At 33.9% G+C, this 136,717-nt stretch overlaps 4 protein-coding genes across 8 annotated transcripts; 2 read left to right on the top strand and 2 right to left on the bottom strand.

The window, feature by feature from the left end:
* Nucleotides 1-967: 967 nt before the first annotated feature.
* On the top strand, nt 968-17,913 carry LOC126972038 (ATP synthase subunit alpha, mitochondrial). Its single transcript, XM_050818603.1, has 10 exons — nt 968-1,135; nt 1,488-1,610; nt 1,871-1,984; nt 5,335-5,599; nt 7,721-7,945; nt 10,579-10,748; nt 11,088-11,182; nt 14,459-14,678; nt 15,782-15,949; nt 17,485-17,913. The coding sequence occupies exons 1-10, from the start codon at nt 1,070-1,072 to the stop codon at nt 17,692-17,694; spliced, it is 1,656 nt and encodes a 551-aa protein (XP_050674560.1). The 5' UTR covers nt 968-1,069; the 3' UTR covers nt 17,695-17,913.
* Nucleotides 17,914-20,480: 2,567 nt separating this feature from the next.
* LOC126972037 (polynucleotide 5'-hydroxyl-kinase NOL9) lies at nt 20,481-27,846 on the top strand. Its single transcript, XM_050818602.1, has 5 exons — nt 20,481-22,210; nt 22,403-22,619; nt 23,513-24,004; nt 26,994-27,157; nt 27,485-27,846. Exons 1-5 carry the CDS (start codon nt 20,614-20,616, stop codon nt 27,742-27,744), a joined length of 2,730 nt encoding a protein of 909 aa, XP_050674559.1. The 5' UTR covers nt 20,481-20,613; the 3' UTR covers nt 27,745-27,846.
* A 294-nt stretch (nt 27,847-28,140) lies between these two features.
* LOC126972041 (ras-like GTP-binding protein Rho1) lies at nt 28,141-29,474 on the bottom strand. Of its 2 annotated transcripts, none has more exons than XM_050818607.1 (2): nt 29,368-29,474; nt 28,141-29,168 (listed from the first exon to the last, which is right to left on the bottom strand). In XM_050818607.1, exon 2 carries the CDS (start codon nt 29,161-29,163, stop codon nt 28,585-28,587), a length of 579 nt encoding a protein of 192 aa, XP_050674564.1. In that variant the 5' UTR covers nt 29,164-29,168; nt 29,368-29,474; the 3' UTR covers nt 28,141-28,584. The 2 variants fall into 2 exon arrangements, with proteins under 2 accessions (XP_050674564.1, XP_050674563.1); XM_050818606.1 differs by having other exon boundaries at nt 29,287-29,460.
* An 11,463-nt stretch (nt 29,475-40,937) lies between these two features.
* On the bottom strand, nt 40,938-131,620 carry LOC126972009 (aldehyde dehydrogenase, dimeric NADP-preferring). 4 transcript variants are annotated; one of them, XM_050818546.1, is made up of 11 exons: nt 131,452-131,620; nt 72,000-72,043; nt 71,403-71,642; nt 70,277-70,498; nt 69,681-69,844; nt 68,787-69,017; nt 59,773-59,976; nt 56,462-56,577; nt 51,275-51,410; nt 49,158-49,308; nt 40,938-41,084 (listed from the first exon to the last, which is right to left on the bottom strand). In XM_050818546.1, exons 1-11 carry the CDS (start codon nt 131,600-131,602, stop codon nt 41,064-41,066), a joined length of 1,680 nt encoding a protein of 559 aa, XP_050674503.1. In that variant the 5' UTR covers nt 131,603-131,620; the 3' UTR covers nt 40,938-41,063. The 4 variants fall into 4 exon arrangements, with proteins under 4 accessions (XP_050674503.1, XP_050674501.1, XP_050674504.1 ...); XM_050818544.1 differs by lacking the exon at nt 56,462-56,577 and adding an exon at nt 53,874-53,989; XM_050818547.1 differs by lacking the exons at nt 56,462-56,577; nt 131,452-131,620 and adding exons at nt 53,874-53,989; nt 93,479-93,590.
* Between the last annotated feature and the right edge of the window lie 5,097 nt (nt 131,621-136,717).

Below are 136,717 nucleotides of genomic sequence, written 5' to 3'. Positions count from 1 at the left end.
TAAAATTATTTTTTTATAAAATCAATGACACATTATCTACCTAATTTCTATGCAGTTTTACTACTTTATAGCTTTTACTAGATGAACTCATGAATGAATCGTAATCTAGGTATAAATCACGGTGTACGGTAAAAAAATCATATCTGATGAATTAATTTTGTTTTTTCTATACAAATACGAAGCAATTAGCAAATTAGAGTTATCTCTTTTTCGCTTGCGATAATTGCATTTACTATCCTTCTTTGACGTGTAATCGTAATGTAGTGTGCTATTGCAATGTTAAATTATTCATGTGTGCGCTAGTGTATCATTTTCAAACACCGAATGTTGTCTACGTAACTTATCTATACTTTTAAATATCATTGCTTTATAGTTTTCATTTGTGACATCGCCACTTTTCATCAGCTGTCCCATTCTGACAAGCGGGAGATAAATGGATGCGAATACTTATCAATTATTGCGCACATTTAATGAAAAAATATTTGTTTTATTTATATAATTAAGCTTTTTGCCAGCCCATCTTATATAATTAAAATAAACTTACCGGTGATAAGTCACAATCTTTGTTTTGCGTTGTTAACGTATTATTTGAACACTTTTATATAGCACACTTAGATTTGGTGATAGACACACGACTACGGAGAAAAGTGTACTTAAATTGTCTTTAAGCACACTTTTGCCGTTCCGCTAATCTGAAAGATTGCGAATGATATATGTGCATAGAACGTCATTCCTTTTACAGCCTGTTATGATAGTAAAAAAATCGTTCCATATCAAATCAATTTTGGTTATCATTATAATCAAAAAGGTTTTTTTAATGTTAGTTGAGAGTTGAAATAAAGCAGTTTATATCAATTATTACAAAATAATATCACACAAGGTAATCAGTGAGTTATTTTTTTTTTTTGCTAAAAAGGAAAGATTAAATTTCTGAACGAAAAATTGTACTGCAGCAAAACCAGAGACAAAGATCAATTCTGTCATTTCCGGTAATATCGCAACGAGTCGCGAGCGGTGAAGACCTCGGCCCTATTTAATTTTGTTGAGTAAAATAAGTATTTTGTGAAAAATGTCGCTGATGTCCGCTCGTGTAGCCTCTACGGTGGCTAGGCGCTTACCCAATGCCGCTACACAGGTAATTAGATAGAATATACGAAATTTTACCTGAAACCAAAAGATGATGGATAACCAAAATTGGCGTAATAGTGTACAGTTTTCATATTAAATTCGTAATTTTGGTGTTACAATAGTGAACCAATCCCAATAAGAAGTGTTTGGAACCTTACATAATTGGTTTTAGAGCTATATTGTCACAAAATTTAATCCGTTTATCTGATTCGATTCGATGTTATGTAATACAGGACCATCGGCTACATGTCAAATTTTGTGACTTGTCTGTAGAAAAGTGATATTTGTAAAGACCTCTAACTACAGATTACGCGATAAACCGAGCAACTCTAGTAATTTACGTACTTAATGATGTCCAGGCATCGAAGGTCGCCGTGCCTGCGGTGGCCGTGGCTTCCCGCAAACTCCACCTCTCGTCGACTCAACGGGCGGTCGAAATCTCCACAATCCTAGAGGAAAGGATCCTCGGTGCTGCACCCAAGGTATCAAACCTATATATTAAATAAACAATTCATCAGCTGATTTTTACGAGTATGGAATGTATGACGGATTTTGTATGTTTATATAATATATGAGATTCGAAAAATTTGGGTTGCTAAACCATTTCAAATTTTATATGAAATTAGGTTAAAACTATATGAAATTGTTCATTTATATCAGAAAAGCTGTAAATTCATAAAATTTAAGTGCTTTTTGGTATAAATATTATTCACCAAGTATGTAAGTATTAACATGTTTACAGGCTGATTTAGAAGAGACTGGTCGTGTGCTGAGCATTGGTGATGGTATTGCTCGTGTCTATGGACTCAAGAATATTCAAGCGGAGGAGATGGTGGAATTCTCATCTGGTCTTAAGGTAAATTTAATTTTGTGTTATTTACACATTTTCATGGAGATGGAAATAAAATAATAGCACAATTAAACCAGTTGAAGAGTTCCCTCAAGTAGCTGCAACACAATTAAAGGATAATTGCTAACAAGCAAAATTACTCTTAAGGAACTATGCACACTTATTCAGCTCCATTCGCGTTTCGCTGAATGATTTTGGTCACACTTATACAGCTCTGCTTCTATCAGCCGCGTACGGCGTCGTAAGAATGAGAATAATAACTTTAAATCGACTACAAAAGCAGAATGGATACGGAAAGCTGAATCGACGCATACATGTCTCCATACAAAATTGTTGTTTTCTATGGACAAAAGCTGAAAAGAGCTGAATAAGTGTGCATAGTCCCTAAGTCATAACACTAATTAGATATTATTATTAGATAAAGTAGAAAATCTGCCAATCAATCTTCTAAGGAGGTGTTAAAATTTCATTGATTTAAAATTGCAATGAAATCAATAGAGATTGAGTAAAGAAGGCTTAGAACCTTAGATGAGGTAATTTTCCTCCAATAATTTTCTTAATTTTATTGAGTTTGGTAGTTTAATCTATTTGAATTAATTGATTAAATATTTCTACATATTTTTACTTTGTCATGCTTTAAAATTTTGATTGGAAATGTACACCTTTAAAACATCATTACAACTAAAAGGTGTGTAGGTACATAGTTTAACATTAATAATCACTAAACACTATCTGAGAATTATAAATCTTATGTCAAAATTATAGATACAGTGTATTTATACTGCGTGAATCAGAAAGGACATCGCTTCAATGCTACATTTAATAAGTCATATGCAATAGTATTGTGATGTTTAAATTTGAAAAAAATAAAAAAGTAAAATAAAAAAAAAAAAAAAAATATCCATCAAATTTGGGATTATGATTAGGGTGTATGCACACTAGACAAAACCACACAAGAACACATTCCTTGTGTTTATGTATTTCACATACAATTAAAATACCTTAGGTTTAAAGATATTTATTTTTCATTAAAAACATAATATTGTCACTTACATTATATATAGTATATAGTATATAAAATAATGTAATATTTTATCCGCCGTTCTTTACCACTTCAGTTCATACATCTAGGTACTTAGTAATTATTCTTCTTCACAAAATTTATAGTTACACAATTTTACAGGTCACTGTCACATAACAAACTTACTACCTGTTATTGGGTAGCAGATAAACTAAATAAGAAATTACATAATGTTACACAGTTTTCCTCTTCTATTACTGAAGGGTTAGGCAGAGGTGTATTTTTTCCATCCACATTTCACTATGTTTAATTCCCACATATTATGGGGCGAGCCTCCACATTTCTAAACTGCTACTGAGAAATTTCTTACGAAAAACCTAATGCTTCTTGCCCGGCCCGGGAATGAAATTCCTACCTATCTATTATTAATATGAGGATTGTCAATGACATCCATTTTTGACTAAACTTATCCGTGAAGCACAATTTCTTAATAGGAGCCTATTAGAATTCTCTTTATTGGATAATATTTTTTTTTTTGTTAAGAAGGGATGCGACGAGCTGGACGTTCAGCGGATTGTATTTGATACGCCCTGCCCATTACAATGCAGTGCCAATCAAGAATTTAGAAAAACCCAAAAATGCTATGCGGAACTACAATGCCACTCGTCACCTTAAGACATAAGATGTTAAGTCTCATTTTTCCGGTAATTACACCAGCTACAGCAACCGTCAGCCCGAAACACTTATGTGTTATACATTTCTGCTTCACGGCAGAAAATGGTGCCGTTGTGGTACCTACCCATATTCTACAAATACATATTTGGAAATATTTTCAATGTCAGCTGAAGAAAATTTCAAATAATCCTGCATTGAAGTGCTTAAGTAATAACTTATCAAAAATGTGAACTCATCTCAATTTCCAACGTAACAAAAATATCTTGAATTTAAAATGGTGCAGTGTGAATGTTTTTTTATTAGTGGTTTCGTTTCCCACAATATTCCGCCGTCGGCATCTTTTAAGGAATATGGCTTGATTGTGATCTGATAATGTCAGATTCTCATTATAATTCTTGTAACATTCTCCTATCACGGAGCAGCAGTAAACATCATGATTTAAATCAATTCGCTGATCTTTTTAACCTAAATGTATGCATTACATAGTTTCATAATTGGATTACAATTACCTTTCTTTATTGGATAATACATAACTTAAGTAAATACAAATTTATAACGATTTTCAATGTCAGCTAAAGAGAATGCACATACAAAATAACTTCGTCTTAATGGCAAAATGAAAACATAATTTACCTCACAGCTGCAATGAATACTAGGCATTTTACTATTATCTGATATTATGTCACATCTGCGCTATTCATCTGTTTTAGGTCAAAGAGAGTTCAGAAAAACAGCTGATAAGGGTTACGGGATGCATAGGTTTTGCGAAAACTTAGCACTTTAAATATTCTATTTAAATATAATGCTAATTGATTTCTGACTTTACATAGTCATTAGAGATGACCTAAGGAATATCTGGTTCAAAGCATAGTATACCCATAAAGTTTCACCGTGTATATGTAGTGTGTTTTACCAGTGGGAGTCTCCTTTGCACGGGATGCTAACTACATTATGCGTACCACTATAGCACCTATTTCTGCCGTGAAGTTGTAATGTGTAAACATTACTCTGTTTCGGTCTGAAGGGCGCTGTAGCTAATAAAATGTCTGGGCAAATGAGACTTAACATCTCATGTCTCAAGGTGACGAACGCAATTGTTGTGCCACTCAGAGTTTTTGGGTTTTTATTATTATAATGTCCCAAATTTTGAGAGCTTGTTTCTAAAAAGGAGCAACCCTAGACTAAGGGGACATGATACGAAGCTACAATATTGACATCGTCAAATCCAGTAAAACAGTTTCTTACCAATTGAGTTGTTCATCTATGGAATAAACTGCCCACAAATGTGGTTATGTCAAGATCTGTTAACCAGTTCGAGAATAGACAAGACAATCATTTGGAAAATTAAAAGCACTTCCGCAAATGATATAGATACATCAGCGGAAGCTGCTTAGTCTATTATTTGAACCAGCTCGTTGGAGATTAATTACGCCTTCAACACTAAGCTTACCCGTCCGGTACCTACATGATAAATTCATAAATCTGGGTATGTTTATTCAACTGACTCAAGGATATTTGCTAGGAATAAAGAACATATAATTTATTTGGAGTAGACTAAACTAATGTTGTATATATATCTAAGTTCTAAGGAATAGGTAGGTAATAGGTATATATGTATATATTATGAATAATATAAGTTGCATGTATATTTTCGCAACAGGGTATGGCCCTCAACTTGGAGGCTGACAACGTCGGTGTGGTAGTATTCGGTAACGACAAGCTGATCAAGCAGGGAGACATTGTCAAGCGTACCGGTGCCATTGTGGACGTGCCCGTCGGCGAGCAGCTGCTCGGACGTGTCGTGGACGCGCTCGGAAATGCTATCGACGGCAAGGGAGCCATCGACACCAAGTCCCGCATGAGGGTCGGTGTCAAGGCTCCTGGTATCATTCCACGTGTGTCTGTGCGAGAGCCCATGCAGACTGGTGAGTTTTAATTTACAAATCATAAAAATAATATTCTTTAACATAATAAATAAGATTTTAAAATAGTTATTTCTAAAGTAAACTAAGTACAGTTAATACTTATTGGTTTAAGACAGACCCCTTTCTGGTCCTCATCATATGTTATCAACCCATCGTCTCTTGGGTCTTCCGTCTTGTCTTTTTCCTATTGGTCCCTTTCATTTTGTTACCTTAGGTGTCCATCTTTTATTCTTTTACGGCCGTTCCCAATATTCAGTCTATCTCTTACTTACGATTTACATCGTAACTATCGTTGACTTTTCTGTCCCAATAAACTTATCGACTGTAACTCACCTTATCCGTACACGCTGTCTGTCAATGGGACGACGTATAGCTTACCAGCGATAAAAGTTTGTATGGAAATTGCAATTCACGCGTCCCAATATAAGGCGATAAGAATGACTTATCGGGTATATTGGGACAGCTTCAGATTATTGACAGCTAATTACTGACAGTACAAGGTAGTAATTTATCTGTATCTGTAGAAAGTATATTGGGAACGGCCGTTATTCTGCAGATATGTCCAGCTTTAAAACATATTCGAGAGCATCTGAAAGTTTTTTTCCTTACAATTTCGCATAATTTTTTTTAATTTTCTTTAGCTTTATGCTTCTTTCCATTGCTCTCTGTGTTGAAGTTATCTTGTGTTTTATTTTATTTGTGTAAACCCATGTTTGACTTCCGTATGTTAGGATTACATAAGTAATATACTAATTCTTCGAAAGTCCAGTTGGAACTAGGCCAAATTTATTAAAGACAATGTTTCGAAAACCCATTAGTCAACATTTTAGGTTGCACATAGCATACACTGCTTTTATGAATGCGTATATCACAAAAATACAAGTAATATCTTTTACAGTTCATCTGCCTTAGACAAGAGCTAATATTAATGTCTAGTGTGCTAAACAAATAACAGGAAACTAAACGATGGTCTCATGCCGTTGGCATATGGTAAGGAGGCTCTTGTCTAAGGCGGATGAGCCGCTCACTGGAAGTTACTCCTTTGTGTAAGGCCTTTTTATACGCTTTTTATTAGCTTCACCTGTATGTTTGTAACCGACTTCTTTGGGCGCCATTTTGACCCACTTTAAACGGCTAGATTTCGTTCAAACTTTGTAGTTTTATCGAGGACCGATGACATTACACTAATTTGATAAAAAAACTAAAAAATAGAAAATAAATTTAAATTAAGAATAGTGTTTAAAATTTCAATAAATATAAATTAATAATAGTGTGAATAAAAAAAATTATATTATTTTAAAAAAAGCGTGGGATGCTTTTTTAAGATAGTATCAAAATGATAATTATTCTACTCATATCTGTCAATAAAATATAAAACTATTGACACCATGCACCCCAAGGTTTTTTTTTAAATTTTTTTTTTCACACTATTATTAATTTATATTTATTGAAATTTTAAACACTATTCTTAATTTAAATTTATTAAAATTTATTTTCTAAATTTAGTTCGGTTTTCTATAAAAAGCGTGTTTTTAGTTTTTTAAACTATTATTTATTTCTTAGCCTCCCCAGCTCACGCCCATTTAATAGTTGCAATATAGCAATGTTTTTCCATCTAATTTATTTCGTGACCCTATTACAGCCGGAAAAATTCTGGTGACCCCTTGTCAGTCTGACAAATAATTTAATTTTAAAGACTTGATGATTGATGACTTAATGATTTATGCACAGTCGATGGTTTTTTTTGGATAAAAATAAAACAAGAATATCTAGAGCTGGCAAGCTAGCGATCTGAGAAGCTCTACGATTATTAGTACCATTCGCCAGTTCTTACCTATGTGAACTGGCATTCTCTTCAGTTAAAACTAATAAAGAGAAAAAGACTTTAGAAAGTGATAACATTTTTAACATTTGAAAAGTAGCACCACTATTTTTTTTAAATTAAACAAGGCCACCCTTCTCACAAAAATTGTTTTTTTTTATTGTAGCCTATCTTGCCTTTATCCTTTAGGCTTCGTGTCCCTCGTAGGGGTCGCGACCCAAACATTGAAAAACACTGCAATAGGGTAATTAAGTATTTTCAGACGATCTATAAAAATTGGATTTAAATTTTGTTAACAGGTATCAAAGCCGTAGATTCACTTGTGCCAATTGGTCGTGGTCAGCGTGAGTTGATCATTGGTGACCGTCAAACCGGAAAGACCGCCCTGGCCATTGACACCATTATCAACCAGCAGCGATTCAATAAGGGAGACGACGAGAAGAAGAAGCTGTACTGCATCTATGTCGCCATTGGACAGAAGAGATCCACTGTCGCCCAGATTGTGAAGAGGCTTACTGATGCTGGTAAGGAGAAAGAAATAAACAACTTTATTTTACTTCTTTATAAAGTGAATACTAACTAAATATTGGTGTTTATTTTTATTTTATTGTAATTGGAAAACTTACAGCTAAATACAATAAGTTAGGAAAATATTTACATAAAAGGCTATTTACAAGTTTTCGCAGATATTTACTAGCTAATTACATAATAAATAGTTACTAGAATAATATTAACAAATCGAGGATAACCAAATCTGATCTAGCGATATGGTAAAAAAGATTCGTTAGTTTAAATTAGTATGTTATATATACTAGTCAAAACAAAATAAGGGCCACTTGATTTTTTTGGCCTCGCTAGCGATAATTTATTATATATGCATTCTCAAGTAGCTGATAATTTATTGTGGTGTTATTACCTTATTTTTTTACACACATTTTTTGAGCATTCCACCCGCATAATTGTTTAAAGTGGGTAGTTTTAGATAATTCATTGTAACCACTTGATTCTAGCCGATTTTAAGACGGATTTCAACTCAGTCAAAATGACGATTCTCTCAGGAACACTGTAAGTTTTGCTTGACTAGTGGCTGAATTAACATTTTAAAAAAAGTTATGCCGAGAATTCGAAGTCATATGGACTTGCCAACCGTAACTAGGGCCGTAACATTGCTTCAAGAAGGCCATTCGCAGCGTTCTGTGGCGTTGCAGCTGGGTTTTTCCTGGCGAGCGAACCAGAATGCTTGGAATCGTTTTCAAGAGACTGGGAGACTTACCAGGAGACGGGGATATGGCAGAGTTCGAGCAACTACAGCACAGGAGAACCGCTACGTGCGCTTGACTGCGCATAGAGAACGCTATATAACAGCCCGTTCCTTACAAAACCGTTTGCGGCAAGCGACCGGTACACGTGTTAGTGATCAAACTATTAGAAATCGTTTACACAAGGACCAGCAGTTCTCCAGGAGACGCGTAGTGCGGATACCATTAACAAGTGCTCATCGTGCAAATCGATTATCATTCGCAAGGCAGCATCTGGCGTGGGATATGAATGATTGGAGGACAGTATTGTTTACGAATGAGTACAAAGTTAAATTTTTTAGTGAGCACCGTCGCATTAGGGTCTGGAGGCGTGAAGGAGAGCGATTTTCGGATGCTTGCATCCATGAAAGTGACAGATTTGGGGGCCCCAATGTTATGGTATGGGGAGGAATCTCTATGTCCGGCAGGACCGAGCTGGTAATTCTAAACGAAGGCACAATAATAGCTCAACGTTACATCGAGGAGGTCATAAGGCCCCATGTGGTCTCATATGCACACAGAATCGGCGCGAGATTCCACCTGATGCACGATAATGCTCGCGCTCATACAGCTAGGGCCACCAGAGAAGCCCTAGAGGAGGCTGGTATGCAGGTGTTGGACTGGCCTGCAAACAGTCCGGATGTAAATCCCATTGAACACATGTGGGACTTACTGAAACGCAGTGTTCGAAGCACAAACCAACCCGTGCACAATGAAAGACAGCTAATAAACGTTCTGAAATCAAGCTGGGAACAAATTCCTCAAGAAACAGTGGTACACCTGGTGGAGAGTGTACCTTCTAGGCTTCAAGAGTGCATTAGTAATCGAGGACGGCATACTAGATATTGAGGAAAGTCATAAATCAACCGACATTTTAGGTTTTTATTTTTTCAGATGTTTTTTTCCTGACTAATTATTTTTGCAAAAATGTTAATTTTTAGAAAAAGTGGAGAAAATTTCTTTTTTTAATGGAATGCATCATTATTTTATTCTGTCTACAATGAAAATCAATCAATTTATCCAATTGAATCAATGATCAACCTTTAAACCTCAAGGATTCATGAGAATACTGTAAAAACGTGGTGGCCCTTATTTTGTTTTGACTAGTATATATAAAAATTTAATACATAAACGGACGCACATCTACATGCACGTGTTCAATAAAGGCTGACATTTATTGAATACTATTTTGCTTAGTCATATACTCTTCAGTCTACACTATATTATGCTTAATAATAAATTTATATAATTTCTAATTATATTATATAAATTAACTTATTATGTTATATAAATTTAAGCGTTATTGTCGATATTATTCGAAAATTTTTTTGGTGAGCTAGTGTTTTAATTTCGTTACCGTTGTATTAAATAAATCTATATCTATGCTACAGTCTCTAATAATGTCATTATAAAACTTTTATCATTTAAAACAATATTGACAAAGATGTAAAGTATATTTAACATAATTTTATCTTGAAGTTCAGGTCAATTCGCCTTAGTGAATGTGAGAATACGAAAAAATGTTTTTAAAATAAGTCTTGAATCTCAAAAGCAGCGCCAACTACCGAATTAAACTTTTGGCAGACTCGATTAATTTCATCAAAAATATATCAATCTGTTTGTCTATTATTAGTAAACAAAAGAGTGGCAGCTCGCGCCTTCAACAGTTTTGATTACGAATTCGCGGTAATCTGACCATGAAGTAGAACTGACAAAAAGACAGGATTAATAAGTTGGTTTAGTTGGTTGGATAGAAAAAAAATACTCGTGAATATCATTATTATTCTTTTATAACCATAACTTAAAACAGGGACCATGTCAGGTACAAAGTAATGTTCAACTGATTTGTCTGACGATAGGTGCCATCAACTATACCATCATCGTATCGGCCACGGCGTCCGACGCCGCCCCTCTGCAATACTTGGCTCCATACTCCGGTTGCGCTATGGGTGAATTCTTCCGTGACAACGGCAAGCACGCTCTCATCATCTACGACGATCTGTCCAAGCAGGCTGTAGCCTACCGTCAGGTAAATTTAATAGTACATTCCGAATCAAATTATAGTACAGACGCACATGTCCCACCGCTTGCGATTTACCGACTAATAACAGAAAAGTACTCTAGTGACTCGTTTCTAACTCTTATAATATATTCTCGGCAAGTGGCATCGAAGGACAATAATTGTCTCACTGTGTGTGCAGTTTTTCTGCCAAAGGATCACGGTGCATTAGTTAACAATTAAAAACTACTTGATTTTATGTAAAAAACATATTTAATTTCATGAATTGATAGAGTTGCTAGGTGTATTACAATATAAGTATAATTTAAGACAATTCTGTTTCACGCTTATAATACTGTAATTAAATAGATGTCGCTGTTGCTTCGTCGTCCCCCGGGTCGTGAGGCGTACCCCGGTGATGTGTTCTACCTCCACTCCCGTCTGCTCGAGCGTGCTGCCAAGATGTAAGTACATTCGATATAGTTGCGCACCACGATTTATGCAATTTGATCAACATATCAGCACCAAATTCATAAAATATATATCGTAAGACGTCCCGTCATAATAGTTACAACATTTGATTTTTTTATTTATTTTATTTTGATTAAAACGGTTACAACACCAATTACAATAATCAAGTACAATAAACTATAAATGTTAGACGCTATTATGCGAGGACTCACAAAGTTGGAGCAGCAACTGCACCAACACTTCAAGTCTATTAGTAAATAGATCACAATCAGGGCGGGCTTCTACGAGGTGATACAATTTCAAGACTCGCGGCACGGGCGCCGCAGTGCGTGCTACCGTGCGACACGCGGGTACCGCCAGCAGACAGTGATTTCTACATCGAATATAATTGTCAGGTGTATACAATCGAATCAGCTCATTATGAATATCAGGGGCATCTATTAAGCCCCGGCTAACTTTCAGCAAGGTAGTTGCCTGGTCGAGAGCCCGTCTGGTTTCCAGAGTGTTGTATCCAAGGCAACCGACGAGATACGCCGCCGGGTACAAGTACGGGTAGTAACCTAGTTTCCGCTTATACAGGAAACGCAAAAATGCTTTTTGTACTTTCTCCAGCATAAGGGAGTAGGTTACTTCGTAGGGATTCCATACGCACGAGCTTCAAGCTTACTACACACAAGGGTACTGTAAAGCAGTTGTATAATATTGACGCTGTGGAAATCGCGCGCATTCCTTAATACGAAACCCAGTCTAATAAAGGACTCTTTGAGTGACTCTTATTATATGGTCGTGAAAGGTAAGCTTTTGGTCAAATGTCACGCCCAGGTCTTTCATTCAATTCCGTCTACTTATGAGCTTACCATTAATGCGGTACTCAAAAGGGATTGGTTGTCGCATTCGACAAAAAGTGACAGTATAGCATTTGGTGAGATTAAATTCCATTTTATTATGCACACCCCAATTATAAACAGCATCTACGTCAGCCTGAATAGCCTCACATTGCGCCTCATTTTGGATGCTCGCATATAATTTTAGGTCATCCGCGTAAAGGAGACACTGCGCATACTTGGGAATCTCGGGTAACTCATTTACCATTAATAAAAATAATAAAGGTCCTAGGATTGAGCCTTGATTCACTCCAGAGCGGGTATAATAAGGGTTCGATTCATAAATCCCATGTCTAATAAACTGCTGCCGATCACGGAGATAGTCAGACAAGGGATTAAGAAGCTTTGGACAGAAGTCTATAGCACAAAGTTTTGCAAGTAGGATGTCATTATTAACCCTGTCGAAGGCCTTACGAAAATAGAAGTAAAGGACATCTACTTGTAATCGCATATCTAATTGTGTTGATATAAATTCTGTTAATGTTAACAAGTTTGAATTTACTGACCTTCTGCATCTAAAACCATGCTGAGCATTACTAAGAAGTTTAGCTACCTGTAAATAAATTAGTCTGTGGAAAACATTTTCAAATATTTTAGCTGGTGAAGATAGAATTGCTATGGGTCGATAACTTTCAACATCGGATTTATCAGAACTCTTCGGTATAGGCGTTACACGCGTTGTTTTCCATTGGAGGGGATAGCAACTTGTTTGCAATGATAAATTAAATATATGACATAAAGGGGAGGCAATACATGTCTTTAAATCCTTGAAGAGAAAAGATGGTAATCTGTCAGGTCCTACTGAACTGAAAGATTTTAATTTATTAATACCATATATAATATCCTGAGATGTGAATTTAAGTATATTTACATAGTTGCTATTATGAGAAGTGTCATTATTATTGGCTTGTGCTGTATTTAGTTGGGGAATATCGGTAGAATACACACTTGCAAAGAACCTGGCAAATGCCTCAGCAGCTGCAGCTCCCGTAAAACTGTCACCCTGGAACTTTACCGTTGGCTCAAAACCACCTTTGGAACGAAGACTTGCTATGTGTTTCCAGAATTCAAGCGGATTAGATTTAATATTATTTTCTACGCGTTTTAGATATGCTTTGTAAGCCTCAGCAGCTCGACGTTTTAATGAATTTCTCATATCCGAAAAGGCTCGGAAGTCATCTGGCCGCTGGGTTTTCCTCCAATTTCTATGTAGTTTAAGTTTAGTGTCTTTTATAATATCAACCGTGAACCAAACAGGGTATCGTTTACAAGTAGATTTCTGGCGAGATGTTCTAGGCATACAAGTATCAAAGACTTTGTAAATCATATCATAAACACATCTACTGCGTGATTGACGTTATGAGATTGTAAAACTGGTTTCCAGTCTATATTTGATAACATTGAATAAAGCAATTGAAAATCACATTTACTCAAGTTCCAGTCTTGTGAAGGGTTTATATTACTAGCCTCAGTGACCTCTGAACAATGATCTGATTCGACACTTACTTGTAGGTCTAGCGGAGGGTGGTACGCGTCGGGTGGAACTATTCCATCCGTGCTGTTCACAATCACCTCACAGGAGCCCTCCCGCATCAAAACAACATCTAATATTCCACCATGACAATTTACTATTTTGTTTACGTCTTTGAGTGAGCAATAAGATAGAAAATAACAATAGTAATTTTTAACTGTGGTTGAGGCGCTATTTCAGTTAAGGTCACCCACAATGATTACATTACCCTTAAAACTATTTAAAAAACTTTCAGTTTTGCAAAACCAAGTGAAATAGTTTTCGTCACTGGAGCTAGGCTTAATATACACGACACACACTTGATAGGGCCGACCGCACCATGCGAACACCGCCCACAGATCTTCTCCAGTGGCGGTTTAGTAGTGTTGCGCCCTGCGCAGGCGGGCAGGCGCGCGCGCCTTGATATAATCATAATAAATAATACTTAAGAACAATATAACTAAAAAAGAAACTACGTACGTACTTCGCATATTTTTAGAGACAGTAAGGGTTGACGCAAGAACTTGAGGTAGGATGTTGACACACAGCCGTTTTACAGGATAGGTGGTAAGATGTACATTTGAAGTAAAAATGTACTGATAGTGAGGTTTTTTTAATTAAAATTAAAGATATCTTATGGCCATGTCCCTCTTTAGCTCACATTATGATTTATTAATAAATTTTACTTAGTAGCATGTATTCGCGTATGCGACACGCCTATGTACGATCACCGATTTGTAATTGAACGAATCGGTTCGACGGCAGAGAAGAGGGTGATGCAGCATCTTTTATAACTATTTACAAACATAATAAGTTTTATAATAAATGGAAAAACTCTTTTTTTTTTTGCTGTACTTTAATCTCTTATTCTTTAGGTCTGACAAAATGGGAGGTGGTTCCCTGACTGCTCTTCCTGTAATTGAAACCCAGGCTGGTGATGTGTCTGCCTACATTCCAACCAACGTAATCTCCATCACTGACGGTCAGATCTTCTTGGAGACTGAGTTGTTCTACAAGGGTATCCGACCAGCCATCAATGTCGGTCTGTCTGTGTCCCGTGTCGGTTCAGCTGCTCAGACTAAAGCCATGAAACAGGCAAGATGTTATTGTTATTTTATTCTTACTTAGTATCCATTTTGATAGCTTAAGACCTGAGCATATATAGTTTCTTATTACCACCCTTGCAACTGGGAAGTTGAACAGAGGAGTAGAAGATATTATGTAGTTACATTCCATGCCGGTCTTAAGTGACTTTGCTAAGTTTGTTTATTATTATGGGAATTGTAATAAAAAGCTATTGCCACATTGATGGATATTGCTATATATTATCTTATTTTTTATAAAATTATCCTTTTACATAATTAATATGTCTAGATGTATTATATATATTTCTATTTCTGCAGTGAAGCTACTGCTTCACTGCAGAAATAGACTATGTGTAAGCATTACTGTGTTTCGGTCTGAAAGGCGCCGTAGCTAGTGAAATTACTGGGCAAATGAGTCTTATATGTCTCAAGTTTTTGGGGATCTTTTGGGGGACTCAGAATTTTTTGGGGATTTTCAAGAATCCTGAGCCTTACCATCAGCTGAACGTCCTGCTCGTCTCGTCTATTATATTGCAACAGGAAACAGAGTTTATAAGGAGTCTATCTAGATAGATCTTGCTGCTAGACAACCAATGAAAACAGGCCAGGTTTACTATTTTAGTGTGCGGGACAAGCTACATTTGACACTGGCGATTTGTATGTCCACTTTGTGCTAGTTTGCGTGCATTGCTTAAAATATAACTCTCAATACAGCTCAATTTTTTTCGACGTTTCCACAGCTTTCACAGTAATTATTTAAGCTTATCCTATACAATTTCTAATAAAACATGTATAACACAAAATTCAAATTCAAATATTTTTATTCAAAATAGGATTTAAAATCACTTATTGAACGTCAAAAACTACCACCCATTCAAAAGAGACTGCCTCAGACCTGAGAAGAATGGGCGCAAGAAACTCAGTGGGCTTTTTTTTTTATTATATAACATAAGATATAAATTACAATGTGATATCGTACAATAAACATTTATAATTATTAAAGAGCCTGAGGGTGTTCGCTTTATTCCCAGTCCGTGGTGTCATTAAGAAAATCGTTTGTGCTATAATAACCTTTCCCACACAAACGTTTTTTAACAATTCTTTTACACACAGGTGGCCGGTTCCATGAAACTGGAGTTGGCTCAGTACCGTGAGGTAGCTGCGTTCGCTCAGTTTGGTTCTGACTTGGACGCCGCCACACAGCAGCTTCTCAACAGAGGCATGCGTCTCACTGAGCTCTTGAAACAAGGACAATATGTCCCCATGGCTATTGAGGAACAGGTAATCCTATTAATATTATAAATGTGAAAGTTTGTATGTCTGCATGTATGTTTGTACTTCTTTAACGCAAAAACTACTGAATGGATTTTGATGAAACTTTACAATAATATAGCTTACAAGCCAGAATAACACATAGGCTGTTATTTATAAAACTATCGCGTGAATTATACTTTATATGGCAAAACAACGTTTGCCGGGTCAGCTAGTTTTACATATTTGTAATCCTAAATAAATAGTAATTTTAAATGAGTTTGTTAAATTATTGAAGTGGAAAATTCTTTTAGCGTGGTACGCATATTTTTAAATGAGAAAAAATCTCTGGACTCGCGACACCGTTATGAGACGCAGCTATAGTATGTGCATATATGCATGTGATAACGTCAACATCATAGTTTCTCAACCTTATTTTGCTCACCGCCCACTTTGAGAATATGTTTTTTTCTAGAGGTTTTTTTTGTGTATTTTTTTGCCTTTTTAGACTATATTTATTAAGCTACCCACGCCCCATCTGCGCCATCTCCTATTTTAGTTACCATGAACCTATAGTTTCTATTTTAGATTGTAATAATTTTAATGATGATGATACAAGGTCGAAATTCTTAACGATGATTCATAAAAGAATATTAAATGTATTTTAAAGTTTCTAATAATTAATAAAATACAATTCATAAATAAACTGCAATTCATAACCCTAGTGCCTATCTAAAAAATGTCTAACGCGCCAAAATAAGTTTTCACTTCTGTCGGCACTCCCGGAGTGCAACCCGTAATTTTTTTTTAATAACCTAACTGCAAACTGTACTAATGCAACTTGACTAGCGCGAGGCGGTAACAGGGGAACGGGAGGCTTAGTGAAGCGATCTTCACGTTCCACCGAGGAATGAAGATAATGTAACCATAGAGTAAACTGCATGACCGAAACGAAAATAAGTCAGTTTGGTTGTGTTGGACTTGTGATGTGGAACCCGGTTTCCAAAAGCTTTGTGTGAAGAACAGAGGCAAAGAAAAAAAACATTATTAAATACAATGCAACTCATTAAGTACTATGGTTTTTAGAATGGTGACCAAATGAACTAAAAATGCAAACAGAGTAACAGGCCTTTATCCTACTCATTAGCATATTTTATTGATTTTTATATAATTTTGCATAGCTGTCTGTCTGAACTACAGGAGGTCATCAAATTAAAGATCATAAATAACACCTGCTAATGAATAATGTAGTTAATTCACTTTCCTTTTTTTTACTATATCTTCATTTCCAAGTTTATTTGAAAATCAAATGGTTCAGCTCTTTAATAAGTCATAAATAAAATTATAAGTTTCTATAATTTTAAGTTAAAATAATTAAATTATGTCTGTCTGTTATCTTTTCGTGCTAAACAGATGTGATAAAAGATAGAACATGTATTATTATTCTGGGGATCAAACATGTTGGGGTTGTAGGTGGGCATAGAAGTTTCTAGGTTGTGCAATTGCCGTAGTTACGCCTATGGGTTTGTCTTAACATTTTTTAAAAACTATACCATTTATTTAAGGTCGCCATCATCTACTGCGGTGTGCGTGGCCACCTTGACAAACTGGACCCCAGCAAGATCACTGCTTTCGAGAAAGAATTCACCCAACACATCAAGACAAGCCACCAGGCACTGCTGAACACCATTGCTAAGGACGGACAGATCACACCCGAGTCAGACGCGTCGCTCAAGAAGATCGTGACTGACTTCATCTCTACCTTCCAAGCTTAATAAACTTAGTATAGCTTGTTTCACTTTTAAAATTGTACTCTATTGCAATAGCTTTAGAGTACAGTTTTAGGAATTGTTAAGTGATCACTGGAAGATATCTCTCCAGTGATTTGTAGTGTTCATTTGTATGGACGGTATTGAAAGTGATTACAATCATGAATGTATATTTATCTCCCAAGAATCAACAGTGGTTATATGTATAAAATTTAAAGATTATAACTGTGTTTTGCCCTTTCTAGAGCCTATCATTTTCAGGGTTAGATGTCATCAAATCAGTTTTTGATGTGAAACATCTATAGCCGCACGTAAAACCGATTTCTGGCGTGGCGACGCATGCCGTGGCGACGCGTCGCCTTGTCACAGTAATAACGTCCTCAGAGGCAACATCGAATATAACTATTACCGAAGTCACTGATTAAACGAATTAAGTAGTAACGATTTGAAATAAATTCGTAAATTTTTGTATTTAATGAAAATAAATGTTTATTCAATAAATAGTCATCGTTATCTGGAAAAAAATCGTAATATTTTATTTTATCATTATGACATATTTAGTTCCTATCACAATATGTTCTTTTCTGCATATTACTTTTACAAAATTATGTCGATGTTTCACATCTGCCAGGCGTCCCGTGACGGCTCACATTTTTTTTATGGAAGAGGAAACAAATGACAGGACAGTTGATGTTATCACTGATGCCATAGTCTATTTGTCTTTTGTAACACCAGAGGATTCACTTGAACGTTGCCGGACTTTTACAGGGGTCAGTGAATGCTGTTTTATATGTGTTAACTGGGGAGGGTATATTTGCAGTTTGCAAGCACATCTTCTGTTTCTGCCAAGTCCGATTACACACGCGTATAATCGCATGTGGCCCTAAATAACTTCGTGCAGAAATACTATTATTATTTTATTGTCAATGCAGCCACATGATTAACTATTTACAGTATGGTTTCCGTTATGGTCGCTAAGCTGGTGATGTAATACACTGACGGACTCCTAAACTGCATCAAGGTTCAGGATTACTTTCGAATTAGGTACTTACCTAATATATTTTGATAAGTATGCTACCTTTTTAGATAATTTTTAATGAAAATGTCGAGATTGTCCATTAATAATTATTAAAAATAAAACAAAATTTAAAGATAATCCTTATTGTTTTTTATTCTCATTTGCGATCTATATTATTGATACTAATAGTATTGATTATTTGCCTTTTAAACTCTACAAAAGCTTCCTTAAATACGGATATTTCATCCGAACAAGCCGCTCAAATTGTGGCATTGGTGCAGGTGAGATTGGTTCAACTTCTTACAAAAGGAGACCCGGTACCAGCAGAACTCAAGCAAGAACCTTCGTGACGACCAATTAATTGTTCAAACCTCCCAACGAAATAGTTTCCTCGCGTCAGTAAACTTCAAAACAGCTGAATGCAGTTCGTGGGAGTGAACGAACACCCTTTTAGACCATCAAATGGTCCGAAGCTGTCGGCAGCTCACAGACTAAGCTCGTTAAAGACTGCATATTATTCACCAACGAGTGTTGGATATGTGTAAATGAACCGGTCGCTCAAGAGCTTATCGTCGACGTGGGGAGGGATATGCTCAACGTTCATTGAGAAGCGTATTCCTTTTGGAGGTGGTCCGTGTATGGTATTGTGATGCGTGATTACGATGATCGGGCGAACGGAAATTTTATTCATCGACATGGTTCGTCAAAACTGTAGAAGATGTGATTTGACGGCACAACGCAATATAACAAATGTTTTAGAAGCTTACGTGGTATCTTATATGGGATTAATTGGCGAAAATTTTACTCTATACACCAAACTCCGCCTGCAATATATAGGGCGTAAATTTGGCCTCACATGGAGTACTGTTCTCACCTTGGGCTCTCCCCAGCACCAGCTTTTCCACTTGACTGCATACAACGAAGAATGGCTCGGATCATCGACGATGAAGTCATATTCTTTGGCGTTACGTAGAGATGGGTGCTCTGTGAATCTTCTACAGCATTCATCACGGAGAATTTTTAAAGGAGTTGTTAAGATTGTTAACAGCAGCCGAATATCACCACCGGATATGAAGTCAAAATGCCAAATTCCACCCGTATCATGATTTGAGGGAAATTTCTTGCATCGCACGGCCAACTTGTGGGATCAATTACAGGCTGCTATCTCGCGAACCGGTACGACTTAGGAACCTTTAAGATTAGAGCATACTCCCCACTTAAACCACTGGTGTTGCGTTTGCCTCATCAGGTCTTTTCATTATGAAATCTTCTTGCTCGTTTGCCCCACATATAGAAAAAAAGGGTTGTAATGCACGACAATCCGGATAAATATATTTTTTATGTAATTTTTTTATATTTCCATATTATTTAATGTTGACAGTATATTTCAACGAGATTGATATATAATTCTTTATAAAGCTCAAGATTTTGTTAAGCAATTTGACGGTGCTCTCTAAACCCGTTCAACTTCGCCGTCAAACTACTTACTACCTGACACTTGTTTTTATTAGTATACTAAATAAGAAAATTCTAACCATTTAAGCTATTTAATGAAAAACATTGACAATATAAGACATCAAACAATCTAATTTACCGTAGCAGCACATCACTAAATAAGGCAGCTTATTTCATTACCAAAAAAAACACATTATCTGTATTACGGTTACATCAGATCCATAGTCCCATTGCGGATTATAGGCTTAATTTATTTTACTTCAAAGACATAAAAAAAAGTTATAAAAATGTCAATTGTCTTATCATAATATGTCACAAGTCATAACAACATCTATCAATATTAAGGTTATGTTTTTATGTAATTTTAAATTAAAAAATATTTCTTTCTAATTTCTATTATTGCGAACAATTTCCAACAGTATTTATGAGGTATTAACCTATAACAATTCAACATGGATTTTTTTGAACGGGCACACATTATCAAAGGCAAAGGGACCAAAGGAGAAGAAACTGTAAAGAAACAACTGAAACTCATGTTAAAAGGTTATAAGAATAGCGATAATAAACTTATTAAAGAAGCGGAACACATGAAAGATGATTCAGATGACTCTACATCTGTCAGTGGTTTTTCAGATTTAAATCTTACAGCATCTAGTGATGATGAAAAATTTACTCATAATTCATCAACAGATGATAGCAAGTACCTAGTTGTAGAAACGAACTCGGAGACATTAGACAATGTTTCGAAGTCTACAACTGATAGTTTTAGTGACAATGTTGTTCATGACTCTATGGCTTCAAATAAAGACATTTCATCTGATAGTTTGTATACAGACACTTTAAGTTCACTTGACAAAGATACAATGGATTTCCAAGATCATAATGAGTCTCCACCGGATGATTCTAGTACAGAATTTGATACTGATGGCAAATTAGCCTCTAAAATTCATGAAAACCTTAAAGCGCGCAAAGTAAATAAAAAAAGAAAATCAGTTGAAATGTGTTCAACGAATGATTTTGTAGTGATTGAAGAAGAGCTAGACAGTAATAATAGTATCAAACATAAAAATAAAAAGCAATGTGCTGAAAAGATATCGGCAAGTGCTTGTAATGTAACTGATTCCGAGGAACAGAATAGCCTCTCTCCAGAATATGTATCTATTGCAGTAAATGATACACCACATATAAGCTTTGAGGATATTGTTGGAGAATACAAACATCCAACAGTTAGAAACCTTTCAATTGATTCTCATGGTCCTTTGCTATCGACTAATAATTCAGGGATCTTCTCAGTTGAATGTGAAATAGCACAAATTAATACAGAGGATGATGTAGATAGCTTAGCACCAGAGGTGGCGGATGATGTAACAATATCAGATCTGATTGAAGAAGACAGTGCTGGAACGATCTTAGAGGATAGTGTGAGCTCTGTCATTGAAGAAAATCATGTTATAGAATCACAATCTTCTTGCATAGATACATCTGCATTGAAATCAATTGAAAGTGTACCAGAACCTAACTTGCCCCTAGAAACCAATGCTGATTCTCTAAGTGTTTACATCGGAAATAAATCTTGTGTTATTGTAATGAAACATCCAAGTAGTTTATATCTAAATGGTAAAGTGTTGGCAAAATCTTTGGGCGGGAATATTGATGTTTGTGGTTATACTTTGAAAAGTGAGGATTGCAAGATCATAGCTCCATATTATAGTTACTCACAGTGTTTCAAAACTGTAGAGAATTCAAATGACTACAGTGGCTTGTTTAGTAAATTAACGAGTGCTGGTCTAGCTACAGCAAAAGCAGAGGATATAGTTACTACCTTAGGAGAATCTGATGGGATCCTACTGCTAAAACCGATGGCATCACTTAAAATGGAATTTGTAGATAATAATTTTAGTGTATCTAATTTGTTTAAGAGTAATAGAAGCATTGAAAATGTATTTGAAGAGGCATCAAAGTTATTAGATTGTACACTTTATTCAATAAAGCCTGTAAGATGTTTTGAAGAGAATCCACAATGGAAGCATGTGATGAAAACTGCATTAAGTATGGTTTGATTATTCTAATATGGTGTCTAATATCTGTAAATAGAAATTACTTCAAATTATGTTCCTTACCTATATAATATATTCTGAATATAACTAAAAATGACCTTATTATTATTTATTAGTTGGAATATTAGGGGGTTATTTTTTACGTATCAATTTTAAACAAGGTAAAATAATTATTTTGTTCTAGATACACCGAAAAGAGGAATTGTCTGTGGAGGAAAGGGAAGTGGTAAATCAACATTCCTCAGATATTGTGTTAACAGGCTTTTACACAATGGCCCTGTGTTAGTTATTGACTTAGATCCAGGACAGAGTGAATTCACTGTAGCTGGTAATGTTTCCGCAACAATTGTCAGAGAGCCAATATTTGGACCAAGTTTCACACATTTGAAGACACCAGATATGTGAGATGTATTTGTTTTGTAGGTTTCCAAATAGTTTATATTTCAGCAATGCTCATTAATGTAACAATTTCATTTTAGAAGTGATAATTGTAGACATTAGTACATAACTTCCAACTCAACATATTAAATCCACTTACATGATGCTAGTGGGATTTCAAAGAACCTTCCCACTAATAGTTGATTGCTAGTAATAATTTTTCTTGTTAATAATACAACTACCTACTTTCCCACTAATAGTGGATTGTAAGTTATAATTTGCCATTATTAATAGTACAACTACCTACCTACCCACTAATAGTGGATTGTAAGTTATAATTTGCCATTATTAATAGTACAACTACCTAGCTACCCACTAATAGTGGATTGTAAGTTATAATTTGCCATTATTAATAGTAAAACTACCTAGCTACTCACTAATAGTGGATTGTAAGTTATAATTTGCCATTATTAATAGTAAAACTACCTAGCTACTCACTAATAGTGGATTGTAAGTTATAATTTGCCATTATTAATAGTAAAACTACCTAGCTACCCACTAATAGTGGATTGTAAGTTATAATTTGCCATTATTAATAGTAAAACTACCTAGCTACCCACTAATAGTGGATTGTAAGTTATAATTTGCCATTATTAATAGTAAAACTACCTAGCTACCCACTAATAGTGGATTGTAAGTTATAATTTGCCATTATTAATAGTAAAACTACCTAGCTACCCACTAATAGTGGATTGTAAGTTATAATTTGCCATTATTAATAGTAAAACTACCTAGCTACCCACTAATAGTGGATTGTAAGTTATAATTTGCCATTATTAATAGTACAACTACCTTCTGACTAATAGTAGAATGTGAGTTATAATTTGCTTTTATTAATAATACAACTTTATTTTAGGATGCTAAACATTGGTGTGATCAGCACAATGGACAATACAAAATGTTATGTGAATGCAGTTCAACAGTTGATAAGTTATTGCAAGGATAATGAACATTATAAGACAATGCCATGGATTGTAAATACTATGGGAATGACAAATGCACTTGGCTTGAAGTTCATGACAATGATAATACACCTTATAAGACCACATTATCTACTTCAGTACAACTGTAACAACATGAAGAAAAATTATTCAACCAAATTATATGCAAGAAATGTAATGCAATTATTTGATCAATTCAAAAGGGATCGACTGTTTCAGAATATTTCGTATTCATATTTAGAGTATGATTTCATATTTGCGCCAGATGTGAATACCCTATTGGTGAATAAATTTTCATTAGCACCCAGGGATGAAAGATATTTAAGCTTTTTGGCTTATTTTGGTGAATTGTGTGAAACTTTTACAAAGGATATACATAGTTGGGTGTTTGGGATTACACCATATGAGTTAGTATAATTTTATTTTACAGAATATTATAATTAGGTAAAAAAGCATACATTCATGTAAGTCCTATAGTTAGTCAACCTTTATTGGTATTGTGGATTGGCAGAAGGACACATTTGAACCCTCAAATGGAAATGCAGACCTCAAATCAGCTACATCTTGATAATATATATGACAGACAGACAGGCGGATGGACAGTGGAGTCTAAGTAATAGGGTTTCTTTTTTTATCCCTTTGGGTATGGGAATGAACTATTGTATTGTGCCATTTGGCAAGATTATTTAATTTAAAATTACTTTAAATATTTACATACAATATAAAGTATAAAGGTGAAAGAAACAAAATGTCAGTTCTACAAGGCAAGACTTTTACTCATCTAAAAGTTGTGTGATATTAATGCACTTTTATGACTTGCTTTTCTATGATGATATTGGATGCAGCGATTACCTGGGAAAACTTTTCATTCATACAAATAAAATTTATGAACGATGCAGGACTCGAACACGTGACCTCTCGAGTTTCGGAGGTACTGTCTCCGACGGAACCCGGGTTCGAGTCCCGCATCGTTAATAAATTTTGATTACAATTTTATTTGTATATTAATCCCAGAACTAACTAACTTTAAAATAACCAATTCTATTCTGTGAAAATTACAATATCAAGATTCCGGTTAAGAACGATTTAATCAATTCGCGTTGCGCAGAGATGTCGCTTTGTTTGTCTTCACCTTTGAATTTATCACGGGTAGTGTTTCGAGAGATGTTTTATCTGATGTGCCGCCGCATTCCGGCATCGCACCACTCACTCAAATCTGGATGATATGTCGTTCATCTACATTGCGGTTGTCAATGTACTTTCTTTTATGTACAAGCAAACTATGAAAAGATTTCTTCTGTGGTGCTTGCAGGACATAACTATTTTAAATACACATCAATCAAATCATCAATTACATCTACCTAAAATACAAGCAACGCTTGTTATATTCCTCCGGTGATCACTTTCCATCGGTGATGGTTGTTTGAATTCCAAAATGGTTTTAATTAATGTAAGTTTTATTTGTCAATTATGATAACTGGGACGAAACTGCGTTTTTCATTTCGTAAAAATATGCGAAAAATGTGTATAACGTGCGTAGGGGGTAAAGAATATATTTCCAACGTGCTCTAATTTTTTTCATAGCTATAATATAAAACATGGAGCCCTCTCTGCACATCATGTCGGCTTTGTGTATCCACCAAACGTGACCATTTTATTACGTAACTAACACTTTTGCCCACTTCAATATTAGTAGTAGTACCTACTAGTAAGCAGTATGTACTAATTTTGTACCGTCTTGAGATAAATGTCGATTCTCTTGGACAATGGCAGAAAGATATATTCTATTAAATAAAATATAAAATGCGGTACATATCCCACAGTGGCGCATTTTTAGGTTCATGTCAAGCTGTTATGTGCATTCATTGGTGTTTTGGTGGAGGGCGCCGTAGCTAGTGGATTTTCTGGACTAATGAGACTGAACATCTTAATATGTCTGAAAGTGACGAGCGTAAATGCGATGTCACTCAGATTTCACATTTACAAGAATCCAGAGTGGCACTGTATCGTTATGGGCAGGGCGTTTCAGTAACCATCAGGTGAATTGCTCGGCTCGTCATTATTTTATGAGAAAAGTCCACTAAACGACTGTCCACGCTTTCGTGGGAATCGCTAGAATTCTGGCGTAGGGAAACAATATCCTATTTCAAAGATTATTTTTAATCACTTACGTCACAGGATGAATAATAATATTTGATCTGCGGTTAATGTTGACCCATACCTCGTGACGGACGCTTCTTGCAAACCTGTTTCGTCGTCGCTCGCACTTCGTCATCCTCGTTCACGAAACCATGACGCATCCTCTAGTGATGTCATGTTACTGGCATACTAATGTAAGGGAATGTTTTACAAATAAAACTATTGGACCAGTATATTCACTTCAAGGTGGAACAAATATTTAATTGAACAATTCCAGAGAACTAATGAAGTCATGATTAAAGATAATAACTAATCAGGGACCCATTTTGATGACTTGTGATCAGTTACCATCAAAGTATAATATGTAGCATCTGTATGTAAGCATCAAGTATATATATGTATAAATATCCCATGCTAGCCTGCTCATGGCCACTTATGCCTAAATAAGTCGCACGCGTACTTATTATTTATCCGTGAGGTTGCAATTCCATCCTGTTACCAATTCCTACGGTATTTTTCGCTTTTAAAACCAATGTGAATGTATAATGACAGTTGTATTACATATTGTACCCATGGTAATTGTAAATGATTGCTATAACCCAGTTAAAGCAATCATTTACAATATTTTATGACTAAGAATTAATAAGCTTCTGTGAATGAACACATGCCTACATTTTAATCAGCAATAGACCTTATATCTTGGACCTGTGAGTCATGCAAGTAAATATATCATGTAGGTTAACAAAATACAGTCATTCAATAATGATTGAATTATTATGTTTTATTATTTACAGATTTACCTTCCGATTTTGATAATTATGAAATAAAACAAATTTACTATAAATCAGGAAATAGTTTCCAAGATAACCCTGAAGAAACAGAGTAATATGCTGGATCTATTGCACTAATTAAAATATCCTTAATAGTTTTCTCAAAATATCTCTAATGTACAGAAAATCCATCTGTTCTGATAGTAGTTGACATTTCTGTTAATTGTAATTTTTATTAATTATTCCAGTAGTAGGCACCTTCCTCTTGTTTCTCCATCATAAGTATTCACTCAGGAATCCAAAGCTAGCATGTGACAGGTCACTTCAACCTATTCTTTTAATTATTGGTTCTAAATTGCAATAAAAAAATTGTATATTGTTATCTCCCACTATCTATCCCACCTGTGGTGCAAGCCCAAGAAAACTTTCCTTAAAGACTTAATAGGGCTGCAGCGCTGCATTCTAATTATCAGAATCCATCTTTCAGGGTGATGCTAAAAGACTTGTATATTGGTGTAAATGTTAATCTGAAGGGAAACTGTATCAAAAATGTGATCAATGGAAAAGTGGTGGCCTTATGTAAACAAAGATCACATTGCAGGAGCAAAGTGTTTAAATTATCTGATAAACCATTGCAGTGCTATGGCCATGGTAAGACAACATTGTCACTATCATTTTATGAGTGTAATATAAATTAAATAAGATAAAATATTGAGATATTAATCATGTTTATTTTATATGAAACATTAGAATAGTAAGAACAGAGATAACTGTGTTGCTTTATTATATGCTTATGTATAAGTATTAAAATATAGAATATAAATACTAGAAACTTCATAAAATTTGTAAGTTTAGTGTCACAAGTCATCAAATGACTCAGTGATGATGTAATATGAACAAAGTACATCATTAATATCATATTTGTGTTATCAAGTGCTTTAGTCAATTGCTGATACTAATATTGTCGTATGTTTATAGGATTGGTGAGAGGCATTGATTGGGAAAAAGAGGTCCTGTATGTTGTTACACCTGTCAGTGGCAGTAAACTCAGTCTGGTGAACACCTTGGTATACTCTGACTGGATTCCTGATATAAGAGGCCAAGAAACTTATTTACCGGAAGGTACCCAGCTGCCATATAGAACCACAGAAAACCACCAACAACTAATGTCTACCCCTAGGAGAAGGTTCAACCCACTGCAACTGATTAAAATGACGAGTGAAAGTTCTGTTAAATAATTAAATTAGTCATAAAAGGAAGCCATCATTATGTTAATTCAATGTATATTTGAAAGATAATTTTGTTTTTGTACTTACAATACTAATAAAACATAATATAGACGATTGAATTTTAACTTAAATATTTCCCCATAAAAAACATTTGATATATAAATGCTGCATTAATTTATAAAAGTCAAAAAGTTTAGAAAAAGAATTATTATTAAAACAAGGGGATGTCCATTACAACTAATAAATAAATTTATGCATGCAATATCATACTGATGTTAAAATTTCACACAAAATACAGATTACATTAAAACTGCCCTCAATGATCAGTTTCAGATAGTGCCAGACATGATCCAATAGGCACATATTTAAGAATGGGCTCATGCTACACATCAAATAAACATCCTACACAATTTATACACTATTTTATTGAAAAATTAAAATACAAAATACCAAACTAAACAAGAAGTCTCGCTGAGACAACACAGGTCAAGGGGTAAAATCTATAAGTTGAAGAAATGCTACTTGATTATATAATTATAACATGATATATAGCACAAATCTCCCGTGCAACCCCCCCGAAGAGGACTCACACGCCCCTCCTTTTCTGTTAAGGCAATTACACTTATTTATAGATAATCTATAAAATATTATACAAGTACCGATTGTGAAAGTATAGCCACACAAATACTGAGTGGGTGTGCGTGCTACTCGGCCGTGTCAGCTGTCAGTATAAGAAGGAAGCACTGTGTGGCCAGCATCGCAACTGCTACAGAGTTCCAGATATCAAACTTAAGATTTTAGGCAGTATGCGAACAATTCATAATCAGAGTTTTTGCGACAACAGCACAATTACAGCAGAGAACACCTTGTCTTCTTCTTCTTCTTAACTTGTAATGCAGCCCGAGTGGCAGTCTCAAATACCTCCCGAACACCTTCCTTGCTTTTAGCAGAGCACTCTAAGTAAGCAAAGGCATTTATTTTCTCTGCCATTGCGCGACCTTCTTGCGGCTTGACTGGTTCCTGTTTCATTTTGCGCAACTCATTAATTGTCGCAGGGTCATTACGAAGATCTTTTTTGTTCCCAACAAGAATAATGGGTACATTGGGACAAAAATGCTTCACCTCTGGGGTCCACTTCTCGGGGATGTTTTCGAGGGAGTCGGGCGAATCGACTGAGAAGCACATAAGAATCACATCGGTATCTGGATATGAAAGGGGCCGCAGCCGATCATAGTCTTCTTGGCCAGCTGTATCCCATAATGCAAGCTCCACTTGTTTGCCATCAACCTCGATGTCGGCAACGTAATTCTCAAATACAGTCGGCACATACACTTCCGGGAACTGATCTTTACTAAACACGATCAACAGGCAGGTTTTACCACATGCACCATCACCAACAATCACTAATTTTTTACGTATCGCAGCCATCGGTCCTGAAAATGGATTAAAACCAATGATTACTATGAGCGTCAACGCCTTTCATGAATGATAAATATGGCCGCCGTATGGGAAGGGAGTAGTCAGACAAGCCCTCAATTTGTGAATAAGCACCTGAACTAGCGGAAGAAGAACAGCACCACCACATAGTACCCTCACATGCGAGGGTGGTTATTTATTATATTTTGTAGATACCTGAAGATTCTGGGTAAATTCCTTGTAATATTGACCTATCGACACTTTTTTTAATCGTCTTCGCTCATCACAAGCACTTTCGTTTCATTGACATCAATGTTACTAGTATACAAAATAAGTATGAATTACTAGTATTTTGCGCCTTCGTAAATGAATCAAAGTAATAAAAAAAGTGTTTTAAAATTTCCTGTATTTTTGAAAGTGTGAAAATCTCAAATATATTGTTTATTCATGTATAAAATTAATTAAAAACAACAACCAATAAAAGAAAGAATATTATTTTATTTTCACTGTGCATGGTAAGTGGTAACATTTGTGTAGTCATCAAATATCAAGCCTATGGACTTCCATCCCTTGCTAATATACAAATTAAAACTTCAAAATCATAGATAATTATTCGTCTAGATCAAAATATTAAACATATTCAAAACTAGCTGTGCCCGCGACTTCTTCCGCTTGGTTTTACGTGTGAATATCGATGTTGATGGAAATGGATAAAAATTTCAATGCTTCTCTGTACATTGTACACGATATTACATGTATATATATCAGAAGTGGGAGAGTCACGCAGCCGTCTTTTGACGTCAGCACAATCGGGCCCGACTCGTCCGGGTTAATTACCACACTCGCACAGAATACCGGCGTGAAGTAGCGGCCTAGTGCCGCTATGTTTCGCATAGGTTAGTGTCGAGGACCGGAGGCCATTCCCCCCCCATCCCCAACAAAGATTATGAAAGCGGTCCCTAAAGAGATAGTACCCCAGGAGGGTACCGGCTCTACCAGAGTCGGAGAATCCCTCCCCGAGCACTCTAGCTAGGGCTGCCCTTCGTATTCTGGGGAGGGCACAGTACCGCGCATGACCAAGGACAAACGAGGCAGTAACACCACGGCACCCCGCTCCACACTCAACGTGGACTTTTGCAATGTCAGGGGAATTCACTCCAACTTAAACGCCGTCCACCACCACCTTGAGACGGCGAAGCCGGCCTTGTGTTTCCTTACGGAGACGCAGATATCTCGACCTAGCGATACGTCATATTTAACGTACCCCGGGTACAAAATTGAGCACAATTTTTTGCCTCATGCCGGGGTATGTGTGTACGTTAGGGAGGATATCTGCTGTCGCCGTCTCGGCAATTTTGAGGGTAGGGACCTGTCCAGTCTCTGGCTCCGCGTAGATTTAGAGGACCGCGTCCGCATCTATGCGTGTGTCTACAGGTCCCATAGTGGTAACGCAGAAACCGATCATCTCATGGGCTGCGTTCAAGCGGCAATTGACGACGTGCTTGCACAGATCCCCTCCGCTGAAATCGTAGTCTTGGGTGATTTCAACGGGCACAATGCCGAATGGCTTGGATCACGTACCACAAACTACGCAGGGCGATCTGTGCATAATTTTGCATTGGCGTACGATCTGTCCCAATTGGTTGAGTGGATGTGGATAGCCATATGCCGTCCTTATTAGATCTTCTGCTGACGACACATCCCGATGGCTACCAGGTCATTGTCGACGCCCCTCTCGGAACGTCCGACCATTGCCTGGTCAGGAGTGTAGTGCCTATCCGACGCCCACGTCGCAGACCACCAGCGACCCGCCTCGTTTGGCACTACAAGTCAGCAGATTGGGATAGGATGCGTTCCTTTTTTGCATCCTACCCTTGGAGCAGGGTTTGTTTCCCTTCGGATGATCCTAGTGCCTGCACCGTTGCAGTAGCCGATGTGATACTACAGGGCATGGATATTTTTATACCAAGCTCTGTAGTACCGATCGGTGGCAGATCATAGCCCTGGTTCGATGCGTCAGTTAAAGCAGCATCTGACTGCAAAAAACAGGCGTATCGAACTTGGGTTGCGGCGCTGGGCACAAAGGATCCGAACTGCATAGTTCTAAAGAGGAAATACAACCGTGCTTCCAGATTTTTTAAGCGGCAAATCACCCGTGCAAAGTCAAAACACGTCGTCAAAATCGGCGAGCAGCTTTCCAGTTACCCGACCGGAACACGCAAGTTCTGGTCGTTGTCGAAAGCTGCTCTTGGTAACTTCAGCCAGCCGTCCATGCCGCCGTTGCACATGAGGAATGACACCCTGGCCCATACGGCAAAAGAGAAAGCCGATCTCCTGTGCGCTCTTTTCGCCTCCAACTCGACTCTTGACGACAACGGAAAAACACAGTGTCAGAGCTCTATGCCTGAAGTACAGTTCAGACAGAAAACTGTTAGGCGAGCTCTGTTTTCGTTGGACGTCAGGAAGTCGAGCGGGCCGGATGGCATTTCTCCAATCGTGCTTAGAACGTGTGCCCCTGAGTTGACGCCGGTTATTCCGGCATTCTTATTCCAAAGGCGTAGTCCCTGACTCATGGAAGTCAGCCCTTGTCCATCCGATCCAAAAAAAAGGAGACAGTTCGGATCCGGCAAACTACAGGCCTATTGCTATTACCTCCCTGCTCTCCAAAATCATGGAGAGCATAATTAGCCGTCAGCTCTTGGTATACCTATAGGGTCACCAGTTGATCAACGACCGACAATACGGGTTTCGCCATGGTCGGTCGGCAGGTGATCTTCTGGTATACCTAACACAAAAATGGGCTGCGGCTATTGAAAGCAAGGGGGAAGGCCTGGCAGTTAGCCTGGATATAGCGAAGGCCTTTGATCGTGTATAGCATAAGGCGCTCCTCTCTAAACTTCCATCATTTGGGCTTCCCGAGAGCTTGTGCAAGTGGACCTCCAGCTTCCTCACTGGGCGCAGCATACAGGTCGTTGTCGACGGACATTGCTCGAACCTGAAGCCCGTGAATGCTGGAGTGCCACAAGGCTGTGTGCTATCTCCTACGCTGTTTCTTCTGCATATCAATGATATGTTGGAAACCTCCAACATTCATTGCTATGCAGATGACAGCACTGGTGATGCCGTATACACGGGCCATGCACGTCTCTCTCGGGAAATCGTCGACCAGTGCCGGGAGAAACTTGTGTCTTCTATCGAGTCCTCTCTTGAGAAGGTCGCGGAATGGGGTAAATTGAACCTTGTCCAATTTAACCCCCAGAAGACTCAAGTTTGCGCGTTTACCACTAAAAAAACCCCATTTGTCGCATCACCGCTCTTCGACAACACTTCCCTAAAAGCCTCGCCTAGTATCGGAATACTGGGTCTCGAAATCTCGAGCGATTGCCAATTCCGTGGCCATCTGGAGGGCAAAGCCAAATTGGCTTCAAAGAAACTGGGCGTCATTAATAGAGCACGGCAATACTTCAAGCCGGCCCACATTCTAGCGCTGTACAAAGCGCAGGTCCGGCCACACATGGAGTATTGCTGTCATCTCTGGTCTGGCGCACCCCAGTATCAGCTCGATCCATTTGACCGCGTGCAACGCAGAGCAGCGCGAATTGTCGGGGACCCAGTACTCTGTGAACGGCTGCATCACTTGGCGTTGCGTAGAGACGTCGCTTCAGTGTGTGTCTTCTACCGCATTTATCACGGGGAGTGTTCCGAAGAGCTGTTTTACCTAATTCCTGCCGCCGAATTCCACCTTCGCACGACACGCCACAAGTTAGGATATCATCCTCACCATCTGGATGTGTGGCGGTCCTCCACAGTGCGGTTTACAAGGAGCTTTCTTCCACGTACTATAAAGCTGTGGAATGAACTTCCTTGTGCGGTGTTTCCGGGACGATACGACATGGGTACCTTCAAAAAAAGCGCGTACACCTTCCTTAAAGGCCGGCAACGCTCCTGTGATTCCTCTGTTGTTGCAATAGAGTATGGGCGGCGGTGATCACTTAACAACAGGTGACCCGTACGCTCGTTTGTCCTCCTAATCCATAAAAAAAAAATATATTGCCGTTGGGGACCAAAGTACAGGGTGGGCCAAAAGAAGTCATCCGATGTTGTTTGGCTCTCTTTGTTTTTTCTAAATGAAAAACTTCTATTCTGTTTTTTGATAATGTTTATTTGAACCTTTAGAATTGTATTGGTCAAGTCGACAAGATGATATCGGCCAAATGGGCGCCGTCACAATTAATTGTCCTACGGGCTCGTTTTACGATATTTTTCATCACTTTAGCGATAACTTTGGGCGACAGATTCTCGCACTCGTGTCGAATGTTGTTCTTGAGGGCTTCCAGAGTCTCGGGTTTGTTCACGTAAACACGGGACTTCAAAAAACCCCACAAAAAAGTCTGAAACGCATAGGCTTACTGGGAATTGGACCCATTTGAAAGGAAATGGGAAATTGTTGGAAATCTAAGGAATTTAAGGTATGAAAAAACTCTCACCTGTTCCACACCCTGTAAAACCTCTGCCTCTATGACATTTTGCTGCAAATTATTTACTTTTAACCTGGTTCCATTGCAAAGTGTAGGGGAACATAGATTTCTAAGCAGCAGAATAGGTACCCGACTTTTAAATTTACCTTATGAGCCGGCAGTCCAGCGACTTTCTCTATCCGTCTATCTATCTGTTCCAGTCAATTATTTCAGTAAGTAAAACGACATGAAAGGAATAGTATTGTATATAAAAATTAACCAACTTCATTGGAATAAAAAAATGAAAATAATATTTTATAAAAAAAGAGGTAATTTCAAGGGTTTCAAATGTCAAAGTCAGTTAACGTAGGGTCCAATTTATTTTTATGGTTAATAGTTTTTGTTTTAATTATGGTCAATAGAAGTTTACCTATACTTAAAATTTAAAGGAAAAATAAAACCAATGCTCGCTTTTAATAGCATAGTTTATTTGATAATAATAAAAAACCCCATATTTAGCCGGGCTTTTTTCACTCATACGGGAACATTTCATTTATAACCTATTGTGGAACAAGTGCGACAAGTTGTCGATCGCCCACGAAAGCGTTCAACAGGAAAATGGAATACATTTATTTCATGAATCCAGTATCTTCTTCGTCTAATATGTTTTTTTATTCAAGTTTTTCTTATTATATCTAAACCCAAAATCTGCAATAAATCTTCCTCGAAATCTTCATTTAGCTCGTCATGTAATAGTAAATCCATGGCTACGTCGTCGCTACACTTTCGTCTTTCACATGATACTGGCAATGCTAATGTAGATTGCAGCTTCGGGTGGGGTGTTGTGTATGTGCACGGCACACGTTAGGTGTCACCACACCGTGTCGGATCGCGTGTTGATAGTATGTATTCACCTATAACTGAATCCCTAATGTTGCCAATCGCGTTAAAGCGCCACCTGTATTTTGAGTTTGAAAACATTTTGGTTTATATTAAATTTTAAAAGTAAAAATATAGCTTTATCAGACGTCCGACGTCTGCTATCAAAGTACCGTTGAGTGCCAAACCAGACGTCGTACGTCTGCTTGGCACACAACGGTAGTAGATATTTTTTCGTTAAATATACACAGAGTAAGACAAGCTACACGATATACCACTAGGAAGGTAATTTAACAGATTATAAAAGTAAGAATATTTAATTTTCAAACTTTATCTGTGTAAATAAGACACGCCGTCAAAAAGCAAATGCAAAAAATAAAATAAAAAATGCATGACAGCCCTACTTTAAACGAAATTTGTTTAAATTACGCAGTATCTATTGTTTATGTAATCTAACAAAGCACTAGTTTGTTAAATAACAAAAGCATTGACGTTCGTTTTTATAAACAAGCCGAAACACTTCAAAACCAATAAATTTTATTGTAACACTTGCCCGTTGAAATTGGCGTCGGTAACGCGCGGCGGCTTAAGACGGGCATGTGCGTCATGGCGCTTTGTGGCAGCTTAGCAGGTGACGGGTTATGCTAATCTGCTAATGCATTTTCTAGCATATAGTACTTTTAGTGATAAAATGTACTTGTTTTCTAGTTTCACCTTGCTTGGATGAATAATGATGATGAAAATCTCATGTGAAAACAAAAATATGAGTAAATCATAAATTGGCAACAGTCAACTCATTTCTCTTCCTATGATAAAAACATAAATTACAATGATATCATTTATTACTTGTTACTTAAGTGGAATAATTGAGATTATTAAAACTACTAGATCTAATTGTTATTATTATTTATAATAGACTAAGCAGCTTTCGCTGATGCGTCTATATCATTTGCCATATCTATCCAAATGTTTGTCCAGTCTATTCTTAAACTGATTAACAGATTTTGATTTATCCACATCCTTGGGCAATTTATTCCATATATGAACAACTCTGTTGGTCAGAAAGTGTTTTAATGGATTTGATGATGCTAATTGATATTCTCAAATTGCTATTCTCAAACATGCTCTCAAAATTTGGGACATTATAATAATTATTTTAGTATTTTGTATGTTTCAATTAGATCGCCTCTTTCTCGCCTGTTTTTGAGGGTGCTAAGTCCAAGCTGTGTAAGTCTTTGTTCATATGTAAGATTTTTCAGTTCCCTAGGCAACTTAGTGGCTCGCCTCTGTACCCATTCCAACAATTCTATATCCTTAACAAAATATGGATTCCAGACCTGAAATGGGTACTCCAGTAATAGTCTGATATAAGTTTTATAGATTCTTAAAAAATGTTTTCTTGGTGATGTTGAAGAATGCTTTTCTGATTAGGTACAGGATTGAGTTGGCTTTCTTCACAGTAGCCACAATGTGTGCTTCCCATTTGAGATCATTGCTTAAGATCACTCCTAGGTCATTTTGTGTATCAACCGCTTTTAGTTGCTTATTGTCTTACCAATATGATACTCGGGGATTATTTTTTCCAATATATAGAACATTGGTTTTGTTGACATTCAGTGAAAGTAACCATTCCTTTGTCCAGTGTTCAATAGCCTTTAAATTTTGTTGTATTTCACCCTGTTGATGTATAGGGTTCCCAAAGAACTTGGTGTCATCCGCGAATAATGAGAATGGGAGACTTATAACATTTTGCAAGTCAGTTAAGAATAATGTAAATAATATTGGTCCCAGTACGGAGCCTTGTGGTACACCGCTGCGAACAGGACGATTACTTGACATTTCATTCCCAACCCTCACGCGAAATTTTCGATCATGTAGGAAGTCACTAATCCAGACTAGCAGTTTACCACGTATGCCAAGGTGTTCTAATTTATGAAGTAGCCGACTAATTGGAACTCTGTCAAACGCTTTCTCCTAATCCAGATAGATAATATCACTTGGTTGATGTTTTCCCAATTTAATATCCACTGTCTAAGACAGCTGAGAAGGTTAGTGACAGTTGATCGCTTCTGTGTAAAACCATGTTGTTCTCGAATAATTATGTTTTCTCTTGTTATGAATTCTCTTAAGCTGTCAACTATGATTTTCTCCATAGCTTTACATAATATGCTCGTCAAGCTGATTGGTCTTTAGTTTTCATCATTTAACTTATTGCCTTTTTTGAAAATAGGCGTAACCACTGCTTCTTTCCAATCTGTTGGGAGTCTTCACGTTGCAAAAGACAGATTCATTATTAAGGTTACTTGGTTAATGATGGCGCTGCATTGTTGGAGCATAATAGCAGGAATAATATCCGGACCACTACTTAGCTGTCGATTCATCTAAAGTTTTCATAGCCTTTAGAACGTAAAATTGCTAAATCTTTTAAAGTGGATTGTGTTGTATTTTATAATAAACTCCTAAATGAAATTAAAATGTTACCTATTAAAAAATTTAAATGTATCGTAAAAAATAAATTAACATCTAAGGCCTATTATAGCGTGAAAGATTATTTGAATGATAAAGATAGTTGGAATTAATGTTCTAAATTTTGTTAATGAATATTGTTATACTCATTTGAATGCTATTGTAACTTTTGTACTTCATCGTGACTTGCACTAAATAACTTATAAAGTTTTACAGTGAATAAAGATTTTTTTGACTTTGTCTTTGAACTTTCTCTGGTGTAAATACAATGTTTTCTAATGATGCCTGTACTCTCTCTATGTTCACATCTGGTAATTTCCCAGGTGGCTCAATACACATATGCGTTTTCAAATTGATTAGCAAATATTTCAGCTACTCTACTGACTTTGTTGTGAGTTTAAATGTTTTTGGATTCATAAGAGCTGGCGGTATGTCAACTCTTGTTGATATTTGTTTTCTGACATATGCAAAGGCGTTTTCTCCACTATCAGCAATGTTTGATTCAAAATTGATACTATTTTGTCGTGTTAACTGTACTATTTTATTACTTATGGCACGATATTTTTATAAGATTCATTATCTCGGTCAAGTCAATATATATTCCATTGCTTCTTTTTCCTGTCCGTTAATTTACATATCTCCTTAGTAATCCATGGTTTGGTTTTACTGTAACCCTTGCGACTTTTTATTTTTGGTATAAACTTATCAATAGTCATAGAGATATTTTCTTTGAACATTCTCCATGTATTATCTATAGAGTCATTTTCTGGAATATCAGATGTGAGCAAGTATTTATTAATTGCATCATAATCACCATATTTGAAAGCTCGTTTATAGGACGTGGATTCTTTTATAACTTGACCCACCAGTTGTATCTCAGCCAACAGAATCACATGATCACTTTTTCCTATTGGGGGATGATAATTGATTTCACTAATGAGGGACTCATCATTGCAAATAATAAGATCCAGAAGAGCTTCTTGCTTGTTCCGTTTTCTGGTATTTTAATTTACCATTTGCGAAAGATTATTATCAATTATAAGATCAATAAAATTTTCGTGTAATTTATTATAGCCTGAGGTTTTTTCAATTGGCCACTTTATGTCTGGCAAGTTAAAATCACCAATTATCAACAGGTTTGAGTTTGAATTTTCAGCTTTTTTTAATATTGTTGAAAAGACATTCATCAAAATTTTCCATGTTGTAGTGAGTGGATCTGTATACACAAGCTAGTAAGAGGTTAGAATTTTGGTACTGAATATCAAGCCATAATGCTTCCACTGAATCCTCATGCAATATTATATTGGGCTTAGCAATCAAGGGATGATTATTTAGTGTAAGGAGAGTATAAGTTGCTACTCCACCACCTTTTTTATTTTTCCTATCTAGACGAAAGAGCGTGTAGTAAGGCAGATTTATTAAGCTGTCACTTATCCCAGTGTGCAGGTGTGTTTCGGTTACTAGTTTAATTGTTGGATTCAAAGTTTTGATTTCCAATGAAAAAATATCAAATTAAGCCGTTAATGATGCCAGGTTTGTATATAAAATTTTGACGTGTGTTATTGGAGAGTTTAGTAGTTTTTTGTACTTTTTATAATTTTGGGTTGTTTGTTAATGTATTTAATTGTGAGATCTTTTCCCCACTATTAGTTCTTTCTGCAAGCTCTAATCTCAGTTTTTTTAACTGATCCCTTTGATAAGGTGTCATGTCTGATTTAACAGAGGTTGATGGAGGCAAATTATTTTTATTCTTCAAGATATTAACAGCATTGTGTTTGTTGCGGAGTATAACTTTGATTGGCCTGAGTTTGATAGCAGTGGCGCTTCCCAAGACGAATGGTTGTTATGAGCTCCAAGGATTGGAGTGGGACTTGAGCGAGCGCTTCCAAAACTCCAGATTTGTCATGATTTTTAGCTTCCTCTTTACCACCTGAGCTCGCTTCCTTGATACCAAACATTATCACATTGCAGCTTCGGTTCTCACGCTCAACCATTTCCTGAATGATTGCATCAATATTTAAAGAAGACGACTGATTTTCTTTTAATTCCATCACTTGCTCCTTTAACTCCGATACAAGTTTACGCAGAGTAGGCACTTGTTTTAAGCCCTCTTGGCAATCCGCACACAAGTACGAAAGTTTGGGGTTTTGTAAACAAAACACCCGCAGCTCTGTCGCAGACAACTCACTGCATTTGCCGCAACCTTTACACTGGATTGTAGGGTTTTTCTCATCATATTATTTAATTTGAACATTGCATTTATAATAAGATGCCATTTTTTTATGATTTTTCGAGAAAAATATGAGGGTATATGAAAATTTTTTTGTTTCACTATGTGTTTGTTTGCTAGTTTAATCAAAGTTTTTTATTTTAAATAAACATTCACAATATAACATTTCCAAAGATTCACAACACTATATACTACAAATAGATCACAAAGTCTGCAATTTAGTTCAAGTTAGACACTAAAAAATAATTAAAAAACTCTAAGCACAAGTTCCACTGTTGACAGTTGACAAGACCCAGACAAGACAAGTTTTGTACAACTTAATTAGAATTTTGTCGACAGTCAAAGTTTTAAACTTAGATAGAGAAACAGTTAACTAACAGTAGTAATTTAAGAGGTGGATAAATACAGTGGAACAATTTCTTTATCGTTAATAATAATATTTTCAATTACTTCTTCACCTTGCCGCAAATAATGAGGGCTTGATTCTTCTAAAAAAATTTTATTACATTTCTATTATTTGCTCCTTGACCACGGCCACTAATTATTATTCCGGCATTTCTTATTTCTTTTTTTTTGTTTTTACAATTAAGGCCCTTTGGTGCCGATGCTGAAAAGCTGTAGATAGTAGGAGCTATAGGTAAGGTACTTAAATTTTTTTATCAATCCACAAATCATGAAAACTTGAGCATGGTCTGTAATGTCATATAGATATAAATAAGAAGTATGTAAAGCGACATCTATGTTTTGTGTTTCGAACAACATGGAACAAATACTCTCAAATTGAAACGTATGAAATTAAAGGTTGTTGTAGAGTAGTTCTTCTACTTCACATTTTGTACTCGTACATAAAGTGCTAAGATTGTAGACCCTGACTCATATAGCACCGATGATATGTGATATAGAAGATCGTATTTTACCTTATCATTATATGAACACAGGGCTCAATAATGTTAAAAGTTTATACGTTAGGCGTAATATTAATGTTAAAATATATAAAAATACTTACACTGAATAACAAGGTAAACTAAATTTATTTGACTTGAAGTGCAATAAAACACAAAATAAAATGTTCCCATTTTTATTAAGAAAAATAAAAATTCATAATGATTTTTGGACAATCAAACACTTAATTTGTTATTACGATATGACATAAAAATATTCTGGTTTTCTTAAAAATGCAGCAACTTACAAAATAGAAAAATACAGCGAATTAAATAATTAAGTTTTATTAAAATAAAAAATTATAGTAAATGATTAAACACTAGGTAAAGAAATCTCCAGTAAAAACAGAATAAAAACATGTTAGGTATATATTTACTGTATATTATTGCTACATTCCTATTGGCTAAGAAGTAGGGTTTATAGGATAATAAGAAAATTTCTATATATTTTATCTTAGGTATCAATTATTAATATCCTGCAAATTTTAAATTTACGTAAATAAAATTATGTCAGATTCCAGACAAAAGAAAAGTACAATCCTAGAACTAAATAGTAATAAATATATTTTATTTTTAATATAGACTATATAGTACCTACGTTATTTGGGTTACTTTTTCTTTCTTTGAATATGTAGGTATATATATATTAAAATGCTTATTATATATTATAATATATATCATTTTATTTTAAGAATTGAAATATTATTAATATAGTTTATTTAATGAAATATATTTGAATTTGTGAGTAAAAATTATAGTAAAATATTAAAATAATTCATATACATATAAAAAAAGCTCAGTCAAAACGATGAATAAACAAAGAACGGTCGATTTAATATAATCAAACCCATTTACAAAATTTTACATAACATAACAATAGAAATATATTAAAACGTTGGTAGAATTTAAACATCTCTGCAAAACAAATTATTGAGGTCTTCAGTTGCCCTCAGACGCCATCTGAAAGAAAAAATAGAATATTAAATCTATACCTTATTACTATCATCCCTAATTATGATACACCGACCGCTTGCAAAATCTGGATTGGTAAAGACAGGAGTACAGGAACAAAAGTGGACGATGGTTTGATAGACTTCATTGGATAAGTACCAGTGATAATATCCCATGAAAATTATACTGGATATACATCTTGAGTAGAGAGCAAAATTAACATAACCTCATCAACAAAGCTAAGAGGGTTCATAATTATTTAAGCAGGTAAAACTCTTAATTATAAACACGCGTTTATTTCTTTACAGCTCCTTTAACATCGTATACAGAAATCTTAGATAAAGGATTAGTCTCGTTGGTGCGTAGTCGCAACTAACACTACGCCCAAGTGGGTGTTCTCGAGCCAATATCGAACAATGTGTGACGTTGACGTGCCACATGCTCTGTTAAACTTTGCTAAAATGCCGGGTTGCGTAGAAAGACTTTGTAAAAAGAATACTACAAGAAATAAAATATTAACTGGGATCACATATCTATCATCAGTAAGTATTTTGTATTTTATTAATTTCAATGTAAAAAAAACATGAAGCGTATGTTACAAAATTTGAAAGATGTCATTGAGTGTCAAGAAGCCACGCACACAAGCGTCTAATAGTTGGATACTTAATCTAAGACAGAAATTTATAAAATCTAAAATGCCATAAATAATTGATCATCAGTCTGTTGCATTCTCTTATGCAGGTAGAGGCGATCGAGGGAATTTGAGACAAAGGTGATTTGAACAGTACCGATTTCTGGGACTTAAAACCGTTAGTGAGTTGGAAATGTTGAATTGAAACGTCAGCATAATATGTCAATTGGGAGGTTTTTTGTTACTTAGTAGATTTGCAACTGGCTGTTTCAACTGTCCTTCTTTTCAATAAAGTAACGGACACAAAAAAATTGTTCATTTAATTTGTTTTAGAATACCTACTGATTCAAAAAGAAAGACTGACAGAGGTATCAGGCGAGTCGCGAAATATATATTTCGCTCATATGATCTCGCAGCAGAAGAAGTAACTGTGCGATAGAAAAGTCTTAGTGGCGCCGCTTCGATTTGCAACCTGAACAACGTTTGTTTTGTACGTGAAAAGTTTAATTTTAATAAATACCCCTTAAATATATGATCACATTTATTTTACAGCCCTTAAAACTTCTCAAAAATCATATATTTCAACTCTTATCGACCCCTGTTTCATCTTACTCGGTATTATAACAAGATAGTTAGGGAGTTAGGACAGGGGACAAGGGAGTTATAACAAGATAACTTGTTACGGTTAAGTTGATTTTTTCACCACAATATTTAACGCTTACGTCTTCTTTATGTGAGTCATTCGCAAGTGTAAGGACCTATCGATTGGTAGTAATATCATTCAATTTCTGTCCGTAGTATTTGGTGTATGAAACCAGATGTAAAAATTGTTTCAACTTCCCTCGGTCTCTTCTTCACCATTATTTAAATTATCTACAGTGTTTGCTACGCAACAATGTTAAGTTACGATCTGGTAAACCGTAAGTAATTTGTATCCAAAACCCTAGTGGCGCTGCTGTCATCTTAAGCTAAATCTGACACAAACATCTCACTCACATCGAAATCAATATAATTTTATCTTATTACGATATCCTCGACTTTTTAAAGTGGGTCAAAATTAATCATCTATGGTACAGTGTCACCCAAGACCTCAACGAAGCTTATTACATCTGGAAGAGGAGTTTTAAGTAATTTCCGTTTGGGGTTCATGTTCTCCTAGATGCTGGCTCCTTGTCATGAGGTGTTTAATACTTTCCACGACGGAATCTACATCTGACGGACTCAATGAGCCACGTGTTATCTAAATGTTTATTTAGACTGCAGTTACTAGTGCTCTGCTTACCACTCTTAGCTCGTCTTTGTGTAAAAGTTTTTAAATTAAAGCCTTTAAGACGTGTTTTTAAAATTCATAAGCACAGGTCCTCTCCTAGTGCTGTTTGCTTGCCTAATTCGTTCGTCCCTGGCCCAATATATAAAAGTTAGCTCCAAAATTGATCCATATCAACACTCCGCAAAGCAGGCCAGGTCCAATCTTCTCATCTTTCTATACCTTCTCTTGCTAAAGAGACAGCTGCTTTGTTGCCTTTGCCTTCATCTGTCTTGCCACTTACATAACTAAACTATAAAGCCAGTATAAATCCATTGACGGTTTAGGAGCTAATAATGTTGGAATTTAGGGCCTTTAGCTGTTACAGAATATTTTATCATTTAACCTATTATCAAGTGAATTACACTGACGCGAACATAAAAAAAATAATGACTAATAATAATTATAACATAAATAAAATAGAACACTGGAAAAGTGGGGCCAGCGAAAGTTGGCATTGGAAAAAGGCGACAAACTTTTAAGTGTAGCAATAATAAAACTAGTACCTATGAGAAAATTGTAATAACCTTTTTTATCCTTGATAATTAATTATATATTATAAGTGTATATATCTCGCAGATTTATTTGGATTTAAAAGCGGGCGTCGCGGTGTTGGTATCCTCCATGTTGTTTTAAGTCGATCAGTGCGCACAACCGGCGCGGGCGCTAGCATGAAGACGACTGCGACTTCTCAATGAGCGCTCTACTGATGGACAATAATAACTAACTTCAATCACGTCACCGACAGTGACGTACACAGTGACAACTTCAAACACACTTTGAAAGATGACGTTCGCCATCAGTTCAGCCCAATACACAGAGTAGAATATAATCATACAGGCCATATTACTTTTATATTATAATTCTCCGACATATATTTGTGTGGAATTCTGTAGTTATTAATCTGTAACCAGTACCAATATAATAAATGTATAAGATAGTTTAGCATAGCCAGAAGAATTAAAAAATCTCCATAAATACATATTAATTCACATAACTCATAAAGTGAATAGTATATAAGCTACTTTTCTTTCTGTTGATCTTCCCATTCATACAAAACAAAACAATTAGTGCTTCATTTTTAACGGATTTGTTCATATTTAAAAAAAATAGCAACCAGTCAATCACCTTGCATAATTTTACGTCTAGATAGAGCCTTTTGCTGTTAGAAAATCGATGAAAACAGGCCATGTTTATTACTTTAGTGTGCGTGACAATCTCCGTCTTACACTCGCGATATGTCTGTTTTGTGTTAGCGTGCATGGCTCAAAATAGAGATTATCTGCCAACCTCATTTTTTTCGCCGTTTTTACAGCTGTCACTGTCTATTTTAACGAATAAGTGATCTAAGACAATCACTATATTGTTTGACAAATTGTTCTTGACATTGCATTATTTAAATTTGCCATGTAGGTACAGTTTGGAAGTAAATGTCAACTTTCGTTAGCCAGCCTCTTTTTATTTAATCAAAACGATTCTTTTAAATCGATTATTCGCGAATTAAGCATATCCAAAGAGGATGTAAATACTACGTAATAAGAGGCGGGGCTGCCTAAGTAAATATTGAAATTTAGTTTAGCATGAAACGTGGCGTGATTTGACATAAGTTTGAAACTGTAGTAAATACAGCATGGCGATTGGCGACGAAATAGAACCCGGCTAAGTTTAAAAGCGAACAGTTGCTTAAAACGTAGTGGATTTCGGCTATCTCCGTTTTTACAAGATCTATCAATAATCTGTCAATATATCAATGACTGCATGTTTTATACAATCGAGTCAATCGCTATTTTCTTAGAGAGTTTCAGCAAACTAAGCACTTGGTACTTTTATTTAACGAATTCCGTCCCACCCTTTTTATCCTCTTGAAAACTGATATTTCATAGATGTTACAAATATTTTATTTTTTAATTTATAATAAAATATTTTTTGTACTTTAGATAAGTAATAAATTTTGAAAGGTAATAAAGTATCACATCATGCGCATGTGATATTCTTTAAGTAATTTCTGTTGATTATTTAATTTAGAAGTGGTTAATATAAATTCACACGTTAATAATAATAAAAATTCTTCATCAAAAGGTAGAATTTTGAAATATAAGCATAACATGTCACACAATTTTGCCGTTTAAAATAAGAATCACCATTTCAGAGCATTTATTAACTAAATAATAATTAACTATAAGATTATTTCCTTTTCAAACTTTCATTCCAATTTCTATTTCAATATGAACCTTCAGTCCTAGTTTATACAAAGGTACTCTCTGTGCTGTAGACTAATAAACCAATGAATTTTTAAATAAGCGCGCCTTTCGCGCGTATGTAATCTACAATACCCTACCAAGAGGTTATACTGTTAAAGTAATTTGACAGCTGTCAGAAAATCTATTGTCTATGATTCACTATAATGTAGAAATATACCTACGCTACAGAGAAGGTAATCTATGACTGTGTATAAAAGCTTGTTTGCTCTGTGACTAATATTGATATAAGAGAATTTTCTAGAATATAATATCTCGGCATTGAGTAAACTTGAAGGTAATAGATATCTTGCAGTATAGATTTAAGCGCGGGTAAAATGTTGGGACAAAGCTACTCTAAGCAATAAAACAAATATTATTAAGTGAAATTTTTTAATAGAAATACTGTCATTAAATCTTATCATATTACAAATAATAGTATTATAATGAAATTTCTGTATTTACCTACTTTAACAAAATAAAGTTTTGGTAGAATATTAATGTTATAGGTATTTTATATTATTCTTCTCGTTAAGACAACACAATATGCTTCAATATAAAATATTTAGTTAATCAGAATATCGATTATTTGTGCGATTGCTGTTCCATATCATTGTATATATCATTTAGTTGCACTTAACTGAGAATGAAAATTAGCTGAGAATGGCATGAATTATATGGACAATTTTGGAAAGATTTTTACATAGTTGATATTACAACTTACGCCTTATAACCCCCGTCGTATATATCAATAAATATTAGCGATGGGCGTTGAATGAACGGACCAGTTCAATCAACCAGTCGACGATGCGTATTTCAAATGGACTAGTTCAATCCATAGACTATGACAAGACGTAAAAAAGGAGTTTATTTGTCGGCTGTCTAACAGCCGTTCCCAATATTCAGTCTATCTCTTACTTGAGATAAAAATCTTAAATATCGTTGACTTTTCTGTCCCAATAAAGTTATCGACGGTAAGTCACCTTATCCGTGCACGCTGTCTGTCAATGGGACGACGAATAGTTTACCAAGGATATAAAGTTTGCATAGAAATTGCAATTCACGCGTCCCAATATAAGGCGATAAGAATGACTTATCGGGTATATTAGACAGCTTCAGATTATTGACAGCTAATTACTGACAGTAGAAGGTAGTAATTTATCTCTATCTGTAGATAGTATATTGGGAATATAATATACTATAATAAATATAATATACTATATATTGGGAACGGCCGTAAAACAGAATGTAAATTATCCGCTAGGTACTAATCATGTACAAAAATCAGTTGATCTTTTAAATACGCCAAAATAAGATTTTGTATTTTAGTAATGATGCTTTTATTAATTAATAAATAAATTTCATTATTACGAATTACACTATTCTAAACCATGGCGGTCGCGACGAGTCCATACAGTTCATTCGGTCGTTCCGTCTTACGTAAACTTGTAAAAGACTGTCTTGTCTAGCGTCTACAATACCGTGGAAGGTGAACTACAGTTCACGATTTGAACTAGTCCATCGACTAGTCGACGAAAGAAAATGAACGACCTAGTTTCGTTCACACTAAATACGTCGACGACCCATCACTAATAAATATATCGGCATTACAAGCAGCTACAATAATCAGTCCTAATCGTGTTATAACTGAGCGCGAGATGGCGTGTTATTACTGTTTTCACTCACCAGACTAAGGTAAGATCTACAGAGCGTACTTAGACTTTCCTCAGACTTAGCTCACGTAAACTATACCTGAGTGTAACCTTAGCATAATCTTTTATTTCGTTTTGATAGTCATTTGACAGCTGAAATCACTGACCTCTACTATATATATACCACTGGACTGGCGGCTGTCAAAGTACTTTTGTGTCTGTTTGATATTCACAATTTTGGCACTGTTCGCCATGTAGCGAGACTCCGCGAAACTAAAACTAGTGATGATGACCTCATCTAAACAGACATTAATAGGAAATCTATTTACAAAAAAATAATTGAGTACTTTATTACGTTGATTCCTGAAGTATAAATATTTAAAGTGGAAAACGAACGAAATTAATTCAAAATGCAAAAATATTTCAGAGTATTGTACGATTCTCTCGCAGCCATTTGTATTATACGTCATAATTAGTTCTCTGGACGCTCGCGAGTGGCGCTTCAAAAATTTGCTGTCAAACATATGGAACAGCCTGTCCAGTGGTATTTATACAGGTCAGTGGCTGAAATTATACTAAGGTTATGCTAAGACAGCCGAACACAACACTTAAGTTCGCATTTTATCGCACTCAGTAAAGTTTTACGTCAGTAAAGTCTGACCAAAGTCTAAATTCGATCAATAGATCTCAGGCTGAGACTTCAGACTTAACTTACATAAAACTTAGCTGAGTGCGATCTTAGATTTGGTATTTATTGTCATTTAACAGCTGACATTATGGTGATCTTAAGCTAAGACTGCCCAATATAAAGGTCAAGCGCACATTTCATTCATTATACACTCATTCATTCATTTACAATAGAAAAATTTCATTTTAAGTGTCCAAAACTTATTTGATTATAAATTTTATTGAAATAAGTGGAAATCGATGAATTACTTATGCGAAATGCGGACTTGTTAAGGCTGGGGACCGAGCCAAAGGCCTTGTTTTTGTTTTTTAAAACTATTATATATTTTTCATTTTTTAATTAAATTTTCTATAAAAGCGTATTTAACTACTATTTTTTAGATGCGTGACAGCATACAGTGAATACGGGAATTTTAGAATACGTCCATCAACAGTAATTTTTGATGACGCAAGACATTGTTTGATCTCCTTTTTGTTCGGCTTATAGTCTGAGATTTTCATAAGTCGTCGTTATGGTGGACTTAAGCTTAAGTTTAGATCGCACTCAAAGCGATGTTTATAAATAAGGGATTCGACTTAACTCTTTAGATAAGTCTGAGCAAAGATTAAGTACGATAGTCGCAACGAGCCCTTAAAGACGATTCGGTCGTTCCATCTTACGTAAACTTGTAAAAGACTGTTTTGTCTAGCGTCTACAATACCGTCCTTTTTGTTCGGCTTATAGTCTGAGATTTTCCTAAGTCGTCATTAGTGTGGACTTACCCCCTTATTCACAATAGTCTGCTAACTTAAAGCATTGCTAATTTTCACTCTGTCTTCTTCTATTGACCTAAGTCAGAATGAGAAAAAACACTCCTTAGCGGCTGCTTAAAGTTAGCGGACCATTATGAATAAGGGTGAATAAGTTTAAGTTTAGCTCGCACTCAAAGTGATGTTTATAAATACGGACTTTGCTTTAACTCTCTAGATAAGTCTAAGCAAAGGTTAAGTACGATAGTCGATCAATGAAATTTAATTTAGTAACGAATACCGATTGTAGCTGTAAGCATTAAAATAATTTAGAAAGTTTATTCGAATATATCGAAAAACATGGTCTAACACGACGAATTCACGAGCCTAAGAAAATATCGTAATAACTACACAGTATTTCGCTATATGAATATTTATTACTTTAGGTCAAAGTGATAATACCGTCAAATTATTAACAATTAACTGACGTTGCAATGGAAATACCAGACATCTACGTAATTAATTAATACTTAAACACTTGTGCATTATGTTCCATGTTGTAAGATAGTTAAAATAACAGTTCATCAAAACAATACGTTTTTTATAAGAGATAAATTTTGCAATTGTAAAAAAATCAGCTTCATGTGAATTTGAAACGCGTCAGAAAATGTGAGTATTCTGTTCGTTTTAGATTTTTATTGCAACGAAGTCGAAGGAGCGCCCCAATTGGTCAATAAACTGCGGAATATTCAAGGACGCAAGGGGATTGGTCGAAACTGAAAGTAGTTGTCTGTTATTGGTTGTTTTATAATTTACTGCAGGAACAAGTTACTTCTTTACCTTCTGCCATACGGCGATTCCATACGCTATGCCGGCGCCCAGAGCGAAGGTTATCACGTACGGCAGATACTTCAACGACGGTCCGTTCCTCTTCTTCATCAGGGTGGAGATGAAGTTCAGCTTAGCATCCGAATAGGGTGGGTAACGGCCACTGTAGAATTTTATTGTGTTATGTAAAAAAAGTTAGTAACAAAATAACTAATTGAAAATCCTATCAATATGGTACTATAGTACCTACTACCAGTCGGTAGTGTCTTTTTTTTATAATAAGGGATACGCCCTGCCCACTATAATGCAGTGCCGTTCTGGATTCTTGAAAAACCCAAAAATTTTGAGCGGCACTACAATTGCACCCGTCGCCTTGAGACGTAACATGTTAAGTCTCATTTGCCCAGTAATTTCACTAGCTACGCAGATTCAGACTGAAACACAGTTATGTTTATACATTACTGCTTCACGGCAGAAATAGGTCCCATAATCTAGCCGGTATCCTGTGCAAAGGAGCCTCTCACTGGTATACCTAAGTAGGGTTTCAAAAATATCCAAAATTCAGAAGTCAAAAGTTCAAATAAAAATATAGTACCTAACCGAATTCCACCTTCACGCCACAAATTAGCACATCATCCCCACCATCTGGGTGCGTACCTTTCCTCCACAGTGCGGTTTTCAAGGAACTTTCTTCCACGTACAACAAAGCTGTGGAATGAGCTTACTTGTGCGGTGTTTCCGGGCCGATACGACATGGGTACCTTTAAAAATCGGCTGATCACTTAACACCAAGTGACCCGTACGCTCGTTTGTCCACCTTTTCCATAAAAAAGTAAATAATAGTAGTGGAAATGAAAGGCCCATAGGATAGCATTAACTTAGAATAGTCTAAAAGCATTTTTATTCTACAAAATCCATACTCATACTGCGAAGCTGTAAATTTGTAGCCATATTATAGAAATTATATCTATTTGGCGTAGCAAGACATAAACAACTTATTGTCAAACTGAATTACCACAAAAACAATATAAATGATTTAATGATGCTTGTACAGACGTTCAAACTAATTTGAATACAATGCTATGTAGTATTCTGATATCTTGATTAACATAGTAACTATGTTTTAACATTGTCTACATAGATTGCACTTTACACTATACTAGAGACGGATTTATCGACGGACGGAAAATATTAATAATAATTAAAATTCACAAATAAAATTTGAAAAACAAAATTTTATGAACGATGCGGGACTCGAACCCACGATCTCTGGCGTTCCGTGCCAGTGCTCTAACCAACTGAGCTAACCGTTGGAGTGACGTATCGTCATAAAATCTTGTATGCTTTGTTCAAGTCTCAGGTTGTGGCTTCATCTACAGGATCTACATTACAGTTGATAACCTGCTCAACCCCAAGATTTGTATTTTAGGAAATTGACGTGAGATGTCGCTCTTGTATAATAATTATAATTAAATGCAATGACACGATGAAAAAATCACTCTAATTTTTGCCCTGTGTTTCCCCGGGGCAAACATACAATAATTTATTTTATTTTAAAGTGATAACCCTCACTTCTGGGATTAATTACACAAATTAAATTTCAAAACAATATTTATGAACTGATATTTGAATGAATGAAATGAGAGTTGAATAAGATTTATCAACGATACGTCACTCGAACGCTTGGCTCAGTGGTAAGAGCGTGAGGTCGCGGGTTCGAGTACCACATTGTTCATAAATTTTGTTTCCAAATTTAATCTGTGTAATACTTACAATAGGAAAGCCCCAGGCCCAAGGGTGTCGTAAGAGGCGGCTTAGGGCATTTACCAGTGGGAGGCTCCTTTACACATGATACCGGCTAAATGATAGGTGTGGTACCTGTAATATAACGGCACCTTTTTCTGCCGTGAAGCAGTATTGTGTAAGCATTATTGTGTTTCTGTCTGCTAGTGAAATTAATGGGCAAATGAGACTGGTTATGGTGCCGCTCAGAATTTTTGGGTTGTTCAAGAATCCTGAGCGGCACTGCATTGGAATCACCACTTGCTGAACATCCTGCTCGTCTCATTCCTTATTGTCACAATTTTTTTTTCCTAACTCGCCTTAAGAAGTATATATAAGAAACTTACGATGCAAGTTTCTCTCCAATAGCAGCGAAGTTCTTCACCAGGCAACTCTTCTTGTGCACGAACGTGTCAAACGTGGTCTTACCATGGTAGGCGCCCATGCCACTGTGGCCCACGCCGCCGAATGGCAACGTATCAACTGGAATATGAGTTTTAACACGTTTCAACAAGGTCCATATTTGAATACAGTCCACATTGTATTGAATAGATATTATTAAAAAGCAAAAAGATGTTATTATTATTAATTTGAGCGCTAGACTATAGAAGTACTTAGAGATAATTATTATAGAACTAGAATATTGTTATAAACATCGGCTCAAGAAGCGAGGTCTTACAATGGCAAAAATACTTGCATTTACTGCCCCATACCCACCATAAAAAAACAAAGTCCAAATCCAAAACAAAAAAATCCTTAGAAAATAATGCATAACAATTTGATACTTTTTAATTACTAATTTAAATTGCATTGAGGTAATTATAGAAATATATTATAACGGGCCAATTCCACCACCTTTGAGTTAAAGAACCACTGTTGAGTAGCGCCGCTTTTTTGCTTGGATATTATATTTTTTTATACTTTTATTTATAACTTATCTCCTAAATAGACAATACAAAAATAGGCCGAGGAATGAATCACTACGTAAAAATTAAAAAAAAAATTTTTTTGCTAAATTAGGCTACCACTACAGCAAGGAGTTTTTAGTACTACCTACAGTGTGAAAAATTACATGTATCGTGCGTCTAAAATGGTAACAGCAATAAATATATATTACTCACGTATTCTTTTGAATATAAAGCTAATAATAAATATCTACTGTCAAAGCAATATGGTTTGCTTAAAACCATAATTATTTCAGTAATTAACACTACATTTACATTTTTAAATCATCTTCAAAATCGTACGAAATCGTTTGCTTACAAAAATAATCACGAATTTTGCATATTAGACAATGATGTCTTGAGGAGAGAAAAAATATATTACATTGTAATATTATTCTCAATTGCAGTTATTATCGGACAGCCTGGGACTAGATTGTGATTATTTTATAGCGACTGTACAATATTGTATATTTTTATTGAAAAGAGCGCATAAAAAAGAATGCTGGGAGAGTTTCTTGCGCCGCTTCTCCTCTCTCAGAGCGCCATTTGTTTCCGAAGCGGTAGTAGTATCTAGTAGCATAAGAAATGACATCAAAAAGAATTCTAAAGGAATCAATTTTGAGAAAATAAATGCCTTTATGCCTTTATCTTGCAAATTACTGTATAATGACATATATATCAAAATATATTCCTCCGTCAGATGATAAGGATAAAAGGTTACAGTATTTCAGGAGGTAAAGACGTCGCCGATGACCTAATCAGAATAACCAATTGCCCCCTTGTCTCTGGATCAGCAATACAGCAACAAAAAGGGTATAAAAACAGGAGAAAAACGACCAATCTCTCATACACCAAGGCGGTGAAACTCACATGAGAAAGGCTACGAAAAATAACTCAGTGATAAAGGGTTATGGCCTCCTTAATAAACAAATAATATGATTATTTTATGGCAATAGCAATGACAGTACAATATAGTATAATTTATTTAAAATAGCGCCAAAAAAAATGCTGGGAGAGTTTCTTGCGCTGCCTCTGAGGAGAAGAGAGAGGTCTCAGAGCGCCATTTGTATCTGAAGCGGTAGTAGTATCTAGTATATTAGATATGACATCAAAATGAATTGTAAAGTAATCAATTTTGAAAAAAATAAATGCATTTTTTGCCTTTTAACATGTTCTTAATACAGGTGTTATAACAGAATAATCACATGAATAATTATTGTTATCTATTGTAACACAGATTCACATTAATATTTCATTAACATTAATGATGGATATAATGCTCTTTTTACTCTTAATAGTGATTTTCATTATTATAACACTAGAAATAAGGGATTGCTTGTAACTAATTCTAGTAGGCTTCATAAGATACATAATAGCTTTAAGGGTATATGTATACATTTCTATAATAAAGTCCCAGCCACTGTTCAGGCATTATCTAGAAATATATTTAAATGTTTTATAAAAAAATGGCTCTATCGTAAATCCTATTACTCCACAGCTGAATATCTAAGTGATTGGACAGCCGGGGACTAGATTACGATTATTTTATAGCGATAGAAATGACTGTACAATATTGTATATTTTTATTGAAAAGAGCGCAAAAAAAGAATGCCGGAAGAGTTTCTTGCGCCGGAGAATCTCTCAGAGCGCCATTTGTATCCGAAGCGGTAGTAGTCTCTAGTATATTAGAAATGACATCAATAAGAACTCTAAAGGAATCAATTTTGAGAAAATAAATGCCTTTTAATGCCGATGAATCAACCTAATTATAACTAATGTTATAAATCTTAATGTGAGTTTGTTTATTTCACACACTTCGCCACCTGTACTACTAAATTGATAATTATGAAATTATAAGTTAAAGTAATTTATTTTTATACATGAATCTTACATAAATAAAAACTGAGCCAAAGTTAATGCAGTAAGATAACGTCCTTGAGCCAACTGATTTCGGAAATTTTAAATAGAATGTAACGGAAAGGAAGTTGCGTATACTTCATACCTCCCATTTGCATCATAACATCGTTAATGCACATCCCTCCGCTACTTGTGTTATCTGTGATACTCTGTCTCACATTGGCGTTGAGCGTGAACACGTACAGCACCAGCGGTTTCTCTCTATGGTCAACCATAAACAAAGACCGCCACCATTAGAGATAGAAATAGACAATATTTTATTTTTATTTTGGGGAGAGCTAAAGAATATTAACACAGAGCGGGTATTAACAAGATTTGTAAGCTGTTTATAAAAATACACTATGCGAATAAAATAATACTTATATTATTAACGAGACATTTTCTATTAAAAGTATTGGAAGTAATTGAATTTGTTAAGGCTCACCACGGAGAATAATAAATGGAGGTGGCATATAAAATATTTTATGAATTATTAAATAAATGATTATTTTACATTGCTCAATAGTCATTTTTATTTATTAAGAATACCAAGAGTTTTTAGCCAAGTGCTAGTGCATAATTTAAACAGCTTACGTCGCGAGATAGTGGAAGTACAGAAATATATTTCAGAAGGCTGCAGAAATTATATACTACATAAAACCAATCATCTCGTCTTTCACTAAGTGAAACCCACCACCGAATATGAAGAGTCGTTCCACCACCAGAAGTATGCGTGCATATCTATATCGACGATTAAGAGTCAAATGCCAATTTTTAAAAAGAAATGATTAAAACGTATTTTTCCAATTAAATATACTTAATTATAATCCATAAAATTCTTTCTTTCACGCATAAAATTGTTGGACACTAATAATTACTTAAGTGAAAAGTCTAAAGGGAACAATGCATATAGCCCATTTTGTGTTTGTTTTATAGAAATTACGATTACAAAATAATTGATAATGTTATTTCATTGGGAGTGTACAAACATCATGGAGATTTGAAGATTTTTTTTTTAAATAAATATCTAGAACTCCAAAAATTAATTAATATTTTATAGGTACATAATGCAATCGACTATATAGGGTAAACGACCCTACCATTGGATACACCAGGTATGTGCAATTAATAAGGAATATAATAGATGAGGCACGGCCCCACGTATTCCAAAAAATAACTTGGTTTTTATTCTATTAAAATTCGCTAAAACTAGATAACACATCAATATGACAGAGTTGTATAAATAATATTAATTTGTTATCCTTTTCAAAATTGTTTTAGCAATTGCTATTCATATTCATTATACTAAATTATGGATTTTTGAATTATTGACAATATCAATATAGTTTGAAATTTTTACTTTTAGGTCGTACATTTAATGAGTTTTTTTTAAATATGAGATAATAGAGGACATCTGGAAAAGGCGTACATAATTTTTTTTTATTAAGTAGTATAATAGCATCTCATAGCAAACTATTTTCTTCCCACTTCACGTATTCCAGTTCCGGACGTAATTCCAGAAAAACGTTCCAAACCACAATCATGTCGAAATTGAGTTAAGAACATAAAACTGGTCATGTAATTCATATTAACGGACTGACAAAAAATGGCAGCCCTCCTGTCACACTTTAAATGACATTATGACTTAGTAGTCCACATGTACGGAATACACTAATATTAAATAAACTTTAAACACGAATCCCTTAAAATGTGATGTTTGTGGCTCGGAACGTTTTTCAGGAACTACGTCCAGGTAGGTAATATCTGCAGAAATCTTAAATAGCTTACAGAGCACGCGGGATACTGTCGGCAAATTGGCTATACAATATTTCGATCTTGACTTTTAATTTTTAACTATAATAATTTATTATTTATTTGTATGCTTGTAATTTTCTTTCATATGTTAATAGTAAATGCTGTAACATAAATATATATACTATACAATTAGCCGTTACAAGTGCATCTACGTAGCGTACGGGTATTAAGACATTGACCTCTAAATCGTGATATGCGTAGTTACTGTGTGTGAGTGACATTTGATAAAACAGCTCCTAACCTCCTTTCACCTTGAAGCATTCTACCAAGCAAAAATACAGCATAGAATATATCTTCAATATACAGACGCACAATATTTACTTTAATCTTAATCTATATAAATCCAGTCTTTCCTGATGTTTGTTCCCGGTGAACTCCCTAAACTAATGAACGGGGATAATAATTGGGATTACCTCATTGAGTGCACTTTAGTCCAACTTGAGAGATAGGACAGTTTTTATTTTGATTTGGGACCCCTAATTATTTTTATTTCCAATTTTGTTTTGTACGAACATATTTTCTGCGAGAATTTATTGACGGTTTGACAGTACTGCTGTGAAACAATTTCATTATAACAACAGGCAGCATATTTTGCAAAATAATTCTTGATGTTATGAAACGTCAGTCGGGTCAGCTAGTATGAATATAATATATATCAAACGATATAAACAAACAATAATTAATACTTGTTTGCAATGCTCAAAATGAATATGGTTCTCATTTAATAGTAATTTGGGTTTTGCTGGACATGATCTTAGGAACTAGTTCGCTATCGTTGGATAAAGATGTGTCTAAGATCCAACAGACGTGTTATTTCTGTTGCCCAAAGGTATATTTTATGCTGTATCTTGCCTAATTCCATCACCCATGTCTCCTTACCGGCGTAAAACATAATCGTATCATTCACACAGACACTGCCTGATCGAGTCTGTTCGATGAATATTTTATGTATATTTGATTCTTTGCTGAACAGGTATAATACTAATGGATGCTCCCTGAAATATTCCACCAGCTTACTTCCACATAGATCAAAGTTTCCAATAAGCATTAAACAGACTATTATAAAATGATAATGGCAATGGTTCCAGTCGCATTTTTCAATTTCATGTACGTGTTTTCAAAAGCAGTAATACCCCGACTTACAGACCCAGGGTTAAGCAATATTGAAAAATCGTAATTTTGTCTATTATCTGAGCGCAGCATGAGCATATTGTTGATGGGAAAATAGAGAATCACAATCTATCATTTGTTTTGGTCATTTTTTAACTTACGTTTTCACAGCTGTCATAGTCTATCTAGACCACTGACCTCTTCTATATTTTAAGTGTTACTTTCCTGGGGACTTTATTTTTTTTAATTTAATTCTTTTGTTTTAATTTTTAATCTAATTTATATAACTAAGTATAAGTTAAAATTTGTAACTATCCATCAGTACTTAATTATATACCTACTTGTAAATAAACTAGATGTAAGTTTTTCGAATAGAATAAAAATAAAATACTACACTGGACTGGCGTCAATATGCTTTTGTGCCTGTTTGATATTCGCCATTTTCGCGCTGTTGGCCATGTAGCGAGAGTCTGCGGTACTAAAACTAGTGATGACAACCTAGTTCGATGTTTGCTGGGGTTGTCCCCAGCAAATTCCCCCCGAAATTAATTGAAAATACAAAAATACTTCAGAGTATTGTACGTTCTTTCGCAACCATTTGTATTATACGTCAAAAGTAGTTCTCTGGCTCGCTCGCGAGTGGCGCTTCAAATAGGCACAAAAAATTTGCTGTCAAACATATGGAACAGCCTGTCCAGTGGTATTTGTACAGGTCAGTGATCGAGACTTATAAATAATGTAAGATTATTAATTATTATTCTCTTTAATGTCCAGTTCCAATGAACAATAATTTATATGCTTGTATTGTAACTACTTATTTCACCCCAACTTATGTAAATCCGACGAGGTATGGCTCAATCCCACCTATTTCGTAAGTTCGAGGTATTACTGTTTCAACTTATATTCAATTAGAAATTAGGAAATCTTAAATGAAGCAATGTGTGGATAATTCCATTTTTTTAAAATATTTAATGGACAAATGATTCCATTACCCTTGACAATTGACAAACACATTGTACATTGGGTTCCCCCTTTATACCTTAACAAAAAAAACTTTAAAAATATTATATTGAAGTATTGTGAAGGTGAAAAAGGCAGTGTTAAGGCAAAAAAAATGAGTATCTGACGGAACCAGATTGTTGATAACCTTGAAGATTTCAAAGATCATTTCATAATTATAGTTATAGTAATAACTGGTAAATAATAAATTGCGTTATTTTATTACCAATACAACTCCAGCATTTTATTTAATCGACTTGTTTATAGAATCTCAAATAAATTAATGAGTTTACTGAATTTTTTTTCTTAACTATAAACAAGCTGTTCTAGCTATAAAAAAGTAAACATTTTTACTGTGCTTTTTTCTTATCTTGCAGAATACACATTATATAATATTAAGTAAATAATCCATTGTAATCTACTGAAGTAGTGAAATATTGATTATTTAACAGTGTCGAATATAAGTTCATACCATTTCTTATTAAAGCTGAAATGGTGGTAAAAGAAGACTTTGAATCTTCATTTTAAAAACAATCTGATTATAAACAATTTGTTATTTTTAAAGTGATAACCCTCACTTCTGGGATTAATTACACAAATAAAATTTATAAACAAAATTTATGAACGATGCGAGACTCCAACCGGCGACCTCTCGAGTTCCGTGCGAGTGCTCTTCCACTGAGCCAACCGTTCGAGTGACGTATCATTGATAAATCTTGTATGTGTATTTAACTCTCAGGTTGTGGCTTCATTATTTATTATTATTATTCTCTATTTGTGTAATCTGATTATGTGACGATTGATTTAAAAAAAAAACTTATAATATAATGACATAATAATACAACGTTACTTTACACGAGTCATATTTTTAATTATATTATTAATAACAACATTAATATTATTGTTTGCTAGAAACGGCAAAAAAACATGGCGCAACATGTACATAAATATAATATATCACTTTACGTTTAATCATGTTTGCATAAATTATAAACTATTTTCAATAATAATTTCTATTTTAACATATAAAATAACGTTGTGAAAACCCAATGAGGATGACAAAATGAATAGCCGATTTAAGAAGAAACATTAGCAGTTACTATAGGTCAATTTTTTTTTCAAATAAAACCAATATTGACAACCGCGTGTGTCTAAATAATTTTTTGAAATTTTTAAACCGCTAACAATAAGCGGAACAATTTGAACAGTCTGACCTTAGATTAAGGATTGGTCTCCGCTGCGCTCCAACTAGATACCGCACAACCTAAGAACCATAGATTTTTTATTACGGCAACTATTAGATGCATGTGTGTGCATCTTGACACTCAATGGCATCTTTCAAATTTTGTAACATACATTTTGTGTTATTTTACATTGAAATTAATAAAATACAAAATATGTACTTACTGGTGATATGTGATCCCAGTGTCTTTCTTATTTTATTTAGTATTATTTTTACAAAGTTTTACTACGCAACCCGGCATTTTACTTTCAATTATTAGCAAAGTTCAACAGAACATGTATCAACGTCACACATTGTCCGGGATTGGCTCGAGTACGCCCACTTGGGCGTAGTATTAGTTGCCTTACTTTGCGACTCCGCCTGCGGTATCTAGGACCAATCCTTAATCTAAGAGACTGCCATTGAACGTTTTCTTCCCATTCCGCTTCCAAAATTTTCTTTTGGAGGAGAAAATAGAATGAGACCTCGATTTTTTTATTGTTCTCAGGTTTTTTTTAATGGGAGCATTTTCCTTATAGTACTGAATTTGATCTCTGCTAATGTTACCCCTTAATTTTCCTGCATTTTCTATTACGCTTTGGCAAAACCAAAATTCGCCCATAATTTTGGTTCTAATTTCAGTGAAAAACAATGAATTTAGTTTTGCAGTGTTTAAAACCAGCAAAAGCACCAAATGATATTATAATCTTCAGTCCATAGGGAATTAAACAGATTATTTCTATAATCTATTGTACAATAATTGACTTGGTAATTAATAAATATGTAATTACTTCGACCTTCACCGAAGACATTAATCCTGATAAAGGAAACTTATTTAATTGAAAATAATCGATCTTACCTTGCGTTTATGAATTTGATTGCCTCGTAAGCATTCTCGATGGGCACGATTGGTAAAATCGGTCCGAATATTTCGTCCTCCATTATTTTATCGTCGGGGGAGACATTTGCTACAATTGTCGGGGATATGTACTTGTCCTGGGCGTCAGTCTTACCTCCGATAACAACCTTATCTTTACTCGCATCGAGTAAACTCTGGAGTCGGCTGGAAGTAATATTAATAATTTAATAATTATATTACTGACACACTCTTACATATATTATCTTGCACCAAACTAGGCATAGCCTGCACTATGGGTGCAAGACAACGATTATTATATTTAATACAATATACTTACTTAAACTTACAAATATACATATAAATAAAAAATATTCATCATATAAATGATTGCACCTACCGGGATTCGAACCCGGGACCTCTAGCTCAGTAGGCGGGGTCACTAACCACTGGGCTATAGGGGTCGTCGTTTAATTATAAATACATAGAAATAACGATAAATTTAATAGATATTTTATCGCAACCCGTTCTTCTTTGTATTTTATACTATTTAAGAGGTTGTTTGTTTTTAGTGTTGGGAAACAAACGGCTTTCGTTGTGGATACATGACGGTACAAAGGTACCTACTTGAGAAATTTTGAAAAATTAAATTTAATAGCAAGTCGAACTAAAAATGTGAATAGTATTAATAGTCTGTTCTATAGCGTCAATACGTAAAGTAACTAATCCAGTATCGCAAAATATCAAGACATTAAAAAAAACGAGTCTAAACATTTTAATGTCAACATAAGACAAAAAAAATATTAATATAAATTGCCAAGATGCTGTTAGGTATATTCTGTAGTTTAACATTTCCCGCGTTGGCTGTATGGGTGTACTTTTGCCATTCCTTGAAGTAAAAAGTAAAACAACTCACCAGAAAGAAGTACCTCTATATCCCGCCTATTTAAGTGGCTACTCCGAAGAGGATATAAATACTACGAACCTAATAACAATTAAAAATGGGCAACTAGAAATTCATGGTATTTGTTTTTTAATTTCTTTTTATTTTAAATTACCAAGTCGTAGAAAAATTAATGTATCCGACACGTATAGCTAGGTCAAAAAACGATCGTCGCGTCATTCTTTGCAAAGTTCGCCTGCGGCTCCCATCGCAAACCACACCACTAGCGTTATTTGACCCTCTTAATACAACTGTTGCATAAATATTGAAACTTTAAATATCTCGTATGTAAGCAAAATAAGTAAAGCTTCCATAATAACTTTACAGGACGGGAAACATTGAATGCATATGTTCCAAAACTCCTATCACTTCCTCGACGTAGCCTAGTTAATTCTAAAACAGAGTTCTATACACTTAATGTTACAAAATTAGCTGTACATACAGATAGCGTCTTTTTGGTTTTTCTCTTAAAATTAAATTAATAACTTTGGTAATAGCTTATTACTTATTTAAAACTTATCACATTTTTTAGAATGTGCCATTGGACTTTGTATCGTTGTAAAACAACTTTTTGTCTACTTTTAATTCGGCTTCCTTAGCGTGTTATTCATTTTGTTTTGTTACAGCAGTATATATGACGCATTAAGCAGGGTCAGTAAAAGCAATGTGTCTGGAGACACGAGTTCGAGACATGGAACAACAAATTATTTCATATAAATGAATTAAAAACCTTTGGAACCCTTGTTGTTATCGAAAAAAGGCGAAAGCGGAACTGTCAAGGAGAGAAAGGATTCATGGTGGGTTATAGAGATATTAAGGGCTACACAATAATTTCTCCAAAGAAAATAGAGTGGATGTAGATAGGAATATTGTTTTTCTAGAACAATGTTAGAAGAAGATTGAACAGTTGGTGCAGCTGGAATTTGATACATTCAAATACAAATATTTTTATTCAAAATAGGATGTGACATCACTTATTGAAAGTCAAAAAAACTACCACCTATTCCAAATTAATGCCTCAGGCCTGAGAAGAACGGGCGCAACAAACTCAGCGGGCTTTTTTTTTCATCAAAAAATATCTTGTACAATTAAAGTAACATTGTACCTACAATTAAACTTATTATTTAATAGCAAATTTAATACAAATAAGTATATTTGTAATTTGAGTGCAAAATGGATGGTTAGAATCAGGTATCTTGTAAGAGAAGATATAGGAAAGAGATTAAAGGTCCAAAAGATAGTACAGAGCAGGTGAATGCAAGTACGGACGAACAGCATTCTAGACAATTTGAGGAAACTTTAGATGCGCCTAGTGATAGTGAAATAAGTATGTATTTGTCATGTTCTAATGACGAGGGCTCATGAAGAAGAAGAAAGCATATCACCAAGTCAAAACAGCAAAGAGACCTCATTCTAAAAAATGTTTCCACTGTGGAACATGGACCTAAAACCTATCGAGAACCCTCTTGCCTTTGCGCTATGCAAATAGCAGGAAAGCATAAAGAGAGAAGAGGAAATTCTGAAAGTGAACAATATCTGGGACTTGTCAATACGTAAAGTTAAAAAATCCAGTTTCGCAAAATATCAAGACGAGAAAAAAAAACGAGACTAGACTTAAAAATTTAATCTCGACTTAAGACAAAAAAAAATATTAATATAAATTGCCAAGATGCTGTTAGGTATATTCTGTAGTTTAACATTTCCCGCGTTGGCTGTATGGGTATACTTTTGCCATTCCTTGAAGTTAAAAGTAAAACCACTAACCAGAAATAAGTACCTCTATATCCCGGCTCCCGCCCATTTAAGTGGCTACTCCAAAGAGGATATAAATACTACATAATAACAATAAAAAATGGGCAACTCGAAATTTGTGGTATTTGTTTTTTAAATTTTTGTTTCATTTTAAATTACCAAGTCGTAGAAAAATTAATGAAGAGAAGAAGAAATTCTGAAAGTGAACAATATCTGGGACTTTGATAAGGTTTGTTAGTTTAAAGTGGGCATAAAATTAAAAAAAAAAACGAATGGAAGAAGAAATCGACACGTTAGATTCATAATATGAAATATGTACTCTAGTGGAAAATTTGGTTATTTATGTCAGTTGCTACAAAGTTCAGTTAACCTATTTTAAATATAATGATCAATTTAACTTGGCGATAACGACAAAAGATTTTGTACGACCCCAATGTAATACAATGTTTGTTTACAAAACGTGCTGGTGATGTCAAAACATGTATTGATACATGTGTAAGAAGTATTCATTGTTGGTAACAATGTAAGTGAAAACATGATCTAAAATCAATATTAAACAGAGATGACAAATGAGCAAATGGCTATTGTGTATGTTTTTAAGTTGTTTAATCTCATGGTGTTCAAAATTCAAGCAAGAATAAGATTGTCTTCTACAGAGTCTGTTTACTTATATGGTAATCCGTATGAATGAGACTGATGCATCTTCAATGATTTTAATATCAAGACATTTTGTCCTATAGCGATGTTCAGTAATAATCAGGGCACCATAATTGCAATACTGATAGTGTTCAGCGATTGCGACATATAGACATAAGAGTACATATAGTACACTAGCTGACCCGACAGACGTTGTTCTGTAGATAATAATAAAATACTGTTTTATAGGAATTTGCCAATAATATTTCAAAACATCAAGAATTATTTCGTGAAACATGCTCTCTGTTGTTATAATGAAATTGTTTCACAGCGGAACTGTCAAACCGTGCGTCACTAAATTCTGTCATAGAAAAAATGTCTATACAAAACGAATATTGAAAATAAAAATAATTATGGGTCCCAAATCGAAATAAAAACTATCCTATCTCTCAAGTTGGACCAAACTGCACTCCATGAAGTAATCCCCATTAAAATCCGTTCATTAGTTTAGGAGTCCATCGTGGACAAACAACGTGTCACGTAATTTATATAATATATTTAGAAGATTAAAGAGTTATGAAATATATTATATAAAAACAGAGGATCAGATTGCAGATATTTACAAAACCCATTTTTAATAGATATATTTACAAAAAAGTTTTTAAATAAGTGTGGTGTCTTTAAAATTTTCTTTCAGTGTAATTCCTAATAAATTAGGTTGAAAGTATTTCTCTATGATATTGTAATGTGAAGATAGTTAACTAAAGAGAAGTCGGAATGAACTGTCTCGTTTTTTTTTTGGATCGGATGGAAAAGGCCTGACTTCTATGAGTCAGGGACTACGCCTTTTGAGCATGAGTATGATGCATAAAGCTTTGACACTGCGGGATGGTCAGGTGATTTTCCGTTGTCGTCAATAGTCGGGTTGGAGGTAAAAAGAGCGCACAGAAGATCGGATTTCTGTTTTGCCGTATAGGTGTCATTCCTCATGTACAGCGGCGGCAGGGCTTAAAGTTACTAAGAGCAGCTTTCGACAACGACCAGAACTTGCCTGTTCCAGTCCGGTTATTGGAAACCTGCTCGCTTTCTTTTTCCTCTATAGAACTTTGCAGTTTATATTTCCTCTTTAGAACTTTGCAGTTCGGATCCTTTGAGCCCAGCACCACAATCCAAGTTCGATACGCCTGTTTATTGCAGTCAGATGCTGCTTTAACAGCCGCATCGAACCAGGGCTGCGATCTGCCACCCATCGGTACTACAGAGTTTGGTATTAAAATATCCATGCCCTGTAGTATCACATCGGCTACTGCAAAGGCGCAGGCACTAAGATGATCCGAAGGGAAACAAACCATGCCTCAAGGGTAGAATGCGAAAAAGGAACGCATCCTATCCCAATCTGCTGACTTGTTGTGCCAAACGCGGTGGGTCGCTGGTGGTCGGATAGGCACTACACTCCTGACTAGGCAATGGTCGGACGTTCCGAGAGGGGCGTCGACAGAGACCTGGTAACTATCGGGATGTGAAGTCAGCAGAAGACCCAATAAGGACGGCATGTGGCTATCCACATTTGGGAGCCGCATTGGCGACTCAACCAGTTGGGACAGACCATACGCCAATGTAAAATTATGCACAGATCGCCCTGCGTAGTCTGTGGTACGTGACCCAAGGCATTTGGCATTGTGCCCGTTGAAATCACCCAAGATTTCGAATTTAGTCCTCGACACGAACCTATGCGAAACATAGCGGCACTACTACACGCCGGTAATCTGTGCCAGTGTGGTAATTAACCCGGACGAGTCTGGCCCGATTGTGCTGACGCCATAAGACGGCAGCGTGACTTCTAAAAAGCCCTTAGTCGATTCGATTGGTCCTGGGACTCCCCTATTCTTTTTACGCCCCGGGGAAGCACAAAAACAAATGAAAATTTCTTTATGGCTAAGTTAATACATACTAAGGTATGTATTAACTTAGCCAACTTTTTACGAAAACAACTATGTTTTGTTCTATTTTTATAAAGTTATAATATTTACGTGATATTATTTTTAAACACGCTTGGTCGTAAAGTAAACTTTATAACGTCGTTCTAAGGGACATTAACTCAACTATAACACAAACGTGCATAATATTACACACTAGTACATAAGAGAATTATTTCTACAAAGTTAAGTTTGTACCTAACTGCAAATTATATGAGAGTAAACAGACCATTTAGAAATTTGACCAGGTGATACAGTTTTTGTAATAACAAAGAGGTTTTATGAAGACGAAAACCAAAAAAATACTTAGTTGCTAACCATAGTATCCTTCAATTGAAGAGCAACAAAAGAAAATACAGGTTGCACTCCGGGAGTGCCGACAAAAGTGAAAACTTGAACATTATAATTGTTGTCGTGCATTTATAGAAAAAGAAAATGAATATTTTAAATATAATTGTTTTCATTTCATTTAATTTGTACTTGTTATTTGTATTTAATTTATTGTAATTTTAAATTTTATCTTTATTTACATTGTCTTTTCTATCGGTTGGTTATGCCTGAAATAAATGATTATTATTATTATTACAGGCTTCATTGAAACTGTCGTTTAAAACATAATTTATAATCATTGTGTGTCTTCTACCGCATTTATCACGGGGAGTGTTCCTAAGGGCTGTTCAACCTGATTCCTGCCGCCGAATTCCAACTTCGCACGACACGCCACAAGTTAGGATATCATCCCCACCATGTGCATGTGTGGCGGTCCTCCACAGTGCGGTTTTCATGGAGCTTTCTTGCACGTACTACAAAGCTGTGGAATGAACTTCCTTGTGCGGTGTTTCCGGGACTATACGACATGCGTACCCATAAAAAATTCCTCTGGTGTTGCAAGAGAATGTGGGCGGCGGTGATCATTTAACACCAGGTGACCCATACGCTCGTTTGTTCTCCTTTTCCACAAAAAATATCAAATAATACTTATAGTGCGCGTGTTTTGTTACTTCAAGCGATTAAGAACAAAAACAGTTTAACCTTTGTGCATTTCGAAAAAAACAGAGGTCGTTAGAATACAGCAAAATATCTACATAAAATATTTTTTGCTCTTAATTATACTAGCGAAGATCGAATAATTTACTACAGCATTATACTTACATCAACTATCGACATGAAACTACCACCATTCGATGCGAAATTTATCCTAGATGGTTTATTTTTCGACTACTTATTTTTCGAATTCTAACGTTCCTTCCTTTTAAAATTCACTCAGCGAAGCGGGAGGGAACGGCTTATATTTAATTTTTTGTTAACTTAGCCACCTTCCGTAGAGCATGACTCAATTGACTCCTACGGCCTTACAAATAATCTTGTTATAAATGTATACCTCAGAAAAAAACAAAAGTATGCAAAATGTTTACAAATAGACAGAGCTTATGATTGGTTTATTCGGACGTATAACGTTTTCCGCGTATAACTTTATACCAATTTTATTTGTAAGGCCGCTAATATATTATATATAAAATTCTGGTGTCATGGTGTTAAACTCTGAACTCTGAACTTTGTTGCGCACATTCTTCTCAGGTCTGAGGCATTCTTTTTGGAATGGGTGGTAGTTTTTGACTTTCAATAAGTGATGTCGCATTCTATTTTGAATAAAAATATTTGAATTTGTCATAAGAGAACCTACAAGCGTATGACTAACTTGATGATGGTAAGTAAGGTGGCATCCATAAGTTACACGAGACGATTTATCACACAACCCTTGGTCATGAGATTTTGTCCCCTCCCCCTAAACTCACGTGATATTAAAAAAAATAATAATAATTGTGCTTGACAACATTGGATTTATTTAAAAAAACGTTATTTTTATGTAAGATACAAATAGTAAAGAAACCCGCAATTTTTTCAACCCAATAATATCTCACAATTTTTCTTGCACTTACACTGTTGCTTTCGAGGAAAAAGAATGCGGGATGTATGAAGACAATCTCGTACGTGAGATTCAGCTCGTCCCCTTATATCCCCTTTAATTAATGGCCGTGCACAGCCATGATCACCACCGCCTTTACTTCCTTGCAACACCATAAGAATTGCAGGAGCGTTCAATTTCTCCCACAACTTACGTGGAAGAAATTTCAATAGAAACCACACTGTGGAGGAACGCCATAGATCTAGATTGTGAGGGTAATATTTATTGGAGGATGCAGTGCGCAGGAATCAGGTCTCAAACACTCCCCGTGACAAATGCAGTAGGAAACACTCAATAAAATGAGGTCTGTTCGCTACGCCTAGCGAAATAATACTTAATATTATGTGGTCGCCGGCAGGACCACCGCCGTATAAGGGAATGCTGGAAGCTGTATTGACGACGCCCAGTGGGCCTTTTCTCGTGACAAAGAGAGAATAGGTTCGAAGCGAAGTTATGTCAGAAATTACAAATTACAATGGGGCCCCCATATTGAAGGATTGGCGAACAGACTTAGTTCTGCAGCATACGCGGTTAAAAAAATTAGACAATTAACTGACATAGATACGGCGCGACTAGTATACTTTAGTTATTTCCATAGTATTATGTCCTATGGTATATTGCTATATTATTCAAAAGAATTGTTAAAAAACGTTTGTGTGGTAAAGGTTACTATAACATAAATGACTTTCTTAATGATACCACAGATTGGGAATGGCGACCGCCCTCAGACTATTAAATAATAAGTTTAATTGTACAATGTTTCTTTAATTGTAAAACATATTTTTGATGGAAAAAAAAGCCCGCTGCGTTTGTTGCGCCCATTCTTCTCAGGCCTGAGGCATTCATTTTGGAATGGGTGGTAGATTTTTTGACTTTCAATAAGTGATTTCACATCCTATTTTGAATAAAAATATTTGAATTTTGAATTTTTGAATTTTGAATGTTAAATTTCGTATTCTCCTATCACAAAATGGCGGTTCAGTTCCGATTGTGATGAAGTTATGTTCCGATTTAGTAAAATCTTATGATGCGTATTCTCGTTACAAGATCGAACGTCAATTTGAATTGATAACTTAAAACATATAATAGATATCCCTTTTAATAATAATAAAAATATTTGAGATTTGGTGGAACAATGTTGGTAGCTTCGTGCGAGCTTGTCGTTCAAATGTCGTTGACGCACAGCTCCGATTCAGTTAACGTTCTAAGGAAATGATAGGAGAATACGAATCCAGAGCCAAATCGGAACTTAACGTCAACGGTTTTGAAATTATAAGAATAGCAAATCTGCTTCTCAGATGAGCGCAAAGCCGTGAAATGCTTGATGTAGTGTCTTGACATCTAGTCTGAATAAATACGTGTTAACAATGATTGTCACTGTCATGATATCGACAGTGACATTAACTATGTGTCGCTAAGTGCTATATAAAGAATGCAGAGCACAACGGGAACGCCAGTTCCAATCGGTCATAAGTCGGGAGCGGACGTGACTGGGCCAAATGCTACTTACTGAGTTGTCTCACATGTCATTACAATTGACAATTCAGGACTCAATACTAATCGAATCATTAAAAAGCACTTTACGGCAGGTGTAAGTACATCTCATTAATGACGCCAAATTTGAGCAGACACATTATAAAATGCCTTTATTGATGCTATAACTTGAAAAATGCATGGCAGATGAAATTTAAGAAAAAAAGCGTTTAAAAATGAAACGATTTTGGACATACTATTGCTAAAATACCTGAAATGTCTGCTAGTAATAATCCGGCATAGATCCGGGGATTTCTGTGGGTCGTCTCCATACCATTCCTTCAGTATCTTCTTTGCGTGTTCGATGAATTTGTTTTGTACCTCCTTCGTGCATAGAATGTAGTCAGGCGCAATACATGTCTGTCCCACGTTCACGAATTTGCCCCACAGTATCCTTTTTGTTGTCACTTCGATGTCTACTGTGTTATCGATGTACACCGGACTAAGTAAAATTTATAAATATAATTAATATGTATTATAATATGTTGCTATTATTATTTTTCATGATATGCGGGAATCCAGATAAATTAGAAGAAACAAGAGAAGCATATGTTAATAATTTTTCTTTGTCAGTTTTATATGATTATATGATCAAGTCAATAAAAAAAAGTCGCAAAATTATGGCTGTACCTATGTGCTATTTAAGCGTTCCTGATTTTTTACTTATAGGTACCTATTATATGAGTACCTACTTTCAATTCCGTATTTTCAGTTTTGCATTTTTACAAGCTGACTGAATGACCGAGTTAATGCCAAAGCGACCCAATGCATCTCTAAAGTAAACGGTCAAGTCTACAATTTCGTTGCATTCTTCCGTCTTCCCATAGGACAAACGAGTGAACTGGTCATCTGATGTTAAATGATCATAGCCCACATTGAGAGTCATAGGAGAGTTGTATTAGTTCTCAAAGTGGTCCAGGAAAACCCTACCTACCCTATCGATGTTATTGTTGGCCAATGTCGGAAAAAGTAAGTACGGTAGAAATGTAGCTGCACCAGCAAAATTTTCAAAGTGGTCTATGAGAAAAAATGTCTGGATCCCCTCTATACGAGCAAACAATAACAACATTCAATATTCTTGTTACATATATGCAATAGCGTTTACCTCTTCCCTCCAAGTTCTAAGGTGACGGGAGTTAGGTACTTGGTAGCGGCCGCGTACACGATTTTGCCGACATTCGTACCGCCCGTGTAGAATATATAATCGAATCTGTTCTTCAGAAGCTCTGTTGTTTCTTCAGGGCCACCTTCCACGACTGCTATTGCATCCTAGACCATAATAACGTTATCAATGTAAGTATTTTGTTCAAAAAATTGGTGAACAACAAGTACAAATATTGTTGCTTCGGTGAGTCGTGTAGTGATTTTCATAAATGCTATTGATAAGACTAGTTTATCATTGATAGTAATAAATTTATATCTTTTTCAGGGCAAAGGGTATATATTTTTAATTAATTTAAATATTTATTGGCACATGTGTTATCCTTTTACTATACCTACGCTTCATATCGACATATAACAATTACAGCACTATTGCAGCATATTAAGAGTTTTATCTTATGCCGTTTATGTTGCCTTGGTACCCCTGGCAAGTTTTATGTATGTAGATGAAACATTATTTTTTCCTTCTATTGTTGTTTCATTGTTTTCATCACAAACAAATAGTTTTTTTTTTAAATAAACATAAAGTCTAAAACTTACATTGTCCAAATATTTTGGCACAGTCTCTGCTATGAATTTGGCCGTAGCTGGAGCGAGTTCACTGGGCTTCATGATGACAGCGTTACCAGCAGCAATCGCACCAGATACTGGCAGAAGAAGTAGCTGCAGAGGGTAGTTCCAAGCTCCGATGATGAGTACCACGCCATAGGGGTCGTTGAATATAACCACATCATCCAGAATGTTGACTATACCTTTCGAAGGCTGTTGATTTAACATTTTTTTGAATGCGCATTTTGACTGCTAACTATCACCATAAGTAAAAATAGAATTACAATTCTAAAAATAATCTATATATATATATAAGAGATTTCCACGTATATAGTCACTCATCACGATATCTCTGGAACCATTAGAGCTAAAGACTTGAAATTTGGTAGGAATATTCTTTTCACCGAGTAGAGGTCAGCTAAGAACGGATTTTCCAAAATTCCATCCGCAAGATTTTTTTTATTATGAACAGAATAACGTCTGTCGGGTCAGCTAGTTAATATATGTAATAATTCTTGTCAGACATATGATTGAATATTTAAAGTCAAGAAAAAGTCTCCTCAAGCAGTTATTGTAAACTTATAGGTCAACTTAAAAGTCATCGAGAATTTTTGCAAACCACTCGAGAATTCACTGTCCACTTATAGGGATAGCTGCAGAAGTAATTGTCAATATATACGGAAAGCTCAGTAAGTCTTTGTAAACTTTTACGAAAACCTCGAGAAGTCAAAGTCAACTTCCACGGATAAGACCGATCCAATGTGTCTATGTACCAATGTATGGTACTAATACCAGTTACCGTTAGTATAGATTAGTACCATTTGCCGTTTCGCACCGTTTGGTTGCGAAACTGAAAGGGCAGTGGGCAGGGCACATAGCTCGGCGGACGGATGGCCGTTGGGGCAGTAAAGTCCTCGAATGGCGACCACGTACCGGTAGACGTAGTGTTGGTGGGTCACCTATAAGATGGGCCGACGATCTGGACAAGATCGCCGGAATAGGTTGGATGAGGGCAGCGCAGGACGGATCGTCATGGCGATGTTTGTGGGAGGCCTTAGTCCAGCAGTGAACGTCTTCCGGCTGAAATGATGATGATATATAGATAGTAAAAACTTACTCTTGTCGGCTTAGCCCATTCGTCAAGATTGTGCAGTGTGTTAGCCAAGTCATTGATCAGATAATCAACTTCTAATAAGATAGCTTCTGTTTTACTTCTTCTAAGGTCCTTCTGTAGCACATCGACCATAGCGTTGTAGTTCTCTTTGTACATGCGAAGTAAATTCTTTAGCTGTTGCCGCCTCCATTCTATTGGTTTCGTTACTCCACGGTTAAATGCGTCACGAGCTTTTTGGACCGCCTGTTTAGAATGGATTAAATTATAAATATTAATTTAAGCTAAGTTTTATTTGATGAAAATAGAGCTCTTTTCCTTTATTTTACGTCAAAAATATGGAATAAATTAAAAATGATATAGCAAAATTCAATACAACATTTTTAAGTAGCATACAATGTTATATTATATAATGTCAATATAATCTCTCTATAGTAAAGGATTTTTAATAATATTTGAGAACAGTTTTATGATTATTGCTAACATTTTTTTTAATGTACAAACCTCTTGGAACCCCAGAAGAATAACAAGAGTGAGTCACCCGGCCTAAAGGAATATATTATTTTGTTTCAAGGAAAAGAACTAGCTATTGTTATTTCTCACCTCGTTGATGTTGGCGGGTTTCGGTTTTGAAGTTGACAGGACACCTGCAACAACCACAATCGCTTGTTACTTTCAGGTAAATTAAGGCGAAGAGTAAGCAGAAAACACGCAAACATAGTGTTTTAAGACAAGTTTTGTGGCGAAAGTATAGCATTTCGAGCTATGAACACTACTTAATCCTGTTACACATATCCTTAAGTCTTATTTGTAGGTTGCTAATGCTTGCTGTTGGTTATAGTTAACACTGCCGAGCCTTTTTGAAAAACCACTTTTCTTTGAAGTTAAATAAGTTTTTTGGCATGGCATGACGCATTTTTTTGGTACTTCTCTCAGAAAAGTTATTCTTATATCTTGTACTTTTTTGTGTAGGTTCATTTAATCAGATTAGTACGGAATAACGAGGTTTGTAAGCATATAAACAGTTTTCCACGCAAGAATTTTGAAAATATTGGCTTTGTTACATAGATGGTGGGCCGGCAGCCGTGAACTCATATCGCTCAAGGTCGCTGGCATTTAGTGTCGCCTTAATATTGTACACTATTCTTATATTTCCTACCACTTGGCTCCTCATTTAAAAATCAATATTATTCATTTAAAAGGAGCATATACCTATGTAATTAGCTCGTGTAACTCGAAAGTATCCTTATTGGGACCTATATAGTGATTAACACTTACAAAGTGACTTATCCACACAAAGAAGACGGCGATTCAAAAGCCAGCAAACTCTTACTTCTCCTTCGCTCGGTAGCTTTCTTTCATTTCTTCGTTATATGTGAACCTGGCCTAATATTTACAATGCAACTACTCGTTCATATAACAATGAATAACTTTAAAAATTATTGTAATAAGTCTTTGTAACTAAAAAAAAGGAAGCCTGCTGAGTTTCTTGCGCCTTATTGCGATTTTCAAACCTATTTTGCATAAAAATGTTTGAATATATACCTTCGCTCGGTAGCTTTCTTTCATTCCTTCGTTATATGTGGACCTGGCCTAATATTTACACGGCAGCACTGGATTCGTGTCGAGAATTCAAATAAAAATGAATACCTTTTTTAATTGTAATAAGTCTTTGTAACAGAAAAAAGGAACCGAAATATATTTGAATCTATCATGACGGGATATTAAAATGCGTCCCAATTAGAACAATTGTTTCGAGTTACGCATTGCACGAGCTAATTACATATCTGCTCCTTTAATAACTGTTATTTTTCATTAATAATATTATTGCTCATCAAATAAACAGCCTGGTAGTACTTGATTTGATATATTTCATAGTTTAGTAGGAGTCAAATAGTTCAATATTACTAAAATATAATTTTATAATTACTTTTACATGTGAATAAAATTGTTGAATGAAATATACTTGTTAATGTTTATCTATATTCGGTAACATTTATGAGTTTAATTGTAAGCGTCAAGGCCATCTGTAATTTAAATAATGGAAAACATTATGTTGCCGAATGCTATGCCCGCGCCGATCGGCTATCGAGCCTTTCTAAAGCTTAGGACACACCTGTTTTTAACTGTGCGTTTTTGTGGTTCAGAAAATTAATACTTGCGATCGTACGTTGCGACCGATTTTTAACTTATATTGTCACATAAATGGGGCGCGGGTAATAAATATATCTGTACTAAGAGAACATTGTGCCTACATATTACACGTTCACAGGTCAGCATATTTTCTTAAAACATTTTTCATTGTACGGGCATCGAACCAAATATTCGCAATTCTCGCATAATGACTTTATTTCATTTACGGTATGTGTGGATTGATGTATCTACTATATTGTACTATAAGTATGTACTCAATATCTATAATTATGTTTTTACTTATTAATTTACATTTTATTTACTTACTCGTGTAAGGCATTTAGTACGAGGGCTGCACTAAAAGGATCGGGAATCAAGGAAGTGACACAACATTACTATTTAAAAATGTATTTATTGCTTTTCGAAGTATTCTCCGCGAAATTTGACACATTTTTCCATACGATGGAACCAATCATTGAAGCAACCATTCCATTCGGATGTTGGGGTCTCCAAAATAGCCGTTTTGTAGGCGTCCACAGCTTCTACAGGTGATGAAAATCTCTGACCACGCAATTTATTCTTTATTTTAGGGAAAGTATAGAAATCACTATAGAAGTCACTCGTGACTTGTTTTTTGTTTCGGGTTCGTACGCGTATATCCAGGATTCGTCACCTGATACGATGTTATATACAGCATTTGAGGATGCTGCGTGGAATCTTTCGAGAGTTCTGATGCACCAAGTAACGCGACCCGCTTTTTGCTCTTCACAGAGCAAATGCGGTATTCATCGGGAAAACAACTTTTTTATACCTAATTGTTCATGCAAGATTATTTGTATTTGACTCATGCCAATGTCTAAAGTTGCCTGAATTTCGCGGTATGTCACATGTCGATCTTCCTCAATCAGCATACGCACAGCATCAACGTTTTCTTTGGTGACTGCAGTCTTGGGACGACCTTGACGGGGATCATCACTGAGCTTGACACGTCCACGTTGAAATTCAGCAAACCAGCGATAAATTGTGGTTTTGGATGGGGCTTCATCACCAAATGCAGAAATCATCCGGTCAACACACTGTTTTTTGTGTTAAACCACTTCGAAAGTTATAATAAATCATCGCTCTAGAATTTTCTCGAGTCAATTCCATTTTCTCAACGACTAAACAAGTTTGACAAGACCTTGCGACAAGACCGAGAATCTTTTTTTAAATAAATTAATGGTATTCGATTTTTAAAAACAAGGAGTTTTCAATTAAAAAGATTTTAATATGACAGGAACAGTGGAAATATGCCATTCCCGATACTTTTAGTGCAGCCCTCGTATTTGAGTTTTGAGTATTTTTGGTACCTCATTTTGCATATATTGTAATTGAAATGATGTGTAAATTGAATTGAAAATAAGAACTTGTAATAGCATTCTGTTTTGAAAAGAGCAACCTTAGAGTTTCTTGCTCGTTCTGCTGCCTGCTGTCTGCGTTCGGAACGATCAGATCAGGCTGCAATGTAAAGCGATGCTATCTTTTCAAGAAAATACTATGAATGAGATATCTTGCATGAAACGGTTCATGGGAATCTAAGGAGTTCCATTCCTAGCTTGGCAGGATAGTGGCAAATGTTTCTGCTGAGCTCTAAGGAACATAAGATTGGATTATAGTTAAGTACAAGCAGTCAATTTGAAATTTTGGATTTTTTTTTGGGACAAAATCTAAGTAAATTATTGATTTCTGAAATGAATGTAACCTAAGTTACATGCAATATTTTCCACGTCTGGGTTTCGGTAATAAGACGCGTTCATGGTTTGAATGTTTAATGAATTCCAACGGGGCAATGCACGACCATTCCGTACATATTATTAACCTTATTTGATTTAATACAGAAGGATATGATTTAATTTTTTTTCAATAAATACAGACTTCGAACTGCCATAATATACTATACTTTAAAACAAGGTAGAAAGTAAGAAATAAATTTTCCCTACATTTTGATATCGGCGCCAAGTAAAAACATGATAACATTAAATTCAAATATTTTTATTCAAAATAGGACGTGACACGACTTATTGAAAGTCAAAAACTACCACCCATTCAGAAAAGAATGAATCAGACCTGAGAAGAACGGGCGCAACAAACTCAGCGGGCTTTTAATTTCATAAAAAAATATGGTTTCAAAGTAATATCACACAATAAAACTTATACTAAATTTATTATTTAATACCCTTAGAGAGGTTGCTCTATTCCTAATCTGTGTTATCATTAAAAAGTCATTTATGTTATAGAAATTTTTACCACACAAACGTTTTTTAACAATTCCTTTGAATATCGTAATACTTTTGCTTTGAACATTTTCTGGGATATTTTTGTAAAAGCATATACATCGCCCCCCAAAAGACTTACTAACTCGACTTAGCCTAGTGGTGGGGATTATAAGTTTATGTCTGTTCTTAATACTTACAATATTCATAACGTAATGTTAATACGAAAATAAAGATGTATATAGTTCATTGAAATAAAAATAATTGTTCAAGTAGGTACATTCATGTTAAGTATATCATCCGGAGATTGTCTCCGACTATTAATTTATCAATAACAGTTGAAGGTGCATCAATAACAAATAGTATTTATAGCTTATTATCAGGGAAGATAAGGCCTTGTTTTAAAAATATATAAGAACAACATAGATAGTACAATAAATTACTTAACTATGATTGAAAACAAATCAAATCGACATAATTTACTGTTAATACCAATTAAATATGCAACAAACCGGGACTTTCTTGATAGTGAGTGATGTACCTTCCCAATTACCATACCATCGACCCTATTCATTTTTGGTCTCCACTGCGCTACAACTAGATACCGCAGGCGTAGTAGCAAAGTGCGGCAAATAATACTATGTCCAAGCGGGTGTACTCAAGCCAGTCTCGGACAATGTGTGACGTTGATGTGCCACATGTTCTGTTAAACTTTGCTAATACTTGAAACTAAAATGCCAGGTTGCGTAGTAAGACTTTGTAAATAATACTACAAGAAATAAGAAAACAGTGGGATCACATATCATCAGTAAGTATTTTGTGTTTTATTAATCTAATATATAAAATTCTCATGTCGGCTTGATCGATTCTCATGAAATTTTGACTGCGTATTAGGTAGGTCTGAGAATCAGACAACATCTATTTTCCATCCCCCTAAATGTTATGGGTGGCCCACACGAATTTTTTTTTAATTTTTTTGATATATTTTTTTTAAATTTGTTTGATTATGAGTCAGTATTAAAAAAATACATACAACTTCAAATTTTCACCCATCTACGATCAACAGTTACTTTTGTACGCGATTTTAATATCGGCAATACAATGTTTTGCTGGGTCAGCAAGTTTCAATATAATATAACATGAAGCATATGTTACAAAATTTGAAAGATGTGATTGAGTGTCAAGATGCCACACACACAAGCATCTAATAGTTGCCGTAATAAAAAAGCTATTGTAAGCAGAGGAGATCAATCCTTGATCTAAGCATTGAATATTATTAATAATTAACCGCTGATCAAATCTATTGAACCTTTACCGGATCTGCAGTGAAAGTAGTGAAATTATTGATTAATAACATATTATTGTTAAAAAAGTGCTACTTTTTTTAAAAAAACCGATTTTCAGTAAACAATAGATATTTAACAAGTTTCGGGTTAAGATTCGGTGTCAGTCGAAACTGAAAAAGATATTGATTGAATGATTTAGATTCTGGAAGAATATTCTCTTTTGTTAGGAGACTAAATAATACTTAATATTATATGTTTAAAGTATTATGGACAACTAGGGCTGCCACCTTTTCTTAAATTAATAAATTTATTACAATTCATTATTTTATTACAAATTTACTTCTCATAACATGTTCACAGACTTCTCTTTTGTTAGGAGACTAAATAATACTTAATATTATATGTTTAAAGTATTATGGACAACTAGGGCTGCCACCTTTCTTAAATAAATAAATTTATTGTTTTATTACAAATTTACTTTTCATAACATGTTCACAGACTCTTTGGTTTTCACTTGCTAATTATTTTCTCTCTGTGAAAGCATCAGATTTCAATGGCAGAAATCAAAGGATTAAAGAAACTATTGGCAACAATTGATAATGCCTAAATGACAAGAGTTACTTTATTATGTAAAATGAACATTATTCAAAACTATGAGATTTAAAGTATATTTAAATACTTTGAATTTATTGTTCTCAAAGAGTATAATTAAACAATATAACATGGACATAAAACTAGTTATTGGCCTTCAGTTACAATAATATGTTTGCTTCATTCTGTTAATAATTGTTGTAAGTTTATTTGCAAAAAATAAAATTATATTCAAGATATATAAAACAGGTTTACCTCTTAGCTAAGTAGTGGCCTTGCAATCACACATAAATTTATTAATTAATTTTGATTGGTTTATTAACTATTAAGAAAATTTGTTATATTAGTAAAAAGTTTATTACCTAGCTAGATGGGTACACATTATATCTGTTTTATAGTAACTCCATCAAAAGCATATAATATGAAATCAACATATTTATGACAAGCCATATTTAAATAACTGTTTGAAAATAGGTCATATGATTCCATAATTTATCTTGAGTAATTAATAAAGGTGTTATGATTATCACACTTGCCACCCACAGGGGTAGAGGTTATGGTCTATGGACCTGTGCTTGTCACAGTTACATACATACATCACAGGTTTATAGCACCTGCTTCAACACTTTTAAAAACAGTATGTGAATACTGATTCAAGAATGTGAGGTTCTCAGTACATTCTCTACGTAATTTATTTCCTTATTACCAGCCACAGCTGCAAAAAGCAAAAAGTTTACAAATTTGTTCAATCAATCTACTTACATATTATGTACTCACTGCATGATCAAACTGACTAATTAATAAAATTATTACATAGAACTGCTGCCCAATATAATAAGGGGAAAAAGCTACATTGTTCGGAAGGGGCGCTACATTAACGGATAAAACTATCAAAATACAACTTTCACAAGCCTCGATTACTGCATAAAATCCAATATTCCAATCATAAATCCATTTGTGTTCTATATTTTAATAAAAAGCGATAAATAAGATTAAGTATTGATATTTATTTGAATAAAAACTTACCCAGAGTCATTATAATAATTAAATAATATTAACACAAAGTTCGCAAATTATTTCACACAATTGACTTGTTTAATTATTATCGAGTTGTGTTAAGTAACTATCAAAAAGTGTCCAAACGAGTATGTAGATATTCTATACTTAATTATCTCGAATAAACATTCAACATTACATAAATACACACATTACAAACGTAAACTGATAAGGTAAGGTGATAAGTAAAAACTGAAAGTTGAAACTTTTGTTTCACAACAAAACTTTTGACTAAGTAACTGTCTATTTACAATTTACATCAAACTGACATATGTCAATTGCCAAATACCCACAGACTTTCAATGTCAAAGTCAACTGAATTGTTATTGACAACTATTTCTTTCATTCTTTGGCACATAATTTATTGACAGTTATGGTTGTTTGTCAATGTCTTTAATAATACCGACATTGACTTAGTATTTCTGGCAAAACTTAGGATTATAGAATAGGAATCACTCTCTGTGTAACTGTGGCCTAGATGAGGGTTATATAAATCATATTAAATTCTTTAGTTGTCCTTAACAATTTCAATTCCCTATCAAATTCGAAAGTATTGTGTTAATAAATTTTCTTTGAGATTGTTGCATTTGCGGTTGCATTTTTGAATCATTTTGAAAAAGTTAAAAAACATGATTACTCCAAAATTGTTCACTTTTGCATCATGCATAAGGGAGTTAAATGATCGCAAATAGTCACCTCTATGACCTAACAGGAATACGTCGAATTACCAATAATCCTATACATATATAAATAAAAAGTCACAAGTTTCTGTTCTCCATTTAAGATAATTGTAATACAAAAAGTATAGGTAAGTAATATGTATGTATAAACTATACACCATAAACTTGTATACACAATTTTTAGGTTGAGCGTAAGCTGACTATAAAGTTATTGCTATAATTTTTATATCAGGCTTAAATATCGTAATATATTTATTATTCGTATGTCATCATTTCAGTATAGGGTAATGAAAAAGGGGAAAAAATTTGGTACATGTTTTTCCACCGGTCAGATTTGAAAATATGTTAATTGTTAACACTATTTTACATTACCAGCTACCAGCTGAATTTTAGTTAGCTAGTAGGTACACATAGTTTTATCAAACCCTTGCGTGAAATATTTCGTAAAAACAAAAGCACCTCCTAATGTTTCAAGTTTCGACCCTCATAATACTGAAGTTAGTTGACGCAGTATTCAAGTTAAGTTGAAAGATTTTAGAATGGAAAACTGTAGGAAAGTTAAAAAAAATATATTATAAAACTTCACAATTTATGGCACAATATATTATATTATAGAATAACTAAGTTAGACAATAGGTACTAATAACTAAGTATTTACCCCTACCCCCTGCTTGGTACATTTAAAATGAACAATTAGGTTTTCTAAGCTTTAAACGACAGGGAAACTAATTTAATAAAATAGATAATTATGGCAAACGTATTTGTAATTAATTTCTCCTCATATGTTATCTTCTTGTGAACACTATACGAATTTATTTGGATTCATTTTAATTGGATCAAACAACTTAAAATGGCTCCAAACCAAAAATCAAATATAACCTGATTCAAAATAAATTACTTTTTAAAGGATTAAATCGCGTGTTGTATCTATCTGTATTTTTGCATTAGGTTTTGGTGTAAAAGTTACATTTTTATTATTATTTTATTTAACCCAACTTTTCGCGACCTTTTCAGTGCACGTTTTCAGGGAGACTCAAGACTGTGGTTCACAGGAGTCGAGATAGTATTTGTCATAGTTCTCATGTGAAGTAACTAGCTGATGCCCGCGACTTCGTCCGCGTGCATAAAGGGTTTTTAAAAATAATCAGCAAGTTATGAATTGAAGATTATATCATGTCCTATTCCAGTTCTAGTTACCGTTTTCGCCCCCTTTCTATATATATAATAATAACTATATGAATCTAATTTCGAGGAAGATAGCTATAGCAAACTACTAACTACTACTACTTCTACTAAGCTACTTAGGTGTAGTTCTAGGTCATCGACGTAAATTGCTTGATTTGCACCAATCCCGCGGGAACCATTGATTTTTCCGGGATAAAATCCTCTCCCAGGCTCTAGTCTATCTCTATAACAAATTTTATCAAAATCGCTTCATTAGCTTCGGTGTAGAAGCGTAACAAACAAACTAACATTCACTTTTATAATATATAAGTAGGGGTGTCATTGTTTTTTCTTTATAACGCTTTAGATATCGGCGCAAAAGGTGATGAATGCAATAATTCCCTAAATTGGGATTACAGCTAGACTTTAGAGCTAATATTTATGATTATAGATTTCTTTTCTCTGCTGAAGTCATGGCACCTATTTCTAGTTGCCTAGCCAGGCTTGTTTCGTCAGCAGAAGTAATTTGGATCCCGATAAATAAACAATTCAAACAGGACTACTAGCCATTCCATTTGTAGCCGGAGAAGTACAAAACTTCTTTTCGTACTTTTTGGCAAGTTAATAACCAAGTGGCCTACTTTCCTTAGCGCTTAAATACCTTAGAAAATATGCTCCTAGCATATTTTCTTCTTCTGTTAATATTTGTTGCACATAACTGATACACACGGTAAACAAACAGGGTAAGTTATCACAAATTGTGTGAACTATCTATACTGAAACAAGAAAATAGGTTTGATCATCACAAAATTATATTTCGGTGTTAAAGTATGATAAATAATCTAAATTAGGATAATTCATATGCGTAACAATTTTTAAACTACTTAGTAGGTAAAACACGCGATGAAAAATATTAACGACACTTACTTTTGCCGAGTTTTTAGACACAGATTTCATGCCAGTGTATAAATAGTAAATTAATATTGCAAAAAAGGCTGTACATATTTATAAGTTTTATAATGATCAAAGTCATGCTTGAACTTAAAATATAAACTGCTGCGATTTTGAGTATATGTTATAAAGACACACACAAAAAAGATTGCTACGTCTTCTTCTTCGGATTACTTTTGACAGAGCAGTCGTGGTCACGTCGTACGACGAACGATTCTACGCCAGTTATCCCTGGCTGTTGCTTTTCAGGCACATGTGTTGAGGGGAGTGTTGGTTAGGGCTTTGATCAGGTCTGTCCAGCGCATAGGGGAGCGTCCTCTTGACCTACTGCCATTGACGCTTCCCTGAACAACAAGTCTCTCTATGGCATGCTCTCCACGTCGCGTGATATGTCCGAAGTATCTGAGGATACGCGCTCTGACCATAGATGAAAGCCTTTCTTTCACCTTGAGTTTTTCAAGTATCGAGACGTGTGTGCGGCGTTGTGTCGAAGATACTCGTAGCATTCGTCTCCAATACCACATTTCTAGTGCGTCTATCCTTTGTCTCTCTCGTTCTTTGACTGTCCATGTTTCGGCACCATATAGTAGTATGGGAAACACTAGAGATTGCAAAATATCTTGCTAATCTGGAGATTATCAAGATAAGCCAAACAAATATTTCAAAACTTACAATAATTAGATAGATAATAGGCCGAGCGCTAACCGTTCATGTTGTAGATCCTACAATTGCCGGGTGGATAGACAGCATGTTGAGGCATAGGGCGATACGATTCACTGTGAACACCAGTACTAGATGTGTGGTGGCAACGGGCTGCCCACAAAGAGAGGTACTCTCGCCGCTGCTCTGGAACCTTGTGATAGATGAGCTCATCACAAGGCTAAACAAAAAGAAACTGTACACGGTGGGCTATGCTGACGACCTCGCCATTCTAATAACAGGACCAGTTGAGAGCGTCTTATGTAGCCTCATGAGATCTGCTTTTAAGATTTTGGAAGAATGGTGCGCGCAACACAAACTTACAGCTAATCCGTCGAAGACGGAACTAATACTTTTCACAAACAAACACAGCCTTGGTAATCTAACATTACCAAAGCTGTTCAACACCGAACTAAGCCTTACTAAAGAAGTTAAATACCTGGGGGTCATACTGGATAGTAAGTTGCTTTGGAACAAACACCTTGAACACAAGCTGGAAAAAGCATGCATCATCTTTTGGCAATGCAGAAGACAAGCAGATGGCTCTGTACAGCAATTATCTCCTACGGAGCAATAGCTTGGTGGCCCAGGACAGAGCTTGTGACAGTACAAACCAAGCTGCAGCGTTTCCAGCGGCTGGCCTGCACAGCCATAACAGGATGCATGCGCACCATGCCTACTTGAAACTATTCTAGGGCTAACACCACTTGACATACACTTTCAATAAGAAGCGACAATGGCGACTCTACGTCTAAAGCTGTTGGGTGTATGGAAGAATGAAGACTGCCTAACAGATAATCTCTGGAATAGGGTAACAAAGAATTATCCACTCTGTGAGGCACCATGCGAAAAGATACCTAAAACACATGCCTTTCATAAAAACTATCACATACAGTTATATGAGAAAGATGCTGACCTGTCAGGTGTAAACGAATTAAGAATTTACACAGACGGCTCGAAAATGGCTACTGGAACTGGTGCCGGTATATTTTCACAGGAACTAAACATACACATTTCCATACCCTTGGGCACACACAGCTCCATCTTCCAATGTGAGTGCGTAGCCATCAAGGAAGCCGCCAGCGATATATTAAGAAGGAAGGAACATGGCCACAATATCAGATTTCTTTCTGACAGTATGGCGGTACTAACAGCGCTGAAGGGTATATACAACTCAGCACTAATACACGTATGTCACCAAACCCTGGAGCAAGTTGCCTCTTATAACCGGGTAACTCTGCAATGGATCAAGGGACATAGCGGTTCGTTGGGAAATGATGCAGCGGATGAGCTTGCAAGGCGGGCATCGGCAAATATAGTGACTGGTCCATTGCCACTGCCCTTCAGCCAAATGCGCTCATGGATACGCTCTCTCACCTACACAACACCCGATGGATGAATGTCTCAAGCTGTAGACAGTCGAAGGAGGCGATACCTGCACTATCGCCCAAACTGACACGTAGACTTATGACCCTCAACAGACATGACATCCGTATAATGGTGGGCACCCTAACGGGTCACACATCACTAAACAAACACCTTTTCACAATCGGCGTAACGGACAGTCCTAAGTGCAGAGGCTGTCTGACCGAAGACGAAACGGTCGCTCACGTAATCCTGGAATGCGCGGGGGTGGCCAACCAACGGGCAAAAACCTTGACCAATATGAGGTCGCTCCAAGAAGTCTGCGAACACCCCAGGAATGTGGTGTTGAACTTGTGGAAGGAGCTGGGCTGGTTGGAGTAACAGGCCATTACTGCACGCAAATTGGACACATGCTAGTGGTTTAATTGTGGAAACAAGAGCCCCTATACCATACCATACCATAGATAGATAATCTGCAGTCTTTCTTGGTATTTTGCGGACGAAGGACCATACATACGGTTAAGTTAATTAAACAGGTTTAACTAACTTTTTATTCAAAAAAGGCTTTTAAACTATCGCTAAATCGAAAACTTATACAGCGGGCTTCTTTTTTACGTAAAACTTCATTACAATAAAATTTATTAAGTATTTTGCTTGGGGCCAGTCACTGTGTCGCAAGCTGTGGTATCATTACGAAAATCATTTACTTACGCACAGAGCTTGAATAGAATTTTGTAATTCATTTAAATTACTGATTTATTTAAATTGTTAAGCGCCTATCTCTTTATTGATTGTCACATTTTATTTTTATTTATTATATGACTAGCTTCTTCTCGCGACTTCGTCCGCGCTTATTGTGTATCGCACTCTCTCAGGAACTAAGATTTTGGAAGAAATATACCGATGTTCTTACCTACAACGTGTGAGCAAAATTGCCTGATAAACGGTTGGGTAGATAAACGTAAAAAATTGTTGCGCTCCAGGTCTGCTACGTAACCTTCCCGTGTCACATGTTGTTTTATTTAATTAGTTTCTCTTTAAATATATAGGTAATATCAGAGATCCTAGTGTCAGATTTGAGATTTTTAAATTTTTTACATTTAACCAGTATAATTGACCTGAATAATATCATAAAGCACAGATTACTGATGTAATCTTGACCAGATTACCTCGCTGCTCGACCAGGGTCAACACGGTAATTGGAACCTTATAAAGGACTTTTTGCATAATGTAAATACTACTTAGTGCTTACATAACGTTACACTCGTAAATCATTCACAATTAAAACCATTTAAATAATAAGAAACAGCATTTTTATAAATAAGATTGCTTAAAAGTAACTAAAACTTTTAACAAACTTACATTGTTTCAGTAGTATATTATTAAGTGCGTTACATCATTACATGGTCCCGGGTTCGAACCCCGGTAGGTGCAAGCATTTATATGATAAATATCGATGTCTGTTTCCGAGTCATGGATGTTTAAATGTATTTATGTATGTTTATATGAATTTATGTATGTTTAAGTAAGTATATTGTATTAAATATATCATTGTCTTGCAACCCATAACACAGGCTATATATGCTTAACTTGGGGCAAGATAATTTGTGTAAAAAATGTGTGTGTGTCAATATTATGGGGTACTTTGTTGTGGGATCCCTCATCAACTGACAGCGGAGCAGAAGCGGGCTCGCGTGGAATGGTGATCACAGATGCTAATGAAGTACGAGCACGGACATTCTAATGCTGTTTGTGTCATTGTCACACTTGTGTTTTGAACCCGAAAAAAACAACAATCTTGTGAATGGCTGTTTGAAAATGAGAACATGCCAACAAAAGTGAGGCAGGCGAGAAACGTTGTTGGTAAAAATATGATCGGATTTTTTTTCAGCTACGAGTCCCATCTGTACAATTCGACTTGAAGATCAAAAGAGTATTAATGCCGAGTGGTATTCTACCATTTGTTTACCTAGAGTGTTAAAAAAAGTTCGCGAAATACGACCAACAATTCGCGTTCTCCTACACATGACAACGCTTCTTCACATACGGCCAACAAAACTAAGTTATTTTTAGCTTCTGAAAAAGTATAACTCGTCACCCATCCTGCACATAGCCCCGACCTAAGGCCCCTGTGAATTCTGTATTTTCCCCAAAATCAAAGATTTGATGATAGGTTTCACTTTTACCAATTCCGAAGAGGCAGTGATAGCGTATATATAAATATAATATTTTGGTTATAACATATTGTATTTTTTAAGTTACGCAAAACTTTCAGTGTGACCTACATATTTAAAAATTTCCATAGCATCGTACTAGATACCGCCTACATTTTCTTGCAACAGAGAAATTACAGGAGCTTTGCCGGCCCTTTACAAAAGTGTACGCGTTTTTTTTGAAGGTGCCCATATCGTTTCGACCTGGAAATACCACACAAGTTGGCTCACTCCACAGCTTGATTGTGCTCCTTTTGCAAGACTACTGTCACACAGAGAGACTTCTGGAGGTCTTGGATAGTTAGCACACCTATAAACCGAGAACACCCTATCGTACGCATGTTTGCACATACACCCTCTATCCTTTGGAATTTCAAGCTTTTTAGTCATTGTGTAAGTGGAATCCTGGTGACCAGTAATACAGGTATTTTATTACCTACCACAGGCACCAGCGATCCACGACCAAAACTTATGTATCCCCTGTATTTTCCCTTATATTGTAATTTTGGTTGTTGGTGAGAAATAAATGTTATTATTATTATTATTCTACGCAGAAGAAAGTTGATTGATTGTTATTGAGTTTCCGGACGCGTTCATTTAACATGTAAACTAGTCTCTTCTCCTAGTTTATAAAAAGGTCTAAAAGAATTGTCAAAACTGGGTCACACTGAAATGTTATGCGTGTTTAAAAAAAAACGATCAAACTGGACGAGAAGGTTTCCGTATTTAATCGTAACTACATGATATAATGTATTGTAGACTAGCTGACCCAGCAAACATTGTATTGCCATATAAAGTAATAAGAAAAAAAATTAAAATTTCTGGGGTATAAAAAAAGGGTGACGACCAATACTCAGTCAGACCTACCAAATATCGTACAAAAAATCTACCAAATAGGTAGCTAAAATTAAGTTTTTTGTTTACCTCCGGAGAAAGTTCGAACGATATAAAGATTCTAATTAGTTATTAATTTTAAACTATTCTTTCTATTTGATTTATTAACGACGGGGGATACATCAAACGAAAAACAAAATTGTTGTTTTTATTTAATTCCGTACATTTTCATATTTATTCACCTTTTAAACCTTATCTGGACTTCCACAAATAATTCAAGACCAAAATTAGCCAAATCGATCCAGCCGTTCTCTAGTTTTAGCGAGACTAACAAACAGCAATTCATTTTTATATATATGGATATCTACTTTCAATGCCTTTGTAATTTTTCCGAAGTTAATTCTTTTGGCGCGGTAGTTCACCACTGTGAATAATTAAGATGCGCGCGCGCACATTCGACACGATGACGTGAGTTTGTGAACAAGACCAATTAAAATGCGCAAAAGGTATTTATTTTCCCAAAATTGATTCTTGCAGTATTCTTTTTGATGTCATTTCTAATACTACTACTGCTTCGGACAGAAATGGCGCTCTGAGAGAGAACAAGTAGCGAAAGAAACTCTCCCAGCATTCTTTTTTTGCGCTCTTTATAATAAAATAAGTATACAATGAATCATTCATCCGACTAAATTATGCGGTATAATAATATTCTCATGGGTTGTATTTAATACCTCTTTTATTACAGTATTGTTCTTTGCACAAATGTAAAATAGCACTATGAATATTGTTTTAAGGCTTTTTGTTATGTTACGCCAATGAAGTACCTATAACTTCTTGCGTTTGTACAAAACTACTCACACATATTTTATTATTATTTGTTGTGATAGTAGCAATAATTGGAGCATCTGTGGCGCATTAGGCAAAACCGTTATCTTTCAACGCAGAGCTCCCGATTCGACCCTCTTTTTTCGACGCTTCAAATGGTCGAATAAATGTCTCAACGTGTAGAAAATAGAAAGTAGTGATGCCTGCACTATCGCTCAAACTGACACGTCGACTTATCAGCCTAAACCATAGGTTCTCAACGTGGGCGATAACGCCCCCTTGTGGGCGTTTGAGACTTTCGGGGGGCAGTAGAAGACCCAGAGAAAATTAGAGGACATTGAGATGGCGCAGATGGGGCGTGGGTAGATTGAAAAATATAGTCTAAAAAGGCAAAAAAATACACCAAAATACTCTAGAAAAAAAAATTATTCTCAAAGTGGGCGGTGAGCAAAATAAGGTTGAGAAACTATGGCCTAAACAGACATGACATCCGAATTATGGTGCGCAACCCAACGGGTCACACATAACACTAAACAAGCACAATTTTTTCCAAATGGCGTAATGGACAGTCCTAAATGCAGAGGCTGTCTGGCCTAGGACGGAACGGTTACTCATGTAATACTGTGCATGTCACCTCGCTCCAAGAAGACTGCGAACGGGGTTTTCTAAACTTCTGGAAGAAGCTGGGCTGGTTGGAATTACTTCCCAATACTGCACGCAAAACGGTCCCAACTGATTTAATTAAGGAAACAGGAGCCATTCTACTAATGGTGTTACTCTGATCGCAGCGGTCCATACCTTTATGGGCCGCTGCGATCATATTCTATCAGATTTGCTCATGCTTGTTTATCCTCCTCTTCAAAAAGAAAAAATAATCACGCTTTGTTAAAATTTCAGCCGTCTGACGGATTGACAGTTGCATTGGTCTGTCTGAGCTTAAGCTCCGAAAAACTTCAGCTGTCAAACGACTATAAAAACGAAATAAAAGATTATGCTAAGCTTACACTCGGCTAAGTTTTACGTAAGTAAGGTCTGAGCAAAGTCTAAGTACACCCTATAGATAGCCTTAGAGAGTGCCCGTAATAAAAGTAAACATCGTTTTCGATAAAAGAAAGATCGAAGAGTCCTTCCAATCGTGTTTTCAGTTTAGGCAACGGAAAGAAAATGGTTTGAAAATACCTAATATATTATAATATAAAGGTTAATTCAATATAATTTCTTTTTTAATAGTCATAACAACCTACTAGACTTAATTTATTCCAATACATCTTTAATTATCAATAAATCAAAATCACCTTTAGTTAAAGAGGATATTTTCCACCCTGCAATTGATATTTGTGTTATTGATATCGTATTACCGTCAATAAAACGTACTAATACGAAACGTATAATAAGGTAGATTATAATGCTGTAAACTACTTTTTTTCTAATTACGATTGGACTTCGCTTGAATGCTTACCACTGCATGACGCGATCGATAAATTTTACCTCATATTGTATGAATCGATATCGCAATTTGTACCTCATAAAACTGTTTCGCACACTTACACATATCCTATGTGGTACACTAAGGCTCTCATAAATATAATAAAAGAGAAAGCAAAATATCATCATCTATGGAAAAAATACAATAATCCATACGACTATGCTTCCTTTTCTAAATTACGTCGGCGTGTTAAAAACGTTGAAAAAAGTTGCTATTCAGAATATATTAGGAACTCTGAGGATAAAATAAAATCTACACCTAAATTAATCTGGACTTATGTTAGATCCAAAAGAAATAATAAATCTGCTTACCCTGGCGTGATGCTTTATAAAGATGAGACTATCTCAAATCAATATGATATTTGTAATGCTTTTAATGATTTCTTCTTCAAAAATTTTATTTCACCTGCATCGCAATATAAAGTTTTTTCAGAGGAACGGTCTATTTGTCATGATACAATCAGCAATATTCAACTTACGATTGTATTCTTTATTCAACTTAATATATTATATAATAATAATAGAAAATACTTAATATATTATAATATAAATATATATATACTTTAATATATTTAAATTTATCTTTGATAGGATATTTCGTTTAGTTGTAAAATCTTATTTAGGTAATTAAGGGAGCCTAGCCTTTCTTAATAAGTAATGCTTCTCGAATTGAGAACCTCCAAATATTTTGTCGGTTACAAAGAATATTCTGGAACCAACTTATGATTATTTACGTTGCGTGTTTGCTTAATGGCGTCTCGGAGTCCGAAGTAAATTAAACAACCGACCGTGACCTTCACCATGCCCAAGTCAATAATCTCAACTTAAGTGTGTATGAATATAATATCATAACATTACTTGTTCCCAAACAGATGTAAGTTAAAACCAGGCACCTACATATTTTGTTATCATCCCTACTAATATTATAAATGTGAATGTAAGTTTGTTTGTTGCGCTTCTAAGCCGGAGTTACTGAACAGATTTTGATGAAATTTGGTACAGCGATAGACTAGAGCTTAGGAAAGGACATAGGCTACAGTTTAGCCCGGAGAAATTCATGGTTCCCGCGGGATTTGTGAAAAACTGAAATTCACATATAACTATAACAATAGTAGGTTAAGTTTGCTATAGCAACCTTCCTCGAACTAAGATTTATATAATATGTTAGGAATGGGAGCGAAAAGGACATGAGACGATCTTCAATTCCAAACTTGCTAATTATTTTTAAAAACCCTTTATCTACGCGGATGAAGTCGCGGGCATCAGCTAGTAATATTATAAATGTGAATGTAAGTTTGTTTGTTACGCTTTTACGCCGGAGCTACTGAACCGATTCTGATGAAATTTGGTACAGCGATAGACTGGAGCTTGGGAATGGACATACTTTTATCCCGGAAAATTCTATGGTTCCCACTGGATTTGTGAAAAACTGAAATTCACGTCGATGTGTTATAGCTATACCAATAGTAGGTTTAATTTGCCCTAGCAATCTTATTTTATTCTATATCTCAATCAATAAGATTCATATTAAATATGTTAGGAACGGGAGCGAAAATTGGAACTGGAATAGGACATGAGATAATCTTCAATTCCAAACTTGCTTATTATTTAAAAATAAAACTTTATCTACGAGAACGAAGTCGCGGGCATCAGCTAGTATGTAATATGTATTACTTATTATATTCTTTGTTTTTATTAAAAAAATACATTGTGTTTTCACGCGACTGCCAAGTTATTTTATTTGTTTAAAACATTAAATATTTTTATATTGATACAGTCACTATAAGATGTTGTTAGGTTAGCTAATTACGTAATAACTTAAGAAATAAGTACCCTCAAGTAGGACTTTGAATAAATTAACCGACTAGGTATTACATGGATCTCAAATTTTTTTACGGTAGAAGAACTGAGTTGCAAGACTTGGTTTTTTAACATGTTATGTTTTTAGAGGCATTTATTTAATACTAGCTGACCCGACAGACGTTGTTCTGTATATAATAAACAAAATAATGTATTTCATTTTCAGAATTTGTCAATAATAGAAAATATGTCCATACAAAACCAATACTGGAAATAAGAATAATTGCTTTAGATTGTAAATTTTCTCCCACAATGACAACAGCCACTTCGTCAATGGTGGGTGAATTAAACCTTCTTGTGTGTTCACCGGCAGGTGTTTTGTCAGCTCCAACGACAATATTATGGCTTTTGATTTGCACGAACTCATGAACTTATGTTGCATTCTAAGCCTATGTACTTCATTGTCACTCTCAAACTTATGACTTATCAGTCTAAATAGAAATATTCTGATAGATAGTTAACAACTGTAGTTAATTTACCAAGTATAGTTAGCTAAAATTAAGTTATTTTTTACCTCCTGAGAAAGATAAAAAGAAAATATAAAGATTCTAATTAGTTATTCATTTTTAACTATTCTTTCAATTTGATTTCTGAACGATGTACATATCAAAGGAAAGGAAATTGTTGTTTATATTTAATTCTGAGCATTTTCATATTTATTCGCCTTTTAAACCTTCCCTGGACTTCCACAAATAATTCATGATCAAAATTGGCCAAATCGGTCCAGCCGTTCTAGAGTTTTAGCGAGACTAACGAACAGCAATTCGTTTTTATGTATATAGATTATGTATTTACCTATAAGTGCAATGTTTCCCGAAACACATTGGATTGTTGAAGTTTATTTTTTTATAATAATAGTGTGGGGCTGTTTCGCTTGAAAATCATTTATGTGTAAGTATCCATCCCTACTCTGAGCCATATCAATATTATACGTTCTATAACACTATAATAATAATATTAAATTTGAATTTGTCACACTCTTACACTAACTATATTGCCCCAAACTAGGCATAGCCTGTAGGTACTATGGGTACAAGGCAACGATATGTTTAATACAATATACTTACTTAAGTATGATAAATACATATAAACATCCACGACTCGGAAACAAACAACCATATTCATCATATAAATGATTGCACCTACCGGGATTCGAACCCCGGACCTCTAACTTAGTAGTAAGGGTCACTAATCATTCGGCTATATCGGTCGTCAAACGTATAACTACCCATATAATGTAAAGTAAGTTAATGTTAAATGCACTGCATAATAGGTGCAGTTTAATAATAGGTACCTACATCGATGCTACTTGTGCATGCCGGCTACCTGTATAACAAGTTTTAATTTAAATGCTGCGCGAAAGAATAATATCATACTATAAGTTACGGCTAAACTACCTTACAGTATAACGCTCTGTTATGGTACAAATTAATCTCCTCGGGAAGTGTTATGGTTATGCTAGGGTTGTCTGATGTTCTGAATATACCACCGCCAAAGGTATGGCTCCAATTGGTATAAGAGAAAAAAATGTACTTATGTATGCACGCAAGAAGTTATACCACTATAAGCAAAAATCCTTAATTATTTATTCCTCGTGCTATTCTACGTTAACAATATTGTAAAAATCTTGCAACGATGGCTTTGACAATTTATTATTATATAACGAATATGGCTGTACGGGCTTGAACCCTTTGCCTATCCTAATAATGGACGAAGAGACCAAAAAAAAAGTAACGAATGTCGCAAACGGCAGAAAATTTTAGGAACCAACTTCACCCAGTTACTTTTGTGTTATAGTGAGGCGCACGCATCTTAAAATTTCACTCTCATCATTTTTTCATAACGCGCCTAAATAAATATAACTTCAAAAATATTTAACAATATTGACTGGCTTAGAGAGGAGAGGAAGTTCGGCGAAGAAGCCCTTAAAAATAAACTAAAAGAAGCTATTATTAAGGACTGATTGATTATTGTTAATTTTTACTTTATTATAGCTATAGTTATTATTTCTTTTCCAAAATTGTAATTAAGTGCATTAGGTTCTAATTTTGTTTATAAGAGCGCCAGCTCCCCATCAAACTGGCTGTCCGGTTTGGCGAGATATTAAATTTAAGCTTATTTGTGCATCTAAATGTAACAATATTAAAAAAATAGAAAAAATATAAAGAAAATTGTAATAAAAACATGATCAGTATTCTGTAGCCAATAGAATTGTAAATTTAATCATGTAAGTTAAAGACCAGCATTTCCTAATTGTGTTCGAATTAATAAATTTAATGATGTTCCTACTATACCAGATCAAATTACAAAAATAAAATTTAAAGTTCCAATATAAGTTCCAAAAGTTGCAAGTCATATTAACTGGAAATACATAAATTGTATGTGTATCGGCATGTCAAAGTCCGTGGCAAATAATTAAAAAATAATGCTACACTATAAAATTTTCACTTCAGTACCTACAGTTGCGTTGACCACATAATTACCTACATAATAATACTTCATCGTGTAAACCGTATATGGTTTAGACGATGTGTTATGTATTTAATTATGTGTAATCTAAGTGATCACAGAATCAATTAAGTATTATATATAGTAGTATAAGTAACTTATAATCTGACCGATGTAGGTAAATGCTTGAATATGTAATTCAATATTCTTAAGTTAAATAAAGTAATAAAATATTCATACCATAATCATCTTGAATGTCAATAACTACGTCACTGTCACAAACGTCAACCGGGACGTAAACGACGCCCGCGTCGTGTTTCAATGCTGGAAGGCTCATTGTCACTGAACGATAATGTGCACTGCGTACGCGGCAACAAATCGCCTCCCTATTTAGGCTGGACACGCGCTTATGATATCTATGACTGTATTTTCGATGATAATAATGTCATAGCACTATATCTTGGAATAGTTTTTATTTGAATATTATGAATATATTTATGAAATTAAAAAAAAAAGTTTGGGTGTACTTATGTATGCACGCAAGAAGTTATACTTCTTTGGCCTAACAAAGCAAAAATACTTAAAATTATTTATTCTTCGTGCTATTCGACGTTTGTAGAAAGTACAATATTGTAAAAATCTTGCAACGATGGCTTTGACAATTTATTAATAAATAACGAATACGGCTGCATGGGCTTGAACCCTTTGCCTATCCAAATAATGGACTAAGAAACCAAAAAGAAAAAATAACGAAAGTCGCAAACGTCACAAAATTTTAGGTATCAACTTGTTACAACAACCCTGTTACTTTTATGATACAGTGATGCGCGCGCATCTTAAAATTTCACTCTCATAATTTCTTCATAACACGCCATAAGAAGTATAACTTCAAAAAATATTGATTAAATCATTTTAAGTGAAATAAATACTTTAATTACCATTAGTTACTTCATATGAAACAGTTTGGCTTCACTACGGACGTTCAACTACGGATGCAGGTGCTGATCATAGCAAGAATATTTTTGAGACCTAGGAGGAATCACAGAATGCACTTGATATCTTCTATTATTTATCTAAGGCCTTTGATTGTGTTCAACATTCAACTTTACCAATTGATAATTTCTGTATTGTTAAATTTTTGTTGGTAAAAAAATCTTTGGATCACTGAATTCCTTGATTTTTATGATGGGATCAAACTGGAAATATCTGCCATTTCAAATAAAAACATACCAAGTCCATAAACATAAGAGAAAAATGACAAGTCGGAACTGCTTTCATCAGAATTTTCGATAGTATGTGAATAGCCTTATTTGGGTTTTATTACGCAGGCTTGTAAATTACTAGGCAAATATTGAATTTATTATGGTCAGAAGTGATTTACTTAAGAAAGATTTATTCTTAAATTAGAAGTCACTTCAAAGAGTGCTCAGATTTTCAATGAACTTAGTTTTAAAATTGGTAAGTGATATTAGTATAACGAAAAAGTAGCGTATTTACCGCCTCTAATCAAGCGTTTACGAGAATGTGGACTTTTAAATTTAAGAGAGAACATGTCGAGAATATTTGTTATAAGTTGATCAATTCACATTTTGTTTTTTAGGTTTATAAAACTAAAAATAAAATTTATATTTTAGTAGGAATCAGTATACTACACTGTTCTGTACTTCATACCATAGTACCCTTGAAAAGTAAGTTAGTAAAAACCTTCTCGTCCGGACTGGTTTCTGACATCTAAAAACTGTGATTTATGAAATGACGATGAATTAAATCCGTGATGCGTTTTCTCAAAGACCAAACCCAGAAAATTATTGTAATACTAGCTGACCCAGCAAACGTTGTATTGCCGATATTAAAATCGCGATACAAAAGTAACTGTTGATCGTAGATGGGTGAAAATTTGAAGTTGTATGTATTTTTTAATGCTGACTAATAATCCAACAAATTAAAAAAAAAATGCCAAAAAAATGTAATAAAAATTTGGCGTGGACCACCCTTAACATGTAGGGGGATGAAAAATAATGTTGTCCGATTCTCAGACCTACCCAATATGCACTCAAAATTTCATGGAAATCGGTCAAGCCGTTTCGAAGGAGTTTAACTACAAACACCGCGACATGAGAATTTTATATATTAGATTAATCGTGGATAGTAAAAAATGTGATTGGGATTGATTATTATTACAGATGTATAATAAAATAATAATTGTTATCCTTATATTTAGGGGTCCTTGTGATCTGTAATACAGGTTCAACCTACTTCAGACCTACTCCAAAAAGTGTAACACTACTGTAGTGTTTTAGCTTTAAGATATCTGTGAGGAGAAAATAAATAGATATTTATTATTATTATAACTTTGTGCCTAAGCTGCCAAAAAAGAGTGATAGTGTTCGGACCGCTTTCTCTTTTAGGGGTCATCTACAGAGGCACACTCATACACAGAATTGCTCACGGTTATAGAAATATAATTTAAAAGATACCAAACGTGACATAACCACGAATAACATCACAAGTGACATTTAGACTACCCGCGTATAAAAGCCGTTCCCAATATACTATCTACAGATAGAGATAAATAACTACCTTCTACTGTCAGTATTTAGCTGTCAATAATCTGAAGCTGCCCCAATATACCCGATAAGTCATTCTTAACGCTTTATATTGGGACGCGTGATTTGCAATTTCCATACAAACTTCTATCGCTGGTAAGCTATACGTCGTTCCATTTGACAGACTGCGTGTACGGATAAGGTGAGTTACCGTCGATAAGTTTATTGGGACAGTTAAAGTCAACAAGTGTTACGATTTTTATCTCAAGTAGGAGATAGACTGAATATTGGGAACGGCCGTAAGTAATAACCTATCTATCCTTAGTTTAACTTACTAGAGGTAGACAAATCTATCCTGTATAGCCGAGTGGTTAGCGATCCTACCTACTAAGCTAGAGGTCCCGGGTTCGAATCCCGGTAGGTGCAAGCATTTATATGATGAATATTGATGTTTGTTTCCGAGTCATGGATGTTTAAATGTATTCATGTATGTTTATATGACTTTATGTATGTTTAAGTAAGTATATTGTATTAAATATATCATTGTCTTGTACCTATAACACAGGCTATATATGCTTAACTTGGGGCAAGATAATTTGTGTAAAAAGTGTGTCAATATTATTATTATTATATTATATTATTATCCTTTGACGCTTACTTACATTTCAATAACCTATCGACTTAAGAATTGGTCTATGACTATATTGGACATAACTATGGATAGATAAGATCTTGTCATTAAACGGTGACAGCAATGTATCCGTAACTAGAGATATGTTATTGAAAACGGCCATTAGTAAATAGTCGTCAAATAGACAAATATACGTCAAACAACGCGTGTATGTTGGGTCGAAGCGACCTTATGTCAAAAAGTTAAATTTCACATTCTTGTAACACAAATTAACCCTAATATTAACCTGCTCAACCCTTATATTTGCTTATTAGGAAATTGACTTGAGATGTCGCTCTTTCATATCTAAAGTGACAACAAGAGTTAACTTGTGTAGAATATATTCAGTAACCCTTTTAAAATTAGTAGAAATATGTTTCATTTTGGTAGAACAATATTGGTGATATCGTGCAAGGTTGTCGTTTAAGGCGACACTAAATGCCAGCGACCTTGAGCGATATGAGTTCACGGCTGCCGGCCCGCCATCTATGTAACAAAGCCAATATTTTCAAAATTCTTGGGTGGAAAACAGTTTATATGCTTACAATCCTCGTTATTCACTACTAATCTGAATAAATGAACCTACACAAAAAAGTACAAGCTATAAGAATAACTTTTCTGAGAGAAGTACCAAAAAAATGCGTCACGCCATGCCAAAAAACTTGTTTAACTTCAAAGAAAAGTGGTAGTTCAAAAAGGCTCGGCAGTGTTATCTATAACCAACAGCAAGCATAAGCAACCTACAAATAAGACTTAAGGATACATAGTAGTGTTCATAGCTCGAAATGCTATACTTTCACCGCAAAACTTGTCTAAAAACACCATGTTTGCGTGTTTTCTGCTTACTCTTCGCCTTAAATGACGCGCAACTCCGATTCAGTTAACCTTCTAGGGAAATGATAGAATAAGAATCTATACTGTGTTACAAAACGCGTCTCGCAATAAGACCCTTAGTGCAGATGATCACGTAGTGGACATTGTGAGTACATTCTGTGCACCCGTGGACACTAATAGTGAAACAGTGTCAGTGATACCGTGCTCGTCATCACCGGCGCAAGCCGCAGTAAGAGGTGGGACGTTATCGCGAACCCACCACTCTCACCCTGATGAAGGACCTCCGAATGGTCCGTAACTAGTCGGTACCGACACCGACAAAAACGTGAGTAAAGCCGTATTAATAAATAATTTAATACGAATCTAGAGCAGAAAATGGACAGGATCGGAACATAACGTCAACCATTTTTAAATAACGTTAATAACAACAATGTTGTTATATGGCACTTATTAGGTAGCTCGAAAACTTGTCGCGGTCCGCCCCGAGGGCTAACAATAATACCCGAATGATCGCTCCCCTATCAAAAATACTGCAAAATTTACTTCTATAAGTCTCTATGCGACATAAAGTTTGCCATTTTTAATCATCTTAATTACAGCTTCAATATTTCACAATTTATTATATATAATCTAAGCAAGGTTATAAAACCGAAATACTTACATGAACGTTTCGTATTACTTGAGTAAGTTAAAACAAAAGGTAAATAAATCTTAAGAGAGGTACGGAGAAGGTGCATCAACCTACAACACTGTAATTAAATAATTTTACTATGTGAACACACCTTAATACTTATTTTATACTAAACTAATGATAAGCAAATTCTTTTGAGAAAATTATTAAGCACCGGCACACGAGCACGAAGCATGGAGCGGACATTTTGTAATTTGCAGAAAATATGTAATAGTTATAAGTATGTAGTAGTCAAGAACGTCGAGCCAACAAGCGAGTACGAAGATGATTCGGTATTCGTCTGTAAATTGTTTTAGATTGAAAAGTATTGTGAACACTCTTAATATAAACATTAGAGCTATTTCTACTTGCAATGAGACGAAGATAAATAACATTTTGGATAAAACAACACTTTCATTCATTATATTTCCAATGAGAATCATTATTTGCGAGTTCTTAAATTGACAAACTGCTAGTTGTGTTTTGAAAATTATTATTATCATTTTGAAGTAAAATGTTTGTAAAAACTATAGTATGAATAGTAAATTAAATGGATATGTGTAATATATAATACGGCTAGAGTTATTTTTATTTTTTTTATGTAAATAGACAAGTGTTAGTGTAAAAATAAAAGTTTTGTGAGAGGTGGCGCCGGGCGAGCGCCGAACAGAAGCAGTCAGTCAGGGATGCACTTTCGAGCGAGGCGCATACCGGGAACACCAAGTTCTTGCAACATAATCTACAGACTTTGTGAAGTGTAGGTACTTATCATGACGATTATAACGTTTGTTGCTAGTAATGTGTTTTGAAGACTGTGTTTTACTTGGGTTTGTTCCTGTTTCGCCCCGGATTTTCGTTCCATATTCCTGTTTCGTCCCACGTTGATTTTTATTCCTGTTTCGTTTCACTTTTTAAAATGTTATTTTTGTACAGCAAAAAAAAATGTGAATTACAACGATATTCTAGATATATATAAGAGCAATAGTTTACCCGAGACCAAACGATGGCATGAAAGGAGTTCATAAACCAATTACAGGATATTGTGTTCTTGCAGATTACAGCACAGCAATCTTAGGTTGTCTCAAAAGTAGAACGATAAAACTTGGCACAAAAATATCATAAACGGACCAAGTACATAGTAAAATTATCTTGATTCCGAAGTCCGAAGGTGGAGAAAGCGGTAGATAAAAGTTAGGATTTTAAGCATAAATAAGATTGTATAATCATCATAATATAAAGAATATTTATTAATAAATCACAATTCGAATCACAGATAGGTCTATTAACTATCCTATCAACAATTTAAATTTATCATCCTAATATAGATCGCTGTCTATATGCTGTCGGGAGTAACGCCCACAACAATGGACAAAGACGAAGATTCTTACCATATAGTATATCTTACCAGCCTGGCCCCGTGAAGTATATATTTGCGCTATATGTACTTCACGGCTTATAAACTTATACTCTACAATATTGAAACCACATATTGTTGTTAAAACAAGTCCCTCTAAAGAATAACAAAGCATATAATTATAAAGTTTGGAATTAAATGGAGACTTTGAAATGCTTGTAAATGAATTTATAATAATGCAGTAACAAGAAAACTATCCACATACTGCAGTTAAAACTGACAGGTGCCTTGAAATGTTCACACCCTAAACTTCATGTCTATAAATGAATTCATTGAATGTTTAAATGGTTTTGTATTTGTACGCGGCTTGCATTCAAATATTGTTTTATCATTGTTAATAACGAATTAATGCATTTTGTTTTATGGAGATACGATAAACCATTTTGCTATGACCTCAGGCTTCCCAGCTTAGAAACATTCATCTTATTTTTTAAATATTATAGTGACAGACTATAAATTACAATTAGTTTGTTATAGGCCACAAGTCACGTCAGTTTTTAGTTCAAGTTTGGTACGAAATGGGTTGAGGCTGCTCTTACTCACTTCATTATTATCATCATCAGGCGGAAGACGTCCACTGCTGGACAAAGGCCTCCCCCAAAGATTTCCACGACGATTGGTCCTGCGCTGCCCTTTTGACCAGATCGTCGGTCCATCTTGTGGGTCTTCTAACACTTACTTACTTAATACGAGCTAATTAGCTGTACTTACACTTCTCTAATCTCTGGAATTCGACTAATGTCAAATGAATATGCTATGCATTTGTTAAGGTTTAACGAAGCGTACCAGTCATCAGCTATTAATCTTAATATATTATATAAAATGGTTATGTATGTCCATGGCTTTCTCTATGATCCGCAACTTCGATCAAATTCCCGTTGGGATGGCAAATACCCCTCGGTCACCTGGTGTGCATAAGGGAGTTTGGTCGGTATGAGTGGGTGGCAAAAATGTGAAATTATATACATCTGTCCTTCTCTAACTAATGTAAACTTCTGTAAAATTCTGAAAATCTCGGAAATGATCTAGAAAGTACCAGAATGTGTGCAACTGATGTAATCAATCTAGAAAGTTCCAAAATGTGTACAATTGATGAAATTGATGCGAAACGAAAATATATCCTTAAATATTTATTATATCATTAAACATGCGATGTAATTTAACCCGAGCAACGCCGGGTTTCGCTGCTAGTATTAAATTTCAACAACATGAAGTAAAGTTTCCGATAGGATCATCCATTCATACAGCCACTGCAGGTATTTTAATATTATTTTAATCACATGTCTAGTTCAGAATAACGATAATCAAATAAAATAATGTAGACAATAAAAATGGATTAGGTATATTATAAGATAATTATTAAAATCGTTTAAACTACATTAAGTCAATGTATTCTGATCTAAATCAGTGGTTGATCTCATTTAGGTATATCGAATTAGAAGTTTTTAAAACTACGTTGTAATAGAAAAGCAATTGTTGCCCTTAAAAAATACCCTTCAAGGGTAAAAGGTAATGTACAAGGGAGTAGTAGGGATTCGCCGGTTCTGGCTCACAGTAGTGGGGGTTCGCCGGTTCTGCCTCCCCGGTTCTGGCTCACTTGTTCGTGATGCCTACTAAAAAAAAAAAAAAAAAGTTTGGTGTCAAACTGGGGGTTTTGATGTATTTCCGAGCGATTGCGCTGATCCGTTTTTCGATATCTCTTATAGTTACAAAGTTAGCTTTTTAAGTTAAACAGATCCATACTCATTACTAATCAGTGGTAATTAACCTAATGATTGGTGAGCGACTCAATGTCGATTCTTTGAAAGTGATAAGATGTAATTAGTAAATTACCTCTCACATTCGTTACTACGATTAAAACGACAGTTTTGTGCTGTTTTTATTATTAAGTTAACAGATGATATAAATAAAGTATATAATAAAACATCGTTGCAGATTGTATCATTTTAAAAACATTTGATGAAATCATTCAAACTCTTCTTATTAAACTTAAAGTATAGATACATTAAACAGTACTCGCAACACATACTGCGGTAAATAAATTCTTTACTCTTGTAGTATTGTAGATATACATTCAGCAATTGCTTTGTAAAAACCTCAGCTGGAATCCCTGACTTGAACGATCATATGAATTGAAGTATTGTCCAATACCCTGCTCACCAATGTGTATTGCAACCTAGTGAGAGCCTGGCTTATTTTCACTATCTACATTGTTGACAATATCACAGGGCGTTACAACGTATATCGACAATCGGTTTGCTACGTAAACATTGTTTTGAATACTGAGATCAATTTTCTTCAAATTTCATTGTATTCATATTGCCGTCGAATAATGTATTTAAAAGTTATTGGATTACAACTTACAATAAAACAAAACATCATTTTAAGTACATATTTAATTTCAATATTATAAGGCAATATAGTAGTAAGTTTAACTAAAACTATTACACACCTTTACAAACGATCAAACATAAACATTACTGCGGTAATCTACTGAAATATTATGATTTTTATCAATTTTATTGTACAACTTGAGTTAAGTGATAAAGCTCTTTGTCATTTTCTTAATGTAACAAATTTTGAGATAAATAAAATACACTTTAATTTCTGTGATTATTTCCTTTCGCGAATATATCAATAATTCGACCATCAGATTTCCTCATCGGGTCATTAATTATTTTTAGTATTAGTTTAAGATTTTTCTTTCGCCAAACATATTATAGAGATCAGGTAGTTATATCTTGAAACTAATTGACATGGTTGAGATTGTATAAAGGTTGCAATTCATGAAAGCATCAGGTGATTTAGATACAATTTGTGTCACTGCCATCATTCAAAAATATTATAAAATTATTTACGAAAACTGATTTTCCACACCCACACACAGTGCACCCTCTACTACAAAAAGGTTTCATATAATATAATGAGACAATTTATTGTTAAACTACCATTTATTGATTATATTTAAATAGAACTATTTATAAGTAAAACAATATACAGTACCTACATCATAACTTACTCCACAAGTTATATATCTAAATAAAAGATGTATCTACTCTCATTATTTTCAAAAAAAAAATTCAAACTTAAAACTTATATAACATTTATTTTATTTTATGATGACTCCAAGCTAAGGTATCAATATAATTTGCTTAATATACCGTTTGGTATGACAAAGTAGATTTATTTATTCGTTGAGTGAAAATATTATGCTTTATTGACTTAAGTCTATGCATTGAACAATATTCATTCTTATTTTTAAATAGGCATTATTCATTTTCATATACTTACTTAGTAACACTTATAAAATTTGGAGTTGCAATTTCCCGCAACATCTTACGCATATATTTAGATCTAAGTCCTAGGAATTCATTAAATATGTTAACTTTGTTCCATCTTTAAAATAGCCTAACTTCTTATTATTGAGTTATAGATAACAAAATATTTGTTCTGCATTGTCAGATGTTTCGAAACGCAAATGTAAATCAGGTTTTATAACTCTTTAAAAATTTATATATTAAAGTATAAGTATCAGTGTACAATAATTTTAATATATTTTGAAACTTATTTAACATATAGTTATAGTATAAGTCATCGTATTAGAGTTTTAGAAATATTCAATATACCTGCAATATACCAAATAAATATGTTTATTGAGGAACAATTTAGTCTTTTGTAATTGAACTGCAACCAATTTTCATTTTAAAATAGATAAACTATGTAATTCTATCTTGGCAATGAAATCATACAGTGCAATTTTACATTTACTCTTTTTTCAATATTTTCCGTTGTTATTTATATATTTGAGGTATTCATTAATTTATAAAAATCTTTTTGAAATCAGATGTAGGTAGCTTGTTTATGCATGTTTGTATTTAAATCTATGTAATTTTGTAGCCATGCGCTTTGTTTGAATTTTAAAATAATATGATTTTTTTATAATGAGACGATTTATTGTTAAACTACCATTTATTGATTATATTTAAATATAAAAAAATATAAATAAAACAATATACAGTACCTACATCATAACTTACTCCACAAGTTATGTATCTAATCTATTCTATTCAAAAAAAAATTCAACCTTAAAACTTATATAATATTTATCTTATTTTATGATGACTCCAAGCTAAGGTATCAATATAATTTGCTTAGATATACAGTTTGGTATGACAAACTAGATTTATTTATTCGTTGAGTGAAAATATTATGCTTTATTGACTTAAATCTATGCATTGAACAATATTCATTCTTATTTTCAAATAGGCATATCTTATAATTTTCCATTTTCATATACTTACTTAGTAACACTTTTATTAAATTTGAATGCGTATTTTCCCACAACATCTAATACATACGTTTAGATCTAGGTCCTAGGAATTCATTAAATATGTTAACTTTGTTTTCATCTTTATAATTATCGTACCGTACTTCTTTTTATTGACTTTTGGGTAGCAAAAAATTTTTTTCTGCAGTCAGAGGTTTTGAAACGCAAATGTAAATCAGGTTTTATATCTGTGTAATTTTTTTTATATTAAACTATCAGTATCAGTGTATAATAATTTTAATTTATTTCGAAACTTATTTAACTAGTGAAAGTCATCGCATTAGAGTTTTAGAAATTTTCAATATATAAAATCCCAACTAAATATGTTTATTGAAGAACAATTTAGTTTTTCGTAATAGAACTGCAACCAAATTTTCATTTTAAAATAGATAAACTATGGAATTCTATCTTGGCAATTAAATCATACAGTGCAATTTTACATTTACTCTTTTTTCAATATTTTCCATTGTTCTTTATACATTGAGTTATTTATTAATTTATAAAAATCTTTTCGAAATCAGATGTAGGTAGCTTGTTAATGCATGTTTGTATTTAAATCTATGTGCTTTGTTTGAATTTTAAAATTCTATGAATATTTTGTTTTTTCTGTGTGTGTGTGTGTGTGTGTGTGTGTGAGACATTGCTTTAAATTTCTGAAGTAAATAACATATGTATTTTTATTACGAAGGTTTGGAACAAATTTTATGCTTTTCATCCGGAACATCAAAATTTGTACGGACATCTACCCATTCAAAACCTTCTGTAGGAAGGAATGGAGATACAGCCCATCCATAACGGTTATTAGCATCAAAATAAGTTATAAACGACGTTTTTCTTTGTCCTGTTCTTATTTGCCAGAAATATTCACAAGTAAAGTCGTTACAAATTTAAGAGTAGGCACATGTTTCGTCTTGAGAGACATGCAAATATTTCAGTGGTTTCGTTTTATAATATTGTAACCTATACTTATTTGTTTAAATTCGCTTTTTCATAACGATTCCTACATTGAGATATACAGTCTCAAATACCCGATCCAATAAAAGCTATTTGTTCAAAGCCCTAAAGTAATTCTTATTTAATTTTTGTGCATTTTAACATAGCACCCCAACTTAACCCAGGCGCTGTATAATAATGTGCTGGATCTAGACCATATTATGTCTGTAAACATAGAGCTCGGAAATTTTCAAATACATATTTTGTTTAGAGTGAAACATTGATTTTAAGATATAAATCTGAATTATCTAACTTATAATCTTTATCGGAAATATGTGTGGCGGTAAATGTATTGTAAAATCTATCACGATCATGGAGTGCTGAAAGTTTTAAGCAATCGTGTGGTGTTATAAATTCATATCGATAAATTCTTTTTTTCTAATACGTAAAAAAATATTATTATTTGGAAAATTTAGTCTTAAATTTTGAAATTGTTCTTCCTTCAAATATTTGACAAGTTTGTCTAAACTGAATGGAAAAAATTTAAACGAATCAACATGTCAGTTGGATTTTATGATTATTTAATTTTATAGTTTTTGTGAATGCCTTGTATTTTTCTTACGTTTGAGGAATAATATCAATTACTTTTTCAATAGAATTTAATGCATGAACAACGGAAAAGATATTTATTATTCAAATCATCTTACAAGTAACCTCTATAAAAATAACGTAATGCAATTATATATTACTTTAAAAAAGTCACAGTTAATGATTCAGCTTTTTGTAATAGAATAACTTCATATTAAATTAAGAGTAAGTAAATCTTACAAATTACAAACATTAGAATCACCAGAAATGTTTTTGAACTCTATCAAAAATGATATCATATCTATTTGAGAAATCTGTTGGATTGCTTACAATTTTTTACGTTAATTTTAGTCTGCACACTGATTTTGTTCAAGAAAAAAAAATATTTCTAATGAATCTTATTTACAAACATGTTGTTGCACTATAATGTAGGGTGAGGATTAATTTTTTCTCTTTTTTTAAAATTACTTTTGATTTTTTAATTACTGAGTTTCATCTTAGAATAAGTACTCAATAAGTAAGTTTGCGAAATATTTTAAATGAAAACGTAAAAGATTCATTACGTTACGTTTAACATTTATTAAATGTTAATGTCGACTCACCATACATTATAGTACGTTATTTTTATAGAGGTTACTTGTAAGATGATTTGAATAATAAATATCTTTTCCGTTGTTCATGCATTAAATTCTATTGAAAAAGTAATTGATATTATTCCTCAAACGTAAGAAAAATACAAGGCATTCACAAAAACTATAAAATTAAATAATCATAAAATCCAACTGACATGTTGATTCGTTTAAATTTTTTCCATTCAGTTTAGACAAACTTGTCAAATATTTGAAGGAAGAACAATTTCAAAATTTAAGACTAAATTTTCCAAATAATAATATTTTTTTACGTATTAGAAAAAAAGAATTTATCGATATGAATTTATAACACCACACGATTGCTTAAAACTTTCAGCACTCCATGATCGTGATAGATTTTACAATACATTTACCGCCACACATATTTCCGATAAAGATTATAAGTTAGATAATTCAGATTTATATCTTAAAATCAATGTTTCACTCTAAACAAAATATGTATTTGAAAATTTCCGAGCTCTATGTTTACAGACATAATATGGTCTAGATCCAGCACATTATTATACAGCGCCTGGGTTAAGTTGGGGTGCTATGTTAAAATGCACAAAAATTAAATAAGAATTACTTTAGGGCTTTGAACAAATAGCTTTTATTGGATCGGGTATTTGAGACTGTATATCTCAATGTAGGAATCGTTATGAAAAAGCGAATTTAAACAAATAAGTATAGGTTACAATATTATAAAACGAAACCACTGAAATATTTGCATGTCTCTCAAGACGAAACATGTGCCTACTCTTAAATTTGTAACGACTTTACTTGTGAATATTTCTGGCAAATAAGAACAGGACAAAGAAAAACGTCGTTTATAACTTATTTTGATGCTAATAACCGTTATGGATGGGCTGTATCTCCATTCCTTCCTACAGAAGGTTTTGAATGGGTAGATGTCCGTACAAATTTTGATGTTCCGGATGAAAAGCATAAAATTTGTTCCAAACCTTCGTAATAAAAATACATATGTTATTTACTTCAGAAATTTAAAGCAATGTCTCACACACACACACACACACACACACACAGAAAAAACAAAATATTCATAGAATTTTAAAATTCAAACAAAGCACATAGATTTAAATACAAACATGCATTAACAAGCTACCTACATCTGATTTCGAAAAGATTTTTATAAATTAATAAATAACTCAATGTATAAAGAACAATGGAAAATATTGAAAAAAGAGTAAATGTAAAATTGCACTGTATGATTTAATTGCCAAGATAGAATTCCATAGTTTATCTATTTTAAAATGAAAATTTGGTTGCAGTTCTATTACGAAAAACTAAATTGTTCTTCAATAAACATATTTAGTTGGGATTTTATATATTGAAAATTTCTAAAACTCTAATGCGATGACTTTCACTAGTTAAATAAGTTTCGAAATAAATTAAAATTATTATACACTGATACTGATAGTTTAATATAAAAAAAATTACACAGATATAAAACCTGATTTACATTTGCGTTTCAAAACCTCTGACTGCAGAAAAAAATTTTTTGCTACCCAAAAGTCAATAAAAAGAAGTACGGTACGATAATTATAAAGATGAAAACAAAGTTAACATATTTAATGAATTCCTAGGACCTAGATCTAAACGTATGTATTAGATGTTGTGGGAAAATACGCATTCAAATTTAATAAAAGTGTTACTAAGTAAGTATATGAAAATGGAAAATTATAAGATATGCCTATTTGAAAATAAGAATGAATATTGTTCAATGCATAGATTTAAGTCAATAAAGCATAATATTTTCACTCAACGAATAAATAAATCTAGTTTGTCATACCAAACTGTATATCTAAGCAAATTATATTGATACCTTAGCTTGGAGTCATCATAAAATAAGATAAATATTATATAAGTTTTAAGGTTGAATTTTTTTTTGAATAGAATAGATTAGATACATAACTTGTGGAGTAAGTTATGATGTAGGTACTGTATATTGTTTTATTTATATTTTTTTATATTTAAATATAATCAATAAATGGTAGTTTAACAATAAATCGTCTCATTATAAAAAAATCATATTATTTTAAAATTCAAACAAAGCGCATGGCTACAAAATTACATAGATTTAAATACAAACATGCATAAACAAGCTACCTACATCTGATTTCAAAAAGATTTTTATAAATTAATGAATACCTCAAATATATAAATAACAACGGAAAATATTGAAAAAAGAGTAAATGTAAAATTGCACTGTATGATTTCATTGCCAAGATAGAATTACATAGTTTATCTATTTTAAAATGAAAATTGGTTGCAGTTCAATTACAAAAGACTAAATTGTTCCTCAATAAACATATTTATTTGGTATATTGCAGGTATATTGAATATTTCTAAAACTCTAATACGATGACTTATACTATAACTATATGTTAAATAAGTTTCAAAATATATTAAAATTATTGTACACTGATACTTATACTTTAATATATAAATTTTTAAAGAGTTATAAAACCTGATTTACATTTGCGTTTCGAAACATCTGACAATGCAGAACAAATATTTTGTTATCTATAACTCAATAATAAGAAGTTAGGCTATTTTAAAGATGGAACAAAGTTAACATATTTAATGAATTCCTAGGACTTAGATCTAAATATATGCGTAAGATGTTGCGGGAAATTGCAACTCCAAATTTTATAAGTGTTACTAAGTAAGTATATGAAAATGAATAATGCCTATTTAAAAATAAGAATGAATATTGTTCAATGCATAGACTTAAGTCAATAAAGCATAATATTTTCACTCAACGAATAAATAAATCTACTTTGTCATACCAAACGGTATATTAAGCAAATTATATTGATACCTTAGCTTGGAGTCATCATAAAATAAAATAAATGTTATATAAGTTTTAAGTTTGAATTTTTTTTTTGAAAATAATGAGAGTAGATACATCTTTTATTTAGATATATAACTTGTGGAGTAAGTTATGATGTAGGTACTGTATATTGTTTTACTTATAAATAGTTCTATTTAAATATAATCAATAAATGGTAGTTTAACAATAAATTGTCTCATTATATTATATGAAACCTTTTTGTAGTAGAGGGTGCACTGTGTGTGGGTGTGGAAAATCAGTTTTCGTAAATAATTTTATAATATTTTTGAATGATGGCAGTGACACAAATTGTATCTAAATCACCTGATGCTTTCATGAATTGCAACCTTTATACAATCTCAACCATGTCAATTAGTTTCAAGATATAACTACCTGATCTCTATAATATGTTTGGCGAAAGAAAAATCTTAAACTAATACTAAAAATAATTAATGACCCGATGAGGAAATCTGATGGTCGAATTATTGATATATTCGCGAAAGGAAATAATCACAGAAATTAAAGTGTATTTTATTTATCTCAAAATTTGTTACATTAAGAAAATGACAAAGAGCTTTATCACTTAACTCAAGTTGTACAATAAAATTGATAAAAATCATAATATTTCAGTAGATTACCGCAGTAATGTTTATGTTTGATCGTTTGTAAAGGTGTGTAATAGTTTTAGTTAAACTTACTACTATATTGCCTTATAATATTGAAATTAAATATGTACTTAAAATGATGTTTTGTTTTATTGTAAGTTGTAATCCAATAACTTTTAAATACATTATTCGACGGCAATATGAATACAATGAAATTTGAAGAAAATTGATCTCAGTATTCAAAACAATGTTTACGTAGCAAACCGATTGTCGATATACGTTGTAACGCCCTGTGATATTGTCAACAATGTAGATAGTGAAAATAAGCCAGGCTCTCACTAGGTTGCAATACACATTGGTGAGCAGGGTATTGGACAATACTTCAATTCATATGATCGTTCAAGTCAGGGATTCCAGCTGAGGTTTTTACAAAGCAATTGCTGAATGTATATCTACAATACTACAAGAGTAAAGAATTTATTTACCGCAGTATGTGTTGCGAGTACTGTTTAATGTATCTATACTTTAAGTTTAATAAGAAGAGTTTGAATGATTTCATCAAATGTTTTTAAAATGATACAATCTGCAACGATGTTTTATTATATACTTTATTTATATCATCTGTTAACTTAATAATAAAAACAGCACAAAACTGTCGTTTTAATCGTAGTAACGAATGTGAGAGGTAATTTACTAATTACATCTTATCACTTTCAAAGAATCGACATTGAGTCGCTCACCAATCATTAGGTTAATTACCACTGATTAGTAATGAGTATGGATCTGTTTAACTTAAAAAGCTAACTTTGTAACTATAAGAGATATCGAAAAACGGATCAGCGCAATCGCTCGGAAATACATCAAAACCCCCAGTTTGACACCAAACTTTTTTTTTTTTTTTTTTAGTAGGCATCACGAACAAGTGAGCCAGAACCGGGGAGGCAGAACCGGCGAACCCCCACTACTGTGAGCCAGAACCGGCGAATCCCTACTACTCAAGGGTAATTCCAAATGACGCAAAGGGTGAGAGATGACAGGGAACTGAAGTACCGACCGTATATTGAATATACATATATACATTTACAAGGAAAATATCTATATTTTTCAATTGCATAAAACATTTTTAACTTCCCGCTTGAAAATATTCAAAATTCGGGAAGTTATTGGTTTTACCCCGTTCTTCGAAAATCGAGTTTTTATGTCTCCGTCTATTGCCGCGATGGTGTCAGTGTATTTGTGTGTGTGTATGAATATGTAGGTAAACTTCTTATAACTTTTGAACGGCTCGACCGATTTTATCGCGGTTGGCGCCACTCGAAAGGGCTTGACCAAACTTAGATTTTGAATATAATTTGGATCGGTAGATTTTCAGAAATGTAGAACATCTACGAAAAAGAAAATTTACTAAATGTGTGTTTTTTTTTTTATGTTTTTTAAACGGCTTTTCTTATCGACTGAAAACTGGGTAAAAATCGGTTTATTCATTCAAAAGAAATTGTGGTTTAAAAATTTATAAAATAGGGTTTTATTTAACTTTTAATTCAAAATACAAGAAATTATATTTTTGAGCTCGAAGAGCAGGACATGACAAAAGGAGACTTGAACGCACAAACTTTTGTATTCTTTGGGTTTAACTGTACTAAATTTTGTCGCCCCATTCTGATTTCCGAGACATTGCAAGGCATAATCTCGATTATTGGTTTAAATGGTAAATAGTATTCAAATTCAAAATTCAAATATTTTTATTCAAAATAGAATGTGACATCACTTATTGAAAGTAAAAAACTACCACCCATTCCAAAACGAATGCCTCAGACCTGAGAAGAATGGGCGCAACGAACTCAGCGGGCTTTTTTTGTCATCGAAAAAATATGTTTGCAAAGTAATATTGAACAATTAAACTTATTATTTAATAGCCTGAGGGCGGTCACTCTATTCCCAATCTGTGGTATCATTAAGAAAGTCATTTATGTTATAGTAACCATTATCACACAAACGTTTTTTAACAATTCCTTTGAACAACGTAATACTAGTAGTAGGGATTCGCCGGTTCTGGCTCACAGTAGTAGGGATTCGCCGGTTCTGGTTCCTCGATTCTGGCTCACTTGCTCGTGATGCCTACTAAAAAAAAAAAAAAGAAGTTTGGTGTCAAACTAGGGGTTTTGATGTATTTCCGAGCGATTGCGCTGATCCGTTTTTCGATATCTCTTATAGTTTCAAAGTTAGCTTTTTAAATTAAACAGATCCATAATCATTAATAATCACTGGTCATTTAGCTAATGATTGGTGAGCGACTCAATGTCTAAATTTCCATGAACGTGATACAGGTAATTTACTAATTACCTCTATCACATTCGTTACTACGATTAAAAAGACAGTTTCTGTATTTATTATTTATTTTTAAAACATGATTTAAATAAAGTATATAATAAAACATCATTGCAGATTGTATCATTTTCAAAATATTTGATGAAATCATTCAAACTCTTCTTATTAAACTTAAAGTATAGATACATTATGCAGTACTCGCCACACACTGCGGTATATTCATTCTGTACACTTGCAGTATTGTAGTTATACATTCTGCAATTCCTTTGTAAAAACATCAGCTGGAATCCCTGAGGTGGACGACCATATGAATCGAAGTATTGTCCAATACCCTGCTCACCAATGTGTGTTGCAACCCAGTGAGAGCCTGGCTTATTTTCACTATCTACATCGCTGACAATATAACAGGGCGTTACAACGTATATCGACAATCGATTTGATGCGTAAACATTATTTTGAATACTGAGATCAATTTTCTTCAAATAATTCTGTATCTCTATTGTATTCATATTACCCTAGAATAATGTATTTAAAAGTTATTGGATTACAACTTACAATAAAACAAAACATCACTTTAAGTACTTACATATTTAATTTCAAATTTATAAGGCAATATAGTAGTAAGTTTAACTAAAACTAATACACACCCTTACAAACGATCAAACATAAACATAACTGCGGTAATCTACTGAAATATTATGATTTTTATCAATTTTATTGTATAAGAGCTTATTCAAAACGAACTTTGATTTATGAAATATGTAACTTGAGTTAAGTGATAAAGCTCTTTGTCATTTTCTTAATGAAACAAATTTTGAGATAAATACAATACACTTTAGTTTCTGTGATTACTTCCTTTCGCGAATATATCAACAATTCGAGCATCAGATTTCCTCATCGGGTCATTAATTATTTTTAGTATTAGTTTAAGATTTTTCTTCCACCAAACAAATTATAGAGATCAGGTTGTTATATCTTGAAACTAATTGACATTGTTGAGATTGTATAAAGGTTGCATTTCATCAAAGCATCAGGTGATTTAGATACAATTTGTGTCACTGACATCATTCAAAAATATTATAAAATTATTTACGAAAACTGATTTTCCACACCCACACCCAATGCACCCTCTACTACAAAAAGGTTTCATATAATATAATGATACGATTTATTGTTCAACTACCATTTATTGATTATATTTAAATAGAACAATTTATAAGTAAAACAATATACAGTACCTACATCATAACTTACTCCACAAGTTATATATCTAAATAAACGATGTATCTACTCTCATTCTTTAAAAAAAAAATTCAAACTTAAAACTTATAAAACACATATTTTATTTTATGATGACTCCAAGCTAAGGTATCAATATAATTTGCTTAAATATACCGTTTGGTATGACAAACTAGATTTATTTATTCGTTGAGTTAAAATATTATGCTTTATTGACTTAAGTCTATACATTGAACAATATTCATTCTTATTTTTATATAGGCAATATTCATTTTCATATACTTACCTAGTAACACTTATAAAATTTGGAGTTGCATTTTCCCGCAACATCTTACGCATATATATAGATCTAAGTCCTAGGAATTCATTAAATATGTTAACTTTGTTCCATCTTTAAAATAGCCTAACTTCTTATTATTGAGTTTTAGATAACAAAATATTTTTTCTGCATTGTCAGATGTTTCGAAACGCAAATGTAAATCAGGTTTAATATCTCTTTAAAAATTTATATATTAAAGTATAAGTATCAGTGTACAATAATTTTAATATATTTCGATACTTATTTATCATATAGTTATAGTAAAAGTCATCGTATTAGAGTTTTAGAAATATCCAATATACCAATTAATATGTTTATTGAGGAACAATTTAGTCTTTTGTAATTGAACTGCAACCAATTTTCATTTTAAAATAGATAAACTATGGAATTCTATCTTGGCAATTAAATCATACAGTGCAATTTTACATTTACTCTTTTTTCAATATTTTCCATTGTTATTTAAATATTTGAGGTATTCATTAATTTATAAAAATCTTTTCGAAATCAGATGTAGGCAGCTTGTTTATGCATGTTTGTATTTAAATCTATGTAATTTTGTAACCATGCGCTTTGTTTGAATTTTAAAAATCTATGAATTTTTTATAATGAGACGATTTATTGTTAAACTACCATTTATTGATTATATTTAAATATAAAAATTTATGAATAAAACAATATACAGTACCTACATCATAACTTACTCCGCAAGTTTTATATCTAATCTATTCTTTTCAAAAAAAATAATTCAACCTTAAAACTTATATAATATTTATTTTATTTTATGATGACTCCAAGCTAAGGTATCAATATAATTTGCTTAAATATACCGTTTGCTATGACAAACTAGATTTATTTATTCGTTGAGTGAAAATATTATGCTTTATTGACTTAAATCTATGCATTGAATAATATTCATCCTTATTTTCTTATTCTTATTTTTTTGCTACCCAAAAGTCAATATTTTGTTTGTCAATTTTTTTTCTGCAGTCAGAGGTTTTGAAACGCAAATGTAAATCAGGTTTTATATCTGTGTAAAATTTTTATATATTAAACTATCAGTATCAGTGTACAATAATTTTACTTTATTTCGAAACTTATTTAACTAGTGAAAGTCATCGCATTAGCGTTTTAGAAATTTTCAATATATAAAATCCCAACTAAATAGGTTTATTGAAGAACAATTTAGTTTTTCGTAATTGAACTGCAACGAAATTTTCATTTTAAAATAGATAAACTATGGAATTCTATCTTGGCAATTAAGTCTTGTAAAATTTTATATTTAGTCTTTTTTCAATATTGTCCATTGTTCTTTATACCTATATTGAGTTATTCATTAATTTATAAAAATCTTTTCGAAATCAGATGTAGGTAACTTGTTTATGCATGTTTGTATTTAAATCTATGTAATATTTTAACCATGAGCTTTGTTTGAATTTTAAAATTCTATGAATGTTTTGTTTTTTCTGTGTGTGTGTGTGAGACATTGCTTTAAATTTCTGAAGTAAATGCCATATGTATTTTTATTACGAAGGTTTGGAACAAATTTTATGCTTTTTGTATCATCAATACTTACATTTTATATTCTCGGGGCATAAGGATAGGTCAGAATGTAAATCATGCAGTTCAATTGAAAATTCTTGGTCTACTTCCGAAATAAAACCAAATTCAAAATTATCCGGAACATCAAAATTTGTAGGGACATCTACCCATTCAAAACCTTCTGTAGGAAGGAATGGAGATATAGCCCATCAGTAAAGGTTATTAGCATCAAAATAAGTAAAAGTTATAAACGACTTTCGTTTTTCTTTGTCCTGTTCTCGCATAGTCAAAGTCAAAGTTCTTTATTTGCCAGAAATATTCACAAGTAAAGTCGTTACAAATTTAAGAGTAGGCACATGTTTCGTCTTGAGAGACATGCAAATATTTCAGTGGTTTCGTTTTATAATATTGTAACCTTTACTTATTTGTTTAAATTCGCTTTTCATAACGATTCCTACATTGAGATATACAGTCTCAAATACCCGATCCAATAAAAGCTATTTGTGCAAAGCCCTAAAGTAATTCTAATTTAATTTTTGTGCATTTTAACATAGCACCCCAACTTAACCCAGGCGCTGTATAATAATGTGCTGGATCTAGACCATATTATGTCTGTAAACATAGAGCTCGGAAATGTTCAAATACATATTTTGTTTAAAGTGAAACATTGATTTTAAAATATAAATCTGAATTATCTAACTTATAATCTTCATTGGAAATATGTGTGTCGGTAAATGGTCTTAATTCAAAATATTTCGCAAACTTACTTATTGAGTACTTATTGTAAGATGACACTCAGTAATTATAAAATCAAAAGTAATTTTAAAAAAGACTAAAAATTAATCCTCACCCTACATTATAGTGCAACTACCTACATGTTTGAAATTAAGATTCTTTAGAAATATTTTTTTTTTCTTGAACAAAATCACTGTGCAGACTAAAATTAACGTAAAAAATTGTAAGCAATCGAACAGATTTCTCAAATAGATATCATATCATTTTTGATAGAGTTCAAAAACATTTCTGGTGATTCTAATGTTTGTAGTTTGTAAGATTTACTTACTCTTAATTTAATATGAAGTTATTCTACCACAAAAAGCTGATTCATTAACTGTGACGTTTTTTAAAGCAATATATAATTGCATTACGTTATTTTAATAGAGGTTACTTGTAAGACTATTTGAATAATATCTTTTCCATTGTTCATGCATTAAATTCTATTGAAAAAGTAATTGATATTATTATATTATATTATTATTGGATCGGGTATTTGAGACTGTATATCTCAATGTAGGAATCGTTATGAAAAGCGAATTTAAACAAATAAGTATAGGTTACAATATTATAAAACGAAACCACTGAAATATTTGCATGTCTCTCAAGACGAAACATGTGCCTACTCTTAAATTTGTAACGACTTTACTTGTGAATATTTCTGGCAAATAAAGAACTTTGACTTTGACTATGCGAGAACAGGACAAAGAAAAACGAAAGTCGTTTATAACTTTTACTTATTTTGATGCTAATAACCTTTACTGATGGGCTATATCTCCATTCCTTCCTACAGAAGGTTTTGAATGGGTAGATGTCCCTACAAATTTTGATGTTCCGGATAATTTTGAATTTGGTTTTATTTCGGAAGTAGACCAAAGAATTTTGAATTGAACTGCATGATTTACATTCTGACCTATCCTTATGCCCCGAGAATATAAAATGTAAGTATTGATGATACAAAAAGCATAAAATTTGTTCCAAACCTTCGTAATAAAAATACATATGGCATTTACTTCAGAAATTTAAAGCAATGTCTCACACACACACACACAGAAAAAACAAAACATTCATAGAATTTTAAAATTCAAACAAAGCTCATGGTTAAAATATTACATAGATTTAAATACAAACATGCATAAACAAGTTACCTACATCTGATTTCGAAAAGATTTTTATAAATTAATGAATAACTCAATATAGGTATAAAGAACAATGGACAATATTGAAAAAAGACTAAATATAAAATTTTACAAGACTTAATTGCCAAGATAGAATTCCATAGTTTATCTATTTTAAAATGAAAATTTCGTTGCAGTTCAATTACGAAAAACTAAATTGTTCTTCAATAAACCTATTTAGTTGGGATTTTATATATTGAAAATTTCTAAAACGCTAATGCGATGACTTTCACTAGTTAAATAAGTTTCGAAATAAAGTAAAATTATTGTACACTGATACTGATAGTTTAATATATAAAAATTTTACACAGATATAAAACCTGATTTACATTTGCGTTTCAAAACCTCTGACTGCAGAAAAAAAATTGACAAACAAAATATTGACTTTTGGGTAGCAAAAAAATAAGAATAAGAAAATAAGGATGAATATTATTCAATGCATAGATTTAAGTCAATAAAGCATAATATTTTCACTCAACGAATAAATAAATCTAGTTTGTCATAGCAAACGGTATATTTAAGCAAATTATATTGATACCTTAGCTTGGAGTCATCATAAAATAAAATAAATATTATATAAGTTTTAAGGTTGAATTATTTTTTTTGAAAAGAATAGATTAGATATAAAACTTGCGGAGTAAGTTATGATGTAGGTACTGTATATTGTTTTATTCATAAATTTTTATATTTAAATATAATCAATAAATGGTAGTTTAACAATAAATCGTCTCATTATAAAAAATTCATAGATTTTTAAAATTCAAACAAAGCGCATGGTTACAAAATTACATAGATTTAAATACAAACATGCATAAACAAGCTGCCTACATCTGATTTCGAAAAGATTTTTATAAATTAATGAATACCTCAAATATTTAAATAACAATGGAAAATATTGAAAAAAGAGTAAATGTAAAATTGCACTGTATGATTTAATTGCCAAGATAGAATTCCATAGTTTATCTATTTTAAAATGAAAATTGGTTGCAGTTCAATTACAAAAGACTAAATTGTTCCTCAATAAACATATTAATTGGTATATTGGATATTTCTAAAACTCTAATACGATGACTTTTACTATAACTATATGATAAATAAGTATCGAAATATATTAAAATTATTGTACACTGATACTTATACTTTAATATATAAATTTTTAAAGAGATATTAAACCTGATTTACATTTGCGTTTCGAAACATCTGACAATGCAGAAAAAATATTTTGTTATCTAAAACTCAATAATAAGAAGTTAGGCTATTTTAAAGATGGAACAAAGTTAACATATTTAATGAATTCCTAGGACTTAGATCTATATATATGCGTAAGATGTTGCGGGAAAATGCAACTCCAAATTTTATAAGTGTTACTAGGTAAGTATATGAAAATGAATATTGCCTATATAAAAATAAGAATGAATATTGTTCAATGTATAGACTTAAGTCAATAAAGCATAATATTTTAACTCAACGAATAAATAAATCTAGTTTGTCATACCAAACGGTATATTTAAGCAAATTATATTGATACCTTAGCTTGGAGTCATCATAAAATAAAATATGTGTTTTATAAGTTTTAAGTTTGAATTTTTTTTTTAAAGAATGAGAGTAGATACATCGTTTATTTAGATATATAACTTGTGGAGTAAGTTATGATGTAGGTACTGTATATTGTTTTACTTATAAATTGTTCTATTTAAATATAATCAATAAATGGTAGTTGAACAATAAATCGTATCATTATATTATATGAAACCTTTTTGTAGTAGAGGGTGCATTGGGTGTGGGTGTGGAAAATCAGTTTTCGTAAATAATTTTATAATATTTTTGAATGATGTCAGTGACACAAATTGTATCTAAATCACCTGATGCTTTGATGAAATGCAACCTTTATACAATCTCAACAATGTCAATTAGTTTCAAGATATAACAACCTGATCTCTATAATTTGTTTGGTGGAAGAAAAATCTTAAACTAATACTAAAAATAATTAATGACCCGATGAGGAAATCTGATGCTCGAATTGTTGATATATTCGCGAAAGGAAGTAATCACAGAAACTAAAGTGTATTGTATTTATCTCAAAATTTGTTTCATTAAGAAAATGACAAAGAGCTTTATCACTTAACTCAAGTTACATATTTCATAAATCAAAGTTCGTTTTGAATAAGCTCTTATACAATAAAATTGATAAAAATCATAATATTTCAGTAGATTACCGCAGTTATGTTTATGTTTGATCGTTTGTAAGGGTGTGTATTAGTTTTAGTTAAACTTACTACTATATTGCCTTATAAATTTGAAATTAAATATGTAAGTACTTAAAGTGATGTTTTGTTTTATTGTAAGTTGTAATCCAATAACTTTTAAATACATTATTCTAGGGTAATATGAATACAATAGAGATACAGAATTATTTGAAGAAAATTGATCTCAGTATTCAAAATAATGTTTACGCATCAAATCGATTGTCGATATACGTTGTAACGCCCTGTTATATTGTCAGCGATGTAGATAGTGAAAATAAGCCAGGCTCTCACTGGGTTGCAACACACATTGGTGAGCAGGGTATTGGACAATACTTCGATTCATATGGTCGTCCACCTCAGGGATTCCAGCTGATGTTTTTACAAAGGAATTGCAGAATGTATAACTACAATACTGCAAGTGTACAGAATGAATATACCGCAGTGTGTGGCGAGTACTGCATAATGTATCTATACTTTAAGTTTAATAAGAAGAGTTTGAATGATTTCATCAAATATTTTGAAAATGATACAATCTGCAATGATGTTTTATTATATACTTTATTTAAATCATGTTTTAAAAATAAATAATAAATACAGAAACTGTCTTTTTAATCGTAGTAACGAATGTGATAGAGGTAATTAGTAAATTACCTGTATCACGTTCATGGAAATTTAGACATTGAGTCGCTCACCAATCATTAGCTAAATGACCAGTGATTATTAATGATTATGGATCTGTTTAATTTAAAAAGCTAACTTTGAAACTATAAGAGATATCGAAAAACGGATCAGCGCAATCGCTCGGAAATACATCAAAACCCCTAGTTTGACACCAAACTTCTTTTTTTTTTTTTTAGTAGGCATCACGAGCAAGTGAGCCAGAATCGAGGAACCAGAACCGGCGAATCCCTACTACTGTGAGCCAGAACCGGCGAATCCCTACTACTAATACTTTTGTTTTGAACATTTTCTGGGATTTTGTTGTAAAAGCACATACATCGCCCCACAAAAGACTTACTAACTCGACTTAGCCGAGTAGTAGGCATTATAAGTTTATGTCTGTTCCTGGTGTTAACATTATGGTTATGACAGTTTCTAGCAAATTCACTTATATGCCTATGAACATACATTACATTATCAAGAATATATTGAGAAGCAACCGTCAAGATGTTAATTTCTTTAAATTTTGCTCTCAATGATTCTTTAGGTCAGGTTATTAATAGCGCGAATTGCCCTCTTCTGCAGCACAAATATTGTATTAATATCGGCAGCGTTGCCCCATACCAATATACTATAGAACATAATACTATGGAAATAAGTAAAGTATACATAGTCGCGCCGTATCTATGTCAGTTAATTGTCTAATCTTTTTAACCGCGCATGCTGCAGAACTAACTCTGTTTGCCATCCTTCAATACGGGGGCCCCATTGTAATTTGGAATCTAGAGTTGTGCCAAGAAATATAGCAGATTACACCGGTTTCATCACCTCTCCGTTTATTTATATACAAAGAACACTCTGTTAAAATTTTAGCTTTCTGACTACTAACGGCCTAACAAATAAAATTGGCATAAAGTTATAACTAAGCATTAACCAAGAATATGTAAAATGTTTACAAATAGACATTTTGCTTACGAATGGTTTGTTCGGACGTATAACATTTCCCGCGTTTATTTGCAAGGCAGCTTGTCATTCGGAAAACTTCAGAATTATCATTGTATTGACAGTGTTGTCATTGACATTGTAAACATTTTGCATTTTCTTTGTTTATCATCAGTTATAACTTCATACTAAGTTTATTTGTAAGGCCATAAGGGTTTATTCATTTATTGCACCAACAAAGTATACACTAATACATACAAAAGAACAAGATGAGTCCTTCTTCAATAATAGGCAAATAACATTCATATGTAAGACGCAAATAAGTACATTAAAGATAAAATCACAAGTATGTCATAAGTTAAAAGTTGACTCACAATTAAATTGAATTAAATTAAGTCAAATTAGATTACAAAACATACATATTTTACACGAATAAATTATAACAGGGCGAACTAAAGATGTAGATTAAATTACATTACATTTAATTCTTAAAAAATTAATTTAATTGAACTAAATTTCATTACATTCAATTTAATTAAATTACTATACAAATGATTTAAGTTTTCTTTAGTGTTAATTCCGCCAATATTTGTTTTTAAAAACAATTCGACACGTGTTTCGCCTCTACACTAGGCATCCTCAGGACGTGTTGTCTCGCCAAAATCTGGCACGAGACTGAATCAAATGAGCCGGAAGCCACTGTTTTATACGCTCGTCCCATGAAATGACGCGCTGTGATTGGTCGGCTCTTGTGACGTATTACCCCCGGAAGAGACACGTAACAAAGGTGATGGGACTAGATTTGAAATTACATTTAATTTAATTACATTACATTTAATTTAATTACATTACATTTAATTTAATTACATTACATTTAATTTAATTACATTACATTTAATTTAATTAATTTATGAGATACAGCTCGCTGTCAGATGGATGAACGAATGGATAGTAGATAGATTGTTGCAGTCACAGAACAGTAGCGATTACCTATTCTGTGGTTGCAGTCATAGAGTTATTCTCTATGTACGGAAACTTAAAAAATAGTCTCAATACGATGTGATACGTAAGTCACTTGATGCGTTGCGTGTGAACCAGGCTGCATGTTAATCATGAAAACACTGCAATAGTAAATTATATACTCGTACAGCAACACATCTGACGAGATTATAACTGATATTAATTATTGTGGCCATTATCCTCGCTACCTCGGACTACATATACTTAGAACGACTTCCTTGTGCACTTGTTTTATTGTTTACAACATGTTTAATACAAGAGCCACTTAAAAAGTACGTGGAAAAACCGTTGAGACACGTAAAGTACACCGGTCCGTATTCCAGAAGGTTTATCAATGCGTTTTCTGTCATCATGTGTATTTTGTAAAACCAAAATGAATGAATGTGAATGTACCGCACAATAAAACATCGACAGACGAGATGAGCAGGACGTTCAGCTGGTGGTAATTGATAAGCCCTGTCCATTAAAATGCAGTGCCGCTCAGGATTCTTGAAAAACCCAAAAATTCAGAGCTACAATTACGCTCGTCACCTTGAGACATATGATGTCTCATTTGCCTAGTAATTTCACTAGCCACGGCGCCCTTCAGACCGAAACCCATTAATGTTTACACACAACCGCTTCACGGCAGAAATAGGCACCGTTGTGGTCCCATAATCTAGCCGGCATCCTGTACACCCACTGGTAAAAAACGTATACTGTTGACTCTCAATCAGACAGTTCGATCCTCGCTCGCCGCGTACCAAAATGTTGTCGATTTTAGAATTAATTTGTTCTTTTTCGAACTCGGGAAAGTCGGGGTTCACTACCAATATAATACCATATACCTTTAATTGTTACTTTGCGCATTTCAATACTTATGAACAAACATTAACAGTGCTTTATAATATTATACACGAGTAGGGTTGTCAATCGTACCCTAAAATAAAGTGTTAATGAAAATAAGGGACAAGACGAGCAGGACGTTCAGCTGATGGTAACTGATACGCCCTGCCCATTACAATGCAGTGCCGCTCAGGATTCTTGAAAAACCCCAAAAATTCTGAAAGGCACTACAACAGCGCTGCTCACCTTGAGACATAAGATGTTAAAACTATATATGCGAAAACTATTAAATGGTGTAAAATGTTCACACTATTATTTAGTAATTAAGTTATTGTAACACTGTAAGTTTTCCAAATAAAATAAAATAAAAATAAATAAGTCTCATTTGCCCAGTAACTACACTAGCTACGGCGCCCTTCAGACCGAAGCACAGTAATGCTTACACATTACTGCTTGTGTGGTACCGGTTGTGGTACCCATAATGTAGCCGGCATCGTGTGCAAAGGTGTCTCCCACTGATTAGTGCGCGCATCACGGAAATGCTATGGATGGATATATTTCACTTATGTCACCCTAGTTTGATTCCTTAGAAACTTGGCCCTTATCTAAAAAAATGTAACATAGGAGTCTACTCGTTACTTGTTCATAATACGTCAATGGGTTAAAGGTTCTTAGCCAACTTTGTAACTATTATAAAGTATAATAACATACCAACATATAATTATACACGTTTGTTTATATTATGAAGGTTCTGAACAATGCCCTAATTAGTGTTTGTTACAAAAGATGAAATACAATGTTATTGATGACTACAAAACTTACATAGGAGAATAGGTACCTACTTAACACATCGAATGTACTACTTAGTACTTTAACAAGTTAAAATTTTAAATACGAGTGGGTGCTTGCAACTTTGTCTGCATATATTTGGTTTACGTTATTAATTGACGGTTAATTTGGATTTAATACACAACTTATAAGATTTTTAGTGTTGTACTTGTTTATTTAATTAGTCCTTAGATTATTTATGCGACTATATAAAGCTGTGAAATCACGCAATGCACGCACACTAACACAAAGTGACACATAAATCGCTGGTATAAGACGTATCTTGTCACGACCACTAAAGTATAAACTTAGACTGTTTCCATTGTCTAGCAGCAAAAAGCTATCTAGACGTATAAATTATCCAAGATTGATTAAAATATTAAAAAAAAAAAACATCCAATCAAGCTTTTACAAATTACAGTCCACAAACATTTTAGCTACTTCGACCGGAGCACTATTATTATTATGCTAGATAAGTATGAACAAACACTAAATATTACCGGGAGATTATCAAAATACATCAGTGAAAACTGAACAAACACTAAATATAACCGGGAGATTATCAAAATACATCAGTGAAAACTGAACAAACACTAAATATAACCGGGGGATTATCAAAATACATCAGTGAAAACTGAACAAACACTAAATATTACCGGGAGATTATCAAAATACAACAGTGAAAACGCATCTCAATTGGTTAAGCCATTTTTGAGATTTGTGAGCATAAATGAATTCTCAGACAAACATTCTAAAAATTATTATTGTTATCGAGTTCTATTTTTTTAAATATACTTACAGTACAGACAAAGGCATGCAAACTATTTTATTATCTACATAGATTAGTATTTTTTTATAGTTTAATCGTGATTCATTATCAATTTGCATTGTAACTAATGTTACATTATAACGAGTTTGCCCTTTATATTTTATTCTTGGCAATCTGACTATTTTATCAGTTTTTTATTCACAACTTAATAATGTTTACGTATTTATGATTTCCTATAACATGACTACTCTGCCTTGCAAATGTCCCGCAGACGACGTTTTGGAAATTAGATTATAGTCAACCAAGAATATCTCTAAAAAATATACAGCAAGAAAGAAAAAGTAAGTGAATCTATTGTTACTGTTACCGTCGTAAGCAGTCAGTCACACCTGAAATTAGCTCTTGAGTATTTTGAATATTAAACCACGAGCTAAACACACAATATAAAGTATCTTATCTAATATATAAAATTCTCATGTCGCGGTGTTCTCCTCTTGCGTTGCGTTGCGTGTAATTCCTTCGAAACGGCTTGACCGATTCTCATGAAATTTTGCGTGCATATTGGGTAGGTCTGAGAATCGGACAACATCAATCCCCCCATTTTTATCCCCCTAAATGTTAAGGGTGGTCCACGCCAAATAGTGGGGCTAAATATTTTAATTATTTAATTTTTTTATTACTTTATTTGGCAATACAACGTTTGCTGGGTCAGCTAGTAGGTATGTAATATAAATCCAGTGTCCATGATTGTTACCAGTGAGCTCCTAAATTAATGAACGGATTTAAATGGGGATTACTTCACGGAGTGCAGTTTAGTCCAACTTGAGCGACAGGATAGTTTTATTTCGATTTGGGTCCCATAATTACTTTTATATCCAATATTTGTTTTGTATGGACATACTTTCTATGAGATAATTTATTGACGCACGGTTTGACAGTTCTGCTGTGAAACAATTTCATTGTAACAACAGGGAGCATATTTTACGAAATAATTCTTGATGTTATGAAATATTACTGACAAATTCATAAAAAAACAGTATTTTATCACGTACAGAACAACGTCTGTCAGGTTAGCTAGTTGACATGGTCATGTTTTATTACATTAAAATCCAGCTGTCAGGTGATCTATACGCTAGTATAAGTCGTCTATGGCGCTAACGATCAGGTGATATTAAGTAAGTATTTGGCAAATAATGTTTAATAAGTCATTTCTTTCATCTTTCCTTTATTCAATGGCAATTCTAAATTGAAAATCCGTGATTACTATTTTAATTAACTAGCTGACCAGGCAAACGTTGTTTTGACATATAAATTTTTTTTAGAGTTAGACCGTTTCTTGGACATTGTAACATTATTTTGTTTTTCTAAAATAAAAGAATTTTTCTACAATAAACGTAGCCTTAATTACTCCTTATTACATCAGCTACCTGCCATTAAAAGTCCCGACAAAATCGATCCAGCCATTCCAGAGATTAGCCGGAACAAACAGACAATCACAAAAAAAATTGTAAAAAATATTGTTTTGGTGTATTCATAGACATGCAGTAAAAAACGGTTGTTTAAATATTACAAAAAGACACTTCAATTTTATTTATATGTATAGATTTCCTGCTTTTCGCATCGCAGAACCTGATCTATAGAACGTTTTGTTGAAGTCTTTTTTTAATACATTTATTGGATGAAGAACGGGTTTCTTAGCTCGGTATTTATGGAATGTGACAGAACAGTGCTTTACATAGATACACTCACGCCTTGTTCCCGTCGGGGTAGGCAGAGACAATAGAATGCCATTTGCTTATATCCTTACAAACCTCACGCGCTTCCTCTACATTCATTACTCTTTTGATACAATACTACGGATTTAGAAATTAAGTTTTAACTGAAATGCAGATTCTAAATAATCTTAAACTAGAGATGTGTATAGAAATCGATCTTTTAGCTAATATTTAGATACTACCGGCGGACAATTTCATCTTATTTATGCAATGACTTTCTATACACAAAGATTAATCATGTCATATAAAAACAAAGCCGAAATGTTGAATATGCCACAAAATACACCATAAAAAGCTTCGATTGCTATGTCCATACATCGACGTAGAAAGTCCAGTTGTTTAAAATCAGTTTCAGTCATAGCCGCAATAATCTTGTGACAGTATCTACGAAGGTAAGTACACCATTTAGCCGTAGATTATTTCTGTTTCTGAGACCTTTATAATAAGCTCCATAAGGTCTTTATTATAACACTAGAAATAAGGGATTGTTAGTGATTAATTCTAGTAGGCTTCATAAGATACATAACAGCTTTAAGGGTAAATGTATACACTTCTATAATAAAGTCCCAGCCACTGTTAAGGCATTATCTATAAATAAATTTAAATGTTTTATAAAAATATGGCTCTGTCGTAAATCCTATTACTCCACTGCTGAATATCTAAATGATCGGACAGCCTGGGACTAGATTGTGATTATTTTATAGCGATAGAAATGATTGTACAATATTGTATATTTTTATTGAAAAGAGCGCAAAGGAAGAATGCTGGGAGAGTTTTTTGCGCCGCTTCTTCTCTCTCAGAGCGTCATTTGTTTCCGAAGCTGTAGTAGTATCTAGTAGTTATTAGAAATGACATCAAAAAGAATTCAAAAGGGATCAATTTTGAGAAAATAAATGCCTATTATGCCTTTTTATGCATTATGTCTGTATGGTCTAAACATGTACAAATGTCGAATAACCGCACACGAATGGCTCCTTTTGCACTCCTACTACTACCTACTACTTTCATACAGAGGGACTTCTGGAGATCTTGGATCACCCTATCGCACGCATAGTTGCACATACACCCTCTCTCTCTCTCTCACACACACACACACACCCTCTCCCTCTCATGCATACACACACACACATACATTTACCTCTATCCTTAGATTTTTAGAGCTTTTTAGTTACTGTATAAAAGTGGAATCCTGGTGAGCAGTACAGGTATTTTATTACCTACCACAGGCACCAGCGATCCACAACCAAAGCTTTTGTATTCTTGTAATTTTTTTTTCAGCTTTCGCTGTATTGTAATATTTTGGTTGTTGGTGAGAAATAAAGTTATTATTATTATTAAAATATTCTTGGTTAATGGGCAGCAATGTAAAATATTTATTGAGTTCAGATTTGATTGATAGTTGAGTGTTGACACACCACTAACGAGATAAGTGTGCTTTCTTTGTCTTTGAGCACACTTTTGCCGTTCCGGTATCATACTGTGTATGTGTCTAGTTGACCCAGCAAACGTTGTATTGCTATGTAAAGTAACAAAAAAAAAATTGGGGTGTAAAAAGTAGATGCAACCGATTCTCAGACCTACCAAAGTTATCGTACTAGATCCATTGCCATCTTGCAACCCTATATCGGATTTTTGGATGTTGTATGTATCTTTTTAATGCTGTATCATAAACAAAAAATTACATGACTTATTTATTAAATTATTTTTGACACGAGAATTTTATATATAAGATATAACGTCATTGTATTTATGTGTAACAATGACCTCACGTGGTGGTACTAACTTGATATGACTCGGTAACCTTCAAAAAGTGCGCATACGACTTTCTCGAAGGTCAACTGAGTATGCCTTTTTGCATTTTGAAGGAAATTCTCCCTAAAGTGGGATAACCCATGAACGAAAGTCCGTTGCGTATACAACTTGGTGTGGGATTTAAAATAAATTGATGGTCTAATATTTTGAATGTTTTGTTAATGCGATTCAGTTGCCAATGTATGAAGTAAGCTGTGCTAAGATTGTATTGTGATCGAAAATTAATCTGCATCACTAAACTTGATGTGTTGATACATTTTTTAGGGTTTATTTTTATATTTTTACTAACTGACGTTGTTCTGTATATAATAAATAAATACTGTTTTTTATGAATTTGTCAATATAATATTTCATTACATCTAGAATAATTTAAGTTCAAGTTCAAGTTCAAGTTTTTATTCGTAAATACTATTACACGTCATACTATAATTATATCATACTTAACATAATAATTCCATTATTAATTTATAAATTCATTATATGAGTAAAACGAGCGCTCAATGAGCCACCTTTTGAGTTTATATTTAAAAGTGTTACAATTTGACACGCTTGTGATATAGTCCGGGAGTTTATTATAAACCCGAGGGCTCATAGCATGTATTGTGCGGGAAGCTTTTTCCAGGCTATGTGGGACTGTATTTAGGCGATTTGCGTGTCGCAGCTGGTACTGGCTGGTGTCGCCTCTTTTTTTATACTGGTGTAACTGAGCTCGGGCGTATAAGCCTACCTGTAGTATCAGGAGGCTTGGTATTGTTAATATTTTTAGAGAAACGAAGAAAGGTCTTACGCATTGGTCCGACGGTATACCAGCTAGTATGCGAACGGCTCGCCTTTGCAGGCGACAAACTCGTTCAAAGTCCGCGGCGCGTCCCCAAAATTCAACTCCATATTGTACCTGTGACTGAAAGGTTGCGAAGTAACAGGTACGTAGCGCTTTCTTTGACAATGTCGAGGAAAGTCTACTTAATGCGAAACAGCTACGGGCTAATCTACCAGATAGATTTTCGATGTGGTGATCCCACGACAAAGTTTGATCTAATTGAAAACCGAGGAAGGACGCTGCTTTAACCTGTTGTAAACGAACATCATTGATATTTACAACCAGCTGCCGCCGAGTCCGACCAGAGAGATCGAAACATATAAATTGGGTCTTTGTTAGATTTAACACCAGACCGTTTCCGCGGAACCATTCAGCCAATTGATTTATTACCGAGTTGAGCTTTTGTTCGAGAGCATCTAGTCCCGGCGCAGTTATCACAGTAGCCACATCATCAGCGTACATGTATACTTCGGCGTTCTCTACGATTCTCGGTAAGTCGTTCAGCAGAATAGAGAAGGCGAGATTAGATAATGAGGAACCCTGAGGTACTCCTACAGTCGTATAGAGACCGTCTGACTTTAATTCACACCCGCTACCCGTAACGTATTGAACTCTATTGCTCATGAAATCTAACATAAGTTTTAACGTTCGGTGATCAATACCGTAGTGCTGAAACTTAGTAGCTAGTACGCAATGATCGGCTACGTCAAATGCCTTAGACAGGTCACAGAAAAGCAGTGCGACCTCTAGCCCTTTCTCGCGGGCATTTAAAATGCATTCGACTACTTTACGAGTCAACATGGTGGTTGAATGACCCGCGCGATACGCATATTGCCGATCTGAGATAGCTGCCACGCTGCTAAGATAATTTGTTATTCGAGAGGTGAGACCATTTTCGAATATTTTTGCAACAGCTGGTATTATTAAAATAGGTCTATAGCAGTTGGAATCCGTCTTTTTGCCTTTACCCTTATAAAGAGGAACGACTCTTACTTTTTTGAAATATTCCGGATATATTCCGTCTCTTATGCACCTATTAAACAATATAGCTAACGGAGTGCATAGTGGGTCAGCAATTGATCGCAGCAACTCTATCGATATTTCGTAAATGTCTTTTGTGGGTTTATTAGCGACTTTTTTCATAATAATATTGTACACCTCGTTAGGTGTGAACCAGGGTAATTTTATTGAACGGTCAGCAGATGGTGTAGTATGCTTAAGATAAAGAGTATACAATTGTGAGTTTGCAATCGGAGCGCCGCATTGATCCGCCGCCGTCACGAATTGTTTGTTTAAGCAATTAACCAATTCTTTTTTTGATGCAAAACAAGTACCATCAGGTTTTTTTATAATGTCGGTAAAATCTATGTTGGACTTGTTGCTTTTACACATTTCTGTGTTCACGATGCCCCACATCGTTTTATTAGTGTTGGGGCTACTCTCAATAATCTGCGTATAGAATGAGGTCCTCTTGTTACGCAATAATTTATTATAATAATCGGAATATTCGTCAACTTTACTCTTAATATAGATGTCATTTGGGAATTTGTCTCGAATGTCAATAAGGTCATGAAGCAATAGTTTAAAGTTAAATATTTTATCATCTATCCAATTTTTATACTTTTTCGTTTGAATTTTTTTAAGCTGGAAGCATATGTCAATTTTTTGTATGATTAAATTAATAATAGCTTTCGCAAAGTCATTTGTGTCTGACTGATTTTCACATAACTTTTTCCAATCAATACTATTAATGGCATAAATGAAGTCATAACGAGCGGCCGTTGTGTAACATCTTTTAACAACTGATACCTGACGGCTAGGTGTAGGTGATTCCCACTCAAAGTAGCCAGTGACCGCATAATGGTCGCTTATTTTAGATTTTACTGGCAACACGTTTTTACAAACTATGTTTGTATAAATGTGGTCGATTGACGACGAAGAGGTAGGTGTAACGCGGGTAGGAAATGTAACTTCGTTATGAAAGTTATGAGCGATAAGCAAATCCTCTAGTTGTTTACGTCCCGGACTAGTCACCAAGCTGTCGATGTTGGCATCGCCAGTTATAATACAATCAAGTTCCATTTCATTAACTAAATTGAGTACTCGTTCTAATACATTTAAAAAGTCTGAATCCTTTATCGTGTGATGATTGGATCGATAAAAACAAATAACTGAAATTTGATAATCTACTAATTCTACCGCGGAGATTTCACAGACGCGTTCCACCGATAAATTGCAAATCCTTACGTTTTGCTTTTTTTGCTTAGCTAGATTTAGCTGCCTATGTAATGTAATGAAATTGTTTCAGAGCAGATTTGTCAAACCGTGCGTCAATAAATTCTCTCATAGAAAATATGTCCACACAAAATAAATATCTATATATATAAAAATGAATTGCTGTTCGTTAGTCTCGCTAAACCTCGAGAATGGCTGGACCGATTTGACAAATTTTGATCTTGAATTATTTGTGGAAGTCCAGAGAAGGTTTAAAATGTGAATAAATAAAAAAATGCTCGGAATGAAATAAAAACAACAAATTTGTTTTTCCTTTGATGTGTCCATACATAATTCCTGTGAGAGAATTTATTTATTTACGGTTTGACAGTTATGCTGCGAAAGAATTTCATTACGACAGCAGGGTGCATATTTTACGAAGTAATTCTTGATGTTATGATATATTATTGACAGATTCATAAAAAAACATTATTTTATTTATTATATACAGAACAACGTCTGTCGGGTCAGCTAGTTGGAAATAAAAATAATGATGGGTCTCAAATCGAAACAAAAACTATCCTATCTCTCAAGTTGGACTATACTGCACTCCATGAAGTAATCCCCATTGTGTAACGTGTTAGGCTATGTTTACAATAGGCTCATCATGAATAATTAAAAAATTAAAAGTAAGGAAATTGCGATAAATAATAATTATAGGGGAAGAGTTTTCTAATTTATATTTATTATTATCTAAAAAGATTGAAACACTACAACAACACAAAAAAAGAGAAGAAATATTGTCTGTGCATCAATAAAAAATGTGAATCTTTAAGAATTCGATTGAAAACTTACCGTTTCCGTTCATTTTGACGTCGACGTCGATGATAGCTGCTCTTTCTTCTACTTCACTCTCTATATCGATAGCAGTTGGTTCTTCTTCGCTCTCAATATCGATAACATGCACCTCACTAGCACCCGCGTCCTGTCCACGCGACGATAGCATCTCAACTACAAAGTTACAAACCAAGCAACCTTGATCGTCTGTATCACGCCGAAACATGTAACATATCATACAGACTAATTAATATCATAGATGGACCGGACTGTTTCAACTAATTGTACAAATTAAATTAAATACTTAAAAGAATAAAAACACGAGTCCTTAGAATTTTAAGATTAATTATAGTGGACCTATTCCATTATTCATTGTACCACTGATTTAAAGATATTATCTAAATGTGCAATTGAAAAATTATACATAATTATATATTTTTTTTTTATGACAATACTGGATGAGATGAACAGGACGTTCAGATGATGGTAATTGATACGCTCTGCTCATTACAATGCAGTGAGCTCAGGGTTGTTGAAAAACTCAAAACCTCTTCTGCCTGCGATCGTCACCTGGAGAAATAACATGTAAAGTCTCATTCGCCCAGTAATTTCACTAGCTACCGCGGCGCCCTTCTGACCGAAACACAATAATGCTTCATCGCCGTTGTGGTACACATAATCTAGCCGACATCCTAAGCAAAAAAGGCTCCGACTGGTAAATATGTTTGAAAACTATACTATTAATTCAGTAAGAGAACTAAAGAATATGGCTTCGTAGTCGAAAATATAAATAAATATGTAATAATAAACCCCCTTATTCATAATAGTCTGCTAACTTAAAGCATTGCTAATTCTCTCTCTGTCTTCTTCTATTGACCTAAGTCAGAATGAGAAAAAACACTCCTGAGCGGCTGTTTTAAGTTAGCGGACCATTATGAATAAGGGGAAAAGCATTTAGCAGTAGGTATACACCCGGTTAAAAGCGCCAGACGTGTTTATTCTGTAGGCGTAGATGTTTTGACATTTTGTAAGATATGCTTCGTGTTATTTTATATTGAAATTAATAAAATATAAAATATTTACTTATGATATGTGATCCAAGTGTCTTTCTTATTTATTGTAGTATTATTTTTACATAGTTTTACTACGTAACCCGGAATTTTAGTTTCAATGGCAGGACGACGTCACACATTGTTCGAGACCAGCTCGAGTACGCCCACTTGGGCGAAGTATTAGTTGCTGTACTTTGCGACTACGCCTACAGTATCTAGTGGGAGCGCAGCGGAGACCGAACCATAAACTAAGGTCACGCCATTAATAATTTGTCCCCAAACTAACTCTACGACAATTTGTATTATACCTACATGAGATTAATACCAAAAATCATGTAACGAAATGATATCAAACCAAATTACAGATAAAATTTATTATGATTATCGTTTACAGATCTCGATTAAATTGTTTTTATTATGATTATTTTATTATGTACGGCTATTCTTGTGCAAATACTGTTTCAAAATGTACGCATTAGTCCAACATTATGTTGGCGGAGTTACATTTGTCCGTCTACGAAGTACAAAATGAACAGTGCAATTAATGTTCTTTAAGGAATTTTTTATCGATAGTGTGACATTTATTACGGCACATCACTATATATTTTTTTACTATGACTAGTACCCAGTGATTTTTAAAAGAATTCTTGCTGTTGGTGATAGGTACATCTTCGCTATGCATTTGAATAAATACAATAACGTACCGATGAAAAGGCCTTATAAGCAATAATAAATAGTAAAGGGTGTAAAATCATATAATATAAAAAAAAATATAAGCTGAAATCCATAATTATCCAAATGTTTTGAGTTTTCTTTAGTGTTAATTCCGCCAATATTTGTCTTTTAAACATTTCGAATTTAAATGTTTCACCTCTACACGAGGCATCATCAGGACATGTTGACTCGGAATTAACACTAAAGAAAATTCAATACATTTGGATCATGTAATAATAATATACGAATAATATTGAATTAGAAAAGTACACTTTTCTTGGAAACAAGAGTTGGAACGGTACAGTGACATTTTACTGATTCAATTGATAAAAAATTCAATTTAATTGATGAATTCAAAAAATCTGTGATAATTTGGATCGCCCGCATAGCCTAAAACTACGGTAATGTTGCTGTGATTCCTTTGAGTTCAATAGAAGAGAGGAGATCATCGTCGCCCACCCTGGGCGTTCCATCCCTACCATGAGTTGATCTGTACGCAGATATTACGTTCTGTTCCAGAAAAAACTAACACTCTGGTCTGTGCCAGACCCATAGATGAAAAATATTACGTTCCAACATTCTTGATACTTGAACACAATAGAGGCAGCACTCATCGATGTATCAATATTATTTAAATTTAAGCTATCAATATATCTATTATTATTTCAAACAGTACAGGCCGTTTTATTTTAATTTATTTTGTTTTTTTATTTCCTTATGAACTACCAGCAGGAGGCTCCTTTGCACAGGATGCCGGCTAGATTATGGGTACCACAACGCCCAACAACCTTTTTCTGCCGTGAAGCAGTAATGTGTAAGCATTACTGTGTTTCGCTCTGATGGGCGCCGTAGCTTGTGAAAAAATTAAGTCGTTCTCGAGATATCCGTACCACGCCGTTTTTTAAACCACAGACTAATGGACGTCCACGATAATTTTTTTTAATGAAATTTATTTATATTAATACGTATTCGATAACATAAAAAAGTATCAAGATTACTCATTAGTGTCTCAGCTTTATATTGATGTGCTTTTTATAATGTGTAAAAATGAAAGAAAAAAAAATGCAGTTTAAAGAGTGGAAATCGTGTGACCTTGACAGGTCGGTTATAAAGCACAACCTCGCCGCTTCGCGTTCGAGGCGTGCAATGAAATAATATTGTTTAACCTTGGTATTGAAACGAAATATTTACCTATATTTAATGAATGCAATAAAAATATTTACATAAAAATTTACTATGACTAGACAGTGTTAATGTGTTGAGGAATTAAATTAGAAATATAAACACTCTGTCTGTTTACATCCTAAGTTATAAGTGTGTTAATTAAAAATAACAGCTTGTGAACTTGCATTTAATCTAAAGACTCCGTGCTGCTTTTATCAAGGCCAGGTAAACGTGAGTCTTAACTGATTCTAGGTGAAAATTTATTGAATTAGGCGTTACTTTGCCAATATTTATTTATTTTTTATTATTATTATTTTTTATTTATTTATATTTAATATTTTTTTGTTAATTCCGCCAATATTTGTTTTTAAAACAATTCGACACGTGTTTCGCCTCTACACGAGGCATTCTCAGGACGTGTTGTCTCGCCAAAATCTCAGGACGTGTTGTCTCGCCAAAATCTCAGGACGTGTTGTCTCGCCAAAATCTCAGGACGAGGAGTCTCGTGCCAGAATTAACACTAAAGAAAACTTAAATCATTTGTATGATTCTAGGTGATTTACGAGTATTAGCCTCATAGAAATATTTGGAATACAATATTTAGAATATACAATCTATTACTACATCCTAAATCATTACACAATCTATATATTATATATAACGAAAATGGTCTTTGTTTGAGGCTCTTTCACGCCTAAAACTGACCGTATCGATATGAAACTACCACCATTCGGTGCAAAATTTACCCTAGATGTTTTTTTTTTCGAATTCCAAGGTTCCTTCATTAATTTATTTACTTTTAAAATTCTCCCAGTGGCTAGTATATTAACAATCACACACACTAGCACTACCTTCTGTCAATCTCAATTTCCAAATTCATACAATTTTGAAAACGCTTTTCATACTTATATAATTGGCTACTCGCCAGTTGTTACAATAAATATGAATCTCATAAGTTACCTTACAATTAAACAATAAACTTCTTTTACATAACTGTAAATTGCAAGTATTTTAAATTTGTGTTGCATTTACATTTCCTTTTTTGACTTACTCGTGTAAGACATTGACTATTTGACGTTTGAGTGTGTCTGTTGCAACATTTTACATATTATATTGTAATTTGAAATGATTTGTAAATCGATGTACTTAAATGTAAATCTTGATATAAAAGAGTGGCAATGAGTTTCTTGCTACTTCTTCTCATTAGCTCAACCCTTTACGAAGTAGCGGTAGATTCAATAAGAAAAAAATTGTTTTTTTGACATTCATAAGTGTCATTTCCGTGACCTACGTGAATAAACTGAATTTGATTTGATTTGATTTGTAAAAATCATTTGCGATGCCTGTGGAACAAAGTAACCATAGCGCGACGACCGGCTTTTCGAAACTCTCTAAGAAAAAGGCGATTCACTCGATTGTATGAAACATGCAGTCATTGATAGATTGACAGATGACGGCTATAATCTTGTAAAACAGGAGATAATCGAAATCCACTATGTTTTAACATTAAGCAAGTGTTCGCTTTCAAAGTTAGCCGGATTATACTAAGCTTTCACGTTTCATAATAAGCTAAATTTAAATTTTTACTTAGGCAGTCCCGTCTCTTATTATATAGTATTTACATCCTCTTTGGCGACGACCATTTTGTCCGTTGCACGTGACGTCACATTATATCAAACATTTGTTGTTTATCTTTTCTTAGTTAGTAAAAGAATATTTTGTTATTAAAATTCGAGACTCTAAGACTGGCAGGAGTCTCGTGCCAGATTTTGGCGAGACAACACGTCCTGGGGATGCCTCGTGTAGAGGCGAAATACGTGTCGAAGCTTAAGGACAAATATTGGCGGAATTAACACTATAGAAAACTCAAATCATTTTAATAACTATGTATATCCGCAAAGTAACGCCTATTACATTAAAAAGAGTATTTTGTTGTTTGTTATAATGTGACGTCATCAATCAAAATGTCACGCGACATGAATGATTATGAAAAACATAATAACACTTAATGGCTGTTAAAATTGCTGAAAAATACTTGAAAATTATTAGATACATTTTGAAAACCACTCTAGTTGCCAATTATGTTATTACCAAACCTGTATATGGATTAAAATATTAAGTTAGGCGCGCCGAAATATAGAAATTGACCGTAAATCAGTGATTGATCGACTGTTGGGCAGATTATTAATAGAGAACGCTGCAATTCACACTTTATCGTCTATAAATTTATTTATTATCACTTTCACAATACCAGAAACGGAAGACAAAATACTTAGTAGTTGCATAGTTCGTAAATACTTACGGCCTTACTAATAAAATTGACATAAAGTTATCCCACAAAGAATATGCAAATT

Source organism: Leptidea sinapis, chromosome 25 (genome assembly GCF_905404315.1).
Source record: "Leptidea sinapis chromosome 25, ilLepSina1.1, whole genome shotgun sequence".
Classification (NCBI taxonomy): domain Eukaryota; kingdom Metazoa; phylum Arthropoda; class Insecta; order Lepidoptera; family Pieridae; genus Leptidea; species Leptidea sinapis.
This window is presented reverse-complemented; position numbering and strand designations above follow the sequence as displayed.

Coding starts and splice junctions, on each gene's coding strand:
- LOC126972038 (XM_050818603.1), top strand. CDS start 1,070: ATGTCGCTGATGTCCGCTCGTGTAGCCTCTACGGTGGCTAGGCGCTTA. Junction 10,749..11,087: donor AGGCTGTAGCCTACCGTCAG/GTAAATTTAATA, acceptor GTAATTAAATAG/ATGTCGCTGTTGCTTCGTCG. Junction 14,679..15,781: donor AGACTAAAGCCATGAAACAG/GCAAGATGTTAT, acceptor TTTTACACACAG/GTGGCCGGTTCCATGAAACT.
- LOC126972037 (XM_050818602.1), top strand. CDS start 20,614: ATGGATTTTTTTGAACGGGCACACATTATCAAAGGCAAAGGGACCAAA. Junction 22,620..23,512: donor CATTTGAAGACACCAGATAT/GTGAGATGTATT, acceptor ACTTTATTTTAG/GATGCTAAACATTGGTGTGA. Junction 24,005..26,993: donor TTTGGGATTACACCATATGA/GTTAGTATAATT, acceptor TCCATCTTTCAG/GGTGATGCTAAAAGACTTGT.
- LOC126972041 (XM_050818606.1), bottom strand. CDS start 29,320: ATGTGGTGGTGCTGTTCTTCTTCCGCTAGTTCAG. Junction 29,169..29,286: donor TTCTTCTTCCGCTAGTTCAG/GTGCTTATTCAC, acceptor ATCCATTTTCAG/GACCGATGGCTGCGATACGT.
- LOC126972009 (XM_050818546.1), bottom strand. CDS start 131,602: ATGCTATCGTCGCGTGGACAGGACGCGGGTGCTAGTGAGGTGCATGTT. Junction 72,044..131,451: donor CGTCAAAATGAACGGAAACG/GTAAGTTTTCAA, acceptor TGGTTGTTGCAG/GTGTCCTGTCAACTTCAAAA. Junction 56,578..59,772: donor ATCAAATTCATAAACGCAAG/GTAAGATCGATT, acceptor GGAATATTTCAG/GGAGCATCCATTAGTATTAT.